The following is a 144,179-nucleotide window of genomic DNA, read 5'->3' on the forward strand; positions in this document are numbered from 1 at the left end:
GGAAAACGTTTGGGAACCTTGAAGGTCATTCGGCAAGTTTAGTGAGCGCCTCCTTCCGTGACCCGCGCATGCGCGCGACAACGGAAAATGTATGGCACGTTCACCTCGTTATCCCGCGCACGCGCATGATTTTCAAATGTGACAAAAAGTTTTGTTCTTCGTTGATGTTTTTAGGAGAGGGAATGGAAGTGACTTAAAGGAGTGCTACCGCATTTATACTCTGAATGCTTCTGAAGTACGTGACTGCGCGGCACATCACTCACCAAATTTCACGGATGTGGTTCACTTAGTGAATCCCGACCTGTTTTGGTCATTGGAATTAAAGATTTAGTCGAAAATTTGTATCGTAGTATTTGACATGTAGGGACTGCATGGCTAATCCGAGAGACGACTGCATTTCTTTCTCGGCAATAAAGAAAAAACAAGATTGTAAACCTGAGGCTGGGGCAGAAAAGAGAACACAACAGAAGGTAGAAAAAGAGGAGGCAGCGTCTTAAACTCAGCTGCAAAGTTTATTTCGTACACGCCTTATATACCACAATTCCAACGCCTTCTCTACAAAAAAAAAAAGAAAAAACTGACAAGTGGACGATAACATTTGGTCAGTTCTTTTTTTTTTTTTTTGAAGAGACGGCGTTGGAGTTGTGGTATATAAGGCGTGTACGAAATAAACTTTGCAGCTGAGTTTGAGAAGCTGCCTCGTCTTTTTCTACCTTCTGTTGTGTTCTCTTTTCTGCCCCAGCCTCAGGTTTACAATCATGTTCAACTTACACCAGCTCGCCTGCACTCTGACTATTTTTTCGTAAAGGAAAAAAGCGTTACCGAAATGGCCTCTTAAAGAATTGGTACGTTACTTGGCGCGGCCGGGGTTTAAACTGCATCTCTATAGGCGAGGTATTCAAACTTCTGGGGAATTCCGATAACTCTATAGTATATCAGCCAACGAGCTGTGTGCAAACAAGCTTGCGTTCATTCCCACCAGGTGTGGTAAGTGCGCTTGCGCGTAAACCAGACTCCAAGGGAGTGAAGCATCTGCGCATGAACCTTGTCGACACCAGCGCCGCCTCAGCGGCGTGACGTCAGTGCCGCCAGTCGGTGTACGTGACGTATTTGGTTTTCGGCGCCATATGAGTAACCCCCTAGTGATAAAAAAAAAAAAAGCATACAAAGCTCCAAAAGTGTAGAGTGGAATTCTTTAGCAGGAAAATTTAATCTCGACTGAAACAGCAGAAACGGAACGGTTGAACACAAGGTTGCCGAAGCTGCAGCTGTTGAAGTTTACACCGAAATTAACGGAGTCGAAAAATAGTGTCGCATGCGAAACGACGGCCAGCTCTAACGATGGCTGAGGGAGAAGAACACGCAGAGCAATATAAAACAGCCGTTTCGGTGTTAAGAGCAATGCGTTTCAACTGCCTGGTCGGGTTGAACGCGAAGTCGAAGCGACATTCTTGGATTGAAGATTGAGCTGCGGTACAATCCTGTGCAGTGCAAAAGAAGGTAGACTGTCTCCGTCATACAACAGCAAGGGTGGGTGAGACACACCAGTGTCTCTCGTCACACATAACCTGATTTTTTTTTTTTTTTTTTACGGACTGTACGTTTTCTCCAAGATGCGTCAACAAATTGTTGACCAACTCCACAGCCTAAATAACCCAGGCAACCGAGCTCACCCAGGCAACGCCTCATTAGTGCACGTTACGTGTGGCCATCATACCTTGGCAAACTTCACTCATAAGGGCCCTTACTCACCCTCATCTTCACAGGTGAGGTGAGGGTGAGAGACAATGTTGAATAAAACCTGAGACTGGGGCAGAAGTGAACATATAAGTCGAGGGAACAGAAAAGGAAAGGACGACGCCTCCTCTCCTTTTCTGTTCCTTCGACTTATATATGTTCACTTCTGCCTCCGTTTCAGATTTATTCAACATGTTTAACATTCACCAGCTGGCCAGCACCCTTACTATATTGTGAGGGTGAGAGAGTTTCTGAAGCATGAAATTCATGAGTGTCAGGATAAATGAGTATCGTGAGGGGTGTTGTGAAAACGGAAAAGCCCCGGACCAGACCCTCCCTGTTGTTGCGATAGGCCTTGGCGAAGGTCACGTCCTTCCTTCGCCTCCCCTTCTTGTCCACCCGGCGGGGTTTGGCCTTCGCATTTAGGATCGGCGGCCGGCCGTCTGAGCCGTTGTTGACCGAACACGTCGCCCGGCGCCGCGTGGACGCCGCCACACCTGGGAGCGGAGCTGAGCCGGACTCTTCTCTCTGGCTGCGGGGGTCAGTCGATCCATGAACCAGCTGCCCTACCGGGAGAGGATTCCGGGGGACGACGACGGCGGTGGGACTTCCGGCCGAGTACGTTCGGCTCAAGTTTTCGTCCGGCGCCACTTGCGGATTATCCCGCTAAACCTTTCCCGAGGCAGGACGCCGCATAATGAGGGGATCATCTCCATCACGATCAACGTCTCACGAGCTGACAGCGGACCCTTCGTCACCGACTCCTGGCGCGGCTTATCGAGGTCAAGAATGCCCCGGCGCCGGATTAGGAAGCCCGTCCGACGCTGCAGGGTGTGCGTGTATGTGTGTGCGCGCTCGAGAGGATGAGTGGGGGCGGGGCCTGAACATGACGTTCGTTGGCAGTTTGGCCACCATTGGCTGCCAACCGCGGGAACATCAACAGCAACAGTATAAAAAGAGCAAACGAGAGGCCGCAAGGGGTGCTCTCGGACATTGTAAATGCTTTGTACATATGTATTAAACAAAGTTTCGTTGCGAGAGACCCTCCCGTCTCGTCATGTTCCTGGACGGGAGTCTGCCCGCTGCTCCTTTCCTGGCCTGGCCCTGCGTGACGCTACCCGGAGAACTCCCGCGGTCCCAACAACTGGATGGCAGCGGCGGGATCGACTTCGCCGGACCATGACTTCTTGTGTGGGTGAGTGCCCGGCCCTCTCTTTCTCAATCTGCCAGACCCATTAGCTCTAAGTTTTGCCTGTGGGGGTTGGAGATAGTCGTTGTTAGAAGGACTGTGTGACCGTTCTGACGCGAGAATTTTGTGAGAAAGAGAGCCAACACAAGCTAGATCATGAGTCTCGAGGCATTCCGTTGGCACGAGTTAGTGCAGGTTTGTACCGAATTGGGAATCGATTTAGGGCAGACCAAACGCAAACCGCATATTATAAAACTCCTTCAGGCCGAAGACGTCAGCATTGAAGAGTTCACGGAGGCTCTGGAGGAAGTTCGCGAAAGGGAGCGGGAGGAACGCAGAAAGCGGGCCGACGAGGAGGCTCGCGAGAGGTCTAGAAAAGAACTCGAGTGGGCTCTCGAGTGTAAGAGATGGGAACTCGAGAAACGCGAGTACAAGCGCGAAATGGAGAGGCTCGACTACGAGTTCGAGCAGCTCGAGCTCGCGAAGAAAGCGCGGGAGTTGGAGGCTCTTTCTCGGGCTGCAACAGACGTTGAAGGGGTGACACGAAAGGCGTGTCAGGGAAAGGAGAAAGTGAGAGCTGGGGACACAGAGATGACCGAAAACCAGCGTCTTTCTCCCGACACGACCGTCACCGAGCTTCGCAAGACCGACCCATACCCCGAGCGACGGGACGGCGAAAGTGACGTGGAGGCAGCGACAGAATTGGTGTGTCAGGAAAAGAAGAAAACTGGAGCTGGGGACACCGAGGTGACCGGAAACCAGCGGGTTTCTTCCGACGCGACCGACGCTGTTCCACGCGAGACCGACGCCGTTCCGCGCAAGACCTGCCGAACGCCCGAGCGGCAAGAAAAGGAAGAGAAGGCTCTTCGGGCGTCCAGCTGCGACTTCCCGGAGGACGAAGGCGATGCCAAGAAAGAAGCGACGCCGGGGGAGTCCAGCCAGCTCATGGGGAGCGGCGCGAAGATGCAACAAACAGCGGTTCAGCAAACAAGCCAGGATCCTGACCGCTCTGATCGGCACCCGTGCGGCTTTGAGGACAAGCCCAAGGCGCCGTCGCAGGAGTCCACGCGGCTGACCAGGAGGGAGGTGATTGGGATTTCCTTCGACAAGGTCAACCACACCTGCATGGTACGGCTGCGGAGCCCGGACTCCAGACCATTCACGGAGTCGAGGTGCAAGGAGGACTTCGACGAGTACGCGTCCCGCAGCGAGTCGTCGAGGTTGGAGGACGGGAGACCGCAAACCGGCCATCCCAGGGGACCTGCAACCGGAGGCGGCTGCGCGAGCAAGGGATCCACCGGGGACACGATGGAGCCCGGGCGGGACCAAACAGACCCGACGCAGGTGCCTCTAAGGACGTCGTCGTGCTCGCGGCATGGGGGATCCGCCACCGAGAACTTGGAGGCCGTCATGATCCAGCGACCGAGACGCAAGAGGAAGAGGCGGCGCCGAATCAGCGTTGTACGCTCTAGCAGCAACGCTTCCTGCGAAGAGCGCCAAGGAAAGCGCGACGAGCGCCCCTTCAAGAACAAAAAGCGGTCCTCGAGGCTGGGAGGGGGAAGACTCCGAGACCCTCGTCCCAACCAGCCACGGACCGACAGCTCAAGTACGAGCAAGGAGCCTGGAGGAGGCAACAACCAGCCTGGAACGACTCAACGAGGTTCCAGACGCAGTTCATCGCCGGTGGTTCAGCCTGGCGTCACGTCGGACGCGGACACTAAGGGAGATCTCCGGGACTGCAACTTCGGGCCTGCACTCAAGTCCAAGGAGAAAAGCTTGAACAGTCCGAGTGAGGCCGAGAACAGACAGGGCGTGGGCTAGATGCAAAGAAGGACTTTCGGGGGAAAAGGGAGGGCTAACCGTGTTTTTTTGTGTAATTGAGTCGACTAGGTTATTCGGCAAGGTTATTTACTTTTCTTTTTCCGGGAGTCCGTTTTGCGTTTCGTTCGGCTTTAGCTCGTTGCGTTGGCGCTAAAGTTCCTTTAAAGCGGTTTCCTCCTCAGTAGAGTTTTCGTTCTGGAGGACGTGCTCGAATTTAATAGGGATATGCCCCATGTGAGTTACGTTCCGGTTTGTAATGTGGTTTTGTTTTCACGGGAGTCCGTTTTATTTTTGGTTGAGCGTTAGAGGGCTTTTATTGGTCTAAAAAAGTTTCTTTCGCTAAAGCAACCTGTCGGAGGAAAATAAGTTTCTTCGTGCGTGAATAGAATATAGTACGGAACTTTCGCGAGGCATTTTTTATTGTTGTTTGAGAGTGGTCTGGCGGATTGAAGGTATGGAGGGCTGGGCGCTCGGCTGCGCGGAGTCTGGTTCGGTGTTGTGGGTTGCGTTACTGTCACTTCCCAGAGTTGACTCCAGCCTGGACCTCAGTCGCCAGCCTTGCCGTGAGACCGCGTCTTTCAAGGGACCAGTGTGGACTGCTCCCCTTCAAGACACTCTTCCCAGCGGCGGAGGAGCTGTTGTGAAAACGGAAAAACCCCGGACCAGACCCTCCCTGTTGTTGCGATAGGCCTTGGCGAAGGTCACGTCCTTCCTTCGCCTCCCCTTCTTGTCCACCCGGCGGGGTTTGGCCTTCGCATTTAGGATCGGCGACCGGCCGTCTGAGCCGTTGTTGACCGAACACGTCGCCCGGCGCCGCGTGGACGCCGCCACACCTGGGAGCGGAGCTGAGCCGGACTCTTCTCTCTGGCTGCGGGGGTCAGTCGATCCATGAACCAGCTGCCCTACCGGGAGAGGATTCCGGGGGACGACGACGGCGGTGGGACTTTCGGCCGAGTACGTTCGGCTCAAGTTTTCGTCCGGCGCCACTTGCGGATTATCCCGCTAAACCTTTCCCGAGGCAGGACGCCGCATAATGAGGGGATCATCTCCATCACGGTCAACGTCTCACGAGCTGACAGCGGACCCTTCGTCACCGACTCCTGGCGCGGCTTATCGAGGTCAAGAATGCCCCGGCGCCGGATTAGGAAGCCCGTCCGACGCTGCAGGGTGTGCGTGTATGTGTGTGCGCGCTCGAGAGGATGAGTGGGGGCGGGGCCTGAACATGACGTTCGTTGGCAGTTCGGCCACCATTGGCTGCCAACCGCGGGAACATCAACAGCAACTGTATAAAAAGAGCAAACGAGAGGCCGCAAGGGGTGCTCTCGGACATTGTAAATGCTTTGTACATATGTATTAAACAAAGTTTCGTTGCGAGAGACCCTCCCGTCTCGTCATGTTCCTGGACGGGAGTCTGCCCGCTGCTCCTTTCCTGGCCTGGCCCTGCGTGACGCTACCCGGAGAACTCCCGCGGTCCCAACAGGGGTGCGAGGGCATGAGGGCCGTGAGGGCTGTGAGGACCGTGAGTGCGGGAGGGGTATGAGTGCGTGAGGATGCGTGAGGGTGGTTAGGGCGTGAGAGCCACGAGCACGTGAGGGCCGTGAGGGGTGTGAGGACCGTGAGTGGGTGGGGGATGTAAGGGCCGTAAGGGCGAGGGGCATCAGTTCGCGAGGGATTTGAGCTCAAAGGAAGCGCTTGAGTTTGCGTGTGGGGCTTGTGCGAGACGATGAGTTCTTTCTGAGGCCTGATTTCGCCTGAAGGCGTAGATAATTTGTGAGAGGTCACAACGGGTATTGTGACCTGTGTGCTAACGCTCGCGGCTTAGCGCTACATGATAGCGTTGATTGCGCTACTAGCGCAATTTAACACAATTCAGTTTCGTTACTAAATTTAGCGGGCAAAATGACCTCACTAAACATCGCGTCACGTCAAGTATGAACAAATTCAGTTTCTCCGCTAGATTTAGTGAGAAAATTGAAGTCACGTGGACCTCAACACCAGTCGATTCCCCGCTAAATTTAACGGGGAAACTAAATTGGTATTGAAGTCATGTGACGTCAGCTTTACCGCTAAATTTAGCGGGGAAACTGAATTTGCTCATAGGTGACATGACACTAAGTCATGTGATGCCATTTTCTCCGATAGATTTAGCGGGGAATTAAATTGGTGCATAGGTCTGTGACGTCTCATAATGCAACGCGCGCGGTTACGGCAACGGCAACGGCGACGCCGACGCCGCTGTACGCGGACAAGGGTATGCGGTGCTAGTGGTGCAAAACTATCGATAGTACTACCGATTGCCGTCTATCGAAAAACTATCAATAGTCGACTATCAAAAACTATCAATGGTCGACTATCGAAAAACTATTTGTAGTTCTTTCGATAGTCGGCTATCGTGAACCTATGATAGTACTGTCGCTGATTTACTATCGATAGTTTTGCGACGCTAGTAGTTTGCGTCGCTCCCCCTTCTCTCTTTCTCGCTTTATTTTTTTCAAATGGGAAGCCCAACTAGCCAAAACGCTGGCCCTGTCACATTGAGGCAACACGACGGCAACAGCAACATAACACGTTGTGTGACAGTCGGGCAACTTGTTGCTCGCTCCCCCTGTTGTCTTACAAACCTGTCACATCACCGCAACAGTAGCACAGCATGGACGGCAACTAAAATGTTGACTCGGTACGACAGCTTTCGGCTAAAAAAAACAGCAGCAACTTGTATTGGACAGCGTGTGTTGCCCTGATTGATGGCTGAGCGAATTTCGGGCCGGCAACATGACAACATAGATAGCTTCGATACAGAGCTAGTTCCCTATGAATAACGTCTTACTCAAATGAAGACATGGAAGACGTTAGATAATAATAATTAAGGCCGGCATGCAGCTAAAATATTTTTATGATTGTTACTGTCAAAATGACTACAGCTGGGATCGTGAATGTTCAGACTAATTGCGAAATTAGAACCTTCGTGAGACCAGCTCACATTACTGCTCGTGAAATAAAATGGCATGCCTACTCACCCTCTGATAAAGTATAATAAAAAGAGTCCAGAAAAGCAAAGATGAAAAAATCGAAGCATTAATACGACCATTTTGATCATGGTTGTTGATGTTTGGAACTTGGAAACAGCTGATACCAGACACCTGATTTGTTTCAAAAATGCCGAGGACGTTTTGGGGATGAAGCGATCACATAGCAGCCGGTAGGTAAAAGCGTTGAAAAGTTTTATTCCACCGATTGTTATGAAGGCCGATCGTGTCGGTGTCGTAGTTTTGAAACCCTGTCAGTTCAGCTCAACACCACGCTACAAAGGACGCTTTGGGACCGGGTACTACCGGTGCTTACTCAATTTTACTGTAAAATACGAATAGCACCAAAGAAAGAACCGGACAGAAACACTTCATACCGGGTGGCACAAATCCCAAACATATATCGGCGATCTCACGTTCCTCGGTTAGGGCTATCTGTTTTGTAAGCGAATGAAGAACATTTTGATAAAATAAAGGGTGGAAAATACTCCCCGTGTCAAATTATCTAATCAGAGTCACTGGTTGAGGCCGTGCCGTCGTAATTTACGGCCCTTCGAACGCACTAGAACTTTGCAGCGTCACATTTCCAGCGACGCCGCGCCGCACACGAACGAAGGTAAACAATCAAGATGGCGGAGTGTTCCCCGTGTTTTCTAGGGATGTCGCGAACCACCCTAGGTTCGATTTCGAAAGGTTTCAATATTTGCGAAGCGAACTGAGGTTCGATTTCGAAAAATTTCGATATTTTCGTACCGACCGAGGTTCGATTTCGAAAAATTCGGAACTTTTGTCCACAGCGGAGTTTCGAAATCGAAAAGTTCGAAGCTTTCACGGTTTCTAAAATTTCGAATCGAATATTTCGAATATTTTTTTACTTCAGGTTCGATAAATTCGAAGATTTCAAAATTCGTTGTAAAAAAGATTCGAAAACTTCGAACGCTTCGAATTTTTATAGACATGAAGTTCGAACAATTCGAAGATTTCGAATTTCTTTTTCCATAAAGTTCGAAAAGTTCGAAGGTTTCTGTAGGGATGGCCGGAAGGGTTTAACCGGAAGAGCTCGGGGAATTGGCGGCGAGGTCACCCGAAGCGTCCTTCGGAGGCGCCCGATGTCTTGTCTTTCCCTTTGGCGGCAAGCGGAGGCCAGCTCCCGAAAGTGGAAGCAGATTTCCCCGCGTGGGAAGTAAACAAACCTCTGTTCGCGGGTGGTCGCCCTTGCCGCCGAGGTAATTGGGGAGGCGACCTTGTCGGGGCCATGTCGGCGACTTCGGGGGAGAGAGGGAGGTCCGGCCTCCCTTCGGAATGTCGGTGCGCCTTTTTGGAAAAGTGGAGTCTGAACGAGCCCGTGCGCGGAGCAAGACGTTATTCTCCCGCGGTCCTGAGGGCTCCGCGTATTCTGTCTCGCGAGGCAGAGGCCTTGCCGTGCGCGGCAAGGGACTTGGCGCTGAGGCGCTATTGTTGGCGTTGGGTTGCCGCGAGCGGCATCAGCAGCGCGACATTTTTCTGTTTTGCCCTGTAAAAAGTTGTTCTTCGTTTGTAAATATATATTTATTTACTCATCAACGAGTCCTGAGCATCCCTGTGAGCACCGGGAACGAGCCACCCTCCAGCCAGCGCAGCATTCCACGATCGACGAGAAACATTACTGGCGCAGTCGACAGGATCGTGGACGTCGTCGGCCACTTCGACAACATCGTGTGCCAGGAAGACGACGAGGCCAGTGCTGGCGCGGAGTGTGGCGGTGTCCAGGACTTGCCGAGACAACGAGCAGCTGTCACAAGCAGCTTGGCGACACCGGAGGCCTTCAGCGGCGGCAGCCGGGTCTCACTAAACAGACTCTGCGTGCGGTGATCGACGCCGGGACTCGCGAGTTCGGCGGCGTCAACGACTTGCGCGGACTCTACAGCACCGCCAGGTAAGTGGTCGTTTTCCCTTCCGTCGCCGGCTGACACCCGCGCACTTAGTTGCATGGCGAGGTATAACTGGCCCATTGGGGAGAGCCTCAGTGACGGAGACGACGAATGGTCGGATGGGGAAGCGATTCCGCTAAGCGTTCAGATAGCTCTCGTGAGGAAAAGAACGAAGGAGCTAGAGCTGGAGATACGACTCGCGGAGCTCCGGGCGGAGGAGCGGAGAGCAAGGGCTCGGCTTCTGGAGGAGCACAGTGAGGAGTCGCAGATTGATGCAGCGGAGGGCGCGGAGTCCGAGGCTCACTGCGTGAGCGAGACAGGACCGGACGCGCGAAGCGACCCGGAGGCGGCCGTTGGGTCCGAGACCGATCGTGTCTTTCGGGAACCGGCGACTGCCGTGTGTTCCGAGGCCAGCCGCGCTGTCCAGGAACCAGACACTGCCGTGGGTTCTGTGTCCAATTGTGTCGTTCAGGAACCGGACACTGCGGTGGGGTCCAACGCCGATCGCGCTCTCCAGGAAGTGGGCTTTGAGGCCGATCCAGCCGTACCTGTACCGCAGACTACCTTGGGGTCCGAGGCCGGTCATGCCGTGCTGGGTCCGGAGGCTGCCGGGGGGTCTGACGCCGATCGCGCTCTCCATGAAGCAGACACTGTCGGGTTCGAGGCCGATCGCGCCATACAGAAACCGGGGGCCGCCGTGGGGTCCGAGGCCAATCGCGCTGTCCAGGAACCGGACACCGCCGTGGGTTCCGAGGCCGATCGCGCCATACAGGGTCTGGAGACTGCCGTGTGGTCGGAGGCCGATCGGGCCGCTTGCGAACGAGGGTCTTCCTGCGTCCGGGCGGCTGGAGGGGAGGAGCTCCCGGAGAACCAGGGGTCGGGCCCGACACTGGAGAGGCTGGTAGAGGCTGACGTCGCGAGGGGGGCTACTGCAGTTGTTCAGATTGGACTTCGGTGTCCCCACGACGGGCCTTGTGGTGAGGGTGTGACACCGTGGGTGCCACCAAGTGGGCGGCGCGGGGAGGTGCACGTGCAGGAGCGCGAATCGCCGTGGGGCGACAATGGTGGAGCGGGGACGGCGATGGCGCGCCATGGGCGCAGAGTTGGTCCTTCCGCTGACCAAACCGACTGCGAAGCGAGTACCGAACACGGTTCCCGGAGGAGACCGAGCCGAGCACGCATTCGGTTGCCTAATGAAGCTCGGGCGAGTGACACTGTCCTCGTGACACTCGACACAGGTGACCGAGTAAGGGGTGACTACGGTGGCATGCAGGGGAGCGCTTTGTCTCGCTTATGCACGTGGTGTCAGCGGGTGTGCATGTGGGGAGGCGATCACTGCCGCGGCCCTTGCGAGGTGCCATTGAGCTCACACATACTGTGTAGCGTTTGCCGCGCTTTTCGAGTTTTGTTGTCTTTTTTTTTTACGGCAACGGCTTGCAGCGTTCTTGGTGTCGCTGGAGTCTAGCTGAGTGTGTGATCAAGGTTCTGCCTCCACGAGCAGAAAGAAGTGTTCTCTCCGCTTTTAATTTTCATTTAGCAGGTCGTGCTAGAGGAGCGTGGCTGTGTTTTATTTTTCGCTCTCTCTTTACGGGAATGCTGTCAGCTTCGGGAGGGAATCGCTGCCGCGGTTTTGTGCAATCGAACGTTCCAGCGTTGTTCAGTGTTCACCAAGCGTTTTCAGTTTTTCGTTTACTGTTGGTTTGCTGTGATTTATTGATGTTTTTGTCTTTTGGTTGCGGAAGCTCTTGCGCCACCAACGGTGTCGTTGTTGCGAGCGATACAGGTCCTCAGAGGCCTGCTGAGAAACGGAGTATATAGTACGAGGATTGTCCTTTTTTTTTCCTCATTTTTATGTAGCATTTGGTGCTAAGGGGGCCTGGCTTGGTAATTTCTAGCCATGCGTTTTGTTGTTTTATTTTTCGCTTCAGTTTAAGCGGGTTGTTTTTGTGTTCTTGTTGGGGTTTCGGCCATCCTATTTTTGTAACTGCTGGCTAGTACAGATGTCCTAGCGCAGTTTTCGGGGGGACGTGTAGGGATGGCCGGAAGGGTTTAACCGGAAGAGCTCGGGGAATTGGCGGCGAGGTCACCCGAAGCGTCCTTCGGAGGCGCCCGATGTCTTGTCTTTCCCTTTGGCGGCAAGCGGAGGCCAGCTCCCGAAAGTGGAAGCAGATTTCCCCGCGTGGGAAGTAAACAAACCTCTGTTCGCGGGTGGTCGCCCTTGCCGCCGAGGTAATTGGGGAGGCGACCTTGTCGGGGCCATGTCGGCGACTTCGGGGGAGAGAGGGAGGTCCGGCCTCCCTTCGGAATGTCGGTGCGCCTTTTTGGAAAAGTGGAGTCTGAACGAGCCCGTGCGCGGAGCAAGACGTTATTCTCCCGCGGTCCTGAGGGCTCCGCGTATTCTGTCTCGCGAGGCAGAGGCCTTGCCGTGCGCGGCAAGGGACTTGGCGCTGAGGCGCTATTGTTGGCGTTGGGTTGCCGCGAGCGGCATCAGCAGCGCGACATTTTTCTGTTTTGCCCTGTAAAAAGTTGTTCTTCGTTTGTAAATATATATTTATTTACTCATCAACGAGTCCTGAGCATCCCTGTGAGCACCGGGAACGAGCCACCCTCCAGCCAGCGCAGCATTCCACGATCGACGAGAAACATTACTGTTTCGATTCTCTTTTAACGCTAAATTAAAAAAAAAAAAAAATTTCGAAGATTTTGAATTACTTTTTAATCCAAGTTTTCAAAGTTCGAAGTCCGATTTTCAAGTTTTTCCACAGTTTCAGTTTCAAATAACGTTCTCACTACTCACTGGTTTTCACAAAATCAAGTTTAGAAAAGTTAGGGTGTGATATCTAGATTCTGCGAAGTTGGTCAGGCAATTAAATGAGACGACGAGTGTCCCGGATGTGCTAGAATATTTGCCAGTGCAGAATTGTGACCGCCAGCCCCGTGGGGGGGGGGGGGGGGGGGGGGGGTGTCTTTAACCTGCATAAAGCAGTAGTGATTGCACGAACACACTGTTTTACGAGACTCTTCCAGTTCGAAACGGCCAGGGGCGAGCAAGAGGTTGAGGCTCAGAAAAACCGTGAGGCGACCTGGCAAATTAGCTCGCCACCCCTTGCACGCTGGTAGTAATCCGATCCAGTGAAGTTTGTAATTGTCCTGGAGGTTCATTTGCTGGGACGGAGGAATCGCCTCGCAAAAAGCACAAAAGCCGACACAACTCGAGGTCGAGGAGCGTTCTACCATACAAGTGGCGTCGGAAGAGGAAAAACAGGGGGAAAGAGGGTAGCGGGGGGGGGGGGGGGGGGGGGGGGGGGAAGGGAGGGAGGGAGGGGCTTCAGCCTCCTTCTTCCCCTTGCAGGTATTTCGGACTGTTAAATAAAACAATACGGGGAAAGAGGGCGTGGTCGAGCTTATTTTAATCTGAAATTATTTATGCATATATATAGCTAATGTCGCTCTTCACTGCATAAAAGGTTGCGTAGATGGTCATTGTTAGAAACTCGTTGTCAGAAGGCACTGCTCGTCACATGCTTAGTGGTTCGGAAGTTCAAAGCTGTCTTTTCGACCTAAACACCTGTGCCAATAGTAACAAAAAAAAAAAAAAAAAATAAATGCGGGAATAAAAAGCAGGAGGAATAAAAAAAAACTATCAAGAATTCGTCGGAAGTGTTCTATTCTTGCATATTCAGAGGTTCAGAACTTCGAAACACGTTTCTTTTACCAAAGTGTGTACAGGCTAAAAGAAACACGTCCCAGGAACGTGAAGCGAAAAAAAAAAAAGTTTTCTTTTAATGACGTGCTTAACTTGAACCCTACTAGAAATCTTCTCCCATGAGTTAATTTATTCCTTAACGTGAAAAAACAATAAATATATTATTTTGTATTCTGCAGATGGCAATGATATGTACTGTCTGTGGTGTTAATTTAAATGCGATACCTCAAACAACTTAGACGAAAATAAATATCAAGTTTAGGTCATAATTGCATGCAGATACATGTTTGGACATTTCTTCGAAACTCACGTTGAATAACAATAATCACATCTTAAAACGGCACTTACCTAGGCTATACATAGATCATTCTTAAAAAAGTATAACTTATCTACCATGAATAGCTCCTGCTGCAGCGTGCTTCAAATCTGGCACAAGCGATAATCGTCAAAAACCCGTCGTCCTTCCTCGCCCCTTCGGGGATTTATTTCTTTAAACCTAAGCATGCCAGAACATTGAAATAAACGACATTGTCTTTCGTAAGGATCGCAGCACCGCGTGTAAAAGTTCGAGAAAAAAAAATTACGAATGTACCCCACTACTTGAAATCAAATGAAACCGTCCGCCGGTCTTTCGAAGTTCGACGAACGTCGAACTTTTACCCTAAAAGTTCGAAGTTCGTCGAACTTCTGACTTTTCAGAGTTCGAAAGTTCGAAACTTTTCGAATTCTCTTGATAAATAAGTTCGAAAGTTAGAAATTCATCGAATTTTTTGTCAGTCAAGGTCGAAAGTTCGACAAGCATCGAACCTTGCAGCGCAATAAATTCGAAAGGTCGAAAAAGATCGAATTTTTTAGCGTAATAAGTTCGACGGTTCGAAAAGCGTCGAACTTCTTAGCTTAACAAGTTCGAAAATTCGACCTCCGTCGAATTTTACGATATAGACAATTCGAAAAATCGAAATCTTTCGAACCTTTCGAACCGCTTGATTCGATCATCGAAACTTCGATTCGAAAAAAGTTTGCGGCATCCCTAGTGTTTTCCTCGCCGTCAGCGCGGTTTGACAGGGTTGTCGCACAACAAATCGGACAACACGGTTGCCGGGCAGCAGCAACATGTTGCCCGACTTTTGTTGTTGCCGCGACGTGACAAGGTCGCCGGCAACACGATTTCCTTGTGTTGCCGGATAGAGTTGACCAACTGTTGCCTCAGTGTGACAGGGCCTATCCCATCCCAACCTTGGTTCAGCTTTCAGTGATGTCGAAGACGGGAGTTTGGGCGAAGAGAGGATGAAGGGGAAGGTGAGCAGCGGTGCGGCAACTGTGTTCGCTAAGCTAGTGGTGCAAAACTATCGATAGTACTATCGATAGTATCGATAGTCGCCAAAAATCAGACTGCCGATAGTAATAAAACTATCGATAATGTCGCAGAACTATTGATAGTCGACTATCGAAAAACTATAGATAGTACTATAAATAGTGGCTATAGAAAAACTATCGATAGTGCTATCGGTAGTCGACTATCGAAAAACTATAGATAGTCGACTATAGAAAAACTATGAATAGTCGACTATCGAAAATCTACCGATAGTACTATCGATAGTTGACAATCGATAGTTCTGCGACACTACCCTATTGAAAATTCCATCAAGCTACGTAATTTGGGACACTGACTGCCAGTCAGCAGCCTTGGTGGAACGTGATGGACCATCAGACGTCATCTGATGGTCCATAAGATGACATCTGACTGCCACTGCCAAGGGATTTTCATCAACAAGGGCAGCATTTATATAAGAGTAAAGCTATACGCACTCATAAATATAGCCAAATGCCTCGATAAAACAAAATGTTCGAGAAAAAAAAAAAAAAAAGCAGCACCACAGTGCATCGAACCCGCGACCACGTGCGTACAAATCGGACACCTTAACCGCTATGCTACGCCACTTTTTTTTTTTTTTTTTTTTTTTTTTTTTATTGCCAGGTTACATATGATACACATATTGATAAAAATAAGGTGCCCCGAAAACAGCAGAAATTGCTTAACATGGAGGGGTTAAAAGCCTATCAGCCAGGCTTGGCTGAAGGTCGTTGCGATGGTTAATTTAAAAGGTTTTAAGCAAGGCCAAATCGTCCAGAACTGGTAACCATTCCACATCAGTATTTATCTTTTTATAACATTCTCTTAACCATTTGATATTTTCAATGAAGTACTCTCGGGGGTTGCGTGCGTCAACATCAGCATGCCGCACCGCCATTCTGCTCTTTCATATGCCGTGGAGCCCCAGGAGCATGATTATGTCGTAGGGCACAGGTTCACGTTCTATTGGTAGGAATCAGATTCCTTGAGGTGACAGGGGGAGCTCCTTCTTTATGGTGCGCTGAAGCACGCCCCAAAAAAGAAGAGCATCCCAGCATCCCAAAAAGACATGCTCGATGCTCTCCGGTTGTTTGCACAAAATACAATTTACCGACCAGTAGAGGTTCATGCCCTTAGCCTCCAAAAAAGTCTTTACTGGCAACGTTTCGCTGTGTAATTTAAAGAAGAAAGTTTTAACCGCCGCTGGTACCATGGCGTTCTTGACTCGCTGTAACACATCATCTCCTGGCGCTCCAGGGCCTATGGCCCTATACGTTGGCATGGGCAACAACGTAGCCACTAGGTCACGCGTCAAATGTTTGCGTGATACACTAGACAAATAGTTCATAGAAAAACGAACGAACAGAAAACGGCAGGCAGATACAACTTCGCGCAAAAAACCCGACAGAGGTCCGCAACGTACCCGGCAGGACGAAACAACAAATCCCGGTAAAACGTCAAACAGTCTTGTCTGAATAATGGTTCGAAGAAAAGGATCACGCTGGTCACGGATAAACATAAAGCGTGAGACGAGTTGTCGGACAAATACGTGGCACAGTCCGACACCCCCCACTTTGGGCTTAAAAAAAAGATTGGTACGGCGACTTCGCTCCCATTGGGATGCCCAAATGAACACTGCAAATACACGGTGAATCCGCTGAATGTTGATTCTCGAACACTGCAGCACTTGGAGGACATACCACAGTTTGGACAGAAGAAACACATTGCACACAGTCGCTCTCGCGAAAATGGATAAATCCCTCCGTACCCACTTCTCGGCAGTGGCCTTAAGTTTAGCTATTTCTTCTCGCCAGTAATCTGTGGGCTCACGGTAATGTTCCAGAGGAACACCTAGGTACTTTGATGGCGTCCGTGACCAGTGAACATTCCCAAAAACAACTGGAGCAGTCGTCCACTCACCATGCCATAACCCTACGCACTTTGACCAATTCACCGCGCAGGCAGTGACCTCACAAAACCTTTTGGTCAATTCAACAGCTTCTAACACACTTTGAGGGTCCGAACAAAAAATGGCAACATCGTCTGCGTATGCCAATATTTTAATGTCACATTCCTGTAGTGTAAAACCCCTAATGTCTTGAGATTGAATGACACAGCGGCAAAAGGGCTCTAGGTAGATTGCGAAAAGCAAGGGTGATAAGGGACACCCCTGCCGTACTGAAGAGCGGACGTTAATCCCCGCACTAACTGTTTTATTAATTACTAGTTTAGTTTTGCAGTTTACATATGCCATCCTTACCCCCTCCAGCAGCACAGATCCGACTCCCACATGTTGGAAAATGGTAAACAGAACATCATGGCACACCCGATCAAATGCTTTTTCAAGATCTATCTGAAGTATAGCTGCTTTCCGATATTCCGCGTCACAGACCTCTAGAACACTTCGAGTAATGTGTATGTTTGTGCCAATGCTACGACCCTTTATCCCACAGGTTTGGTGCGGCCCTACGATTTTCCATATAACATGCTGCAATCTACTGGCTTGAACTTTCATTACCACTTTATAGTCAACGTTGGCCAGGGTAATTGGTCTGTAATTACTAGTACTACGGAGCTTATCGGCGTCATTACACTTAGGTATCAAGACCGTGTGCGTGCACAAGAAAGAAAGTGGTAATTCTTTTTTCTGATAGGACTGAGAAAAAACCCTATGTAGAACCGGTGCAATTCGCTGTTTAAACTTCTTATAGAAGGCCGTGCTCAAACCATCCGGTCCCGGTGACTTGCCTACGCTTAGGTCATCTATCGCTTTTTCGACCTCTGATAAACTAATCGGATCTTCTAAAAACGTCGTAGTATCGCTATCTAGCTTCGGCTGACTTGGCAAAAATTCCGAAACAAACCCCTTTTCTTTTGGTATTTTCTTTTCAAACAATTGTGTATAAAACTCCACAAAAGCATGCTGAATACTGTCCTGATCTCGAGTTACCGCGCCTCTGTACTCTATTTCTTCAATCCGGTTCCCGCTAGCATACTTTTTTTCCAAGGCATGTGCCCTTTTTGTGGGCGTTTCCCCGACAATCAAGTTCATCGCACGGGCACGAACGATTGCCCCTTTATATCTGTCTTCATCTATTTTTTCAAGCTTAGCCTTCATAGTGCTTATGTCGTCTTTGAAGGCTCCTGGCGTTCTCTCTTCCTCTACATAAAGCCTTTGTAAATCCTGTCGAAGACCGTTTTCTACCCTTCGCTCTTCCCGCTTAATGTTAGTTGCTCGTTCAATCGCGTCAATCTTCACTTGCTGTTTAAATAGCTCCCATTCCTCACATATGCTATTTTCCGAAACGTCTTCTAGTCTGCCTAGCTTAGTTTCGATTTTCCCTATCAATTCTTGGTCCTCGAGGAGCTTTACGTTTAACTTCCACAACTCCCACGAAAAGCTAGTTTGTTTTTTACGCTGACCCAAGGTAAAACTCACCAAACTGTGATCGCTAAACGAGACATGACTGACCGCGAAATCGTTACATTGGGGTACTAAATCTGCTGAAACATATACCCTGTCAAGCCTGGCATGACCTCTGCCTTGGTGGTGCGTGTAAAGGACCCGATGTCCCGGTGTTATGCAGGGTGCCAGGTCTTCGAGCCCCTCATCTTGAATCAACTGATTTAAAACTTCGCTAGACCTATCACTATTTTGTCTTTGATTTGTCCGGTCTTCTGGCATACAAACACAATTAAAGTCTCCCAGCAGTATCGTAAATCGGTCACTAATTACAAATCTGCCGATATATTCAAAAAAGGCGCGTCGCTCACTCTCCACATTTGGCGCATAAATGCACATAACCCTCCACTTTTGATTTAGGAAAACAAAATCGCAGAGAACAAGCCTTCCCGATTCACACGATACTACGTTCTCTTCGATGAGCCCAGCAGCTCTCCTCAAGAACAGACAACATCCTCCAGATCTACCTACAGCATGGCTGACGCAGACATTATACCTCGACGTAAACGGTTTTACCAGGAACTCGGTCTGGCTCTCACTTTCAACCTTCGTCTCCTGGACCGCCAAAACGTCTAGGTCCTTCTCTAAGAGAAGGCGACTCAGCTGGCACTGTCGGCGGCGTGCCGCAAGTCCCCTAACGTTAAGGGTCCCTATGCGCAGACCAGACGCTAGTTGTGCCGTTTTTTATAGTGTCAGACCCAGCTTCCGGCGGTTACCCTTTGCGTCATATTATACCAGGGTCACTACTCACTGCGACAGACCCCCGTCGCGGGTCAGCGACGAGGACCGCAGTTTGCTGACGTAGCGACCTTTTTTACCTATCAGCTGAAACTCCCCCTCAGACCACTGCTGTACCGGTGCGCCGTTTTTCGGAGACTCGTCGGCCAGTCGCCGTTTCACCTTTGAGGGATCCAGTTCCATGGCTGGCTCACACTCGATGGCTGCCGACTCGGTGCCGGTGCTCCCCATCGCCGTCACCGCCAATTCATCCGGTGAAGGTTTTCCAGGCGTTGTCGCCTGCCCCCCGTTTTCGTTGGCTTCAGGAGCCGTCACCGTGCGCTTTTCGTCTCGGACTGTCGCCTCCGCTCTCTTGTTGTCTTGACCCTCGACTGTCGCCTTGTCTTGCTGTGCCCTTTCAAATGGCGTCGACGATCTTGCGGCCTCCTCTGCTTCCGCTTCATCCATGATGAGGTCGCATCCCTCGTCACTCGCTCGGCTGACTACAGCACTCGCGTACGTGCGTGCACAGTCTTGGGCCACATGTCCGAAGCCACGGCAATGCCCGCACTGAGGTACACGGCAATCGCGTCGTATATGTCCTTGCCTTCGGCACCGCAGGCATAACGGCGCCCGCCCGGGTACGACAACGAGTATCGTGCCCCCCTGAAGCCTTAGCTGATGAGGTAGGTTCTCCGGCGTCTTGCCTTCCTTGAGTGTCAGTTTAGCGATCCTGGTGGTCGACTCGATGTCTTCAAAGCCTTCCACTCGCCACTTCTCTTTGGTCACCTCGTGAACTGTGCCGTACTCTTCCAGTGCCTTCCGGAGAGTGCATCCTTTCGAAGGTCCGCTTTTTCCAAGGGCTCCTTGAAGTCGACGATCCTTATAGGCCTGGCGTTCACATCGCAGTGCAGGTAGACTTGATTTTTTCCTTTGTCTCCAACCGGCAACGTCGGCAGCACGATCCGGTAGTCGGCAGGGATGCAAAAATGCCTGTCACCGCGGCCGGTGTCGGCCGTTATCACCTCGCTATCAGAGCGAGCCATCGCGCGTCCGCACTCTTCGACTGCCGGGCACTGAATCCTGCCGCTATGCTACGCCACCGTTAGAGAAACTCGACTTGATTATTCGTTTTATACGAAATGCTTTGGCTGCAAATGCAGTTAAGCCGTCAGCATGTTATGCAAAGCACTCGTACATCACTCGCCCTACTTCAGTTCTACTCACCTGCCATGTAGAGTACTTTCGCGTCGTAGAACGATCCTTTTGTTCGCGCATCACCGGCCCAGTAGACCTGGTACACCCTGTCGTCTTCAACTACACCGCTAAAGTCCCTTACATCGTCGGAACTCACAACAGGCTGGGTCTTGTCGAGTAGAAATTCTACTAAAACATAGGACATTGTAGAGCCCGGGCAGGATCGACAGGTTGGAGCAAGCGGGCAAACAAAACGAGTCGAAAGCGATCGTTCATGAAAGCTCGGCGAAGGCTCTATGGGCGAAGCGAAGTGCGAAGTGTCGTGTTCGGCGCTTCACCGGGCTTGTGATCAAGGTTGTCGGACGGTTGCGTGTCATATCTCTAACGTCAGCGGTTTTATGGGCTCACGTTCTCGTGCGTAGATTACTTTTCGTATTCATAGATTTGACGAAATAGTGGTATCCGAACGAACTTTACGTCCTTTGACCGTACGTCTGTCTGCACGCCAAAGCTTTCTGACGTACAGTCAGAGACAATCGATGTACAGTCAGAATCACCACCAAGACATCCTGATGGCATTTCGCGGCGGCCGACTGCCACCAGGAAACCATCAGAAAGCCGACAAGCGGGATCTGACTGGAGTTTGACTGTCGGTCAGAGTAACTTGTTGGCCAATCAGACATGCTTGACGTACAGTCAGGCACAGTCAGCGGTCCACTAGAAAACATTGACTGCCAAACAGGGTTACATTGATGGATTTTTCCTTCGGGTATCGATAGTTTTAGAAAAACTATCGATAGTATCGATAGTCGATTTATTGATAGTTTTGCGTCACTAGCATGCGCTCTAAAAGAAACTTTGCGGCATTCTCTTGGACGAGATTATGAAAACGGGAACTTAGGAATAAGTTTCTAATCGTGTTCCTAATACTGTTAAAGCGGCTGAAAGCATCTGAAAGGCACATCCTTGTATCCTCGTTGCGACGCCGTCATGTCGTTAGCGTGGAGCATTGAGACCTTGTTTTGTGTAAAGAGGTTCGGTGCGCTTGTACCATTTAGTCAAAAAAAAAAATGAGTAACAAAAAAAAAAAAAAAAAAAAAGAAACGTGTACAGCTCGGTGTTCATGGGGTGAGACTGCTTGCGATTTTCAGTTCCGGGTTTGCTCTCGCGGTAAAAGCAATATGGGCGGAGGTAGCGGTACTTGACATCTTAACTGAAATATGCAACTAGAATGGCACCATACAGATCAGCTGTGGATACACTCCATGTAATTTTGTTTTCTCTTGAGAGTGCAGAGACAGATGCATTATACAAGACAAAAAAAAATGTTTTTGAAAGTAAACGCTTTGAATACTGTTTTCATGTCGATGTGAGGTGAAACTGGAATTGAATTACCACTCAGCTATAAAAATATATCTGGACCTTTTGTGTCATCCAACATACAAGAAAAATAAAATCCATTTAAAAATAAATTCTACAATAATTGGGAACGTCGGTCAGCATATGTTGAGTGATATTATTTATTAATATTGCCACGAACATATGCGATAACAACCAATTTTTTTTGCAGCTACAATTGTTTCTCCTGCTCCAGTTGTTGTTGTCGTCAGCCCAGTGTTGTTGTGTCCGCAGATTAGCAATATGGGCGATTATCGTCTTTTGTGAAGAGGATTAGTATGATTACCACACTTTTGTCTCAGGCAGTACTAGGGAAAGAAAACAATATTAACCATGAGTGAAGTATACTTTAGAGTGTATCCATTTTCGAATCATGAACAGATTTCATTCACTAGCTGGCGTAGCCTATTCACTTGCAGATATAAGTATTCGGGTTTTGTTTATTTTCAAATTGTGGGTATTTGTTTCTAGATTATTTTTTACCGTGTTCTTATTTGGTGTAGGAAACAGCCGACGTTTATCCGGGCTTCTGCAAAAAACCCAGAACACAAACACAAAATTCCTCAGACAAAAAAAAAAGATACTTATAACCGATATAGATGTATATATATAAAAGAAAGCTTCCAAGTACCGATAAAAGTAAACGAGACAAAAGCCGTTGTTTCCGAAACCAAAGATGCATCATGTTTAATGTGGGCTACAAGCAAAGGCTTAATAATCGGGTGGGGGAGAACGGTCCCGCTGTTCAAGCCCGCAGTGTGGAGCGTAATTTTTATGCGGGGTAACAACACCACCTTGCACTCCTGTACTACTTTCACTGATGAGCTGACAGGCCGCTGGATGCAACATGCTTGTTGTATCAATACACAGTTGGTACGTCACCACGAAATAATACGTTGTGCACAAACGGCCACGCAAAATGTACGGTCCGCTGGCAGGTTAGGGTGTAAATCACTGCGAGTACGATGCTTCCACCGCCATATGACATCTTGCTGGCTGGTGTCTCAAACACGCAACATCTCCTCTCACTCAGCAGAAGTGAGTCGGCGGGTAAGGGCAGAAGGGCGAAAGTAGCTAGGAATTAAAGCCCACTGTAAACATAAATGTAATTCCATTCTCCTCCTCTCAGCTTCTTTCATCCTGGCTGCACTCCGCCATTTTTGAGCGAAGACGCCAGTCAATGACGACCTCACGTGCACTCACGTGGCGTTGTGACTGACCGACGCGCTTCATCTCCCTTCTACTAGCGACTTTTATTGGCTCTCTGATGCCATTTTGGAGCGGAGGGGAGAGAGGAGAAATATTTTGAGCAATAAATTGAGATACTTTTATATATTGGCGATGTCTTAAATGTTTATGATTTTATATAACGATTTTAGGGGAAGTTCCCAGGGTGGAGAGGATTTGGACACTAATAAGTTGGTTTTCTCTAGTAAGGAGCGCAACTCGCGCCGCCTTAGCGTGTGATGACCGCTCCACTAGTCTTGGAGACGCCCCGGGATCGAATTTCGAAGCGGGCAGACTTTTCAGCGACCGCCCTAAAGGGCACAAGTTGCACTCTCTTCCAGGTGAAAGTCAGCTTATTCTTGCAGGTTCTACTGAGAAGCGGGAATGCAGAGCGGAGAGCACTATCAGCCTATATAATACCTTTGTGATAGTGACACTGACACTGATGATAAGGGGTCAACCAACCAAAGACAAAGCATAAAAGCACCGTCAGCCCTGCATGATCAATTCAAGATCATAGAGGGAAGACAATTTAAGGATAGGCTAGAGGCTACTGGCAACATCCGCGATCATAGGTGTCGCTAAGGTCGGTCTTTCGCGATTCGTCAAATGCCCACTATAATGTCCTTAGTAGGATTACTTCTGCCATAGTGGCTAGAAGGGGAAGTGTGTCGGGCGGGATCGAGAGGCTGTACAGTATTGAAATGAAAACGATAGATGGTGCTACGAGCAGAAAGCGACTTCAAAAAACTCCTTGTTGATGAAGATGGAGACTGGAGTGGTGGGGCAGTGACCAGAACATGATTATACTTCACTTCGAAGCCGTAGCTGCCCACATGAAAAAATATCGTTTTAGGTGCGTTAATGCGATATTGAGGCTGTATGTAGGGACTTTGAAAAAAGCTATACCAATATAATTGCCTTCACATCTGCAGAATATCTCACTGAGTTCAAGTAGGCTATTTCCACACGTTGGGTATTGCGAGGCACTTGAGTAAAAAAGCGACTTGTCCTGTGGTGGGACGCTGAAATCCAGAGAGACATTTAACGTAGGCAGGATGCCAATTGCGAACATCGCCACGCGCTAAGGACGCTTGAAAAAATACCAGAAACCCTGCAACTGCGAGAGGAGTACTAGGCGCTCAAGGTGAAGACCCAAGATATTTTTAAGGAGTAAAAACAAGCGCATAATTGCAAGGAGATGGCTGATATTAGTAAATGCAGAAAAAAGGCTAGAGATAAGTTGTGGGGCCATATCGGTACTCTAGACGGAAGAGACAGGAAGGAGGCACACAATGTGAGCAAACTCTTGGGAGAGCACCTCTACACCCGGTTTGGCTCGGCAAAACAGGGAAATAAACCGGATAACATGTCAACCGGGAGTCCACATGTCAAATGATAGTTCACTCACTACATCAACTAATAAAAGCCAAACAGCAGTGCGACGAGTGCAGGTGGACCGCGCACCGGCGCGGTTGAAGGGCAGCACTTCAAAGGAACTGGATGGAATATCGGCCAAAGTGTTGAAAGTTAGAGGCCCCAACGCACGGCAGTGGCTGGAAGCATCGTCGAGTTTCGTTTATGCCAAAGAATGGAGTCAATAAGTAGCTGCTGCGTGACTACACTTACCTTCACAGCAGTTGCCTAGAGAGAGTTCGCGACCATCATGAACTGGCGCATCACACAATGGACTGAGGGAGCCGCCATGCTTACGGAGCTGCGGAACGACGTTCAATTTGGCCGTCGGCTGGACGACAATCTCGTTACGTTGACCTGATATATTGAGATTGCACGAGTATGCAGTTTTTTTTTTTTTTTATATTTCCAAAGCCTATCACTGGGTCCCTCATCCCAAACTGCTCTACTGGCTACGGCAGCTGAACATACCTGGAGCATAGGTGAGTTTAGTCCAACGATTATATGACGGCAATCTTGTTGCAGCTTCGTTCAATGACGTGAAATCAAGCCAGGTTGAAGTTGGAAAGAGATTGGCAGGGTTGTCCCCTGCCGCAAACGGTATACATGAGGTGTGCGTCTAGCGTGGAAAAGGCACTTCAAGACACTTGCACGAGTTGTTCCCTGGTGCACCGTCAACACGGCGGTGTAGTGTCATGGCGACTACGTGGACTTGCCTAAGCTGATGATCTCGTGCTGATGGCTGACATTGTGGAGGACATTAGGCGATTGCTGGTCGCCTGTGAAACAGAAGTAAACCAACTCCGACTACGCTTTTTCTGGTAGGGTAAGTAGCCTTGGATCGCTAACCCTGCAGAGTACAGCAATCCCTGTGCAAGTCCACTACCGATACCTCGGGATCACGCTGTCGGCAGCGGGGGAGTACTAGCTAAATATTACCAGGGCATCAGGACATCTACAGTACCAAAGTGCCGCCCCTGGTCCAAATGCCCACAGAGCACACACAAAATATTTGTGTGGGGTCCTAGAGGTCTCTATGGGGCACCCATGGGGTTGTATGGGTGTCCTAAAATCTCTGTGGGGTCAGGCCTGTGGCTTACTGTGTGGGTTACTCTGTGGCGTCCTTTGGGTAACCCACACAGCAATTAAAGGCTTCTTTGGGTAACCCACACAGTCTGTGGAGGCTCCTTTGGGTAACCCACAAAGCCTGTGGTTTTTTTTCTAGGTAACCCACTGAGTCTGTGGGGATAAAACCCTGGCATTTATGGGACATATAGGAAATTCTGTGGGTTGATGTAGGTACCCTGCAGCCTGTGGGGATAGAGCCTAGCATCCCATAGGACAAGTACGACATTGTGCTGGCTGCGGTAGGGACGCCACACGCTAGGGGAGCGCTCTGTGTTGCTACACGGGATATGTGTGAGGCCTATGGGGAGCCTGTGGATGTGCGCCTCAAAATATGTTCTACAGAAATCATGCAAAAAATAACTTTTTTGTAAGTCTTTTTTTTTTTTATTACATCGTTCATCCCAGTGCGCAGAACACTACGCCGACGATGTCGACCACGCGGGTTTCTCTCCGAAATGGGGCTTCTAATGCTCATGCATCAATACGCTATGTCGACATTGTTCCGAAGTTGTCAGTTTCGTGTTCTGTGCTGTAACCTTACCGGTCTTGTGTGTTCTGTATTCTAGCGAAAAAGCGTATTGCCGAAATGCAGAGCAGTAAATATATATGTTTATGGGCAACAGACAAATTAGATGCAGGACATGACTTATCTGGACTCTTATTAGGTTTATTGTACAGATACCCAGTGAACCGCAAACAAAACAAGAGAAAAAGTGGTGCACTGACGAGTATACATGAACAAATGCAATCATCTTGTAGCAGAATGGTGATTAAGTCTAAAAAAGAGCATGTTTTCAAATGAAAAAATATGGAGACAGACTGAAAAACACAAAGCAAGCAGTTTTTCCTGAGCAAAATACATGTACCCAGGTAGCACACTGCGTCGGTCGTTATCGGGACTACGCCGGCCGGTCTTGTAACAGGATGGCGCCGCCCGGCCATGAGCGCCCGTGAGCTACCGGCCCCGTCCGGCGTCGGCGTCTCGTCTTACTCACTGGCCAGTTTAGCAGAGGTTACAGTGACTGGCCGGAATCGTGTTTTTGCTGTCTTTGCTGGCCAGTATTTACATGGAAGTTCAGTAACTTTCTGGAATCTGCGCTTTGCTCTCCACGCTGGCGAGCCCCGCCGTTGAAGTTCCATTTACTAACCGACACCGTTTTATGTCTCTTTTTTTTTGCCGTTTTCACTATGCAGTCAAGTCATTGAGATTCCGACGAACTGTGGCATCAAAAGAATGAATAGTGAGGGAAAATGTTTGCGTTGATAAATCCTTCGTAAATGACTGCCGACGCTGGCGTATTTGATCCCAGCATGGCAAGGAAGGCTGACGTGTTTTACCGCCAAAAACGAGAGAAAAAACAATGCGGCGAGCAAAACACATTCAGGATATTGAGAATCTGAACACGTACGCCCCGAAAAATAAAGTTTACAACGCCGAACGATACTTTTTCAGGAATCTAGTTTAATTTGATGTACTATACTTAACGTCCGGCGGCATACGCAGGTGTTTGGCTCGGATAAAAAATAAAACCGGTATAGCGGAGCAGTGGCGTCGCGAGGATCAGGGGCACCCGGGGCGGTAGTGCGCCGCGACCCCTCCCCCCCCCCCCCCCATGTTGTTTCAATGGACCTTTTCCACTTCACCATGTTGTTTCAATGGACCTTTTCCACATACCGACGGCACCAGGCGGTGGCTGCACGAGCTAAAAATCGAGGAAGTGACCTACCTGCGCTACCAATCGATAATGGGCGCTACGCTACCAGTTTCTTCGCTCTCTGAGCAGCGGCGCCTGCCCACGCGAGTTTAAAGGGGCACTGACACCCCAAAGGTCGTATTTATTTTTATTGTCTAAAACGATGCAAGTTGTAGTCATAGACACGCAAAAAAAACCGCATCGCGAAAAAAAATTTTCCCGCGCGCGCGCGCGCCTTTTTATTTTTGGCGTTTGATTTTCCCGCCTTTCGCCTCCTCGCTTCTTTTGATCGGTGACGTCAAAAATCAGGAAATTTAGAAGCTTTGTAGGCGACATCTCTATAACATTTAATTACGGCAATCTTAAAACATGTTTTTTAACGCAATTGCGAACGCACTACGGCCCTTCTTTTTGAAATACCAAAAATCGGGAGTTCGTTGTGGTGCCGTCTCCTGGATTTGTATCCTCCAACGGAAAACAGGCGACACCGCTCAAAACCGGTCCGCCGCAACGCCGGCGCTAGCCGGCGTTCGCTCCTATCCTCCTCGCTTTGGGTCGCCATGGCAACAGCAGGGAGTGGTGACAGGAAAGTGGACTCTCAGGTCTCCTCAATTTTTGACGTCAAGGCACCGGCGCCGATCGCGCGGGAACTTCGAATTCGGCATTTGGAAATTGTTTTTTTACTTCACGAATACTGAATTCCCAAATCTCAAATTTTGAGGGTAATGTCCCGGCATCGTTTTCAATCGTTTCGGATAATAAAAAAAAATATGATTTTGATGTGTCAGTGCCCCTTTAAAGAGGAGCATCCGTGGCGTCCACCCAAACGTCGTGTTATCCTTTCCGTCGACGTTCTTTTTTTGTGTAACACAATTATATGTATGCTGCAGTTACGTGTTCTACTCGCTGATATACAGCCTCCTTCCAAATTTCCTCGATTTTTCGTTCCGACTTCCGCCGCTTGGCATCGGGCGCTCGCGCGGCCTCAGAACGCTTCTCGGAAAAAGTCCATTTAGCAATGTAGTGCAGTAAAATGCCGAGAGGCGGTCAGCTCTCGCGATGTGTCGAACGACGGTATGGCTTCACGGTTTCATGCCTTTGTTATACTGATGACGCCAAGGGGCGGCAAGTTTGTTACCGCCCCAAGTGTGCAAAAACATGGCGGAATTTCGGTGCTGTCATGCGAACAGAGTCAAACGCAGGGTGTAAGACAGGTGGGGAAACGAGAGCCAAATGAGCGACAGGATTGTGTCCCCCTCACATTTCTCTTTTTCTGTTGCGCCATCTATGTGGAGCACCGGGAACTCTCACTCCGGGTGGGCGACCGGTGGCGACCGGCTAAACTGACGGATAGGGCTTCTCGTGGATTTTCAATGGAGGACTGTCGTGCTCTCGGTTTATTTTGCGCACTCTCCCATAGAGCTCTATGCAAATTCAATTCAAACTTATTTCTTCTCACTGCAGCGCCATCTGTCGCAAATCGGGGGTACCCGCAAGCAGACGAGTACACAAATCCGGTCACGGCGCTGCGGTAGGTTTCTATGGGCCGTTGCCCGACCTGTCTATCTTACATCCTGGTCAAACGTGACCTGGTTATTCTTGCAAGTTCGTTGAAACGGGGATATCTACCTCCTGCCTATAGTCTCGGGTTGAATTCTTTGCGGTGGACTTTCATATATAATGTGTTTGCTCATGCTCTCTGTTGCCCACTTGTACTTTGAGCACGATAATTTCGAAGAAACTTCACAGGTCGTTCTTTCCGGTGCACGCGGATGTAGAGAATTATTTAATAAAGCACGACAACGCTGAACAAGTAATCCGGATATCGGAACGCTTTATGGGCTGGGAAGAACCATGACGCATTTGGTTTTCAATAGCATATCTAGTATTTCTCTTTTTTTTTTAAGTTGTGCCGCCAACAGCGCTTTATCAAAGATTACAGAATGTTTCCAACTGTTTGATTGGCTCACATGGGTAATATGGGCCGCGTTTGCAATACGAAAAGGTGGCAAAGGCATCAATCGTCTGTATGCGTTTCCGCCGTTCCGCCCTCTTTCCTCCCCTCTACGCGACAGCGCAGCGTATGAGTATTTGCGACCAATTGTCGCAAGTACGCCCTTAAATTGTAAACGCTACCCGCGGTTCCAGTTGCTCCTTCCCTTAAATCTGGGCGCTCCAGGGAGGAGATCCGACCGTGGCGCCCCCAGCGGATAAGTTGAGAAATAAACTCATGGGGACAACAACATTCAGCATTTTTTGGTGTTTCCGATGCAGCAGTCGGCTGATGTAGCAGGACGCTGCGTCAGGGTTCAGCTTTTGCTCGTGTTCAGATCAGTAAGAAGCAATTCAACTCGAATTCCAGCCAAATACCGAAGCGGCTCTCGTTTCCAAACTGTGCCTAGGGATTCGATCAAAGGAGATGACGTAACGAATTCAGTCCGCAGGCTTTTTGTTGAGCAAAAGAAATCAGAAAGCTTAGCTCCTTTTCTGTGCAAAAGAAAAAAAGAAAGTAGTTCGTCGTTTCCTTTTAACCAGGTGCTTCCTATAGACGTTTTCATCGCTTATCCCCCTGGCGAAAACTGCCGAGTCACTAAGCTGCGGACGCATGCGCATTGTCTAAGATGCCTCACAGCAGACGAACAGGGCATGATCAGAGGGCGTTCTGCAGCCCAGCAGACAAAGATAGCAGCGCGCAGAAGGCGATTTTACCTAAGGTAAAGGACACGCTTATCGAGAGCTAGCGCCACAGGCACGACTGCAACTCCACTCAGCAGTCTGCGCAGTCGCAGAGTGTCGAGTAGCCCTATACGGAGGTGTGCCGAATACCGAGTAAGTTTCAATAGACCCCTTTGAAAACCGTGACAAGGATGCCCTCAAGGGAAACTTAAAGGGATTGTCCGGTCAAATTTTGTATTCGAGAAAACTATTGAATATCATTGTTATTGCATCGAGACGCATCGTACATGCAATATCTGAATTTTATATACATCTCTGCACGAGTAATTGAATTTATACTGCCCCAATCGCACTCTAGCGTAAACGCTGTTTTCGTTGGCAACATTGGAGCTCTCACGTCAGACAACACAACGCGAGCATTTCTGTCTCGTCGTTTACCTGCAAGTGAACGCCTCGGCGTGCTTCGTTTTTGTTGTTGTGCTCGACTTGTTTCGTGGTTGGGTGAGTTTTTTTTTTTGCTCGGTTGGGTGCCACAATTTCCGGGCAGCACATGCGAGCCAAGACATGACGTTCCACACTTTTCCGCGAGACGTACAGTGACGAGCAAAATGGATCGTCGCCGTGCGTAGGGACTGAGTTCCCGTCAAGATCGAGATCCCGCTTATGCAGCAGTCATCTCACAGAAGAGAGCTCCGAGCTGAGCTCTAAACGGACAGAAGGCTCGTAAGCTGAGGTGTGATGCTGTGCCAACGATATTCAATTACGTCCATCCACTCCTGGCCCAAATCAGATCAATCAATTTGATTATGCAGCGAAACCGAAACCAACAGCTAGACCACCTGGAAACGATACCAGAAGTCGTATTCAGCACGCGTGCAGCCAAATTCTGTTTGACCCGCATGTGCAAATAGAGTGTGGCTACGATTCACCAATCTCGTCCAAGTCAAGTGACGACATGCATTTGAACAATTCGCCGGTTGCCTTCGACCCGCGGTTATCGCCTCTGAGGGAAAGACCTGCAGCCTCATTACCAATCCAGTGGATCCGCCGATATGTGCACCCAGTGTACCTAGTTGCCGCTTCAGAGGCGAAATCTGCATTCTTTGCTTTGCAAGCGCTCCTGATTCGATCGGTGGTCGTCGCAGTTGTGTTTGCGCGAAACGGCATACGTTTTACTCGAAGCTTATGGCTCTTTTCGAGTAATATTCTGTTAAAAGGCGTGACTTTTTTGCACACGCTTAGGAACTGCAATAAAAGAACCTTATTTCGGTAGGGTACAGTCTAAGGACAGTGTTTCGCGGACCCCTTGTAGATCGGCGGAGATGATGGAGAATCCCGTTCGTGGTGTGAGGAGAGAAAAGGTACAGGTTAAATATAATAATCAATTTAATAAATGGATATAACTAAGGGCTAGTGTGAGGTTCACTGACGTTCACACGAAAAAAAAAACTCGCCCGAAAACTGAAACATTTTGACCTGAAAAAAAAAAAAAAAAAGTTTTTATACTCGGGCTTGACTGATCAGGCAGGGCTTCGCGGACCCCTAGAACCCGAAAAGGCCTTCGCGGACCCCCATTTCTGAACCACTGGCCTAGGGGACTTATATTTTGAAACAAAATACAAGACATCCATCGACCAACGCTTGTTATCCCGACCATCCGACAAACCTTTGCGTTCTGTGACGTCACGACGCAGCTACGGATGTCAGCCATTGACACTGGCGAAATTCGGGGTGCAGTTTCGTACCTACGTTCATGAAAGGTTTAGTTAACAACCGGAGATCATACATCAAAATAAAAATGTTGTTTGTCTACATGAAGGCTTCCTCGACGTAACGAGTGCAAAAACTTAAGTACTTCCGGTTTTGACCGGACAATCCCTTTAAAGCGGAGCGGTCCCAGTACTGCATGGTAGCATGAAGTAACATGGTATTAATCGATGCTTCAGTAACATAAAAATGCCAAATGCCTGTAATGCCAAATTAAAGCGCAGCTCTTGAGGAAAAGGAGGGGAGGATATGCATATTCTCCTCTCCACTCCTTTTCTCCTGCTCCTCTTCCATTTAGCGTAAACTTTTCGCTACATTTCCTGCTAAATTCAGTGAAAAATATTCCCCGCTATATTTACCGGAAAAAATTTTTCGCTAAACTTAGTGGCGAATTACTTCCCCTAAATTTAGCGCGAAAAATTTTCACCGAATTTTAGCGGGAAAATTTTTCTGCTAAATTTAGTAGGGAATTTTTTACCCTCATATTAGAGGCGACATTTTCCGCTAAATTTAGTGGGGAATTTTCTCCGTTAAATTTAGCGGCGAAGTTCTTCGGCTAAATTTTGCGGGAAAAATGTTCTGCTAAATTTAGCGGGAAAATTTTCGCTTAAATTCAGCGGGAAAATTTTCTCGCTAATTTTAGTGGCGCAATTTTCCCCTAAATTTAGCGGAGAATTTTTTCCTCGATGTTTAGCAGGGATATTTTCTCGCTAAATTTAGCGGGGAAATTTTTCGCTAAATTTAGCGGGGAATTATTTCTCCTAACTATAGCGGCAAAATATTTCCGCTAATTTAGCGGAAAAAATTTTCTCCTTTCTCATGAAGTCACTCGTGACCCTCGTGACGTCACGTGTGACGTCATCATGGGACACGTCCCACAATGAAACGCACGATTACGCTGACGGCGACGCCGATCTTGACGGCGCTCAAGCCGGAAACAGGCGCCCAAGAGCTGCGCTCTAAAAAGATTTTCGAAAAACGTGTCCGCGGGGCGCAGTTATCGTTTAGAGCGCAGCTCGCTCCCGTTTCCGGCTTCAGAGGCGACGCCGACGCCTTCGCCGTCGGCGTAACCACGCGTCTCATTATGGGATGTTAATAACGTCACACGTGACGTCACGTGTGGCGTTACCTTCGTGATGTCCCACGATGACTAAATTTAGCGGAGAAATGTTTTCGCTAAATATAGTGGGAAAATGTTTCTGGTAAATGTAGTGGGAATTTGTTTCGCTAAATTTAGCGGGGATTTTTTTCCCGCTAACTTTAGCGGAAACATTATCCCACCGAATTTAGCGGGAAAATATTCTTGACGAATCTAGCAGGAATATTTTGCCGCCAAATTTAGCGGGTAAATTTACCATCACATTTAGCGATGGAATTTTGCCGCAAGATTTAACGGGGAAATTGTTTCGTCAAATTTAGCGGGGAATTTTTTTCGCTAGATATACCGGGGAATTTTTTTTTGTCAAATTTAGGGGTCAAATGTTTCTGCTAATCAAAGCGGGGCAATTTTACCGCTAAATTTTGCGAGGAATTTGTTTGCGCTAAATTTAGCGGGAATATTTTTCCAACAAATTTTGCGGAAAAATTTACCCGCCATATTTAACGAAAAATTTTTTTTAATTTTTTTTGTTTGTGTGCATGGCTTGCGTAGTTTGTTGAAGAGCAAAAAACGTTCGCATGACTGATACGCGAATTCCTCTGGTCGTTTAGCCACGGTAGCGGTATCTGTCTGACGACGGCAGCAAAGGAAACTACAAGCAGTAGAATGCAGAACCCATATATTTTCCTTATTTAGGCAAATTCGTGAGGTTAGCCAAACGCCCGCGGCAGCGAACGGTTTTATATGTCGATATACATAACGAGGGATGGGCAGTATTTCAATTACAAGTATTTGAAATACGTATTTTAAAATACTTTGTGTATTTTGGTTTTGTATTTAATTACAAATTAGGTAATGTATTTGACCTGTGTATTTATATACGAAAATGTGGGTATTTCAAATACAATTGTAATTAAATACAATTTTGTGGGTTAAAATACATCCCTCAAATTTATTGTCACTGTCCAGAGCAGGAAGAAAACTACGTTCTGCACTGAATGCCGTGTTTCTCAATCAAGCACAAGCGTTTAGTGACTTTGCGATTACGGTGCTAGTCCAAGGCAAGAATAGTGACGAAATCGACGTTCACAGGCAGACTGGCTAAACAAGTGCCTGTGACAACTTGTGATGCTTTCCAGCCTGATTTCCATCCATACTTTTGCCTGGAACATTCTAAATACGCAGGTCGTCCAGATTTTCGTAACTGATGCGAGTTGCGACAATAACAAAATTTCTAGCTAGTGCTGCGCGTCTTCGTTGTCTCAGTTCTTTGTTGGTCTATAACTCTATATCAAAGTGTAATCGACAAAAAAATCTGCTTGAAGCTCTTTACTTTTTTCACCTATTACGTCTAAGCTGATTACATTTTTTTTGTGATTATATTTTTATTACGTTACTAGAGCCTCGCGCACTAACTCTCGAGTGTGCGGTGCAAAATTAAAATGAGATGGCCAGAAACCCGTTGCCGGTGCCCTGAAGTCGCTGACGCAATGTTTGAGGAACGTATTTGGAAAAGTATTTGGAGGAGACCAAATACATTTGGCTGTATTTGTATCTTGTACTTAAATGCTTTTTTGCAAATGTAATTAAATTTGTAATTAAATACATTTTTGACAAAGTATTTTGTATTTGTATTTCGATCCATATTTGCATGTATTTTGCCCATCCCTGTACACATATATACGCACTGCCGGGATTTTTCAGTGCATCCGTACAGCGTGCAGACCGAGACACAGCAGTGTGTTGTCATCGCCACGGGTGCTCTGGAGGCCACAAACTGTCCCTAAAACAACAGATGAAGCGCCTAAAGCCCGATTGGCCCGCAGCGAGGCAGCGACCATGCTTTCCTTTACCATGGCACGCAGCGGCTGACCGCCTCGGTGTTGCCATGGTTACCACGCCGAGAGATACTCTTGCCGGGCTTTCTGCAAGAGTCTATTATTCTGTTATACTTTTATTTTAGGATCCCAGCAACGTTTTACGATTTCACGGGGTTGAATACCGCTACTAAATACACTTTGAGCGGTACGCGAACTCTCTATGTACAGGCGCCGATGTTTGCTGGTACGTATAACAGCCAGCAGTTCTGTTGATGCAGAAGTAGGCAGGATATCAAGCCCACAAAAACTGCAGCTGTTGGTTCTTTTTTTTTTTGTTTTTCAACTAAAACATTTAGCACACACAACCATTCTGGGTCTAAGCAGGCGGCATTGAATATAACAAAGGCAGTTTCAGGTGAATTAAAACAAACAGATAAAACGAAAACGCGGTTACACAGCTTGCGAGGAATGCACAGTTCAATAGACCTTTTGGCGAATACGTGCTGCCACCTAGACACGCGACCTCGTTCGAGACTAAGTGGCTAGCAAACAACGCGCACCAAAGGCCTCTCCCACCCGTTCTACACCCAAAACGTCAGCCACATCCCGTTCGCCAGTTGAGCCACTGTGACCTAGATACTGCTCCCCCAAACTTGCCTTTGTCCCCATCATGCGTATTCTTCTGCCCCGAAGTCAACACAAAGAAACCATCTTCCCTCTCTGCTCGGCCAGAAGGAAGAGAGAGAAGGTACTAGAATCATTTACTCTCGAACCAATGTTTCTACAAAAGGTACATTGTCAAGTCAGCTCAAGTTGAAATTGCCGCACTCTTGTATCCAGGCTCGAGAGTACAAATTTGTCGTGCCGAGGTTGACTGGATCACAAGGCGTAGGTCCGTGTCTATGGTATACGAAGGAAAAGAAGACAAGGTAGGTGCAGACTTATATTGGTCCCTCTTTTGTGACTTACATCTGCACATGATGTATGACTGATTTGTTGGCAAGTTATCGGTCAAGGGCTGTACGAACACCTTTTCTACAGTTCACAACATTTTCTGCACCAGAAATTGAGGTTTCCTTTTCATCTCGGTCTACATTAAGATGGTTTCATTTGCTGCTGTCGCTGTATTTTTTTTTTTTTCACCTCGTCTTATTTGTCTTACAATATACCGCCAGCATTCTGAGGGCTGGTAGCGTATATCGTCTTCTTAGTCTTCTGGACCCGTTACAAGGAGGCGCAGCTTCGTTGACACTGCGACGAGGCCCCGTCGTATTATTATTGCATTTTGCGGCTGCAGTGGGATATAGATAGGGTTAACATCGGGAAGTTTTACCGATCTGTTTACGCGACTGACTGGGTCGGGCGCTGTTCGTGAGAAAGGTTGGACGCCTGAGAGATGGCCATGCTCCCCGAGAGACCAGGCTGGGCGTCGACGTCTAACAGGGCCTAGGCTACGTGGCGTGCCGAAGCGGTTCCACCTACACAGCCAGGGGACGGAAATTTCCCTCCGAGGCCCGAACGCCTATTTACCATGATGGAACTTAACCCGAGACTGGGGTAGAAACAGAAACTTAAAAGTAGAAAGGACAGAGACAAGTGAAGAAGAGAACGTCTCAGACGTTCTCTTCTTCACTTGTCTCTGTCCTTTCTACTTTTAAGTTTCTGTTTCACGTTCTCTTCTTCACTTGTCTCTGTCCTTTCTACTTTTAAGTTTCTGTTTCTACCCCAGTCTCGGGTTAAGTTCTATCATGGTAAATATCCACCAGCTCGCCTGCACTTTAACCGTTTTTTCATGAACGCCTATTGTCGCTTTTCCTCTGCGGTCTTACGGAAAATGTCACGGTGGGTAGGCGCGCTCGTTGGGCGGTTGGTTGAGAGTCGTGTAGCGTCTACAGTGCTGCACGCAGCTTGCGAAATGAACTATAGGTCACTGTTGTCCCGAGGTGGGGTAGCATAGTATGTGCACCGCAAGTTTTGTGCAACACAAAAATAAATAGGTTGCCTATTTGGGTTTGGAATTCGGGAAGAAATCGGGTTAACCCGATTTTCCTGAGACATGTTCGGGGTGTAAAACTCGAGTTTTACGCAAAAACGAACAACCCTAGATATAGAGCTATATAGGCTCAGCTTGCACTGTTTAAACCTGCGTACAAGTGCAAGGTTGTTTTTTAGACACAAAACACCCGCTCGTCGGCGGGCTGTCTGCGATTATTCGCAACAACGCTCCGCTTCGCTCTAAACCCGACCACACCCGATGCTACAAGCATCCGCCAAAAAGTGCACCGTCATGGTGCTCGCCGTATTTGTGCGTTCATTTTTTCATCAACGGCTAAACCAATCACGCAGAGACAAAAGCGCAGGTAGCAGCGCATTCACTCTGCGTGAGTGTGAACGTCAGAAAGACGCCGAGCTCTGAATGACTCTAATTGGTTCTGATTGAAGTATAGTGGGCAGACCTCTCGGCAGCTTGCTTTGAGGTCTACCCACTATCCTTCAATCAGAGTCAATCAGAGCTCCTTGGCGTTCTGACGTCATTACAACCCCCTGCAAAAGAAGCAGACAAATTTGCGCTCCGCATCGCAAGCGCACAAAGACGACGTGCGCCGTGACGCGATGCACTTTCGGCACTGCTTTATTGGCTCCTTCGATTAGTATAGACCAACCCAACTCACTGACGTCACGCAACTGCGGTGGCGCTGCTGTCGGTACTGCGCATGCGCGTACGCTTCCCTCCTCCCGGCTTTGTTTTCTGTGCACGCGCAGTGCCGACACCTGGCGTGGGCAAAGCGGATTTTGTTTGTAAACAATGTGTTGGCCTTGCCTCTGCGGTCGGACTTTTATCAGATGTAAAATGGTATTCAGAACACTATACTATAGCAGTGCATAGACGTATGTGTACGTTATACCTATAGCGCTTTATGGGGAAAACAAGATGGCCGAAGCGTAAGTAAACGAGAAGTGGCCTTAATAAAGAGCCGCTTCTCCTCCGGCAATCAGTTATAGGTCTTCACGTTGTCACTGTAAATGGAGCCCTCATAAATTAAATGCTCGACAAATTGAGATGTAATTTAGCGCAGAGGTATAATAAGATATGGCATCCGCCGAACACTAATATTGAAGTGCGAGTTTAAATGCGCAGTGTGTTCTGTGTTCCGGAAAATATAAGGGGAGAAATTAAAAGCCAATTTTATTATTCTTCTCAGCTTTTTTGTTTCTTTGTTTGGTGTAATAAACGCTACATGATTCACAAATCTATTCTATATTTTAACGGTTCGCAGCTAACTTTCTTTCTTTCTTTCTTCCTTTTTCCTTATTTTGACTCGGCTAGGCCTATGATTTTTATTCTTTTAAGTAATGAATCTGTACCTTGCACGATCGTTTCTAAAGAGCTAACGGGTCGTCGGGTCCGCTCTGTAAAAGCCCTGTCACACTGAGGCAACAGTTGGACAACTCTATCCGGCAACACCAGGAAATCGTGTCGCCGGCGACCCTGTCACATCGCGGCAACAACAACAGTCGGGCAACATCTTGCTGCCACCCGGCAACCGTGTTGTCCGACAACCCCTGTCACACCGCGCTGACGGCGGGGACAACACGGGGAACACTCCGCCATCTTGATTGTTTACCTTTGTTCGTGTGCGGCGCGGCGTCGCTGGAAATGTGACTTTGCAAAGTGCTAGTGCCTTCGAAGCGCCAAAAATTACGACGGTACGGCATCAACCCGTGACTGGGATTACAAAACTTTACATGGGGAGTACTTTCCACTCTTTATTTTTTTTACATGTTCTTCATTCGCTGACAAAGCAGATGGCCCTAATCCGAGGAAAGTGAGATCGCCGATATATATTCGGGATTTACGCAACACGGTACGAAGTGTTTTTGCCCGCTTCTTTCTTTCATGTAATTCATATTTTTACTGAAAAATAGAGTAGGCGCCGGAAGGGCACCCCAAAGCGTCTTTTGCAGCGTGGTGTTGAGTTGAGCTGATTGCGTTTCAAAACTGCAACACCGACCAGATGGGCCTTCATAACAAACGGTGGAATAAAACTTTTCAACGCTTTTGCCAACCACCTGCTTTGTGATCGCTTGATTCCCAAAACGTGCTGCGTATTTTTGAAACAAATCAGGTGTCTGGTAACAGCTGTTTCCAAGCTCCAAGCATCAACAATCATGATCAGAGTGGTCGTTTTATTGCTTCAATTTGTTTAATCTTTGCTTTCCATGGATTATATTTATTATACTTTATCAGCGGGTGAGTAGGCAGTCATTTTATGTTCTGCGAGAGAAAAAAATAGTGTTTTTTGGCCTGCGTAAAGAATAGTACGCATCGCAGAAACCTGAAACTCTGTCACAATGTCATGCTAGCGGTGGTGATAGAACGCAAAAATTTGAGAACATGACGTTACCTGAGTCAAAAGATAAAAAAAAGGCCAAGAATAAAAAAAAAGGCCACGAGATCTTTATGAGCCGACGTTGACCTAAGCCTAACCCTATTGAAAATTTATATAAATTTATTTCTCATGTTTATTGGATACCTTTTTTCATATCAGAACTTATTATGTCTTATCAGTTTCATATGTCGCATATCAGTTTCAGCTAGGCTAGCTGGCGCTGGGTACCGCTCAATTCATGTGCTACAAAAATAATATTATTTGTTCACGCCACCAGGTAGATACATTACGCACACCCCTAGCATCAGCTGGATATATATATTGAGCAATACAGATACACAGTACGACAAACATGAATACAACAGCACCCCCAATAACTACTCAGCTCCGCGTTTCCACCTTTTATTCTGGTCGTTTTGAAGGTACGGATGTTCTCGGTGACCACCTAAGCAATAACTAATATTCTCAACATGTTGATTTATTTCCAGTAATGTCATACTTCTGAGAGTATTTGGAACGGCTCAGGGGATAAATCTCTTAGTAAAAAGTAAACGCTCATGCCGTAATTATTTGAAAGTCAATAAATCAAGCCGCTCCACTGCCGCTCCAAGCCACGTGTTGGCTTGCCTGAGCGGCACGTCGTATCCTGGACAAAATTGTATGAATATGCTTCTGATATGTTTATTGGACGCAATTTCATATCAGTTGGCATATCAGTTTTTATAGGTTGCATATCGCTTTTTGGGTATTTCAAATCAGTTTCACATTTCGCATATGTTTTTGGATAGTTCATGTCAGTTACATATGTCGCCCATCAGTTTTCTTGGATATTTCACATTAGTTCTTATATGGATTACTATAATTTTCTTCAGTAGGGTAGGGCCCAGTCCAAATGTAAAAATGATCATACACAGTACATCTTGACTCGCTGTATCATTGCTCACAAAGAAGCTTCTATCTTGCATAAATCAACATAACTATAGTTATTTATAAAATCCTTCACGTATTGTCGCAGTAAACGATCTAGAAAAAAACAAATTTTAGTATAGTCCTCACTTGTATATAGTCCGCATCGGGTAAATTTTCAACTTTTAAACATGTATAGTCCGTGGACTATAGTCTGGAAAATACCGTTTGATGTTTTTAAACTTTCGCCTTCTAACACCATCGCTAGGGTCACATTCCCACGAAAGTTCAACTTTCTGTGATGAGAAGTTCATTTACGTGTACCGAAAAGCACAGTTTTTCTTTCTTTGCAAGCACCCGGTATTAGAAGATACGAGTGGGTCCTTATTGTGCCTCAATTATTTTTCCGAATCACTAAAATCAGCTGGATAGCAATGAATAAAATTGACTGGAGAAACCACTGATGTTGGTTGTCTATGAATTGCGATAGCATTCGTCATAAGCCTCGTGACGCAGCTCACTGTGACTACGTCAGCGCGACTGCAGCGCGCCACTTCGAAATTGAGTAATCCCTTCGTCTCTGTCCATATGATTTAATCTTCTGTCTCTATATAATCGCTTAATGTTCAAACTGTTTCCCCGCCATCATTCCAGCTTCGCGTGTGTGTGGCTTCTCTGTCTCTCTTTAATCGTTTAATAATCAAGTTCTTTCACCACCATCATTGACCATGTACCGACTTTTACGCCGTCCTAGAGGACGGCGTAAAAGTCGACGTCTAAAACGACCTCTAGGCCGACCTTAAGGACGACGTCGAAAACGACGTCTAGAACGACCTCTAGTACGACCTCTAGGGCGGTCTCAAGGACGACCTCAAGAAGGACGTCTAAGGGACATCAAAGACGACGTCCTAGAGGATCACGTTCAGGACGACCTCGAGGAAGACATCCGCATACGCGTGGGGCCTGCGTATGCGTATGCGTACGTCCTGCGTATGCGTGGGTGCCGCGCGTACGAACGCCGCATTCGAAGCCAGATAGCCTATCGCGAAAACCGGGTGATGTATGTAAAGAATGCTATCGCATTGGAATATCATTCTATGTAAGACGTTATTACATACTTTCGTTCGCAGAAGGTGGCATGGCACTTCGAGACACATTTCGACGCAACGAGCGAGATACCGAAAGTGGCAGCACGAGCATTGAAGCTCAAAACCTGGTGGCAAACGGCGAAACGTTGAATGACGTCAAAACGAGCCCCGGCTCGACCAATCAGGGCAGGAGCCTCAAAAGGGAATTGGGACTCCTTAGAACAACTACGATTCTGATTGGATGTTCTATTGGTAAGTGAGTCAGAAAGATCTGCTTTAAAGTTATTCCGGAAAGTACCATGGGCATCCCAACATGCCAGGGCTGGTCACAAAATTTTGAATCTTAAGTTGTACCTTTTTATTCAATGCTGGAACTGAAAAATGTTCTAATTCAAATGAAATTTTGCAATCTCTTCTTTTTTGGGAGCACATAACTTTTCAATATAGTGTCCACCTGCAGCGATGCAATTCCGCTATCGATGCGTTAGTGTCTGCGTAACTTCGTAGAAGAACGAAGGCGGCTGTTGACGACACTAACGGCGCACTGCATCCGTAAGCTTGTCGTCGGACGAAAACCGTGTTTCTTCAGATGTTTCTTTGTCTTGAAAAACAGCAAGAACTCTGATGGCGCGAGGTCCGGGGGGGGGGGGGGGGGAGGAAAAACATCTTGGAACTGCAGCTTCTCCAGCACGGGATTGGTTTCGTCAACAGCCGCACTCATTCTTCTACGATGGCATGCAAAGACTATAGTGCACCGGTAAAGGAAGTGCCGGTACACTAGTCTCTGAAAATTTATTGAAAAGTTATGCGCTCCTGAGGAAACAGGAAATTCCAAACTTTCATGTGGATGTAACATCGTTTAATTCCATCACAAAACAACAAAAAAAAAGTTACAGTCTAGGAGGCAAAACTTATTGACCACACCTCGTACTTGACTGGTACAAATATAATCATGCAACACATGTATCGATTAGGTTGCTGTATCCCCCCCTATTTTGTTTCACAAAGGTCAGATCAAGCTTGCCAAATGCGAGAATCAACACTCTTAAAAATAACTGACGCCTCTTGGCGGAAAACGGGGTTCGAGAATTCCACAGATTAAACAACGCACGAATTAGGAAGGAGAGGGAAGACGCGTCTTTGTTTTGATATAGAGCTTCCTTGGTCGAGGGAGTGCCCGCGCTGGCTTGTGCACGTGTTCACGTATTTTCGTACTAGAATCTCGTGAACCGGCGATTTCTAGAAATGGTACATTCAACTCTAGTACTGGTGCTTCCAAATGCTGGTTTTTGCCAAGCACGGTTGAAGAATGGAATGGGCTGCCAAGTAATATGCTTCCAAGGCTTTCAAGTGAATTGTTGTTGTTCCTGTTCTGTTTGTCGTTGTCGTTGCCGTTGCTTTTGTCGTTGTCGTTGTTAAACAAAAGTGGCTAATGATTTCTTTACTTTGTTATGATTTGCTTTCCTTATAGTTGGTTTAAAGAACAGAACAGTAAAATACTTCCGAAAAGAATCCCTGGAGAAGGGGAACAAGGGGGACAAAGGACACACACAAATCTCCAAGCACAGCAAACACGCTTCGCCTAGCTGTGTTTGGAGATTTGTAATTGTCCTTTGTCCCCCTTGTTCCCCTTTTCCAGAGATTATTTTCGTCATTCTTGTCCAGCTCGCTTGCATCCTTTCATTTATTTGCATTATAATGAATTCAATATTGCTTGTATATTTGTGTGAGTATATCTGCATGTTTGTATATTTGTACCTTTAACACTTTCCTGAAATAATAATCCCCTGTGTGCTGTGGCTTAAATTAACCAGATTGACAACCCTCGTAAAGATTCCAGGAATATACTTTTCAAGTTTTCTGCAAGCAGAAGCGTCAAAACTATTCGTGAGATGGGGTGTGAAAGTGGTGGGGCTTGGGGGCGACAGCGATTTTTCGCCCATCCTTGGTAATATTATTTTATTTATTATTTACCAAGACCATTATTTCTTACGAGGAATATAATAGGAGTCGCATACAAGAGCACTTCAAAAAAAGAGCTTTACTGAGAGTGTAATCACACTTTACCATGGTTTCAAATACAAACATTCGTCAACAGCACGTTCGGAATATTACATTTCAAAAGGACGTTGTATGTACAAAAGGAAAAACAAAAACATCACTTCGAGCAAAGCAGCAACAGTGATAGTGCAAATATTTATCAAGTTACACAAATGATAAGAGTTGGTTTAGAAATAAAAAAAAAACATTATCATAATTAACAATGTGCACAGGTAGTGAGTTACAATCGGATGCACTTCGTGAAAAGAAATAATATTGGTAGTTGTCGACTCGAGAGTGCCGTTCAATTATCGTTTTTGAACTCGTAAATTTAGTGTTAGTTCTGGTTAAAAACGCTAGGTACTTGTCATTAAGTATTCTTGCTGACATTGAACTTTTTGAAATAAGTAAATATCGACTACCCTCCCCCCCCCCCCCTTTCCCCCCCATCCCCGCCCCTGTTCCGACGCCACTGCCTGCAAGCTTCATTGCATTTTAATGAGCTACGTCTGATCAGCACGAAAAGGGCGATGTCATAAAGCAGTGGTCATGGGACTTTACATAGCTGTCAAATAGGGAAATGAGGCGCGTTCGGGAGCATTGAAAAATATGATGTGTGTGAGTTTTGCGGGAGAGCTGGCGGTGATCGGCTGGGAATGTCAGAATGTGGTGACGAGAGAGCTTCAACCGGGCGTGCTGCACGACGGTGATTTGAGCAACACCCACCAGAGGAGGAGAGAGGGTAACAAGCGAACGGCACTTTAGAACGTGAGGAGATCAATTGACCGAGTTATTTTACCCGAATGTCAGAGTCGTCACGTCAACGACCGAGAAAAGGACGTCCGAACATCAGCAAAACGATACCAGCAGCGCGCCAAAAAATAACGTATAATAAATGACAAGCATACATTGCTTTAAAGAAAAGAAACAATTAACATCAATCAAATTATACAAGTTTTATTCATCCGGGCCTTTCTTCTTTTTGCACATTTCAGGTACCACCATATTCGTGGTGCCCAGCATCGTCTTCCGAAACGCGGGTTCTGTCGGAACCGCCCTCGTGATATGGCTAGTGACAGGGGTCACTAATGTCCTCGGTGAGTGCGTGCCTAGCCAGACCTATACGCGTTACTGAGTTACTGAGTAACACTAAGTACCCTTCGTTACTCGTTACTCACTCGAACACTCAAAGACTCTAAGCTCGTTGCTCGTCACAGCGGTTCAAAAAGAACGCCTTGCCTCAGCTTGAAAGCAACATGTTTTCTCGGCCGCTTTTGTAAAGTAATAGCCGTCTTCACCGTGCCATAGTGCGTTCTGAAACAGAGTTTATAATACACAGTGTGCCCACTCTAGAATAAGCCTGAGGTAATTGAAACACGTGGTGGTGGGGCTATTTTTTAAATATATTTTATATCAAACAATTGTGAGTATGCAAAAGTATTTGAAGGATAATAATTATAAACCTTTCTTAAATAAGAAAAGGAAAGCATGCTTTTTAGATGAGATATTTTATTACGTTAAATCGCCCTCCCATGTATGACGTTTGAAGTAATCACTATTTTTGTTTACGTATTGTTGTTTTCGTTTACAAAATGGCAGCCCCCATGAAATTTTGGCTTTTCTGTTCGCTCGTACTGCGCCTTCACCGTAATTCGCAAGCGCAAACATTTACTTTAATCACATAGTAAACGATTTATTGTCACTCTGCGTGATCTTTTTTATAACTAGAAGGAACAAAGATGCAGCGTAGGAAGTGCCACGTTAGTGGATACGGGGATCGACGACCTAAAGTTTTATCGCAAAAGGCATATCGAAAACACGAACAATTTGACGCAAGGAAAAAAAAAAAACCAACGTTCAAGGATTCCAGCTCGGTAGCGTCGTATAAAATGGCACGAGTCGTATGAAGAAAACGTAGACATAGTGTTCAGGTAGCTACACAAATTACGAACTATTCCCAATGGCATCATGCACTCTAGAGACACAATTGTAGTGGAGTGTGCACCTTTCCTGACGCAGAAAGCAAAACACAAGGGGTTTAAGGCAGCATCATGGAAAACTGTAGGCGTTAATAAAACTACGTAGACTATGCAAAAATAGCTCTAAGCTCTTGTGGCCATTTGCAAAAGATAAGAATAAAGCTAGATCAATTATAATCATTTACACATATAAGCACAGAGGATGGAGTGGCGATATTACATGTAGCACATGTTTAATATCAACAAAGGCAAGGTACGGGTAAGGGGTTGTACAACTTTAGCGACAGAATATCGTTGAACCAGTCGTTAATTTTGCAAGAGAGGTTGGGTTCTTGCAATTCCTTCACATGATGGTATTGAAGCTTGGGGGCCGACCTGCCGATCAAGCGACTAAAACCGAACTGATTGCACATGTAAGGTGCCTTCCCCGTCCATTTTCATGTTCGACCAAAACCGGCTAACACCCCACTGGACTTTGCTACCACATACCTGTATGTTTTGCACATGATGTCATATGGCACCGTACCAGCCACCATTGCTCCTCACCATGCTCCTGTGCCCGTATCTTCGGCGGCATACATTTCGCATCATTGAATTTGTCGTCTCAGCAAGGCATGCCGAGGTACGAAATACATGCTGCAGCAGGTTCGGACACTGGAGCACGGTACGGAGCGATTCCGGTCGATACGACGTCAATGCAAGCGATGTATACCTGCAAGCTTTTGCCGACTCCAAACCTCCATAGCACCATGAAACTTGGTTCCATCGATCGAACTGATATGGAACTTGAAGAGAACTGCGAAACTGTATGCTCCTGAGAGTGGTTGAAGAAGGACTAAGATTCACGACGATGCGTAGTGGAGACCAATTCTTTAAACCCCACCTGGGCCGCTTCTCTACACTAAATGGTTCGCAGGCCATCAAAACCTCAAGACCTCGGCAAAACCTCTACCAACGTGACGACGACTTGGAGGAAAAATTACAATCCACGTTTGAATTTGAAACCAATTTGAGCTTCGCGATCACGCACACCCTTCTATACTTGGCGTCAACTATTTTGGGCCACATTGTCAAGGCCAGCGTAGCTTTCTCATTGTCCCAAATCTTTCAACTAGTCTCAGCGAATGCGAATGAGATGCGAGGGGAATCCTCGACCACATGCTCTCGCAGCAGCGTCTGCCTGGGGAGCACTGTGGAAGATATACTAATCTTGACAAGGTTGCACACTATAGTTGACGCCAAGTATAGGTGTAGAACAGAAGTGGGCGAACCGCGGCTCGCGCGCCTCTAGCGGCTCTTCGGGGGCCCAAGTGCGGCTTGCGGCTCCCTGGCACACAGAACGAAATATCGGGCACAAAAATACAAGAACAAAACATGTTCATCGTCTCTTTGTGCGCAATTTTTTATTATGTTCAACGTTTACCGACTGACACACTTTACCACCTTACTCCTTAGTAAACCCAACCCTCCTTCCTCCTCTCAGGATCAAAAGGTTGCTTGTGTTTTGCCAGCTTTGTGCCAAAATACAAATGGGCAAGGTACTTGTGTTATGAGCGTGCACGAACATTACAGAAGCATGCTCAGCAATTGCCTTATGAGTGGAATTCGCTGTTGCCACCAACTAAAAAGGAAAGTTTAAAAAAAAATTGAAAGTACCATGTTTCTCCTTCGGCTCTTCATTTAAAACAGTTCCTTTTTATGGCTCTATGAATATGTTTTTATGGCCACCCCTGGTGTTGAATATAATTCCAAATTGATTAGTCTCTTTCCAGAAAGAAAATTGCAATTGAATATAATTAATCAGTATTCATTTTAATTCCCCCAACTATGTGCCTTGGGTTTTTTGAAACATGAGAACTGACATGATGATAACAACAGCAATTAATAATCAGACTAAGGGCGACCTGAACTTGAATGACTGGACTGGCAATGACCAACGAGATGACAACCAAATCGCCGAATACAGAGAGGACGAGAACATATTTGATGACGTCCTCCCTCGAAGAAACAGAGCATGTAACCGCACAGCAACTGAACCATGTCGGTCAGCCCGTCAGTTCCGTTGCCTCAATACCGCGCATATGACATTTTACTGCAGCTTCCGCCGCCCGTCGTTTTGCATACGTGTTCATTGTACGAATTACTGCTGACAAACCACTATCATGTACTTCCCGAGGTGTAACAGTGACTGCGGCAATTAACAGAGCCAGGGAGTGCGTCAGACGCAGAAGAAGGGCTTGACATGCTTTCCTGACCAACCGGAAGCCGAAAAGAATTCCCTAGCGGTGGTAGTGGGAATCAGTTTTAATTATTGGTACATGGTTTTAATCAGCGCATAAAAGTTAAGTGTAGTAATCCTTCCTGGATGAAAATGGTGTGCACGTGATGTTTCGATTATGATAATGCAGAAAATTGTGAAGCCCGTGCCTGGTTTCGAGTTCCTGCGAAGCACTGACGCAGCACTCATGTGGAACGCGTCTCAATCCGAATACACTCCGGAATGCTAACGAAGCCGCCGCACATAATCTATGCATCATTTCTAAATATTGAAAGGGATCTATATAGACTACAGGCACAACCATAAGGGCCAGATTAAGCCGACGTCCCACAAGACATTGTGTAAACATCAGTCACCGCGATATCCGTAGTTCGAATGCCGCGTGCCAAGTTTCTCCTTGAACAAGTCGTTGACATGCGATATTCGAAGCACGGATTTCGTGTTGACCTACGTTCGAATCTGCTTGCGAACTGACTTGATGCATTTGCAGTCTGACTGTGGCTTTAGAGCCCAGCGAAGACACGTACCCGCATCTCATATGTAAAAAAGATATAACTCAAAAAACAAAAACAAAAATATTTAAATGCTTCCACATTAATATTTGCAGCTGGACTGTGCCACATGGAGTTGGCAACGTTGCTACCGGCGTCTGGTGGTGGCTATGCCTACGTGGTTGCCGGCAGCAAGTCCTTCGGGAGGTTTGGCGACGTCATCCCATTCATGTACGCCTGGAACTTCCTCATACTTGGCGATCCCCTGATCATGGCGCTCCAGGCACAAATGTTTGCAAGCTACATCCTGAGCATACCATACCCTGGCTGCCTCCCACCTTACGCGGCAAAACTGCTCCTGGCTCTAGCGTTTACATGTGAGTTCAAGTTCAAAAGACTCCTTCCATAAGCTTCGCGCGCTCGATCACTGAGACTGCAGTCACCGATAGCTTAAGAGAAATACGGCATGAATTTCTTCGAACGCTCCGATCCGCCTTGACATCTGGTTGTCAGCGACACCGAACGTCAGAGTTTGCGTTAAATTGCATAGGGAAGCGCTGCCCGCTCTCCCCTGCCCTGTTGGTCGCGTCTCCACCACCCCGCGGCAGCTTTCTTTTTTTTTTTTTTTCTTTTTCTTTTTGCGATTACAGTCCGGAGTAAAGGTTTTCCACCCGCGGCAGCGTTTCTTGATCACAATCCGGAGTAAAGGTTTTGCACCCGCGGCAGTGTTTCTCGATCACAACCCGGAGTAAAGGGTTTGCACCCGCAACAGTGTTTCTCGATCACAACCTGGAGTAAAGGTTTTGCACCCGCGACAGTGTTTCTCAATCACAACTCGGAGTAAAGGTTTTGCACCCGCGGCAGTGTTCCTCGATCACAACCCGGAGTAAAGGTTTTGCACCCGCGGCAGTGTTTCTCAATCACAACCTGGAGTAAAGGTTTTGCACCCGCGGCAGTGTTTCTCGATCACAACCCAGAGTAAAGGTTTTGCACCCGCGGCAGTGTATCTCAATCACAATCCGGAGTAAAAGTTTTGCACCCGCGACAGTGTTTCTCGATCACAACCTGGAGTAAAGGTTTTGCACCCGCGGCAGTGTTTCTCAATCACAACCTTGAGTAAATGTTTTGCACCAGCGGCAGTGTTTCTCGATCACAACCCGGAGTAAAGGCTTTGCACCCGCAAAAGTGTTTCTCGATCACAACCTGGAGTAAAGGTTTTGCACCCGCGACAGTGTTTCTCGATCACAACCCGGAGTAAAGGTTTTGCACCCGCGGCAGTGTATCTCAATCACAATCCGGAGTAAAAGTTTTGCACCCGCGACAGTGTTTCTCGATCACAACCTGGAGTAAAGGTTTTGCACCCGCGGCAGTGTTTCTCAATCACAACTTGGAGTAAAGGTTTTGCACCCGCGACAGTGTTTCTCAATCACAACCCGGAGTAAAGGTTTTGCACCCGCGGCAGTGTTTCTCGATGACAACCCGGAGTAAAGGTTTTGCACGCGCGGCAGTGTTTCTCGATCACAACCCGGAGTAAAGGTTTTGCACCCCCGGCAGTGTATCTCAATCACAATCCGGAGTGAACGTTTCGGACTTTGACATTCAAAAACTTACCCGCGTCCAGTGCAGCTCTGTGCTTGATCTGACGTCAGTTGACCACAGGTTTAGCGGGAGCTCGGGTTTGAAATCGTAACGCCGGCTCCACGGCCCCCCCCCCCCCCCCCCCCCCTTTAGAGTTGTAGGCGGCAACGACGGCCACAGACCGCAATGTGTTCCGTTTATCAGTGCTGCATGGGATATGCCTCACAAAGCACTTATCTCTTCGGGGGTATAGGAATCACAACAGGACGACATTCACCGGTGTCGGTAATTCATGAAATCTATACATGGGAGGTGTTTTTTTTTCGGTACTCTTGTTACTACTCGCTACTCGGGTTGCTTTTCTCCTGTCGGCGGATCAAGTAGACGTGCTAAGATTGAAGTGATCGCGGCTGTTTTCGGCAGCGCATGTGTGTTTCCGTTTTCCTGGTAAAAAAGGCTAACCGCTTCATCGACCGTTTTGTATAGCGATGTCCTCAGGTAATCTGGCATTGACTAGAAGCTAAGGTGGGCTGCTACATACGATGTCTCTGCTGAATGCTTCTGCTATAGAGACCGCACCGTAGCGTCAATGTCCGGTGGCACACTTTGAAATGATCGCACCCTTTTTTTTATTTGAAATGCATGTTTTAGTGTGTATGTGTTTTTGATCGGCTAATTACGCAGCCTCATTTGCTTCAGAGCGATATCAAGGTACCGTGACTACGTTACGCCATGGGCTTTTTAAGCTATCGGTGACCGTAAATGTCCCTTCAAAACCTGCACTTTGTACAAAGGAGCAGTTGAGTAAAAAAAAAAAAAGAACTGAACTTGATATCCAGTATAAAACATTAAAACAATCGTTCAATGCAAGGTACTTTATGCCACTGTCTTCAGGTTTGGCCACGGCAGTCAACTGCTTCTCCATAAAGATATCTTCGAGAGTCCAGGGATTTCTATCAATAATCACTTCCACCATTCTCATCTCATTTATTATCACTGGATTCATCACTGTATCTGAAGGTGAGCGCTATTGATAACACGATAGTAGGTACTTCATCAGACGTATTCTTACAATACTTTTTTTTGTATTTCAGTAAATCATCTTTACGACGATCCCTTGTTTAACGCCGAGACGACCGCCGGAAAACTTGCTGTTGCATACTTTGCAACCCACATACCTACAGGAGGATGGTAGCTTAGTTTTTGTTTTCTTATTGTTCGCAAGCCTCAATTGGCGAAACTTTAGGGCTAATAGACCTACCTACTTAACGAAAAGAAAATTCCCGAGTGCAGCCACTTATCGGCACCGGCATCAGAATGGCCGCCCTCGCCTAGCTTTGGCTTCCGCGACGTGCCGTGTTCGATCTTGCGGCAGCTCCGGCCCCGAATTACACCTCTTCCGACAGTATTTGCTGCAACGATACTCTCTAGATACCTACCCCAGTATTCCGCAATAGTAAGTGCTTCGTTGGCGCTAGCCATGGGCGGTGATGCGGCGAACGTTGCAATATTTAGCTTGGGCGAACCCCCATCAGTTAACTGAGGTAGACCAGCTCATTTGAACTCGGTGATCGTTAGCGGCTCAATGATACTTAGCGCCGCCGTGTAACTCCGGCCGATCGCGATTGAGTCAACTATTGTTGGCTTAGTGACAGTTCGGTGCGCTAGTGTAACTAGGGTATTAGAACTAATTTCAATGCATTTGCAAATAGTAGGTAAGTCATCGTCTGCTGAAACAAAATTGTAGACATTTTCCGTGCAAGACACAAGACAATAACTAGGTCACAAAAGCTCTTCAGATATAGACCTGCACAAGATTTGTTTTGCTGGTTTCTTTGGGTGGTAGCTTGCTTTATAGCACGTGCCTCTAAACCCCGCGTGCGGGACAGAGCTTGTCCGCGGAATCCTTCCGACCGGCCCGCGGACTTGATTTGAAAACACGAACACGCATAGAGTACCACGTAACCACAGACAAAAAAAAACAAAAAACCTTTTTTTTTTTTTTTTACAGGAAGTTTGTGAGCAATTTCGCTGGTGAAATAGCCAATCCGTCCCGCAACATTCCGTTGGCGATGTTTGGAGGACTGCTGATTGCAACTCTTTTCGTCTTCCTCTACAACCTTTTTCTATTCACGGTCCTCGACTCGGCGGCTATGGCGAGTACGGAGGTCGTCGCAGTCACCTTCGTCGCCGCAACGTGGGGTAGCAAGGCGGCAACCCTGATGCCTCTCCTCATAGCCGTTGGGCTCTTCGGCACGTCATGCGCCGTCTTCTTCGCCAATAGTAGAGTTATCCTTGCGGCAGCGAGACAGCGCCATTTCCCGGCCATCTTCTCTACGGTCAACGTAGACAGCGGGGTGCCCCTAACGTCGCTGTTACTTCGTGGGCTCCTGTCAATGTTGTACACATTTCTGGGATCCGTCACGTTTATTGTGGAGGCTCTTCCTCTCATTTACGCGTTGAACAACGGCCTGATCTTAGTGTCGTTCTTTGTGCTACGGGTCTCCATGAAGGACGCCCCAAGGCCTTACCGGGCACCTACCGTGCTGGCAGCCATCCGCGTTTTGGCTTTCTTGATCCCACTTGGCGCGCGCCTTGTGCAGCCCGTGGACTTCCTTCCGTTTGCTTTCCTGGCCGGTGGCTCAATCGCTGGCTGTGCTTATTACGTGGTGTTTGTTCGGCTTAGGTTAGCGCTTCCCGGAGCTCCCACATTTACCTGCTTCCTTCAAAAGCTGCTGAAGAGTTGCGCTTGTGTTGATGAACTCGAGGTTATGCTGCGTGAAAAGATGTAGACGCGCTCCAGTCCGTTAAAACCGGGTCATCTGTATGCAGACTATCTTTTGTGTGATGTATATATACATCATATACAGATTCAAACGCGAGACTCTGCGAGATCCCTGCTTTGAATGCCGCATGGCAGGGCAATGAGTTCAAAAAGAAACTTGGCACGCGGCATTCGAACCACGGATATTCCGGTGACTCGTGTTTGCAGACTGTCGTTCTGTATGAAGTGTGAGCAGTGTGACCTCAGTTTAAAACTTCCATATCGTAGGACCGGGTGTCAGGAGTACACGTATGGTAGGACGTGCTTGTCCTTCTATGCATGCACCTTTTCTGGTGGTGGTTCTGTAATAGTATTTTACTGGGTAATATATGCACGCCTATAGAAATATGGTGAACTGGAGTGGTTTGTAAGCCTTATACAAGATTAATGTCACCGAGCGACGTGAGGAAACCGAAGAAGAATACAGGAGACAGGAGAGGCACTCAACTCACAACTCAATATTCCATCAAGAAGAGAGGAAGAAAGAAGTGGAATCTTTGAAGGCAGATCATTATGGCAGCCATAGTTTCTTCAGTGTTGGTGTTCAGAACCTTTCTTATTCACTTCCCCGTGATATCTTACTTGACTCTGCAAAATTATGTATTGAGGACAAGGATAAACTATCCTTCCAAAACTCGAGTGGTGTTTCCACTGAGTGCTTTCCTGAACTACTTTAATTTTATCTCATTTATACGTTCATAGGATAGCATGACGAAGTTTTTCTCCAAAGCTCTGGATAATGAACAGGGTCGTCAATGGCGCCTGTCCTCGGCGATATTTTTCTTGCCAGTTTATTTTGCCCTTCAACATGCCCTTAGAACTCCTGTGAAAAAAGTGTTCCGATATCTTGATAACTTTCTACTTCTGCTTGACAATCGCCTGGGAAAGGACCTAGTCACCAATGTTATGGACATTTTTGTAAGTGTAGATTTGGTCTTACATACACCTATTAAGAGGCTGAGGAAGGATTCTTGCAATTTTTCCACCTATTAATTTACGGTAATCCTTCTCCCTACGTTCAAAAAGGGGTATATTACATTACTCTTCAACGCACTCAAAAATTGTTAAAATGGATAAAGGTCTTTCATGTTTAGGATGTTTACATAACATTTATGACAGCTTAAAGCTCAGGTTGAGACACTCTGGTCATCCGGGTTCCCGATGCAGGTGCTAAATGAGGTCGTGCGATCCTTGGTTAAGAAAGGAAAAGGCAAAAGAAAGTACTAAGCGCAACGTTGAGAAGAAACGTGTTGTAGTGGTTGCATACTTGCACAAGGTATCGCACAGCTTAAATAAAGTAGCCTAAGGATATCAAGTTCCAGTTGTTTTTTCCTTCCAGCATCTCAGAAAATGGCCCGTATTTGTTCCCAGGTATACTTAAATTCGGAAAACAAAATATATCGAGTGAAATGTAAAAAGAAACATGTTACACTGTTTGTGCCCAGTACTTCGAGCATTCCCTTAACGTATGGTTGAAAGACAGGGAGATGTAATTGTGATAGGCTACATGAACATAACCTGTCTATGAGTTCAACGGTAAGGAGGTCACTTGCCTCTACACTGTCAAGCCTCTACATGTAATTCAAACCTGGCCAGCACCGCTATCATCGGGCGATATAAGAAAAAAAAAACTCTTCAGAGAAATTTACGAGTCGTATATTATTCAAGGTCGGGGTTAGCACTGCCTGGGCCATCCTTTTGTGACACTATCTGAAAAGGAAGTTTTGTTCTTAAATGCTTCGAGGCGCTGAAGCATAGCCTCCGCTGAAGCCATCGCCCCACGCCTTAGAGTTCTCGTTCCATGAGCACGTGCCTGTTGGTTGAGTCATCCTCTTTCTTCTTCTCTTCTAAATGACATTGAGCTGTGAGAAACAAAATGGGTTGTGTGTATGCTTATACAGCCTAGAACTTGGTCTGCCTCAGCAGGCGACGAGTCTCCCAGCTGTAGATGAGAAATTTAACCAGTGCACTACAACCTCTAGCCTGGGGTCTTTAACGTGCATCACGCAGTAGTGACACATGACCGCACGCCTGTACGATGCTCATCCAGATCGAAACGGGAAGGGGTGGGGATTGAACCTAGGAGCCTGGGTTCTGCAGAACTAGCCTTCGCTCTACGTGCTCGTAGCTGGAATTCGCTAGCCCACTCGGCCACCGATCCCCCCTTGAGTTGTGATTTCAGGGTCTATCCTGTCTCCTGTATTCTTCTCCAGTTTCCCCACGTCGCTTGCTGATTTTAACCATGTATATATGCTCACCTAGCATACGAGGCGGGTAGGCTACAAAGTGAATATTCTTACCTTTGAAGACGCTCACACTGAGCAAGTTATAGTGGTGTATTGTCCCTTCTTAAAATTTAGCTTCAAAACCGTTCCTCCTGCTTGCCGAATCGCGAAAATGGTTGTCTGAAATGTAATTGTGCATGCGTGCGTGCGTGCGTGCTTGTGTGTATATTTGCGTGCGTACGTGCATGCGTCCGTGCGTGCGTGCGTGAGTGTGCGCGTGCTATTGATCTTCCTTCTTAACTCGCTCAACTGACCGCCTTACTAGAGAAAAATAAAGTGATATTTTTATCAAAAGTATTTTCGTCAACAAGGTTCATCATACTCTAGTGTTCAAAATTTGTTAATCGCACGAAGTGCGCATACTTGAATCAATGCCTGCCTTTACAAAGATGCATCGACCGGGTGCCAATCACACTCGCCCAATCTCCCTGCTTATTTCACCTGTACCCAATCACAGATCACAGTATCGGTGCCCGCGCAGCATTCGCGTTCGGTGCGCGTGCTCTTGAATAAAAGCACGAGCCGGTTGTTTCGATCTGGCTACCAACGGAGGCCAACGTTTGATCCATCCGAAATCTCCGCTTGATGCTTCAAATACGAATTCGCCTACTAGGATTCTATGTTTATTTCATTTTATATCATTTATTATACACTTAAAGCGCCCATCGGGCTTTACCGTGAGAGTTTCTTTTGCCTTGATTGTTCCCAGACATTGAGTCAGTATAAAAGGAACACTGGCGGCAGATAGCACATTTTGCATTGCTAAGGTCTTTACTGTTTTGCTTAAAAGTAAAGTTTTGTGAAAAGTTTACGGACCCTGTTTTGCTTCAAATTTGGTCTAACACACCAATAGGCACATCGTAACAGTCACCCCAATTACGAGTCACATTAATTTTTTTCTCGAAGCTATTGAAATTTTAATTTTGGTCTGAGAAACTGGGAGGCGGTACTGGCAACATTGTAGATGTGACGTCAGATGTTGTAATATGGTGAAATTGGAGGCCATATAGCAATTTTCATGACGTGTTGCACGTTAACTTGTGAAGCACGTTTTACTTCAGAAACAGAACCGAAACTAACTTCTATTTTGGATTTAATTTCTCAATATAGGTGTTCATTTCGGTTTCTCGCCTCTATACCTAAGGATGTGGCTCACAGCGTAATTATTAGGCCAAAGAAATTGGTCGCTCAAGCCTTATTTTGTGCCACGCATGTCCAGTCCATGAAGCTCAAGCCTTATTTTGTGCCACGCATGTCCAGTCCGCGGCGTTTTGACGAGAAGGCAGGTTTTTGTCTGGTTCCTTGCAAAACAACGCAGGAATACACGTCTGGCATGGGGACTTCTGCCCACAGCCCCAGACCGGAAGTGCGACCGACGCGCCACCACCGCGCCGTGACGTCACAGAGATGAGTTCGTGTATATAAGGCGTGTACGAAATAAACTTTGCAGCTGAGTTTGAGACGCTGCCTCCTCTTTTTCTACCTTCTGTTGTGTTCTCTTTTCTGCCCCAGCCTCAGGTTTACAATCTTGTTCAACTTACACCAGTTCGCCTGCACTCTGACTATTTTTTCGTGAAGAAAAAAAGCGTTACCGAAATGGCCTCTTAAAGAATTGGTACGTTACTTGGCGCGGCCGGGGTTTAAACTGCATCTCTATAGGCGAGGTATTCAAACTTCTGGGGAATTCCGATAACTCTATAGTATATCAGCCAACGAGCTGTGTGCAAACAAGCTTGCGTTCAATGCCACCAGGTGTGGTAAGTGCGCTTGCGCGGAAACCAGACTCCAAGGGAGTGAAGCATCTGCGAATGAACCTTGTCGACACCAGCGCCGCCTCAGCGGCGTGACGTCAGTGCCGCCTGTCGGTGTACGTGACGTATTTGGTTTTTGGGCACCATATGAGTAACCCCCTAGTGATAAAAAAAAGCATACAAAGCTCCAAAAGTGTAGAGTGGAATTCTTTAGCACGAAAATTTAATCTCGAGTGAAACAGCAGAAACGGAACGGTTGAACGCAAGGTTGCCGAAGCTGCAGCTGTTGAAGTTTACACCCAAGTTAACGGACTTGAAAAATAGTGTCGCATGCGAAACGACGGCCAGCTCTAACGATGGCTGAGGGAGACGAACACGCAGAGCAATATAAAACAGCCGTTTCGGTGTTAAGAGCAGTGCGTTGCAACTGCCTGGTCGGGTTGAACGCGAAGTCGAAGCGACATTCTTGCATTGAAGATTGAGCTGCGGTACAATCCTGTGCAGTGCAAAAGAAGGTAGACTGTCTCCGTCATACAACAGCAAGGGTGGGTGAGACACACCAGTGTCTCTCGTCACACATAACCTGATTTTTTTTTTGATTTTTTACGGACTGTACGTTTTCTCCAAGATGCGTCAACGAATTGTTGACCAACTCCACAGCCTAAATAACCCAGGCAACCGAGCTCACCCAGGCAACGCCTCATTAGTGCACGTTACGTGTGGCCATCATACCTTGGAAAACTTCACTCATAAGGGCCCTTACTCACCCTCATCTTCACAGGTGAGGTGAGGGTGAGAGACAATGTTGAATAAAACCTGAGACTGGGGCAGAAGTGAACATATAAGTCGAGGGAACAGAAAAGGAAAGGACGACGCCTCCTCTCCTTTTCTGTTCCTTCGACTTATATATGTTCACTTCTGCCTCCGTTTCAGATTTATTCAACATGTTTAACATTCACCAGCTGGCCAGCACCCTTACTATATTGTCAGGGTGAGAGAGTTTCTGAAGCATGAAATTCATGAGTGTGAGGATAAATGAGTATCGTGAGGGATGCGAGGGCATGAGGGCCGTGAGGGCTGTGAGGACCGTGAGTGCGGGAGGGGTATGAGTGCGTGAGGATGCGTGAGGGTGGTTAGGGCGTGAGAGCCACGAGCACGTGAGGGCCGTGAGGGGTGTGAGGACCGTGAGTGGGTGGGGGATGTAAGGGCCGTAAGGGCGAGGGGCATCAGTTCGCGAGGGATTTGAGCTCAAAGGAAGCGCTTGAGTTTGCGTGTGGGGCTTGTGCGAGACGATGAGTTCTTTGTGAGGCCTGATTTCGCCTGAAGGCGTAGAGAATTTGTGAGAGGTCACAACGGGTATTGTGACCTGTGTGCTAACGCTCGCGGCTTAGCGCTACATGATAGCGTTGATTGCGCTACTAGCGCAATTTAACACAATTCAGTTTCGTTACTAAATTTAGCGGGCAAAATGACGTCACTAAACATCGCGTCACGTCAAGTATGAACAAATTCAGTTTCTCCGCTAGATTTAGTGAGAAAATTGAAGTCACGTGGACCTCAACACCAGTCGATTCCCCGCTAAATTTAACGGGGAAACTAAATTGGTATCGAAGTCATGTGACGTCAGCTTTACCGCTAAATTTAGCGGGGAAACTGAATTTGCTCATAGGTGACATGACACTAAGTCATGTGATGTCATTTTCTCCGCTAGATTTAGCGGGGAATTAAATTGGTGCATAGGTCTGTGACGTCTCATAATGCAACGCGCGCGGTTACGGCAACGGCAACGGCGACGCCGACGCCGCTGTACGCGGACAAGGGTATGCGGTGCTAGTGGTGCAAAACTATCGATAGTACTACCGATTGCCGTCTATCGAAAAACTATCAATAGTCGACTATCAAAAACTATCAATGGTCGACTATCGAAAAACTATTTGTAGTTCTTTCGATAGTCGGCTATCGTGAACCTATGATAGTACTGTCGCTGATTTACTATCGATAGTTTTGCGACGCTAGTAGTTTGCGTCGCTCCCCCTTCTCTCTTTCTCGCTTTATTTTTTTCAAATGGGAAGCCCAACTAGCCAAAACGCTGGCCCTGTCACATTGAGGCAACACGACGGCAACAGCAACACAACACGTTGTGTGACAGTCGGGCAACTTGTTGCTCGCTCCCCGTGTTGTTCTACAAACCTGTCACATCACGGCAACAGTAGCACAGCATGGACGGCAACTAAAATGTTGACTCGGTACGACAGCTTTCGGCAAAAAAAACAGCAGCAACTTGTATTGGACAGCGTGTGTTGCCCTGATTGATGGCTGAGCGAATTTCGGGCCGGCAACATGACAGCATAGATAGCTTCAATACAGAGCTAGTTCCCTATGAATAACGTCTTACGCAAATGAAGACATGGAAAACGTTAGATAATAATAACTAAGGCCGGCATGCAGCTAAAATATTTTTATGACTGTTACTGTCAAAATGGCTACAGCTGGGATCGTGAATGTTCAGACTAATTGCGAAATTAGAACCTTCGTGAGACCAGCTCATATTACTGCTCGTGAAATAAAATGGCATGCCTACTCACCCTCTGATAAAGTATAATAAAAAGAGTCCAGAAAAGCAAAAATTAAAAAATTGAAGCATTAAAACCGCCACTTTTATCATGGTTGTTGATGTTTGGAACTTGGAAACAGCCGCTACCAGACACCTGATTTGTTTCAAAAATATCCAGGACGTTTTGGGGATGAAGCGATCACATGGCAGGTGGTAGGTAAAAGTGTTGAAAAGTTTTATTCCACCGATTGTTATGAAGGCCGATCGTGTCGGTGTCGTAGTTTTGAAACCCTGTCAGTTCAGCTCAACACCACGCTACAAAAGACGCTTTGGGACCGGGTACTACCGGTGCTTACTCACTTTTACAATAAAATACGAATCGCACCAAAGAAAGAACCGGACAGAAACACTTCATACCGGGTGTCGCAAATCCCAAACATATATCGGCGATCTCACGTTCCTCGGTTAGGGCTATCTGTTTTGTAAGCGAATGAAGAACGTTTTGATAAAATAAAGGGTGGAAAATACTCCCCGTGTCAAATTGTCTAAGCAGAGTCACTGGTTGAGGCCATGCCGTCGTAATTTACGGCCCTTCGAACGCACTAGAACTTTGCAGCGTCACATTTCCAGCGACGCCGCGCCGCACACGAATAAAGGTAAACAATCAAGATGGCCGAGTGTTCCTCGTGTTTTCCTCGCCGTCAGTGCGGTTTGACAGGGTTGTCGCACAACAAATCGGGCAACACGGTTGCCGGGCAGCAGCAACATGTTGCCCGACTGTTGTTGTTGCCGCGATGTGACAAGGTCGCCGGCAACACGATTCCCTTGTGTTGCCGGATAGAGTTGACAAACGGTTGCCTCAGTGTGACAGGGCCTATCGCATCCCAACTTCGGTTCAGCTTTCAATGATGCCGAAGGCGGGAGTTGGGCGAAGAGTGGATGAAGGGAGGTGAGCGGCGGTACGGCAACTGTGTTCGCTGAGCTAGTAGTGCAAAACTATCGATAGTACTATCGATAGTATCGATGGTCGCCAAAAATCAGACTACCGATAGTAATAAAACTATCGATAATGTCGCAGAACTATTGATAGTCGACTATCGAAAATCTGTCGATAGTACTATCAATAGTGACTATAGAAAAACTATCGATAATGCTATCGATAGTCGACTATCAAAAAAAATATCGAAAAACTATTGAAAAACCATTGACAGTCGACTATCGAAAAACTATCGATAGTCGACTCTCGAAAAACTATCGATAGGACTATCGATAGTTGACAATCGATAGTTCTGCGACACTATCGATAGTATCGATAGTCGATTTATCGATAGTTTTGCATCACTAGCATGCGCTCTAAAAAAAAATTTGCGGCATTCTCTCGGACACTCCCTCCGCTACGTCATATCGCAAAAAATGTTTGTGTTCGACTACTTTAGCGACCATGTATCTTTAAAGCGAGCCCCGCTTGGGGCTTAAATATTTCAAAAATAAATAATGTGCAACGGGTGCTTCTATGGCAGTTTTACCTTTACTCCCTAGCTCTAATAGACCCTTTCCGAAACCCCATCAAGCAACATTGGCGGTCGCCATTTCTTGGGCAAGTGTGATTGGATCCGAGTCCTCGCGGAACGCTGACGCAACGCGCGAGTCCAATACATGCTCAGAGCACGTGATGAAACAATGGCGGACTCGGACAATTGGGGCAACGGCTACTAGATGGCGTGTACTTTTGAAAAGAGGCTATTACAGCAAGTCACCTCACAGAGGTAAAAAAAACAAACAATTTTTGCAGAAATCTTTTTGCGTTATAGAGAGCAATTCTAAATTTAAAGTCACTCTTTTTTCCCCCTTTAAGTATAAGGGAATTATGCGTCCGGATCACAAACATTCTCTTTTTTATGCAAAGGATTGTTGTCTCCCACGAAGCTTCTGTGAGCGGAAAATCCGCTTCCGTCAGATTTCTGAAATAAATGAGACTCAAACGGAAGCTTTGCCAGCTAAGTTAGCGAGAAAACGTTTCTGCCAAATTTGGCGGGATAACCACTCCGACAATAATGTCACGTCTGTAGCTGACGCTACATATTTCTTTTAAACCCCCCCCCCCCCCCCAAACCCCTTTTTCAAAAGAAAAAAAAAAGATGTTTCACTGAAGCAATTAATAATCATCGTTTATGAAACCGTGGGAACGAGGCTGCCAATGTGATTTCATAACACACATAAATACAGTCAAGAAATATATAAACTCCCATCGCGCCCTCCCCCTCCAAGTCTTATACATAAATCTGACCCTGTACACATCCACGAATTGTGCAACGATAACCAAAATATAAAAGGAATCAAAATATTTTATTTTATTTTAATAAGTGATGGAGACGCACTTGTCAAGAAGTTGCCACAAAGATGTGCGATTAATGACTGTTAAAGAGAGTCAGGTCCGCTTAGACGCTCCCACATCCAGTGCATCCAAAAGATCTGACCTAGAAGTCTCACACCTCGGCGCGGTGAAATTCAACTCCCGCTTCGCGAACCATTGCGTAGAACGACGACGTCGCATCAGTCAGCAGTTCTGTCAGTCTGCCGACTAACGACACTTGCTTGGTCCATCACAACGACGCGGTTCGACGACAGAACCGTATGAAGACGATGAGCTATGGTCAGGACCAGTGCACCCATGCACTCATCGTATAACTCAGTGTCTGCTGAACCAACAAGTCGGTGTTCATATCCACCGATGCCGCGGCTTCGTCAAGCACGAGTATCTTCGTACTCCTCAAAACAGCCCTCGCGAGACACACCAGTTGTCTCTGTCCCACGCTGAGGTTGAGTCCGTTTTCTTCAACTTCAAAGTCCAGACCACGATTTTGTATAAGGAATACGCCAAGATGAGATTCCTTCAATGCCCACCGGAGCTCGCTAGTGTCGTGATTGCCGGTCGGGTTGAGGTTGAACTACAGAGTGCCGTGAAACAAGACCGGATCTTGTGGTATTATGGTCAACCGAGAACGGAGGTCCCGTAACCCTATGGCTGCAATGTGCACATCATCTACTACAACACTTCCGGCCGCTGCTTCGATAATGCGGAAAGGGCTTAGTGCTATGGTCGATTGTACGGCACCAGTTCGTCCCACGATCCCCAACTTCTCACCAGGGCGTATGTCGAGGTTGACTTTTTGGAGTACGAACTCCAAGCCATCTCGGTACCGCGTGGAGAAAGACTTGAAAGGCACCGAACCTGAGCGGGGCCAGTGCGGGTCCAGTCCTAACTTGGACTTCCGCGGCCCTTCGGGTGTCAGATTCCTGTACTCATCTAAACGTTCGGCTGATATCAAAGTTGCTTCTAGTCCGCTCGAATGAAAAATAAAGTGGATAAACACGGATACAGCATTCATCGTGTAAGACACTAGAAGACCTGCTGTTCCCACATTTATTGTGTCGCGGCGGGCAACGAGGAGCAACGACATCAAAAACGGAAGCGTTTCATTGGCTACCCCCATCCAGACTTCAATCCAGCATTCACAAAGATGGCCGTACACAGTACAGGTGTGCAAGTTGCCAATATGTTTGTCGTTCTCTCGCACGAAAATACCCTGAACGCTGAAGCTTCGGAGGCTGCTCAAGCCTGCAAGTGTTTCGGAAAAGTGGTTGTTAACTAGAGAACGTGCGACGGTCTCCAGCCTTTTCACGTGACGATACTGGACCACATACCCTTGACGTAAAACTAGCAGGCACACTGCAACAGGAACAACAACTAGGATGTAGGGCGCAAAGTATGTGCATATGAGGACAACAGACGAGGCAAACAGTGAAAAACAATGAAGAGTAATGTGAGCTGACGATGGAAGTTGGACATCAAGCTCATCAACGTCCTTGCCGAAGCGGTTCAATAGGCGACCAGAGGGGGTGACATCAAAAAATGAAAGAGGCGCCCTTATCACACCCTTGAGCATCAACAGGTTAATTCTTGTGGAGGAAGAAAGCGCTACCTTCCACGGCTAGGCGACAGCGATAAAATTAAAGAAGGCCTGGAAAATTACGAGGAGGACGGATACCTCAGTCTTGTAGGCGTGAAGATATAGGTCCTGAGTTCCGGTAGACGATATTGAATTATTGGTCCATTTGCTTAGCCATAAACCAACGAACACACCGATTGCAGTGCAGGCAGCGTAACACAAAATCACCAACAGCAGAAAGGACCCAGCGTGTCGTATGTAAGTTCTCAATACTCGGAGGATGACTGAACCTTCCTCTGCTGCCTCCTCCTCCACAAGAGTGGTCTTTAATTCCCCCATCAATGTCTGCTTCAACGTCTACATTTGTAGCCATGTTCTCAATAACTGCAAATTTTGGAGCTTTCTGTCTAACGCTTTTTAGCAGTCCCGAAATAACACTTTCTTCATGTCTGAGGTCTTCAAAGGTAGCAGTCTCAAGAACCGACCCTTCCTGCATGACAACAATGTAGTCTACTTCACTGAACACCGAATGGTTATGAGTGACCAAAATTCGTGTGGTTTCTCTGAGCATTCCTCGAGGCCCGATAACGTCCTTGAAAGGGGAGGCTCCGATATGAGCGTCTACTGCGCAGAGCGGATCGTCAAATAGATGAAGTTCTTTCTTCTGGTAAGCTGCTCTTGCAAGACCGATCCTCTGTTTTTGACCGCCGATAAGGCTGATTCCTTTTTCGCCGATCTCCGCCATGTCTCCACCAGGAAGGATCGTCAAGTCTCTCTCGAGGCAACACGCCTTCAGAACCATCTCGTGCAGTTGGGCGTCGTACTTAGCCGTAAAGAGCACGTTTTCTCGTATGGTCTTGTTCCGGATCCACGCACATTGAGGGGTGTACGCTACATTTTCTATGCAATCCACGGATCCCGAGCTAATCCTAAGGTTTCCCAGCAATGCAGACAGCAAAGACGACTTGCCGGAGGCTATGGGTCCAACGACTGCGACCAATTGACCGGTCTTGACTGTGAGGTTAATGCTGCTCAACGCCGGGGTTCTGTCTATCGACCAGAAAAACGTTGCATTTTTCACAGAGACCGCGTTGTCTTTATCAAGCCGTCGACCAACTGAACAGTCCTCTACTTCAGAAGACAGTAAAAATCTCCGAATTCTCAACATTGAAACGCTCGTTTGAACCGCGTTCGATATAAAATCTGGAATTAGAAACTTGGGGACCTGCATATAATTAAACAGAGTAAATGACACAAACGCAGTCCTTGGATCAAGGATGTGATCATCGCTGATCCACAGGTACGTAATAAAGCTCGCTAGAGAAACCATGAATGACGAACAAGTAAAGAGAAAAAAAGCAAGCGCAGCAAGATACGAATATTTCTTGAGCAGACCCATCCTCCTTAGTAGCAAGGATGTGCACTTGCTAGTAGAGACACCTTCTTAGGCAAAAAGCTTGAGAACTTTCACGCTGCTCAACATCTCTGCCACATTTTTTAGACGTTTGTCTTTCAATCGCATCTGACGTATGTGGTATTTTTTCCCGACGCAGAACGCTAGTACCGTCAGAGTGATTATAATGAGCGTGACAGCAACCCCGGCGAGACAGGCCCCTCCAAGGAAGTGCCACAGAAGAATCACTGCAATCACAATCAGCGGCACCCCACTGGCCATGTGACCAAAACTGAAACAAAGATTGGTGATTCGATCAGCGTCGACCGAAATCAAGTTGATTAGCTTCCCTCATGTGTGGTCCCTCTGTGACTCGCTGCAAAGCCGAAGTACCTTCCTATAAATGGCTGCCACCAAGACAGTTTTTGCATTTAGCCCCGCAAAGATGAGTGTCCTCTTCGCGCGGACAGCAAGCAGGCCCGACCCAAAGTTGAGGCTTATCATACCGACGACGTACAATACCCCTTTCCACGTGGAGTCGTTCCCGATCATGTAAGCCATCAGAAGATAGAACAGAAAAGCGGGGATTATCTTCGTTATGGCTCGTAATGTAGCTAAGATGCACGAAATTACAACAGTCTTCCAGTACGTTTTCCACAGTAACCAGGACATTGAAGGTAACGGCGTAGAGACGCTACATGATCCGTCTCCTGGTACGTACCCAGCCTAATCCAGTTCCTTCATCCAAAGCGAGTTCCACCCACTGTGGTTTCGCCCGATCATCATGTCTGCTGGCATGTTGTAAATACCTTCAAGCTGGGCACAGTGCTGGGACCTCTGAAGTATGAGATTTGACAACCATCCAAACAGAAGGAAGGACACCGGTGGGGCGGTAAGGTAGGGTCTTTTTACGTCATGAATGGCGTCAGCCAAGCAGGGTAGCAACAACTTCAGGAGTACAACAGGATAAGTTGTAGAAATCACAAAGAACCTCCAAACATTGGGAAAATAACTTTTTGAGACAAAGACATCCCGCATGCGGCGCGAAAACTCGGGAAACATGCAGACAGCGGTCACCGACCAAAAAGGAAACAGCAACATTGAAGATCCAATTCCCCTCTTTCGATACTTCTCCTGAGTGTTCATGGCAATGGCGAAACTGATGCATTGCACGAGATCCACTATCACCGGTGACGAGGACGATGTCTCAACGGTCAGGTTTTGCAAAAGCGCCAAGGCGTACACACTAAAAATTTCAACACCCATGTTCGTGTTAAAAGGGTGTTTTTCCGAGCTCACACCCTTCCTACACCATTTTTACGTGATTTTTGAATATTCAAGAGTGTACGGAAAGGCCTACACCCTTCGTACATCCTTTTTACACCCTACGGCTACCGAAATCGTGTTAAGAGGGTGTTGCGGTGGTACACCCATGATTTCCGAATCGTCGAACTCGGAAACCGCCGAATTGCAGACATACGCGCCGACAGCGGAAGTCAAGAAGCAGCCTGCTCAATTTAGAGGATTTCGTGAAGTTCAAGTAAGCACAATGGGCAGCTGACATCCAAGCCAAGCCAACGCTCAAGTTGTTTTCAAGCCAGATGAATGCCGGCGTTGTGTACAAGCTCCTTGGTTGTTTATGTGCAAGCGACCACGAAAATAGCATCGGTTACTCACGCACTTCTGCTCAGAATGGTGAGACCACATCGGTTCTTTTATGATACATTCCGTCTTATCCTGAGATGTACTAAAGCGAAGGCTAGACGTGCGAGACGGTTCGGGCTCACAGCTTTACTGTGAGCCTGTACCGTAAAGGTCGGTTCCGACACTTGCGTTTGAGTGTGTTTGTCGGCGTTGCGTTTAGAACCGAAAACGAGTCACCGGCACATCTGTGCTTCGTATGAAGCGTGGATTCCAATTCAAAGAATCATCTTGGCACGCGATATAAGCAGCAGGGATGTCCTGGTTTCTCGCAGCCGCAACGCGGTCAAACGCAACTGTTTGAACCAGGCTTTACGTGGTTGTCCTGTGCTTGTCCCTCGCGCTTTATTCTTTCGATTTTAAGCATTCATTTTCAACTCGCTCGCTTTTAACAGTACTAGTAGATACTCAGGCTGCACGAGGGTTCGTGCGGTGCGACCATCTAGCGATGCTATGAGCTTGTGCTCGAACCTTGGCTTTAATGGGCAATCAGCGGGGATATATGACACACGATGATGCCAAGTCTGTTCACGGCGGACTCTCGTGCTGTTCTGATTGGAGGAGAAGGGGCATGTAAAAAATTGGCAAATGGAACATGGTTAGCGACAGCGCAAATATATGTTGGAAAAAGTTCAGAACATTGAAGTGCAGCAGCCTGAAACTTTGGAGTTAAGCAATTAGAGAATCATTTGAAGACATCTTTAGAGGTTCAGCCTTCTCTCCCCCCACACCAATATCGAAGGCTGCTAGGATATTGGTTCAGGCTAAGCCCTCTGTCTTTCAGTCAGCGAACTCGAGCCGTTCCACCTGACCTTGTTATTTCATAACAGATATCTTAGAGAATGTAATGCAGATTTTCTTTACACGGCCAAAACATAAAGTGTTATCAAATAATACCTGCCATATTCATATTCTACATTTACAGACCGGGGCTGCCCCGCCTGTGGAGGGTGAAGATGCGAGCAGCCTCGAAGCCCACCAACAGTGGCTGTGTGCTGAGAGCCAAAGCTGGTGCCTGACGAAGGCCAGATTGATCTTCGAAAGGATGCGACTGCCTGCAAATGGCTACATGTGTTGACATTGATGAGCATATAGACTGCACAGAATGCTTATCCCTACCTGATGGATGCTAGGAGGGTATGCGTTCCATATTTTTTTACTTATCTCTACGACAATTGCTAAGTTGCGCTTCCCCGTTCCGTGATTGCGGCTGCCGGACGACCATCTTGGGACACGGAAAATTAACCTTTTGGCGCGTTGCAGAGGCTGGCCGGCAGCGTGCTGAAGACATGTTTTTTGCTCCTTTGTCGTCATTGGGAGCGTTAAAGTGGCCCTGCAATACCTTTTTGACTGGTTTTTAATTTGGACCGAACCTGAGCGCATTGAACGTAGTAATTTAAAGAAACTTTTCTTTTCTCAAATTTCGCTTTATTTTAAAAGTTATAGGCAAATTAGACTTACAGAAACAAGCAAAAAATAACATTCTTCATGACGTCGTAGGTCCTGGTTTGAGTGGCCGTGAAGTAGTGAGCTCATCGAGCGCTCACGGCTGCCGCACTCAGTGTCAACGGCTCGAGAGGGTGCCACTAAAGCACGTGTTGACTAGGCTGTATGAAGCGGGCGGCCAGGGCAGCTCGCATTGCATTTGCCGTGCGATTAAAGACTAATTCGGCATAACACTTCATTGGCCACAAACGACGCAAACACGGGGTAAAGATCAGTTCAGAACGGGAGCCACTTCGCGCTGCCATACCGCCAAAGGGTCAAATCGCCAGCCAAGCCCGCGCCGAAAGCCTTGGGAACGCGCGGAACCGGTCGGATCCTCGAGCCGGTATACGACCGCAGTGCCACCGCGTACATCCGGGACCTTTCTAAGCCCATTGTTCGTCGGAGCCTCATCCCACTACGCCTTTCTAGTATGCGCCGTTTTTTTCACCGCTTGGTGGCGGGTTTGTCGACGGGTCTTTTCTTGTTTCCGTACTTTATAAACTGCATTTGTTTCTTTTCTGATCTAAAATACTGAACAAAAACTACTTTCATACATAATTGAAACGGTTCGCGACACTCATATTTTGTATCGACTAAAAAAAATGCTTTTAGCGGCTCTGACCAGTAGTAAGCCCAGGACCAAAGACGTCACATATTCCGCGCGTTCGGCAACGCGGGTCGCCCTCGTAGGTGGAGGAGGATTCCGCGTCGTCCGGTTAAAATATGACTCACTGATATTTAGTTATTCTCTCCGTGCCCGCTGGCTTACCTGAACCCAAAGAGACGTGGAAACCGCAAAAGAGGTAGACGCTTAAGTATGATTGCAGCTCCCCTTTAAGTCCACACTCCTTTACTCCTACTCTGACGCTCCGAGTTTCATACTCCAGGCACAACAACTAAACGGCGCATGGCGTACACACCAAATCTATTGACGAGCCGCACAAGCTCCTTCCCACCGCACGGCTATGACGAACCTGGCATCCCGTGGATACGGGTGGGAGAAGCCAAAATTATTTCGGTGGTAAATTAATTAAAGCCAGTGTAGAGCGGCAGGGTACAAAGTAAAAGAGACGGCGACGTTATGAAGTTTCTACGAACGTTTAAGTATTTCTGAGAGGTTTGGAGACTCGCTTCGAGCCCGTGCGGGGAAAGGCACCTTGGCTGATCTATTTATTGACATGGCAAGCTGTTTATATTTGACCGTGCAAGCTGTTTTCAGGCGAGATGCACGAACAAACCTTTCCCGCAATGCTAACTGATGCTTCGGCTTTCCAATCTAAGTATCTTTATTCGCTGCAGCTGGACTAAGCAGTTTAAAAAGGGCAGCCGTCCCACTGTCCTCTCGGCAACTTTTCTGCCGCCGAGCTATCAGCACGCTCGTTCGATAGATCACTTTGTTCTCAGGCAAGGCACATGAACAAACCTTTTCCGGAATGCTGATTGCTGTCTTGGCTTTCAAATCAAATTGATTTTACCTGCTGGATTAACCACTAATGACTGAAAAGGAGCAGCTGTCCGGCTACGCCTTTTGTTTCAACAATCTCAACAATGGCACAGCCATCTTGTTTGTGGACGTGACATCACGGAGCGCAAAGAAGTCACTTGTGCTCCAAGAAATGCTCGGAGCACGAAGAGCACGCTCGAGTGTCAGTCTCCGGCGGCGCTCCCCTCTGTTTAGTGAAAGGAGCGCCAAACGCTCGCAATGTGTAAACAATAAGAATTTCCTTTGAAAACGCATAAAATATTTTGCAACAGCGCGGCACCGCAGGAAAAAGGCACAACTTGTCGAACGTCGAGTCTTGCCGGTCTTGCGGCGTGATCAAAGCTTCCTTGGCCTGCCAAACTGCTGCGTTTCTGTGCCTTTTCACGCTTGGATACTTATCAAAAATCAATGCCATGGCAGAGCTTTGAAGGTATGTCGCACATAGGCGTCTTCTCTATCACCCAGCTGTTCCAGCGAGTTGCTATCAATAGGAAACGAAATCGGTGGTTGCTATTATGGATTAACCATGGCTATGTTCCAAATCTACTCAAATGGATCACATGACAGCACAAATAGAGCAATGCTGTGGAAGAAGGTAGGTTTTCGAAGGCAAAAGTATGAAGCCCGTCCATATAGTTGTGTGCAATCTGTCGCCGTCGCCATAGCCTCCTACCCCTCCTTTTTCGCCACTGGATCATGCCCGCTTCTGGACTGCAAGTGCCGCAAGTTACAAATACAGTCGTAAGAGTAAAGTAAAATGCTGCTCCAGAGGCACATGCATCTTCATGCTCTTTGCACTCACGAAACAAATCCACACGGCGTTAATTCTTGATCGGTATTCAAGCGTGCGAAGACAAAGATGCAGCACTTTGGCATGCCAAGGAAGCTTTGATCATGCCGCCAGAACGGTAAGATTTGCGTTAGACGAGTTGCCCCTTTTTCTTGCGGTGCTGAGCTTTCGTAAAAATTTCCACGTGTTCTCAAACGCAATTCTCACCGTTCGGGGTTTTAACAAACTTCTTCGGTAAATGACAACGAACGAGCAGAAAACATGTCTTCAGCTTACTGCCGCCCAGCCTCCACGACGCTCCAAAAGGTTGACTGATAATCTTTGTCCCAAGGTGGCCATCCGGTGGCGGCACCTGAGCTGCAACGACCAAGCGGAGACACGCGATCCAGCAAATTGTCGTGGAGATCAATGGTATTGCTTGCACGGCGTACTATTAGTCTTCAGAGCAAACACAAGTGTCGCTACGGTCGCCACGTCTTGATTGGGTGAGGTGTACCGTGACGTCTGGTGACGGACTCCGCTTCGCGTTCTGGCATCTAGCTGGCATCTAGCTGGCTTCCCCGCGCCCGTTTCCTCACGATCGGAGGTTTGTGATCATGCTGACCTACTGTTCAGCGCTGCAATGCAATTTCAAAAAAGAAGCTGGTATCATATTCTACCACCCGAAAACTTCGAGATTAAAAAGAGCATGGACAGTCAGACTAAGGATGGGAAAGGCACCGTCAACATCGGCCGTTGTGAGCTGTAAGCATGTTGAGAAGCGCGGCTTCGTTTACCCAGTGTACAAGGCGCTGGGTGAGACTTATGCCGACAGAATTTTCATAGCTTTTCCAACCGTGTTTGTCACGTTTACCCTTATAATTGGGTTATAAGTATGGAAAGCTATCGGTGGAGGCAACTCCGTCGATGAACCCCCCCGCCCCCTCCACACGATATAAGGCGGTTGTGCAAGGGGTTGTGGAAGCGGCGGTGTAAGTGTTTCAGACACTGAAATTCTGTTCTTTGCAGATTCATGAGTTAAGCACGCGACACATGCGCGAAAAATCCATCCGATCCGACAGTTCGACTGCCTGATCCGAAAAATTTGGTCGCTTCAGGCGTCAGATTGGCGATCCGACATGCGTCAAACGCGCCAGATAGTTTCACACGGCGGACGGAGTGTCGGATGCGTCCAGCCAATGACAGCACAGCTAGCGCGAACGTCATGATGACATACTTGGTCTGTCGGGACGAATAAGAAAACGGGACGGGCGACGGGAAGCCGGACGCGTAGATCCCGCTGATCCATTCGAGAAAGATGGCCCCGGCAAAGAATGCACGCGCTAACAAGACCGAGCTCCTAGCTTCGCTCGTGCGAGCTAAACCATCAATCTGGGACCAGAGATCTATGAACGCGGACCTCCGCTGGAGTGCTTGGAAGTTGGATCTCCTGGGCGGAGCCGAACGGATTGTTGTGTCGCTTGCAAGGTCGGAAGCGTGTGCGTGTGTCTCAATTCGGAGCGGCGTTCGGACTGTCGGATCGGACGATTCTGCCGTCCATTTGTCTCGCGCTTTAGGAGAACATCAGACCCCGCTTTGCGGGCATACAAATGGCATCTAAGTCAAAGGCCTTTGGGCGGTCTCACTTGTAATTTTTTCCCCATGGCCCAGAATATATTTAACATGTTGCTCGAGCAGAGTGCAGCTTTTTCGCTGAGACGTTTTTGTTTAGAAACAAAGTTGAAAAAAACCTCTTAATTTATTCAAATCATCAGCAGCGTTGATTGTGCGAGATGTAAATATACTGCAATGCTCCTGCAAGTGTGGTGGCATTTCTTTCTTTTCATATACCATCTGTGATTCATGCACTGTCTGCCCTGGAAACCATGCTCGGAATGTTGGTTGAAGTTTCGCCTGCAGCTACAGACCATACCTCAATAAGGCCGCATATAATAATTCGCATTTCCTACGTAAAATGCGCACAAAAAAACCAAAAAAAAAAAACAACGAAAGTAATATGCCGACAGCTAACGCCGTCTCGGCCTTTGTAGGGCGAGTGAGGGGGTAAATTTTGTCCTCAGCAGGACGTCACCCCGGCTCGCTGTAAAAGGTCGCCTCCCAAACTTCTCGGTGCTAATACTCTCACCATACAATGCACCTGTTATTTGTTTGGTCCCTGGTCATGAAATCATTCTCAGTTTGCCATTCCATCTCACCGAGAGCCCGATTTTGGTCATTGAGGTCTCAACCGGCTTGCACTGAAGAAGTATTAGCGAGTTCATTTCACGGCACCCGCAGCGTGGAGCGGGTTCGTTTCAGCTGGCACTCCACAAGTGGTTGCACTCTCCGAGTTCGTTTCATTGCTGATACCCCACGCGTGCATGCACTCGCTGCACCGAGAAAATCGAGATTGCGCCAAAATGCAATCCCGTCGTGCCTCGCTCCGGCTAGGCCGGCAAGGTGCTGGAGCAGATGACGAAAGTTTGTCTGCTACGATGTGTCGCAGAACTGAAAGGAAAAAAAAAGTAGATTTCCTGATAGAAATTGCGTCCCGCGGGCAACGGAATCAAACGCGAGCTTGAACTGTGAGCGTCTCCTATTTCATGAAGGAAGCAGTTGACAAACCGTGCTTTATTTGGAGGTTTTAAGTCGCTCTGTTGCCGTAAAAACGCTGAAATATACCAGTGTGTAAAGAAATGCTCAGAACAAATGCATCAGCGGCCCCCGAGATATTTATCACCAACTTGTGCGGGTGAAAAATTGAACATTTGTCGACAAAACTGCCCCAGCAGAAACTTTGACTGCCCAATAAGCATCAGAGAAAGCTAAATTTAGTGATCTTACCCGAGGCTTGGGCAACATCATCATGTTTAACATTTACCTACTTCAGCTAACTTGCCCCGTCATATTTTGTTCGAGAAAGCTCTCGTTCTCGACGCCCTCACCAAAGCTAATATCTGATCCACCTGTAATGACGATCGAAATCGAAAAGTTTTGCTGGGTATTCCAGCAGACTAGTTTTAAGGCGTACCCTTTCAGTGGTCCACGCATAATGCCATGCTGAAATGGATCAAGCTTCTGCTCGGACAGCATCATCCATTTTCTTCAGTGTAAACGGTTATGAGAATTGAAAGATCGCAACCAGCTGCTTTGTAGACAGCTGGTTGCGGAAATTTACGCCGTCTGTAACTATCCCTATGACAGCCGAGTTGCTCGAAGTCATCGCAACTATAAACTACAGGCTGCAGCGACCAACGTTTGTAGATAAACGTTGGTAGCGACTGTACTCTCGCATTCCCACCCATCACTCCGAACAGCAAGGCGCCAGTTTCGGTTTGAGGTCGGTATTCTTTCTACAACATAGATGGCGGCAGCATCAGTCTTCCGCACTTGGTGCATTTGGCGAATTCGTTTGAGTCCATTTCTCAGTGCAACACTCTGCGAGTGCGATGCATTCTGGGAGAGAACTCGAACGGTGCCAGTGCGTGTGAAGCGAACTCGCTATAATATACCGCTACCAGACGCATCGTCTGCTAACATGAGGGAATAATAATGAGTTTGTTTGCTACTAGGTAGGTATCATTCTCTGACAGAAACAAAAAGACGAACAGACTGGCAAGTCTGTTCGTCGTTTGACGAACAGACTTGTTCGTCGATTATCCCTTTTTGGCTCTGCGAACAGAGCCAAAAAGGGACAATCGTCTGCTATGAATTGTGTGCTGCGCAGATTGAGATCAAAAACTAATTGAAATATGGAACATCGGCTATTTTACGGATGCAATTGTCCTGTGCTTCGTTTGGCTATGCTGATTTGTTTTCTGGCTGTGTGTAACTTGACACCCACTGGTGCTAAAACAAGAGCTTGGGACAAGCACCCATGATTAGAGATTAAAACAGCGCAAGGACACGGACAAGAACAAGAAGGTAGACAAACAAGGCGCCTTGTTTGTCTACCTTCTTGTTCTTGTCCGTGTCCTTGCGCTGTTTTAATCTTTAATCATGAAATAACAACTAGCCCAAACTTCTACTTTAATCAACTTCATTTCTAATACATCACAGCGCCTTGTTTGTCTACCTTCTTGTTCTTGTCCGTGTCCTTGCGCTGTTTTAATCTTTAATCATGAAATACCAACTAGCCCAAACTTCTACTTTAAACAAGCACCCACCTTACCACGATATCAATCTCACTATCCGAAAGAGTATTGGATTTAATTACTGAGTGCCTTTTCCATTGACAAAAAAGCCCCAACATTTTCTAAGAACTCCAGTAGGGTTTTGTTGTTGCATCTTTATACTCGCAACTCATTCACTTTGCCAATTTCGTTTTTCTAGCCTGGCTCAGCTGGCAAGCTGAGCCCCATTTGAAATTGGGTGGTAGGGCGGCGTCTTTGTATGTGTAATGTTATTTTTTGTCAAGAAACGTTCCAGATCCTGAGATAAAAACTGTGGCCCGTTATCACTCACAATTTCTTCGGGGAAACCGAAGGCAGCGAAGGCACTGCGAAGTTTGGTGATTGTTTGAGTTGCAGTGGTAGTGCTCATCAACCAAACTTCAACCCATTTGGAATACGCGTCCACTAAGACAAGAAAGTTATGTGGACCCTTTGCCGCGAAATCAATATGGACCCTCTGCCAACACCTCGAAGGGTATGGCCAACGGTGCAGTGGTGTAGGCTGCGCCGCCGGCTGTACGACCTGACACACCTTGCATCGTTTCACGTACTCTTCGACAGCTTTGTCTAATCCAGGCCACCAAATAAAGCTTCTAGCTAACATTTTCATTCGGCTGGTGCCGGGGTGGTCCTCATGAAGCAACGTCAGAACTGGTGATCTCAAGCTCTCGGGTACGACAACCCGCGATCCCCAAGTGAGACAGCTCTGCTCAATGGAAAGTTCGAGACGTCGGACATGGTACGGTTGTAGTTCGTCTGCGACGTCTCCTGGCCAGCCAGATCTGGTGTACTCTAGAACTTTGCAAAGTGTGGCATCTCGTGCTGTGGCTTCTGCCACATCTCGGGCTGTGAGGGGAGTGCACTCAAAAACCGAGAGACATTCAGCTGCCTCTTCTCTGGACGTCGAACAGACAGGTAGCCTAGACAACGAACCGATGTCCGATATCGGGACATGTGCAACGCCTTCGAGGACTGATCCGGTGACGTCTCCGCCTGATGCGACGCCGCCTGCAGGATCGTCACCGTCAACTGAAAGTCAAGACCAGCCGGACGTTGAGTTACGACGAAGTGCGCGTGTGCGTAATCCACCCGACTGGTTCAAACATTCAGATTTTAGAAAGTGATCAGCAGGTCGCGCATTAAGGGGGGAAGATTGTTGTAGCGCGAGAACCAAGCGCTGAGCTAGTAGCGCGAGGGGCTTTGACATCAAGCTCGTGACATGGGCCGCGTTCCTCTCGCGCATGAGACATTACCTTTTTTTTTTGGCACCACTACCAGCGGAGTTGCCCAGTCACTTTGACTCACTGGCTGGATTATGCCTTGCGTTTCGAGCTCAGACAACTGCTTTTCAACCGCGTCACGTAACGCGAAAGGTACTGGCCTGGCTTTACAAAACACAGGTGAGCAGCCAGCTTGCAAGACTATTTTTTCTTCGAAGTCTTTGATAGCTCCAAGCGTAGAAGAAAAAACGCGCGGAAACTTGCTGCGTAGTTTAGCTACCCTGTCTTCTGCGCTTAAGCTGAAAATAGAATTCCAGTTCAGCTACAACTTGTCTAACCAGCTCCGTCCTAGAAGCACAGGAAGCTTCCGTTCACACTCCCGAACCACGATAAGGGGCAACTTAGCAGATTGCCCTTCATAGCATGCAGTAACGTCACACTGTCCTAAGACCTGCATTCTCTGTCCCGTGTAAGTTTTTTTGCTGCAGCTATTTCGTTTGCGCTGAAGAAAAATTCAAAGCGTTCCAGGTAAGATTCAAAGTCCTGGATCTTTGGGTCGTACTCGTCGAGTCTGCCTAGTCGCGACATGACTTCAATAGGCACAAGAAACGTCCAAGCAGGTACTTATCTTGTCGCTGCTTTTCCCGACGTGCGTTCAAATTCCACTGCCGACGCCTGGATCGCTAGGTTGGACATTTGAGAAAAGGTACATGGAAGTGACGTAATGCAAAGGAGGAGCGTATCCTAGCAACACTCACGTGGCGGCTCTGCCCACTTTGACGCCGCTACGTCATCGCAAACTTGACACCCGTCACCCGTTTCAGCGACGTCCGGAGCCAACCACCGACGAGCGGAAGTAGCTACGCATTCCCTGAGGCGTCCCTACGCGCGGGATACGGGGTAGGATTTACTACGACGCTGGGAGCAGTTCCTGCGTTTAGCGAAGAAACGGCAACCAATCCTGTGCGTCGCTGGCCGTCGCATCTGTTCTAGTACGGGTAAAAGTATTGAAAAACAATCAAAACCTTTTGGGCGTTGTTAAAACAAACCGCTTTTTTGTACCCTTTTGCAATACATTTAAGAATTAATTGGAGAGAAAGTTGTTCCAATATTATGCGGGATGTGCGCTACGCGCCTTCTTCAAATTAAAATGTCGAACCACGAGGAGCCGGGTGTGCCGGGGGCAGCGGAGGGGTCGGCGGAACCAACGGGGAGCGCGCGAGTGAAGGCTGCTTTAGTCAGAAACAATTTTTTTATCTTTCGAGAACTTGCTATTGCTGTGCTCAAATAAGAATGTTTGGCGCAACATCTGTGATAATTCTTTCAAAGTGGTCCAGTGTTTATATGGTGGTATGCTAGTCAGAGAATATATATATATTTTTTTCCTTTCAAAATTTAACTATTGTGCTCAAATAAGACCAGAGTGTTCAACAAGATATCTGTGATATATACTTAAGATTGCCCAATTGCTTACATGGTTCCAGTCGATGCTCAGTTTTACTTCCAAGAATGAAATATTACATTCCATGTTATCACACTTTTATTCATGAAGTCACAGGTTTTTCTTTAAGAAATAAAGCAATTTTCAAAACAAACTACATGTGCACTGTCTTGAGATAACACAATCACCTAACTTTGATGAAGTACCATAAAAGAGATAATAAAATGGAGCAGAAGGCAAGACGCTTTGAAGCATTTGTAAAATGAAACAATGTCCATGACAACAATATCCCTGGTTCAATCAGCAACTAAGAAAGCAATCTCTGCAAAAGCAAGCATTTCTTTCTAGAGGTAGTCTAAATTACTTCTGAGTTCTTTGCAGGGGCAATCCAGATGACCTGTTGGTCTGGCAACTAAACCTCCGAACCTTTTCTGTCACTGTCGACTGCGTCTCGTGCCTTCTGCTCATAAAAATAAAAAAAAAGGCTGTATCGATTTCACCGCGATGCACTCGACACGTATCCGGAGGCAGCACGCTGGCTGTGCGACGAACTTCACAAGGTGTAGGAGCTGAAGAGAGTATGTAGCTTGTGGACGGCCATGACTGTGGAGCAGGAAGCGAAGTGTGCACTTTACGGCTTCCACGGGGAGGGCTTCACTGAGGGCAAGGATGTGACGGGGTCCTTGGTGGTCAGGACCTCAGTCGTGGTGGCGAGAGGTTCCCTGTCGCTGGCGGCGTCCGTGCCGGGCACCACCGCAGCGAGGGCGCTGAGGGGCTTCCCGACGGTGTCCCTGGTGGTCGGGACTACCGTCGTGGCGGCGGACCCCTTGCGTGTGGCGCTCCGCACGGGCACGTCTGCGGCGGGTTCCGAACCGGGCGACAAGGCGCTGCCTCAGAGCCTTCCCCCTGTCTGAGAGGCCGACCGGAAGGCCGACCGGAGGGCCGGCAGGAGCCAGCCTCTCAAGAGCCGACGCTGACCTCTCCGAGCTCGGCTCAGAACCGTCCGAGCTCGGCTCAGACTCCAACTCTGACTCTTCAGGGTCGGAGTCTGACTCCGGTTCTGGCTCGCTCGATGCAAGGGAGATGTTGTGGAGCACTGCACATGCCGAAATAATGGCGGTGGCTGTTGAAGGGTGGTAATACAGAGCCCGGTGCCTTTGCAGACACCGGAATCTGTTTTTCAACAGCCCGATGCAGCGCTCCACAACAGACCTGATCGAGGAATGCGCCTTATTAAACCGGCCGCAAGCGGTGGAGGTCGCGTGGTTCCCGGGGACAGGGGTGATGAGCCAAGGCTCCAAGGGGTAGCCGCTGTCACCTGCACATGTAGAGGACGGAACATATTACATTCTTTACTTTTTAAAATAAAAGGCAAGAAAACAGCTGTGTGCAACTATGTCAATTATAATGTAACTTAAGTGTGACTTAAAAGTGTGTTAATATTTCTGCACTACAGTATCAGTTTATATTATGATTAATTAGCACCACCTTGCCTGCAAACTCCCTGTTATTTCATGTAACTATGTGTTTTCCTGGTGGGTTGTATGGGATGTGTGCACGATTCCTTAGGGGTGCTGTGTTGTACGCAAGTGCATTATTAGGCCCTTGCATCCGACAGATAAAAGCTCTGTTGCTTTTGGGAGTGTGGTCGTGACCTTAGGCACGGGCAGAGCAGGACACGCTGGCCTTGTCTTTGGCAAGCAAGGGGATAAGGCGCCAGTTCGGCGAACCTCTTTCCTAATCCTCGGTGGAGTTGGAGATGGGGAAAAGAGAGGGGGTAGTTAGATTGGAAAGGAGTCAGGTCCTGTTGGGACACGGAGGGTCTAATAGGAGGAGCTATATAGGCAGACCGAAGAAGAAGGGTCAGGGAAAAGAATCCAGTGTGTGGGACAGAGACGACCCGAGGACAGATTTGGCGAGCCCCAAGTGGCCAAGGAGGAATTGATCCCATTCCGTACAAACTGACGACCGTCAAAGCGACCAGGCGAGCCCCCAGGAATCAGTGAAAGAGCTCCAACTTCATGCAAAAACCAACCAGCAAGAGGGTACAGGCAGACAGTAACAGTGAGTGGGCCGAACCGGACAGCGACTCGCACTGCGGTCGCATGCCTTGCATAGTCTATCACTGTCATGAGATTGGTGTAGTGTGGCTTTCGTAGCCTGCAGAGTTATGAGTTATGTGGACATAAACAGAGATTAATGGCCAAACTTTGAGTGTTGTCTCACTTCAAGGAGTTCCAGCAACTGTGTCTGTGTGCCTCACAACAAGCACAGAACGTGTGGTACTGTGGCTTTCAAGCAGTTGGAGCCACCGTGTGCGTAAGGAATGAATTTAGTATGCTCACCAAGCAGGAACCGGCCGTCGCGTGGCACCTGCCCTTGCTCGAGTTGGTTTCGGAGCCAGGAAAATTGCCACACGAAGGAGTCGTGCACCGACCCGGGATACCGTGGGTCGATGCACATTATCCGGCAGTCGGCGTCACACACCTGAAAGTGAGAGAGATATTGACATGTAATTACCTGAATCCACAAGTAGTAGATTGTACTTATGGTTCACAAAGCAGTCGCAATTTCAGAACCTTTTAAGTTATTTTGTCTGACACATGCATGTCAACACACCTTCCTGGATGCAAGGTACAACTAACTACCTTGAAACAAAAATAATGTTTTTTTTTTTACGGAAGTTTGCACGTTTTAGCAGACAAGTATTATTTTTGGGAGAAGAGTCTCACGGCTCACATGCTACGTAGAGCACACGCTCGCGCAGTCGTGAGACCCCACTGCCCACAGTCATAAAACGGCATACTTAAACCGTATCGGCAATACGTTTTTTTTTTTCTACAGATTTGGGGCGCGTTTTGAGAATGTAACATGAGTGTACTTACCACCATCACGTTGAGGGCGTAGAAGTACTTGCGGCACCAGTACGCCGCCTTCGTGACGGCGGGGTCGTTCTTGGACGGGCCGACGATGGAGACTATGGTCCCGTCCACGCAACCGATGACGCCGGGTATCCTGCCGAGCAGCCTGAAGCCCTTCTCCGCGTCGAACCTCTCGCTCGGCGTCTCGGGGAAGTGGATCCAGCCAAGCTGGACCCCGAGACGACGCACGATAGCGACGGACACGGCGCGGACCGCAACGCTGACTGTCTTTTGGTCCCGCGCTACGTGTTCGTCGCTCGCCACCATGCCTTGGAAGCTCCCCGTGCCGTAGAAGCGCAGTGCACACAACACTTGGAGCTCCACAGTCATGACCGTCCACGAGGTACGCACTCTCCTCACCTCCGATTCCTCGCGAGGTTCGTCGCACAACCACCGCACCTTGGGCAGGCGGTATTGCTTCCGAAAGATCTCCTCCGGGAGCTCGAATGCATCGCGGTGTTCCCGATACAGCCTTTCGGGCGAAAAAAAAAGCTCTATTAAAGAAAAAGTCGAATTGACGAGACGACGACGCCTCGCCGCCGAAAACATGCTGCCAATGACACCTAGTTCCGAGCAAGTACCTTTTGAAACGTACTCGGTACAAAACGAAACGTCATTTTGTTGTCACGTCCGGTAGCCGACTCCGCCCAGTTTTGCCGACTCCGCCCACATTTTTCTAGGGAAATTACGTCACTTTTGTTTCCAACCAATCAGACGTGATGACGTCACTTCCGTGTACTAAAAAAGGTATATGTACAATGTCGAACCTAGCTATCCAGGTCCCCGGCCGCCTTCTCTGAATGTTGACGGCTTCCCATTACTTGCTGTCGCTTTCCTTACGCGACGCTTGGCAGACCAGTGCAGGCGAAACCGACCCTCGTCGCCAATGTAATAACCACGACGAAGCACGACGATCCAAACCAGAAGAACCTTTATGGCGCACAACTCGTTCTGAGAGCTTACAAAAAAGGTAATGTCTCATGCGCGAGAGGAACGCGGCCCATGTCACGAGCTTGATGTCAAAGCCCCTCGCGCTACTAGCTCAGCGCTTGGTTCTCGCGCTACAACAATCTTCCCCCCTTAATGCGCGACCTGCTGATCACTTCCTAAAATCTGAATGTTTGAACCAGTCGGGTGGATTACGCACACGCGCACTTCGTCGTAACTCAACGTCCGGCTGGTCTTGACTTTCAGTTGACGGTGACGATCCTGCAGGCGGCGTCGCATCAGGCGGAGACGTCACCGGATCAGTCCTCGAAGGCGTTGCACATGTCCCGATATCGGACATCGGTTCGTTGTCTAGGTCATGTGTTCTCGTCATCACAGGTGGCTGCTCATGCTGTTGAGTCGGGTCCGATTGATCGTGTCGCGGAAGCAAGGATGAAGCTTCATCGGGTCGTGTCGAAGAATGGCATAAGTGGTCAGCGTGCACAAATCGCGTTTGACCGGCCACACGCACGATATATGTCACCGGACTCACAATTTGTGTCACTTCACCGTCCTCCCAGGGAACGTTCTCACCTCGCACACATTTTATCCAGACTCTTTCCCCCAAATCAAATGCGCGGTCTGTGCCCCTGTGCTTGTCGCATTACTTCAGTCAAAAGACACCATCAGTGTTCAATACGCCCCGTCCGAGCACAAGCTTTTCAGCCTGGATAAGGTGAGCGTGAGTGAGCACGTACTAAGCAGTACCGAAGGTAATGAGCGTGCACTGCTGCATTTTCAAAGTTTCATAAATGCTCTTTTTTAGAAAAAAATAAAAGCCAGGCATTGTTGTGGTATATTCATAACATTGTGGCTTTCTTGAAGAATGTGGGCATTCTGAAGGTGTTGCCGAAGGCTTGCCACGGTGACAGCGCGGTCGAAGGCGACAAGTGCGAGCTAGTACACGCTCTATCGCAAGCTCTTTTTCTGCGAAAGCGCTTCTCAAAGTCCCTCTTGCATGCCTGTAGCCTTTGCTGCCCTACAGTGGTAATGGTAGGCAACTCCGGCTGACACAAGAAATCATCCAATCGCTGCCACACTCCGTTCCCTTTAAAGGGCTGGTGAACCGAAATTTGGATTTCAGAAAACGATGCAGAAGCCGTAGGCGGGACGCTACAATCCCTAAAACACTACTCGCAGTCACAAGGCGATATCTCGAATGGACGGCCGTATTTTTGGAGAAAGAGGTTGAAATTGAACGAGGCCGATGAGGCGCATGACGTCAAGATATTTCGTTTTCTCCTCTCTGCTTCGCCCCCTCAAGGCGGCGAGGCGGAGAAGACGCGAGGTCGTTCCCTTTCCTTCTCGGAGAAACAAGACAAACAAATCTGTCAAATGCGCCTCCTATTTTTAAAAGTAAGGTCATCCATTCGAAATATCGCTGTATGAGTGATGTTTTGGTGTTTTTAGCATCTTGTTACACGCTTTTGCCGCCGTGTTTTATGGAATCCAGATTTCGGTTCAACATCCCTTTAAGTGCAAGTGAAACTGAAATGCCAAGAATGAGCACGTTGTCCTGAACGACAGTTGCACTGCACAAGCGCGCATGCTTAGCAACATTCAAAGCATGGAGCTTGCTCTTAAAGCCTCTGCATCAGGCTTCCTGTTGCAGCTCGTGGTACCGAAGCAAGCTTTTGGGCAGACACTTTTTTATAAGCAGAAACTTCACCTAGCACCGCAGAGCTCCGACCGGTACTCGGAGTACTTAGTTGCGGTACTTCAGATAAAACAGAAGGGCAACAGGTAAAGTAGAAACTTCACCTGCATCGCAGTGCTCCGACCAGTACTCGGAGTACTTAGTTGCGGTATTTTAGATAAAACAGAAGGGCATTGAGCAGTGCAAACTACGATTATTGTCAGGTAAGAAGTATTCAGTTGCAGTAATTGTTTTGCTTTACATACAAAAAGGCTGGAGTATGCTTAAATGCTGGGCTAGCAACCGATTGCTACCAGGGGCCCTATGCTACACGACGGGACCAAGCGGAATCAAGGGACTGGGAGCCATCCAGCGACCTGGATGCAAAGATGGGTTCAGCTTTTACGGGATTGGTGCCACCTGGATCTTGTCCCAAAGGGCCAGCAGCAGCTGGATAGCCTCGCATTGCGATGCGGGGATGGGGATGCCGAGCGAGCTCGGGGAATGCCGCCCACTCAGTGTGAGGGCCAGGTGCTCCCACTGACTGGCTAGGTGCATGTTGATGAGTTCCTGGAAGGTGTTGTTTACACTTAGCAGCCGGAGCTTGGCGTTCGACGCGTACGGCGGCACCCCCAGTGCCAGCTAGTACCCCTTGCGAATAATCACGTCCATCTTGCCCTTACCTCTCGACAGCAGGTCAGGTTGAGATACGGATTTGCGCAGGCGATGTGGCTCACGACGAGTGGTTGGGTCAGCCGGATCAGGTCCGACTCCTAGAGCCCGTGTCTGTGACTCGTTATCCTTCTCACCATGCGCATGACTTGCGTGGTTGTATTGACGAGTCGGTCGACCATGTACTTGGCTCCGCCGTCCCGCTGGAGGTGAAGGCGCCAGTATCCGAACCCGCTTCACCACCGGCACGGGGGTACCATCCTTTAACGTGAGGCGGATGTCCGCCTTCTTCTTCTTCGGGAATTGGCTTGCCCGCGCGGAGGAGCAACATCTGAGACTTATCGGGGGCGCGCTGGAGGTTGCCGGCCTCGAGGTAGTTCTGCACCGTCTCAATGACTTCTTCGAGGAAGTCTTGCCTCCCGCTGTCTGATCCCGACGTAGCCCAAATCGTCAGGTCGTCCACATAGAGTGGCATAAAGTGTATGCTTCATCCGGGGAATCCGTTCCAGTAGAAGAGGCGGCTTGCACATCGCCAGGTAACAAGGTGGGTGACAGGACCGAGCCTTGCCGGTTGCCCTTGGTCGGTATCGGGATGGTGCTTGTGCGGATGGACTCGATTCCGATGGTGGCCATCCAGTTGCTCAGGAAGTCCCGCACATAATCATACATCCGGGGCCCGCACCCGGTTGAGGCCAAGTTCTCGAACACCAGCGTGTGACTGACGTTGTCAAAGGCGCCCTTTATATCCAGGGCCAGGACCGCCCGCGTTGTCGTACAGGAGATTCTGTCAAGGATATCCTCCTTGATCTGAAGCAGGACATCCTGCGTGGAGGTGTGACCAGAATCCGAAAGTGGTGTTCATGGTGGCATTGAGTTCAATACAGGATGGTCCCCTCAAATATCGCTGTAAACAGCTCATCAGGGCATGGGCATTTAAAAAACTGAAATGGAGTGTCCAGGTCTGTGACGCTCGGCGGTATACCTGATAACCTCTATTTCTTTTGGATCCTTTTCAAAAGAGTATATTTTCCACTTCGGGGCACTTTTCTTGTTTTTGGCACTTACTACTGCAGGAACTGTTTCACCCTCACTTTCTTCTTTGCTTTCATAGCACTCATTTGATGTTAATGTGGAAGGGAATTGGCCGGATTCCACTCTTCGTTCCTACGTAAAATGTGCTGGCGTCCAATACCTGCCACAAAAAGGGTACTTAAGATTCCAAAAATGACTAAGAGTGTGTAAACATATGACGCCAGCATTTCTTTTTTTTTTTATTTCCAATGAGCAACATTATATTATGCCAAAACTCTCCCTAAATGCACACTGCATTTCACAGCGCGCTAAACTCTGTGGGAAAAATCGGCGCCTGCACGCAAAGGGGCGTCGTTTCCTCAGCAGTGTATTTTACCTTGTGAAATTTTAAGGCGCTCCTTTTTTTGCAGCTAGAACATCCTTAAAAATACTAAAAATGCGTTCGCCAGGGACGACCGAGTATTCCGCTGGCAAACGCTGTCGTTTGCGTACGATACGCCTTGAAATTTTCACCCCATGGTCGATCAGGCGCCGATTTTTCCGGTTGCTTTCCCATACCTTGAGCCACCCAGAAACGCCGCGAGCCCCCGTAAATAAAAAAAAAAAAAGAAGAATGGAACGGCATTGAGTGTTTTATTTACTTACCGACTTTGTGCGTGGACCGCGCCACGTTGCGCTGCCTGATGCACCCGCGTTTTGGAACTAATTCAGTTGACAGTTCCCTCCGAAGATGAAGCCACTGAAGCCACGGCGGTAATCGTACTGGTAGGCTGTTCCCTTTCGAACGGGCGAAAGAAGACTAAGAAGAATTCGGCAGCGAACGGGCGGAAACTCGATTACGTAGAGCTTCAGTAGTCGACGCTTTGTTTTCTCGATTGCGTTCGCGGCGTTCACCTTGGACTCGCGCACTCGGCCGTAGCCAAACCAGCCGAACGGCCGAACCAGCTGGACGGCTGCCGGCGTGCGTACCGACAGCGTCGCCATAGCAACCACGCCGCGAGTGTGATTGCCAGATAGAATTCACACGATTTTTTTTTTCTCGTCACTCATGTTCAGTTACTAGAAGTTAGGCGCGTATCATTATAATACATTATTCTATAAGAAGTTATTAAGGGATATGTGTACCTACCTAAGACAAATGCAGAAAAAATATTATTGAAAAATAAAATTGGTGTAATCTTTTCATATCTTGATTAAGACTAGCGTGGTCACTGGGCTAACCGATGCGCGAAATAGGAGGGCATATATACCGCTCGGGGCACTTGTTGGTTTGTATAAGTAGGATGTATGTACTATGTGATGTGTGTTGTGCAATTGATCAGTGCTTGTATGCCCGTGTGTATGTACAGTGTTGTGTGTATGTCGATGTCGTGAGTGAATGTAACCGCGCGGTGGGCAGCCAAAAATCTGCTGTTTTCTTTTTTCAAATGTTTATCGCTTTTTTTTTTCGCCGCTAGATGGGGGTCGTCGCCGCCCAATTTGAAAAGTGTGGCGGTTGGTGATCTATAACTATTAGAGGGCTGGATGCCATTAGTCCATCCGTCGTGTTGATCGCTCCGAGTTGTTCGGTTCCGCTGGTAGCTGTGTCGCCATGTTATGCTGCCTGATTACAACAAAAGGAGGTTAGGCGGCTTCCCCAGCGCGTGTTCTAGGTGCTGAATGCCGCTGTTCACGCACAAACGTTCATGAGAGGATAACGCACGTAACAGAGGTGAGCACAGGCAATAGTTAATCGAGAGCCACACGGAGCGCGAGTGCGATACCTCCTAGCCGCTGTCGACAGAGGGTGTCGGAGCGATTCGTTGTCAACTTGTCCACGGCAAGTGGGCGTTTTGTTCAATAAAGCCAGCCTGTCAGTGTTTTGTAAAGCTAGCCCTTCTTTATAAGCGTTTCTGATGCGATGAAAATGCGACCGGCATTGAGCAGGCCGAGCGAGACTTCGGCGACAGTCTCGGCTGTTCAGTCTCCCGCGGTTTCGGCCTTACTCGTATTATTTGCGGTGTTGGCGCTTGGACATAGAGATGTTTGGAAAGTTTTTTGCGCCTACAGATGACACCAAACGAGCGTGCGAGCCGTATGCTCTTGCTCCGGTGAGAAGCCGCGTACGGCTCGCCAGGCTCGTATCGCTTGTCGCATACTGGCCGCCATATTGTTTTTAGGGTGTTAGCAGTTAACACGATTTTCGCCACCTCCGGCGACTAACACCCTTACACGAATAAAGGCGTTAGCCAGACGACGAGCCATTTACACGAATAAGAGTGTAAAAATTTTAAGTGTGTATGAGAAACTAAACTGACTTTGCAGGCACAGATCCCTGTGCTGCTAGTTTGCAGTTAATGGACTGGTTTGAGGTGCTCGTAGTATAAGGACTTGTACTTGCTCTACGCTTCGCGCGTGTGATTTTGCCTGGGAATCTGTCTGTTTCCAAACATAGGAAAAATGTCTTTTGACATTTCCTGCATTCTCGATTCTTTGCAGGGCATTTAGGTTGATCCGCCTCGTAATGAGTTGAACCACATCTGTAGCAACTACCGGATGATTTTCGGCTAGATGAGGAAGCCGGAGGTTGAGGTTGATTTTGTGCTTTAATTTTCGCCACTTGGGCACTGGAAACCGGTTCTTCAGTGATGAGCCTGGCTTCCTTCATCGCCTGCTCAGCTTGAGATGCGATAGCTAGAGCTGCTTCCAGCGAAAGCTCAGCCTTTAGGAGTAGCCGGTTTCGAACTTCGGTATTGGTCGTTTTCTCGACGAGTTGATCGCAGATCATTTTATCCGTCATGACCCCGAATTGGCAATTTGTTGCAAGGCCTCGCAGAACCGTCACGTACTCCTGTACTGTATCATCGGCCATTTGCGCTCGTGAACGGAATACAAATCTTTCAGCCGTTTTGTTGATGGCGGGCGTAAAGAATTTTCGCAATTTCCTCACCGCCGTATCGTAGGCTGTAGTAACTGATGGTCTGGCTCCGCTCGAAACCGAGGCAGCCCCTGAGGTACATGTAACTGTTTCAGGGATGGCTGTGGGAATGACGTGGAGCTCCGGAAGTTTGCGGTAGGTCCGTTGACCCTCAACCCCGAGTGAACTAAGTAGAACGGCAGTTCTTCTGCCGTCGTCCACCGCCGACCCGCTGGAAGCGATCATGTACTCTCGAAAATTGCGTACCACTCGTCCCATGGAATTGTAGGCTTGCCCGGCGACGGTAAGAAAGGCGGTGGTGGCTCGACTTTCATGCTGAAGTTGAGGCTTGTCGACTGCGGAAATTGTCGTATTTTAATACAGGAACTTAAAGACAGCTGGACGAAAGACCAGCTGTTTCATCTTCGTCTTCCATTCACTCCTCGTCTTCTTTCTTCACCCCCCCGTGAGCACTTCTTTCCGACAGATAACAAACACAACAATCAGTATGGTGATTCAACGGCCATTGGAGCGACCACTTTCATGTCGGCTAAGACTTTCAAAGGCGCTAAGACCATCATAGGCGCTAAGCCGTTCATACCGGTCTTATACAATTATAGAAGCTAAAACTTTCGTAGGGGCTAGGACTTGTATATCGCCGGTGACTTTCACCCGGGCTAAAAGTCACTTAGGGCCTTAGATTTTGACTTCGGCTGAGAGTTTTATAAGAGTTGATTTTGGTTGGTGCCAACACTTTCATATGGGCAAAGATTTTCACAGGGCCTTAAAGTTTTATACCACCAAATATTTTCATAGGGGCAGAGACTTTGATATGAGCTAAAACGTTAATACTACTTTAGACTTTCATAGGGGCTGACACTTACAAGGGCTAAGACTCACGTAGATGCTAAGATATTTTGCGGGGTTAAGACTTTCTAGGGGATAAAAAATTTGCTATAGCAAAGGGTTTCAGAGAGTGACATGTGTGAAAGCTAAGACAATCTTCTCGGCTTATTATCATCCTAACTTGATGCAGATGATCAGGCCAGTATATATCATCGGAAGATACCGCTCGGAACATGTTTTGTTCTTATAGGAACCACCCGAAGGCAGCAAAGAAAGGCCACAGACAAAATTAGGACTAAAGTGGTGAACGACACGTACGAAGCGGTCCCGAGATACGGAATTAGTGGCAGGTCCATCAGACCCTGAAGAAACATCTCAAAAAGTCTTAAGATTGATGAAAGAAGTTGGCCTCTTCAGCAGCACCACATTACTGCTTGGATGTATTATAGGAACGGTATCTTCAACTACTTCGTGCATGTGGTATTCGCTCTTGTTATAGTATAAATTTTTCGGTGTAATGTTGTAAACATTTTCAGCAAAAAAAAAAAAAAAATTGCAGTGACCTTTGAAGTCTTATAACGCATGAAATGCAGCATTTAAGGAGCAATCGTTTAAATCTGTTTAGACAGCTTATGCAGTCGATTCGGGAAGTGAAGAATCTATAAGTTATCACAATTTAGTGGGAAAACTGACTGGGTGAATACGTCACGTTGACATCTAGTTTCTTGCCAAATTTAGCGGAGAAACTGAATTCGTTGAAAAGTCCACGACGTCAAGTCACGTGACATCAATATTCCTCCTAAATGTAGCGGGGAGACTGATCTGGTGCACATGTCACATGACAACAATTTTCCCTCTAAATCTATCGAGGAAGATGAATTTATGTTTAGGTCACGTGACGTAAGGATTCCTTGATAAATTTAGCGGCAAATGCACGGACGGACAAAAGTTTGGGATTTGGGGCAAAGAGAGGGGGGGGGGGGGGGCGGTTCGTTAAAAAGCATTTCAGGCTTTTAAAAAAATTGCATAAACGTAATAAGATCAGCAAACAGAATTGTATTAGGAGAACTAATGGACAGCCTTTCTTGTGAAAGGTGAAATATCACTTGATAGGGTTGATGGAAAAGGGCTTGCTCGGGATAGCCGCAACGTAGGAGGGACGGGGAGAGGGAAGAGGGACGGCGAAGGGAGCATAGACTTCCCCTTCCCTTTCCCATCTTTCCTACGGTACGACAATAACGAGCAAGCAATTTTCTGCGGAAAGTTACCCATACAAAGCCATCGCTTTAAAGGGATATTTCGTATGATCCACGTTATCCGTAAATGAAAATTCCACATTTGCATTTTGAGCCTTGAGGGCTGTATTTTTCGTATTAAATGGCCCGCTCTGGCAAGCGACCGGAAGGCAGCCAGTAGAGAGCTCACTCACGCCTGAAGGTGTCTATAAAAGTTTAATTTGAGGATCCCGCGCCGGCGAGTGTGTCTTTTGTCGAAAACTGAAAACAGCAAAGTCGAGATGGTGCTATTTCCGAAGCGAGCCGATCAATGATTCAGCGATTCCAAATTGATGCATGAGCATATGTTTCAACTTTCAGCAACATAAATTGAAGGTTTCGTTCTAGCTGCATTTCGTACTAATCTTGAAAATAAAAAAGAATCTAGTCGTGTTGTGACGGTCAATTTAGGTCCACGGCTCTGATGGAACTCACGGCTTCGATGGTTCACGGCTCCGATGAAACCGATGGAACTAATTTTTTTAGAATTTCGAGCGACACCCGGCGGCGGAACCGAGCCTTTAACTAAGTGTTGCAAATGATAAAATCGAGTCAGTGTCACCACTTCAAGATATCAATATTAAGATAAATTCAGTTACAAAACGGTACAAGCTGAAGCAGCAAATTATCACTAGAAAGCTTGCACGCACCTTGCGAGTGAATCCCGTGTTCATCGACGGTGTAGCGTTGAAGGGGCGATGCAACGATTTTTCTACTTGCGCAAATACCGCTTAGAACGGATCCCTGACGTTAATGACCTGCTAAACACCCGTTCATTTTTCACCACACGCAAACAAAACCGCAGAAAAAAAAAAAAAAAAAAACGAGCAGCGTTTATTTCCTCTATTAGTAGCCAGAACAAGCGGCCACGTGATCTGGAGCCGATTATATGCCACCAATGTTGATCAAAGCCACGCGCGGGGGTTGGCAAGGCACAGAACACGCGCTGGGTTCCATACATTGTTATGGCTCGGGTATTCTCGTCATCGCAGCGTTTGGACACGGGCCACTATCCGAATGCTTCCCGAGCTATCGATTATCACGAGCCAAAATCGAGTGCCCATGCAATGCTTGGTCCAATCTATGATCCGCATTCAAATATCGTCACCGGGCGGTACTTTGGGAGTTTAAAACAGAGAAGAAAGTGCGAACGAAGTTCGGAGAATGCATACACCCAACATTGGCGAAGCCTCTGATCCGATACTCCCACTCTTCCTAACGCACCAGCAAAAGGGAGAACGCCAGTAGCCCTTTTCCTCTTCTCTCTCGCCCCTTTCCAGTAAAACGGTCTATAATTCTAGGCGAGACAGGCATCGTAACTACCTGTCAAGGTTCCTGGACGGGCATTACAAAGTCTCTAGCGATGTCCACCAGGCTTTCTTTGATAATCGTCTAATTTGTTTTAAAATTTGTTTGTTTGCCTTTTTTCATAAGAGATTCGTTTGTCCGATGTGATAATGGTCCCTTGAGCACGTATACAGACCAAGAAATAAGCGCCAAAATTTTGTTGGCTGGAAGAAAAAAATTATCTTAAGCTATAACATTGGGAAAAAGGGCATCTTTGGGCGGGAGCCGTTGTCACGTGCAAGATCGACGTGCTACGTTTACTGTCTACAGCGCAGAGGGGTTATTAAAAATGTATGGTTGTCGGTGGAACTTTGAATAAACATTTCTTTGCCGCATACACTGGTACCTTTAAAAAAGCATTATAATGCATCTTACAATAAAACAAATACTTCATGCTATTGCTAGATCAAGCAGAAAATATCTGCTTGATGACGTGCCATTCGCAGTCATCCTGTATTGTTTTTATTTTTTTTTTTTTTCACTGGAGTGTATAAATTAAGCTGCAATAGAAGTTTCCGTCGTTAAAACTGGCGGTGCAACTGGATCTTAAATACGCTTTATTGGTGTCGTTAGGTTATGACAGGAGTCGACTTAAGTATAATAATTGTAGCTACGCAGAAGGTGTCTAAAGAAATAAAATAGCGGCATTTTAAGACTGCTTAAACGTGTTTAATGGTGATTTATGCCTCAAATAGTGAATCTCGTCCGTGCAGTACAAATATTCACCTGAGATACACCTTTTCTGCTCTTTTTAATGTGTGCTCCAGAAACTGCTTTACTGACAGTAAGGAGAATTACAAGCTTAATAAAAGTAGGACTCTTTGGTTAAAAGTTAGAACAAAAATTTACTAGATTTGTACGTGTACGAAAAAAGAAAAATTACACATCAGGAAGAGATACATCATTAATATGCTTTCAATATCCGATGTCTATACTCATTAGGCTTTTATCGCACCTAGTAATTTGCGGCAGAGTTAACGCGCCTACTTAATCTGGCATTTAAGAGTTTACTTTAGTGAAAGTATACCCAAATTATACGAAAAGTAACATAAAAATGTACTCTAACTATAGTTGAGGACACGGCTGTCCTTTCACGGATTTGAAGCGAACCACTGTGAAGGGCTGGCGACACGCATCTAAATTCGCTCCAAAATGCATGTTATGAACAATATTGCATCTTTAACTGCTTGAGACGCGTGTCATCAGCAGTGCAGCACATCACATGGTATTCGACCGGTATCTCATTTCTTCAGCGAAAGGTGCCTATAGTTTCTCGTATCATGGCCGAAAGCGCATATACCATATCAGGATTACGCCGGTCAACCAGCCTGGATTCAGGTTCTCTCCGCTGGAGTGTGTCCCGCCTCTTTCATCTTCATTTAATATTTTCTCACAAAAAAGCATCTAAAATAACCTTTGCTATAACGTGCTCAGAGAATTTTGTCTAGTCTCGACCGTTCTTGTAAATTACGAGGAATTTCATTCTTCCCAGTCGCTTATAAAATGTCTACATTACCATTGACCATAAAAGACTGGAACGCACTACCAGACCACATTGTTTCCATAAATAGCAGTAACAATTTGCAGCTGCCACTACCCTCTTCCTCTCTAACACCCTAAATAGATATCAGTTCTAGCGTTTGTTAAAGTTGTGTTAATTGCTATTTTGTATATAAGTATGCTCACTCCTTGTAACCTTTTGCTACTTCAAGAATAGGAAATGATGATGATGATGATGGTGGTGGTGGTGATTGTTGTGGTGGTGGTAGTTGGGGTGGTGGTGGTGTGGTGATAGATTAAGTAGAACGGTAAAACAATTAGAACGTCCAATACCTTAGCGTTTCTTTTCGTCTCTAAACCAGCAGTCGAAAATGGCGCTCTGCATGATTTCCTGGAGTAGGCCTGACATATTCGTTGTTTTTGCTGTTCTTGTTTTGTTTGAACACAGGTACTGGGATATTTGTGTCGCTGGGAACAGTGCTGAAAAATGCAGGTTCCGAAGAAATTGCTTTGTTGGTGTGGACGGCCGCTGGATTAAACAGCCTTATTGGTAAGCAATCCCACTCGGTCAAATCGAAGCGTAAATTTCTGGGACACTACTTTTTATGACTCGAAGATTTCAGAAGAAAGAAAAAAAGAGAGAAAGAAAAAGAAAGACGTGTACAAACCTTTAAGGGTTATCAAGTTCGAAAACTCTGGATAACCTTCTGACAGCTTTTAAACGCAGTAGCGTTTCTTTGGGGGGGGAGGGGGGGGGGGGGGCGGGGCGAGGGGAGAGAGGGGGTGTTTGTCGTCACATATGCGCACGCCAATGCGCGGGACAGTGCTATACATGTGCCGTCCCCTTATCGCTTGCATGTGCTGGCCTCGGGATGAGGCAGTCACTAGATCTGCTACAGTCTCCACAACGCCTCACAAAAGCAATAAGCGGGCGGAAGTAGGCTTACTGTTTTTGCCTTTTGAGCTTGTTCAAAGACTCGGAGATCGTTAGGTTGACTCCGATGGTTCGTTGTGTTGGCCGTGGTCCACCATAAGGTAAAACGAAGCATGTAGTCGTCCTCTATTTTATCAAAAAAACAGTTTCCTGTCACTTCTCGCTATATTTACAGGGGCAAAACAAGCGTCCAATATTCTAAAAGAAAAGGTAACATTTGATTTTTTTTTTTTTTGTCAATACAAGATCACTGTCAAGATTCTTGACGTATAAACGAAGATAACTTGATGCTCTCTTTACACGCAGGAGCTTTCTGTTTCGTGGAACTGGGGGCACTACTACCGGCATCTGGTGGGGACTACGCGTACTTTTCGGCAGCCGGGCGAGCGTTGGGGACGTACGGCGACTTTCCGGCGTTTCTTTACGCCTGGAGTTGCATGGCCTTGTTAGATCCCACGTCAATCTCTGTCGAAGGCCTGATGTTCTCCGCATATGATCTAAGCCTATTGTATCCGGAATGCACGCCACCTAACGGAGCAACTATCTTGATCGCCTTGCTGTACATCAGTAAGCATATTTGTTCGTTTGTTTGTTTTGTTTGTTTTATTCAGACGCAAGGTCTCCAGGGGGAAAGGCAAGAGGTGGATTATCTCCGCCTGACTAGCTCGCTGGCCACTACCGTAGCAAGTACTGCCTCGCCCTCCATGCTCATTGTTATTGGGAGTTAGCTGGCGGCCTCCAGGAATCGAGAATGAACAACGCAACGCCGTCATGAATGGATGAATGTATAAAACGAAACCCCTTTGAATCGGGCGGCGGTGTGCGCCACCTATCTACGGTTAATGGCAGCTTGAAAAACGCAGGGCCCGTCGAGTGGGAAGCATCTCATTATCGCTATGTGGCCAACGAGATCGCAGAGGTACCAATGAAATGCATATTAATCGATCAATAAGCAAAACGGCGAACATAAGAAGTCACGCCAGCTGCTTTTCTTAGGATGTCAGCGACTATCATCATTCTGCGAATTGTTTCACGCTTAGCTTTATGTGCTTGTGTCTTACATGGTCTCCTTTTCAGTCGCAGCAAACGCAGCAAATTCCTTTTCCGTTTGCATTTCGGCAAAAGTTCAAGAAATTTTTTCTGGACAAAAATGTGCTTTGTTATTGGTTATAATCATGACCAGCATATTATACTCATTTAAAGGTAAGGATTATCAGCCTATCTTGATATCAAAGATTTGTTTTATAGTAGTATTCAACATTATGCACAACTAGCAAGTAGCTCAATGGTAAATTATCGAGAGAATGTGTTCTCGGAATAACACAATGGCAGATACAACATTCACAAACGAAGAATGCACTTCCTCATGCGTAGTATGCGCTAAGGCATAGAGGCTGAAGCATAACTCAGCTAATGGGCATTTTCTCTTGCATAAGTACTACGGCAAATTCCCTCGTGTCTGTAAGTCTCGCAGTCTTTTACACGTTACTCGAAGAGAATAATGAATTATAATTTCAATGAGTCTCGGTTAAAAAATGAAAGCCGTTTACAACTCCCTGTAACGCCGAATTAGAGCGCAGCTCTTGAGGAGGAGGAGGGAAGGGTACTGAGGTTCACGTGTTATCGGGGGGAGGGGTGGTCACGTGATTTTGCAGGGGTCACATGACCCCCTTGCCAAGGTCACGTGGGGGTCACGTGACCTCGGGGGTTCACCTGACCTGAAGAGAAATTTTTCCGCTAGATTTAGCGGGGAAATTTTTTCGCTAGATTTAGCGGGGAAATGTTTCCGCTAGATTTAGCGGGGAAAATTTTCCACTGGATGTAGCGGGGAAATTTTTCCGCTAGATTTAGCAGGGAAATTATTCCGCTAGATTTAGCGGAAAAATTTCCCCGCTAAATCTAGCGGAAAAATTTCTCCGCTAAGTTTAGCGGAAAAATTTCCCCGCTAAATTTAGCGGAAAAATTTCCCCGCTAAGTCTAGCGGAAAAATTTGCCTGCTAAATCTAGCGGAAAAATTTCCCCGCTAAATCTAGCGGAAAAATTTCCCCGCTAAATCTAGCAAAAAAATTTCCCCGCTAAATCTAGCGGAATATTTTCCCCGCTAAATATAGCGGAATTTAGCGGAATATTTTCCCCGCTAAATCTAGCGGAAATTTTCCGCTATGATTAGCGGGGAAATTTACCCATAATGCACCGCGCGGTTACGCCGACGCCGCTCAAGCCGGAAACGGGCGCCTAAGAGCTGCGTTCTAAAAGTATACGATTAGATTACTTGACTAAGAAGAAAACTAATTTGTCATTTTATAAAAAACACCGTTACTTTTACTATTAAAATTTTCGAAACGAAACGTTTTTATATCGGTTTCAAAACTCGCCTTTCGTACAGTCCATTATTGGATTACAACCACCGAATTACAGGCTACTTAATTCACCGATGTTTTGTAAAACATCCCCTAGTCAGAAACGTGGCTCGAGGATTTTCTTGGTAGAATAAAAACACCATGTGAAAAGGTAGGGGAAAATAGTTACAAGTAATTTTAGTACTTCCAAAAGTAATCAGGTTACTGCAGTGTTTACTTTTTAATGAATGTATTCAAACGATTACAAAATTACTCGAAAAAGTAATCGATTACAAGAGGTTTAATTACTTGTAATGAGTGCCGTAGAAGTCTGATCTCGCGTCACTCCAACAATCTCTTGAGTTAAACTATAGAATTTCAAATATTTCTCACAGATTCCTGCGATGTATCTCTGCATTAATTCATTGCTATTTTAATTGATTATTTACTGTCACGCTGTTTACGACCAAGCAAGCGTTCACCCCAGGGAATGTGTGGGCGCTCCGCGTGGGCCCAGCAGATTCGCGTGAGGTGAAGCTTCCACGCATGCGCCGTGTCGGCTTGGAAAGCGGCAGGTCAAATGCAACTAACGCAGTTCTCTTTCCCATCGCCGGCTTGGAAAATAGCCTGGCTAGCTAGCTTGCTCGGTATAAAACCTGAAAACAAAGAACTCGAATCGTGATGTGTCTGCGAGTCATTTTTGGAGTCCACAAAGCGTCTAGCCCACTAGACTCGCATAGAGATTATGCCCTCAAAAGAAACTTAAAGCGGTGCTGTCCAAGTACTGTATGGTAGCATAAAGTAACATGGTATTAATGGGTGTTTCAGTAACATTAAAATGAAAGACGTTTACAACTCCCTGTAATGCCGAAATAAAGCGCAGCTCTTGAGGAAAAGGAAAGGAGGATATGCATATTCTCCTCTCCACTCCGCCTCTCCTGCTCCTCTCCCATTTAGCGTAAAATTTTCGCTATATTTCCCGCTAAATTCAGGGGAAAATATTCCCCGCTATATTTAGCGGAGAAATTTTTCCGCTAAACTTAGTGGGAAATTATTTCCGCTGAATTTAGCGCGGAAATTGTTCACCGAAATTTAGCGGGAAAATTTTTTCGCCAAATTTAGTGGGGAATTTTCTACCCTAATATTAGCGGGGAAATTTTTCCGCTAAATTTAGTGGGAAATTTTCTCCGATAAATTTAGCAGCGAAATTCTTCGGCTAAATTTTACGGGAAAACATTTCTTCTAAATTTAGCGACAAAATTTTCTATCTAAATTTAGCTTGGAAACTTTTTAACTTAAATTAAGCGGGAAACTTTTTAACTTAAATTAAGCGGGAAACGTTTTGCGATAATTTTAGTGGCGCAATTTTCCCCTAAATTTAGCGCACCATTTTTTCCTCGATGTTTAGCAGGGATATTTTCCCGCTAACTTTAGCGGGCAAATGTTTTGCTAAATTTAGTGGGGAATCATTTCCCCTAACTTTAACTGCAAAATATTTCCGCGGAAAAAATGTCCTCTTTCTCTCTCGTGACGTCACGTGTGACATCACGTGTGACGTCATCATGGGACACGTCCCATAATGAAACGCACGATTACGCCAACGTCGACGTCGCTCAAGCCGGAAACGGGCGCCTAAGAGCTGCGCTCTAAAAAAGACTTTCGAAAAACGTGTCTGCGGGGCGTAGTTATCTTTTAAAGCGCAGCTCTTACCACTCATTCACACTGGAAGTGGATCCGCGTTCGCAGAGCGGTTGCGAACGCGGTTGTATAAAGATCCAGTACAACTGCAATCGCACTCGATGACATCAAGTGTGCGTGCAATTGTACGCTGGACCTTTATGCACCAACTCATGTTTACAAACAAACCGGAGCGCCCGGAGCGCCCCTAGCGGACGCCACCGCCGCCGCGCATGCGCGATGGGGGTGTGGGCAAGCAGCTCGCCGTCGCCCATAAACAAATCATTGAAATGCGATGTTTTCGGCGTCGGTGTGAGTCCCCGCGCTCTTTTTCGCGTTGGAATTGTTGATTCTGCGTCCTCCTAACGATGTCTGACTACTTGAGCGGCGTCAGCGAAATTAACGAGGCTCGCTACACCGCAAAACGTCGCGTGAATAATCTGACATGCGGCGATTCATTCCGCGTGGACTCCGCAGAATGTACGCTAAAGCCCGATTCACATGATGAGATTTCGCTTGCAATTTTCAGTAGCGACGTCGCTCGGCCTGCAAAAGCGTGAACCGTAGCTGAGAGGGTCGACGTCGATACTGAAAATCGCAAGCAGAATCTAACCAAGTGAATCAGGCATAACAAGTCGGTGATGGCCACTGGTAACAATGATCAACATCTCCTTGTATCTACTGTTTACGTCGAGCCTGCTTACCAACCTTCAAACTTAAGTCTTTTGAGGCCTGCACTTTCTTCTTATCGCAAGTACCGGGCCCACGGTCTACGGGCCGGTGTCCTTTAAAAGAGCAGACGACAAACAGAAACGTTTGAAAGAGCAGACGACAGTTCGAACGATCGGGCGACCGATTGAACTTGAAGACGCACTGAACGTAGTCTGCAGGTGGTCCGTACAACTTGACGGTTTTCCGGCGGTCATTTTGGAACAAAACAAATAAATCTGATGGCCAGAAGTATCCGTGAATTCAACCCAAAATGCTTCCCGCCCAAGAAATCGTGGTCCGACGGCGTCCGGTTTTCCCTTTTCACGGCATATATCCACGTTCTCAGACGAACCAAGCGCATGAAAACTGACCTTCAAACCTTTCTCGGCCCTTTGGTACAGCCCCAATCGCAGCATTTTGACAGTAAGGCAGGTTTTTGTCTGGTTCCTTTCAAAACAGCGCAGGAATACACGTCTCAGATGGGCACTTCCGCCCACAGCCCCGGACCGGAAGTGCGTCCGACGCGCCACCACCGCGCCGTGACGTAACAGAGATGAGTCCGTGTATACAACCGCGTTCGCAACCGCTTTGCAAACGCAGATCCACCTCTAGTGTGAATGAACGGTTAGGCTTCCTCTTCCGGCTTCAGCGGCGACGCCGACTCCTTCGCCGTTGGCGTAACCACACGTTTCATTATGGGATGTTAATAACGTCACGCGTGACGTCACGTGTGACGTTGCCTTCATGATGTCCCACGATGCCTAAATTTAGTGGGGAAATTTTTTCGCTAAATATAGTGGGAAAATATTTCCGCTAAATGTAGTGGGAATGTTTTTCGCTAAATTTAGCGGGGATTTTTTTCTGCTAACTTTAGCGGAAAAATTATCCCGCCAAATTTAGCGGGGAAATGTTTCTGACGAAACTAGCAGGGAAATTTTTCCGCCAAATTTAGCGGGTAAATTTACCCGTCACATTTAGCGATGAAATTTTTCCGCAAGATTTAGCGGAGAAATTTTTTCGTCAAACTTAGCGGGGAATTTTTTTCGCTTGATTTACCGGGCAAATTTTTTCGTCAATTTTAGCGGGGAATTTTCCGCTAAATTTAGGAAGGAATTTTTTGCGCTAAATTTAGCGGGGATATTTTTCCGGCAAATCTTGCGGGAAAATTTACCCGCCAAATTCGACGAAAAAAATTGTTCTTCCTCTTTTCTTTTTGTTTGGCTTGCGTAGCTTGTTGAAGAGCAGAAAACGTTCGCATGACTGATACGCGAATTCCACTGCTCGTTTAGCCACGGTAACGGTATCTGTCTAAGGACGGCAGTAAAGGAAACTCGAAGCAGTAGAATGCAGAACAGTTGCATTTGTATTGTACTTGCTTTGTTGCTTGTTTTTTGGTTTTAAATCCACTGTTCTCTGCATTAGCTAATATTGTATAACTTTTTATCTTTTTTTTTCTTCTTTTTAATATGTATACCCTGTGTGTGAACTTGCATTGCCGCTGCTGCTGAAACTTTTGTGGTGCTGGGGACTCGTCAAGCTGTCCATACAGCTTTTTTTCCCAGCCCCCGCCATTGTAAAAAATGGTAAATAAACATTGAATTGAATATATTTTCCTCATTAGGCAAATACATGCAAATTCGTGAGGTTAGCCAAACTCCCGCGGCAGCGAAGGGTTCGATATGTCTCTATACATATATATAGGCACTGCCGGGATTTTTCAGTGCATCCGTACAGCACGCAGACCGGGACACAGCAGTGTGTTGGCATCGCCACGGATGCTCCGCAGGGCACAAACTGTCCCTAAAACAACACATGAAGCGCCTAAAGCCCCATTCGCCCGATGCTTTCCTTCACCATGGCACGCAGCAGCTGACCGCCTCGGTGTTGCCATGCTTACTACGCCGAGACACACTCTTGCCGGGTTTTCTGCAAGAGTCTATTATTCTGTTATACTCTTGTTTAGGATCCCAGCAACGTTTTACGATTTCACGGGGTACAATGCCACCACTAAAATACACTTTGAGCGGTACGCGAACTCTCTATGTAGAGGCGCCGATTTTTTCCGGTACGTATAACAGCCAGCACTTCTCTTGATGCAGGTGTAGCCTTGATATCAAGCCCACAAAAACTGCAGCTGTTTGTTCTTTTTTTTTTCAACTAAAATATTTAGCACACACAACCATTCTGGGTCTAAGCCAACGACATTGGGTATAACAGAGGCAGTTTCAGATGAATTAAAACAAACAGATACAACAAAAACGCGGTTACACAGCTTGCAAGGAATATACAGTTGAATTGACCTTTTGGCGAATACGTGCTGCCACCTAGCAAACAACTCGCGTCAAAGACCTCTCCCATCCGTTCCACACCCAAAACATCAGCCACATCCTGTTCGGCAGTTGAGCCAAATTGACCTTGATACTGCTCCCCCAAACTTGCCTTTGTCCCCATCATGCGTAATCTTCTGCCCCGAAGTCAAAACAAAGAAACCATCTTCCCTCTCTGCTCGGCCAGAAGGAAGAGAGAGAGGGTACTAGAATCATTTACTCTCGAACCGATGTTTCTACAACAGGTCCATTGTCAAGTCAGCTCAAGTTGAAATTGCCGCACTCTTGCATCCAGGCTCGAGAGAACAAATTTGTCTTGCCGAGGTTGAATAGATAGCAAAGATTAAGTCCGTGTCTATGGTACACAAAGGAAAAGAAGGCGAGGTAGGTGCAGACTTATATTGTCCCTCTCATGTGACGCAGACGATGTATGACTGATTTGTTGGCAAGTTATAGGTCAAGGGCTGTTCGGACAAGTTTTCTACAGTTCACAACATTTTCTGCACCGGAAATGGAGGTTTCCTTTTCATTTCGGCCTACATTAAGATGGTTTCATTTGTTGCTGTCGCTGTATTTTGTTTTATCTCGTCTTATTTGTTTTACAATATACTGCCAGCATTCTGAGGGCTGGTAGCTTATATAAAATATTGCAGGCATGCAGCTAAAATATAAAATATCTTAGCTGCATCCCAGCCTGAATTGTTAACGTTTTCCAAGCCTTTATTTGAGTAACACGTTATTGATAGGAGAATAGATCTGCCATCGAAGCTATCTGTGTTGCCGTGTTGCCGTCCCGAAATTCGCTCAGCCAGCGATCAGGGCAACACACGTTGCCCAACACAAGTTTCTGCTGTTTCTGTTGCCAAAAGTTGTCATATACCGATGCAAGAATTTGGTTGTCGTCCATGTTGTGCTGCTGTTGCCGCGATGTGACAGGTTTGTCGGACAACACAGGGAGCGAGCAACAAGTTGTTGGCCCGCGTAAAGAATAATACGCATCGCAGAAACCTGAAACTCTGTCACAATGCAATGCTAGCCGTGGTAGTAGAACGCAAATACTTGAGAACATGACGTTACCTGAGTCAAAAAGATTTAAAAAAAACATGATATCTTTATGAGCCGACGTTGACCTAAGCCTAACCCTACTAAAACATTTATATGAATTCATTTTCGATATGTTTATTGGACACCTTTTTTCATATCATAACTTATTATGTCATATCAGTTTCATATGTCGCATATCAGTTTCAGCTAGGCTAGCTGGCGCTAGGTACCACCCAATTCCTGTGCTGCATAAATAATTTTATTTGCTAACGCCACCAGGTAGATACTTTACGCACACCACTTGCATCAGCTTTAAAAATACATTTAGCAATACAGATACACAGTACGACAAACATGAATACAATAGCACACCCGATAACTACTGAGCTCCGCGTTTCCGTCTCTTATCCTGGTCGTTTTGAAGGTACAGATTTTCTCGGTGACCAGCAAAGCAATAAGTAGTATTCTCAACATGTTGATTTATTTTCAATAATGTCATACTTCTAAGAGTATTTTGAACGACTCGGGGATAAATCTCTTACTAAAAAGTAAACGCTCATGCCGTAACTATTTGAAGGCCAATAAATTAAGCCGCTTCACTGCGGTTCCAAGCCACGTGTTTGCTTGCCTGAGCGGCAAGTCGTATACTGACTAAAATTGTATGAATTTACTTCTGATATGTTTATTGGACGCATTTTCATATCCGTCGGCATATCCGTTCTTATAGGTTGCATATCGGTTTTGGGTATTTCAAATCAGTTTCATATATCGCATATCGGTTTTTGGATAGTTCATGTCAGTTACATATGTCGCATATCAGTTTTTGGATATTTCACAATAGTTTTTATATGGATTACTATAATTTTCTTCCGTAGGGTAGGGCCCACTCCAAACGTAAAAATGATTATACACAGTACATCTTGACAAATGTCAGCTGTATTTTTGCTCAAAAAAAGCTTTATCTTGCATAAATCAAGATTATTATCGTTAATTATAATATCCTTGACTTATTGTCGCAGTAAACGATCTAAAAAAAAACACATTTTAGTATAGTCCGCACTTGTATATGGTCCGCATCGGGTAAATTTGCAACTTTTAAACATGTATAGTGCGGGAACGATAGTCCGGAAAATATGGGTATATGTTTTTAAACTTTCGCGTTCTATCACCATCGCTAGCGTCACATTCTCACGAAAGTTTAACTTTCTGGGATGAGTAGTTCCTTTACGTGCACCGAAAAGCACAGTTCTCCTTTCTTTGTAAGCGCCCGGTATTAGAAGATACAAGTGGGTCCTTATTCTGCCTGAATTCTTTTCCGAATCACCAATATCAGCTGGATAGCAAGGAATAAACTTGACTGCAGAAACCACCATTCCTGGTTGTCTATGAATTGCGATAGCATTCGTCATAAGCCTCGCGACGCAGCTCACTGTGAATACGTCAGCGCGACTGCAGCGCGCCACTTGGAAATTGAGTCATTGCTTCGCCTCTGCGGTATCATTTAATCGTCTGTCTCTATATAATCGTTTAATATTCAAGCTCTTTCACCACCATCATTGATCATGTACCGACGCCGTCCTCTAGGACGACGTCGAAAACGACGTCTCAGAGGACGGCGTAAAGTACGACGTCTAAAACGACCTCTAGGACGACCTTAAGGACGACGTCGAAAACGACGTCTGGGACGACCTCCAGTACGGCCTCTAGGGTGGTCTCAAGGACAACCTCAAGAACGACGTCTAAGACAACGTCGAAGACGACGTCCTAGAGTATGACTTTTAGGACGTCCTCGAGGAAGACATCTGCATACGCGCGGTGCCTGCGTAGGCGTATGCGTACGTCCTACACATGAGTGGGCGCCGCGCGTACGAACGGCGCATTCGAGGCCAGTTAGCGCATCGCGAAAACCGGGTGAAGTATCTAAAGAATGCTATCGCATTGAAATAGCATCCCATGTAAGGCGTTATCGTTTACTTTTGTTCGCAGAAGGTGACATGGCACTTCGAGACACATTTCGGCGCAACAAGCGAGATACTAAAAGTGGCAGCACGAGCACTGAAGCTCAAAACCTGGTGGCAGACGGCGAAACGTTCAATGACGTCAAAACGAACCCCGGCTCGACCAATCAGGGCACGAGCCTCAAAAGGGAAGTGGGACTCCTTAGAACAACTGCGATTGTGATTGGGTGTTCTATTGGTAAGTGCGTCAGAAAGATCTGCGTTAAAGTTATTTCAGAAAGTAGGATAGGGATCCCAACATACCAGGGCTGGTCATAAAATTTTGCATCTTAAGTTGTAACATTTTATTCAGTGTTAGAACTGAAAAAATGCTGAGATTCAAATGAAATTTTGCTATCTCTTCTTTTCCGGGAGCACATAACTCTTCAATATAGCGTCCACCAGCAGCGATGCAATTCCGCTATCGGAGCACTAGTCTCTGTGTACCTTCGTAGAAGAACGAAGGCGGCTGTTGACAACACTAACGGCGCACTGCATCCGTAACCTTGTCGTGGGACGAAAACAGTGTTTCTTCAGATGTTTCTTCGTCTCGAAATACAGCAAGAACTCTGATGGCGCGAGGTCCGGGGGGGAGGCAAAATATCTTGGAACAGCAGCTTGTCCAGCACGGGGTTGGTTTCGTCAACAGCCACACTCATTCTTCTACGATGGCATGCAGAGACTATAGTGTACCGGTAAAAGGAAGCGCCGGTACACTAGTCTCTGAAACTTTATTGAAAAGTTATGCACTCCTGGGTAAACAGGAAATTCCATACTTTCTTTTGAATGTAACATCGTTTAATTCCATCACAAAAAAACAAAAACAAAAAACGTTACAACCTAGGAAGCAAAACTTATTGACCACACCTCGTACTTGCTTGGTACAAATATAACCATGCAACACATGTATCGATTAAATAGCTGTGTCCCCCTATTTTGTTTCACAAAGGTCAGATCAAGCTGGTAAAATGCGAGAATCAACACTCTTAAAAATAACTGACGCCTCTTGGCAGAAAACGGGGTTCGTGAACTGCACAAATTAAAACAATGCACGCATTAGGAAGGAGAGGGAAGATGCGTCCTTGTTTTGGTATAGCGCTTCCTTGGTCGAGGGAGTGCCCGCGCTGGCTTGAGCACGTGTTCACGTATTTTCGTACTAGAATCTCTTGAACCGGCGATTTCCAGAAATGCTACATTCAACTCTAGTACTGGTGCTTTCAAATGCTGTTTTTTTCAAGCACAGTTGAACAACGGAATGGGCTGCCAAGTAATATTCTTTCAATGCTTTCAAATGAATTGTTGTTGTTCCTGGTCTATTTGTCGTTGTCGTTGCCGTTGCTGTTGTCGTTGTCGTTGTTAAACAAAAGTGGCTAATGATTCCTTTCATTTGTTATGATTTGCTTTCTTTATAGTTGGTTTAAAGAACAGAACAGTAAAATACTTCCGAAAATAATCCCTGGAGAAGGGGAACAGGGGGACAAAGGACACACACAAATCTCCAAGCACAACAAACACGCTTCGCCTAGCTGTGTTTGGAGATTTGTGCTTGTCCTTTGTCCCCCTTGTTCCCCTTCTCCAGAGATTATTTTCGTCATTCTTGTCGAGCTCGCTTGCATCCTTTCATTTATTTGCATTATAATGAATTCAACATTGCTTGTATATTTGTGTGAGAATATCTGCATGTTTGTATATTTGTACCTTTAACACTTCCTGAAATAATAATCCACTGTGTGCTGTGGCTTAAATTAACCAGATTGACAAACCTCGTAAAGATTCCAGGAATATACTTTTCAAGTTTTCTGCAAGCAGAAGCGTCAAAACTATTCGTGAGATGGGGTGTGAAAGTGGTGGGGCTTGGGGGCGACAGCGATTTTTCGCCCACCCTTGGTAATATTATTTTATTTATTATTTACCAAGACCATTATTTCTTACGAGGAATATAATAGGAGTCGCATACAAGAGCACTTCAAAAAAAGAGCTTTACTGAGAGTGTGGTCACACTTTACCATGGTTTCAAATACAAACATTCGTCAACAGCACGTTCGGATTATTACATTTCAAAAGGACGTTGTATGTACAAAAGGAAAAACAAAAATATCACTTCGAGCAAAGCAGCAACAGTGATAGTGCAAATATTTATCAAGTTACACAAATGATAAGGGTTGGTTTAGAAATAAGAAAAAAACATTATCATAATTAACAATGTGCACAGGTAGTGAGTTACAATCGGATGCACTTCGTGAAAAGAAATAATATTGGTAATTGTCGACTCGAGAGTGCCGTTCAATTATCGTTTTTGAACTCGTAAATTTAGTGTTAGTTCTGGTTAAGAACGCTATGTACTTGTCATTAAGTATTCTTGCTGACATTGAACTTTTTGAAATAAGTAAATATCGACTGCCCTCCACCCCCCTTTCCCCCCCCCATCCCCGCCCCTGTTCCGACGCCACTGCCTGCAAGCTTCATTGCATTTTAATGAGCTACGTCTGATCAGCACGAAAAGGGCGATGTCATAAAGCAGTGGTCATGGGACTTTACATAGCTGTCAAATAGGAAAATGAGGCGCGTTCGCGAGCATTGAAAAATATGAGGTGTGTGAGTTTTGCGGGAGAGCTGGCGGTGATCGGCTGGGAATGTCAGAATGTGGTGACGAGAGAGCTTCAACCGGGCGTGCTGCACGACGGTGATCTGAGCAACACCCACCAGAGGAGGAGAGAGGGTAACAAGTGAACGGCACTTTAGAACGTGAGATCAATTGACCGAGTTATTTTACCCGAATATCAGAGTCGTCACGTCAACGACCGAGAAAAGGACGTCCGAACATCAGCAAAACGATACCAGCAGCGCGCCATAAAATAACGTATAATAAATGACAAGCATACATTGCTTTAAAGAAAAGAAACAATTAATATCAATCAAATTATACAAGTTTTATTCATCCGGGCCTTTCTTCTTTTTGCACATTTCAGGTACCACCATATTCGTGGTGCCCAGCATCGTCTTCCGAAACGCGGGTTCTGTCGGAACAGCCCTCGTGATATGGCTAGTGACAGGGGTCACTAATGTCCTCGGTGAGTGCGTGCCTAGCCAGACCTATACGCGTTACTGAGTTACTGAGTAACACTAAGTACCCTTCGTTACTCGTTACTCACTCGAACACTCAAAGACTCTAAGCTCGTTGCTCGTCACAGCGGTTCAAAAAGAACGCCTTGCCTCAGCTTGAAAGCAACATGTTTTCTCGGCCGCTTTTGTAAAGTAATACCCGTCTTCACCGTGCCATAGTGCGTTCTGAAAATGAGTTTATAATACACAGTTTGCCCACTCTAGAATAAGCCTGAGGTAATCAAAACACGAGGTGGTGGGGCTGTTTTCTAAATATATTTTATTTAAATCAATTGAGAGTGTGCAAAATTATTTGAAGGATACAAATTCTAAACCCTTTTCGAATACGAAAAGGAAAGCATGGTTTTCTAGATGAGATATTTTATCACGTTAAATCGCCCTCTTATGTAGGACGTTGGAAGCAATCACTCTTTTTGTTTATGTATTGTTGTTTTCGTTTACAAAATGGCAGCTCCGATGGAATTTTGGCTTTTCTGTTCCCTCTTACTGCGCCTTCGCCGTAATTTGCAAGCACAAAGATTTACTTTAACCACATAGTAAAGGTTTATTGTCACTCTGCGTGATCTTTCTTATAACTAAAAGGAACAAAGATGCTGCGTAGGAAGTGCCACGTTAGTGGACACGGAGATCAACGACCTAAAGTTTTATCGCGAAAGGCATATCGGAGACACGAACAATTTGACATAGGAAAAAAAAACCAACGCTCAAGCATTCTAGTTCGGTAGCGTCGTTTATAATGGCAAGAGTCGTACGAAGAATACGTAGCCATACTTTTCATGTAACTATACAAATTACGAACTATTCCCAATGGCATCAGGCACTCTCAAAACACAATCGTAGTGGAGACGCAGATGGCAAGATACAAGGGGCTTAAGGCAGCATCATGGAAAACTGTAGACGTTAATACAACTACGTAGACTATGCAAAAATAGCTCTAAGCTCATGTGGCCATTTGCAAAGGATAAAAATAAAGCTAGTTCAATTATAATTATTTACACATATAAGAACAGAGGATGGTGTGGTGATATTACATGTAGCACATGTTGAAAATCAAGAAAGACAAGGTACCGGTAAGGGGCTGTACAACTTTGGCGACAAAATATCATTGAACCTGTCGTTAATTATCCAAGAGAGGTTGGGTTCTTGCAATTCCTTCGCATGATTGTATTGAAGCTTGTGGGCCGACCTGCCTGTCAAGTGACTACAACCGAACTGATTGCATACGTGCCCTCCCCGTCCATTAGCATGCTCGACCAAAACCGACTAACAACCACGCTGGACTTGGCTACCACATACCTGTATGTTTTGCACATGATGTCATATGGCACCGTACCAGCCACCATTGCTCCTTACCATGCTCCTGTGCCCGTATCTTCGGCAGCATGCATTTTGCATCATTGAATTTGTCTTCTCAGCAAGGCGTGCCGAGGTGCGAAATATATGCTGCAGCAGGTACGGCCACTGGAGTTTGGTACGGAGCAATTCCGGTCGATACGACGTCAGAGCAAGCCATGTATATCTGCAAACATTTGCCGACTCCAAACCTCCCTAGCACCATCAAACTTGGTTCCATCGATCGAACTGATAGGGGACTTGAAGAGAACTGCGAAACTGTATGCTCCTGACAGTGGTTGAAGGTGGACTGAGATTCACGACGATGCGCTGTGGAGACCAATAGCTTAAACCTTACCTGGGCCGCTTCTCCGCGATAAATGCTTCACAGGCCATCAAAACCTCAAGACATCGGCAAAAGGTAGTGACCTCTACCAACGTGACCACGACTTGGAGGAAATCTAAAATCCACGTTCAAATTTGAAAGTAATTTTAGCTTCGCGATCACGCACACCCTTCTGTACTTAGCGTCAACTATTTTGGGCCACATTGTCAAGGCTAGCGTAGCTTTCTCATTGTCCCAATTCTTTCAACTAGTTGCTTCAGCGAATGGCACATATAAGGAAATATCGCGCACAAAAAGACAAGATCAAAACACGTTCATCGCCTCTTTGTGTGCAATCTTTTATTATACTCAACGTTTACCAACTGGCCCACTTTACCACCTTACTCCTTGGTAAACCTAACCCTCCTTCTCCTTCTCAAGATCAAAAGGATGCTTGTGTTTTGCCAACTTTGTGCCAAAATACAAATGGACAAGGTACTTCTGTTACAAGCGGGGACGCACATTAAAGAAACATGCTCAGCAATTGCCTTATGAGTGGAAGTCGCTGTTGCCACCAACTAAAAAGGAAATGTTTAAAAAAACTTTTAAAGTACCAAGTTTTTTTTTCCGGCTCTTCATTTAAAACAGTTCCTATTTATGGCTCTTTGAATGTGTCTTCCTGGCCACCCCTGGTGTAGAGTATAATTCCAAATTGATTAGTTTCTTTCCAAAAAGAAAATTGCAATGGAATATAATTAATCAGTATTCATTTTAATTCCCCCAACCATGTTCCTTGGTGTTTTTTTTTAATCGTGAGAACTGATGTGATGATAAAAACAGCAATTAATAATCAGACTAAGGGCGACCAGCGCTTCAATGACTGGACTGGCAATGACCAACCAGATGACAACCAAATCGCCGAATACATAGAAGACGAGAACGTATTTGATGACGTCCTCCTTCGAAGCAACAGAGCCTGTAACCGCACAGCAACTGAACCATGTCGGTCAGCCTGTCAGTTCCGTTGCCTCAATACAGCACATATGACATTTCACCGCAAACTCCACCGCCTGTCTTTTTGCATACGTGTTCATTGCAGGAATTACTGCTGACAAACCACTATCATGTACTTTCCGAGGGGTAACAGTGACTGCGGCAATTAACAGATACAGGGCGTGCGTCAGACGCAGAGAAAGGGCTTTTTAAGCTTTCTTGGTCAACCGGAAGCCGAAAAGAGTTCCCTAGCGGTGGTAGCGAGAATCATTTTAATCATTGGTACATGGTTTTAATAAGCGCATAAAAGTTAAGTGTAGTAATCCTTCCTGGATGAAAATGATGTGCACGTGATGTTTCGATTTTGATAATGCAGAAAAGTGTGAAACCCGTGACTGGTTTCGAGTTCCTGCGAAGCACTGACGCAGCACTCATGTGGAACGCGTTTCAATCCGAATACACTCCGAAATGCTAACGAAGCCGCCGAACATAATCTATGCATCATTTTTTAATTCCGAGAGGGGTCTATATATATAACAGGCATAACCATGGGAGCCAGCATTAAGCCGACGTCCCACAAGACATTGTGTAAACATCAGTCACCGCGATATCCGTAGTTCGAATGCCGCGTGCCAAGTTTCTCTTTGAACAACTCGTTGACATGCGATATTCGAAGCACGGATTTCGTGTTGACCTACGTTCGAATCTGCTTGCGAACTGACTTGATGCATTAGCAGTCTGGCTGTGGCTTTAGAGCCCAGCGAAGACACGTACCCGCATCTCATATGTAAAAAAGATGTAACTCAAAAAACAAAAACAAAAATATTTAAATGTTTCCACATTAATATTTGCAGCTGGACTGTGCCACATGGAGTTGGCAACGTTGCTACCGGCGTCTGGTGGTGGCTATGCCTACGTGGTTGCCGGCAGCAAGTCCTTCGGGAGGTTTGGCGACGTCATCCCATTCATGTACGCCTGGAACTTCCTCATACTTGGCGATCCCCTGATCATGGCGCTCCAGGCACAAATTTTTGCAAGCTACATCCTGTGCATACCATACCCTGGCTGCCTCCCACCTTACGCGGCAAAACTGCTCCTGGCTCTGGCGTTTACATGTAAGTTCAACTTTAAAAGACTCCTTCCATAAGCTTCGCGCACTCGATCAGTGAGACTGCAGTCACCGATAGCTTAAGAGAAATACGGCATGGCTTTCTTGGAACGCTCCGATCCGCCTTGACATCTGGTTGTCAGCGACACCGAACGTCAGAGTTTGCGTTAAATCGCGTAGGGAAGCGCTGCCCGCTCTCCCCTGCCCTGTTGGTCGCGTCTGCACCACCCTGCGGCAGCTTTTTTTTTTTTTTTTCTTTTTTGCGATCAGAGTTTGGAGTAAAGGTTTTCCATCCGCGGCAGCGTTTCTTGATCACAACCCGGAGTAAAGGTTTTGCACCCGCGGCAGTGTTTCTCGATCACAACCCGGAGTAAAGGTTTTGCATGCGCGGCAGTGTTTCTCGATCACAACCCGGAGTAAAGATTTTGCACCCGCGGCAGTGTTTCTCGATCACAACCCTGAGTAAAGGTTTTGCACCCGCGGCAGTGTTTCTCGATCACAACCCGGAGTAAAGGTTTTGCATGCGCGGCAGTGTTTCTCGATCACAACCCGGAGTAAAGGTTTTGCACCCGCGGCAGTGTTTCTCGATCACAACCCGGAGTAAAGGTTTTGTATGCGCGGCAGTGTTTCTCGATCACAACCCGGAGTAAAGGTTTTGCACCCGCGGCAGTGTTTCTCGATCACAACCCGGAGTAAAGGTTTTGCATGCGCCGCAGTGTTTCTCGATCACAACCCGGAGTAAAGGTTTTGCATGCGCGGCAGTGTTTCTCGATCACAACCCGGAGTAAAGGTTTTGCATGCGCGGCAGTGTTTCTCGATCACAACCCGGAGTAAAGGTTTTGCACCCGCGGCAGTGTTTCTCGATCACAACCCGGAGTAAAGGTTTTGCACCCGCGGCAGTGTTTCTCGATCACAACCCGGAGTAAAGGTTTTGCATGCGCGGCAGTGTTTCTCGATCACACCCCGGAGTAAAGGTTTCGCACCCGCGGCAGTGTATCTCAATCGCAACCCGGAGTAAAGGTTTTGCACCCACGGCAGTGTTTCTCGATCACAATCCGGAGTGAACGTTACGCGCCTTGACATTCGAAAACTTACCCGCGTCCAGTGCAGCTCTGTGCTTGATCTGACGTCAGTTGACCACAGGTTTAGCGGGAGCTCGGATTTAAAATCGTAACACCGCCTCCCCCCCCTTTACAGTTGTAGGCGGCAACGACGGCCACAGACCGCCATGTGTTTCGTTTATCAGTGCTGCATGGCATATGCCTCACAAAGCACTTGTCTCTTCGGGGGTCTAGGAATCACAACGGGACCACATTCACCGGTGTCGGTAATTCATGAAATCTATACATGGGAGGTTTTTTTTTTCGGTACTCTTGTTACTACTCGCTACTCGGGTTGCTTTTCTCGTGTCGGCGGATCAAGTAGACGTGTTAAGATTGATGTGATCGCGGCTGTTTTCGGCAGCGCATATGTGTTTCCGTTTTCCTGGTAAAAAAGGCTAACCGCGTCATCGACCGTTTTGTATAGCGATGTCCTCAGGTAAGCTGGCATTGACTAGAAGCTAAGGTCGGCTGCTACATACGATGTCTCTGCTGAATGCTTCTGCTATAGAGACCGCACCGTAGCGTCAATGTCTGGTTGTACACTTTGAAATGATATCACACCCTTTTTTTATTGGAAATGCGTGTTTTAGTGTGTATGTGTTTTTGATCGGCTAATGACGCAGCCTCATTTGCTTCAGAGCGATATCAAGGTACCGTGACCATGTTACGCCATGGGCTTTTTAAGCTATCGGCGACCGTAAATGTCCGTTCAAAACCTGCACTTTGTACAAAAAAGCAGTTGAGTAAAAAAAAAAAAAAGAACTGAACTTGATATCCAGTATAAAACATTAAAACAATCGTTCAATGCAAGGTACTTTATGCCACTGTCTTCAGGTTTGGCCACGGCAGTCAACTGCTTCTCCATAAAGATATCTTCGAGAGTCCAGGGATTTCTATCAATAATCACTTCCACCATTCTCATCTCATTTATTATCACTGGATTCATCACTGTATCTGAAGGTGAGAGCTATTGATAACACGATAGTAGGTACTTCATCAGACGCATTCTTACAATACTTTTTTTTTGTATTTCAGTAAATCATCTTTACGACGATCCCTTGTTTAACGCCGAGACGACCGCCGGAAAACTTGCTGTTGCATACTTTGCAACCCACATACCTACAGGAGGATGGTAGCATAGTTTTTGTTTTCTTATTGTTCGCAAGCCTCAATTGGCAAAACTTTAGGGGTAATAGACCTACCTACTTAACGAAAAGAAAATTCCCGAGTGCAGCCACTTATCGGCACCGGCATCAGAATGGCCGCCCTCGCCTAGCTTTGGCTTCCGCGACGTGCCGTGTTCGATCTTGCGGCAGCTCTGGCCCCGAATTACACCTCTTCCGACAGTATTTGCTGCGACGATACTCTCTAGATACCTACCCCAGTATTCCGCAATAGTAAGTGCTTCGTTGGCGCTAGCCATGGGCGGTGATGCGGCGAACGTTGCCATATTTAGCTTGGCCGAACCCCCATCAGTTAACTGAGGTAGACCAGCTCAGTTGAACTCGGTGATCGTTAGCGGCTCAATGATACTTAGCGCCGCCGTGTAACTCCGGCCGATCGCGATTGAGTCAACTATTGTTGGCTTAATGACAGTTCGGTGCGCTAGTGTAACTAGGGTATTAGAACTAATTTCAATGCATTTGCAAATAGTAGGTAAGTCATCGTCCGCTGAAACAAAATTGTAGACATTTTCCGTGCAAGACACAAGACAATAACTAGGTCACGAAAGCTCTTCAGATATAGACCTGCACAAGATTTGTTTCGCTGGTTTCTTTGGGTGGTAGCTTTCTTTATAGCACGTGCCTCTAAACCCCGCGTGTGGGACAGAGCTTGCCCGCGGAATCCTTCCGACCGGCCCGCGGACTTGATTTGAAAACACGAACACGCATAGAGTACCACGTAACCACACACAAAAAAAAATACTTTTTTTTTTTTTTTTTTTTACAGGAAGTTTGTGAGCAATTTCGCTGGTGAAATAGCCAATCCGTCCCGCAACATTCCGCTGGCGATGTTTGGGGGACTGCTGATTGCAACTCTTTTCGTCTTCCTCTACAACCTTTTTCTATTCACGGTCCTCGACTCGGCGGCTATGGCGAGTACGGAGGTCGTCGCAGTCACCTTCGTCGCCGCAACGTGGGGTAGCAAGGCGGCAACCCTGATGCCTCTCCTCATAGCCGTTGGGCTCTTCGGCACGTCATGCGCCGTCTTCTTCGCCAATAGTAGAGTTATCCTTGCGGCAGCGAGACAGCGCCATTTCCCGGCCATCTTCTCTACGGTCAACGTAGACAGCGGGGTGCCCCTAACGTCGCTGTTACTTCGTGCGCTCCTGTCAATGTTGTACACATTTCTGGGATCCGTCACGTTTATCGTGGAGGCTCTTCCTCTCATTTACTCGTTGAACAACGGCCTGATCTTAGTGTCGTTCTTTGTGCTACGGGTCTCCATGAAGGACGCCCCAAGGCCTTACCGGGCACCTACCGTGCTGGCAGCCATCCGCGTTTTGGCTTTCTTGATCCCACTTGGCGCGCGCCTTGTGCAGCCTGTGGACTTCCTTCCGTTTGCTTTCCTGGCCGGTGGCTCAATTGCTGGCTGTGCTTATTACGTGGTGTTTGTTCGGCTTAGATTAGCGCTTCCCGGAGCTCCCACATTTACCTGCTTCCTTCAAAAGCTGCTGAAGAGTTGCGCTTGTGTTGATGAACTCGAGGTTATGCTGCGTGAAAAGATGTAGACGCGCGCCAGTCCGTTAAAACCGGGTCTCTTTTGTGTGATGTATATATACATCATACAAAAGAGAGTCTGCATACAGATTAAAACGCGAGACTCTGCGAGATCCCTGCTTTGAATGCCGCATGGCAGGGCAATGAGTTCAAGGAGAAACTTGGCACGCGGCATTCGAACCACGGATATTCCGGTGACTCGTGTTTGCAGACTGTCGTTCTGTATGAAGTGTGAGCAGTGTGACCCCAGTTTAAAACTGCCATTACGTAGGACCGGGTGTCAGGAGTACACGTATGGCAGTACGTGCTTGTCCTTCTATGCATGCTCCTTTTCTGGTGGTGGTTCTGTAGTAGTATTTTACTGGGTAATATATGCACGCCTATAGAAATGTGGTGAACTGGAGTGGTTTGTAAGCCTTATACAAGATTAATGTCAGCGAGCGACGTGAGGAAACCGAAGAAGAATACAGGAGACAGGAGAGGCGCTCAACTCACAACTCAATATTCCATCAAGAAGAGAGGAAGAAAGAAGTGGAACCTTTGAAGGCAGATCATTATGGCAGCCATAGTTTCGGTAGTGTTGGTGTTCAGAACCTTTCTTATTCACTTCCCCGTGACATCTTACCTGACTCTGCCAAATTATGTATTGAGGACAAGGATAAACTATCCTTCCAAAACTCGAGTGGTGTTTCCGCTGAGTGCTTTCCTGAACTACTTCAATTTTATCTCAATAATACGTTCTAGGATAACATAACGAAGTTTTTCTCCAAAGCTCTGGAGTATGCGTAGGGTCGTCAATGGCGCCTGTCCTCAGCGATATTTTTCTTGCCAGGGTTTATTGTGCCCTTGAACACGCCCTTAGACCTCCTGTGAAAAAAAGTGTTCCGATATCTTGATAAATTTCTACTTCTGCTTGACTATCGCCTGCGAAAAGACCTAGTCACCAATGTTATGGACATTTTTTGTAAGTGTAGATTTGGTCTTAGATTCACCTATTAAGACGCCAAGGAAGGAGTCTTACAATTTTCCCGCATATCGCTCTCACTCCGCACTAACCATTTATGGTAATCCTTCTCCCCAAGCTCAAAAAGGGGTATATTGCATTACTCGCCAGCGCACTCAAAAATTGTTAAAATGGATATAGTTATTTCGTGTCTAGGATGTTCACATAACATTTATGACAGCTTCAAAGCTCAGATTGAGATACTCCGGTCATCCGGGTTCCCGCGGCAGGCGCTAAATGAGGTTGTGCGATCCTTGGTTAACAAAATAAAAAGAGAAGAAGGTGGTAAGCGCAACGTTGAGAAGAAGCGGATGGTAGTGGTTGCATGCTTGCACAAGGTATCGCACAGCTTAAATCAAGTAGCCCAAAGATATCAAGTTCAAGTTGTTTTTTCCAGCACCTCAGGAAATGGCCCGTATTTGTTCCCAGGTATACTTAAATTCGGAAAAAAAATATATCGAGTGAAATGTAAAAAGAAACATGTTACACTGTGCCCAGTACCTCGAGCACTCCCTTACGTATGGTAAAAAGACAGGGATATGTATTTGTGATAGGCTACATGAACATAACCTGTCTATGAGTTCAACGGTAAGGAGGTCGCTTGCCTCTACACTGTCAAGCCTGTACATGTAATTCAAACCTGGCCAGCACCGCTATTCTCGGGCGATATAAGAAGAGAAAAAAACTCTTCAGAGAAATTTACGAGGCGTATATTATTCAAGGTCGGGGTCAGCACTGCCTGAGGCATCCTTTTGTGACACTATCCGAAAAGGAAGTTTCGATTTTAAATGCTTCGAGGCGCTGAAGCATAGCCTCCGCTGAAGCCATCGCCCCGCGCCTTAGAGTTCTCATGCCATGAGCACGTGCCTGTTGGTCACGAGGCATCCTCTTTCTTCTTCTCTTCTAAATGAAATTGAGCTGTGAAAAAAAATTGGGTTGTGTGTATGCTTATACAGCCTAGAACTTGGTCTGCCTCAGCAGGCGACAAATCTCCCAGCTGTAGATGAGAAATTTAACCAGTGCACTACAACCTCTAGCCTGGGGTCTTTAACGTGCATCACACAGCAGTGACACATGACCGCACGCCTGTACAATGCTCATCCAGATCGAAACAGGAAGGGGTGGGGATTGAACCTAGGATCCTGGGTTCTGCAGAACTAGCCTTCGCTCTACGTGTTCGTAGCTGGAATTCACTAGCCCACTCGGCCACCGATCCCCCCTTGAGTTGTGAGTTCAGGGTCTATCCTGTCTCCTGTATTCTTCCCCAGTTTCCCCACGTCGCTCGCTGATTTTAACCATGTATATATGCTCACCTAACATACGAGGCGGGTAGGCTACAAAGTGAATATTCTTACCTTTGAAGACGCTCACACTGAACAAGTTATAGTGCTGTATTGTCCCTTCCTAAAGTTTAGCTTCAAAACCGTTCCTCCTGCTGCGCAAATGGTTGTCTGAAATGTAATTGTGCATGCGAGCGTGCGTGCTTGTGTGTATGTGTGCGTGCGTACGTGCATGTGTCCGTGCGTGCGTGCGTGCGTGCGTGCGTGCGTGCTATTGATCTTCGTTCTTAACTTACTCAACTGACCGCCTTACTAGAGAAAAATAAAGTGATATTTTTATCAAAAGCATTTTCGTCAACAAGGTTCATCATACTCTAGTGTTTCAAATTTGTCCATCGCACGAAGCGCGCATACTTGAATCAATGCCTGCCTTTACAAGGATGCATCGACCGGGTGCCAATCACACTCGCCCAATCTCCCTGCTTATTTCACCTGTACCCTATCACAGATCACTGTATCGGTGCCCGCGCAGCATTCACGTTCGGTGTGCGTGCTCTTGAATAAAAGCACGAGCCGGTTGTTTCGATCTGGCTACCAACGGATGCCAACGTTTGATCAATCCAAAATCTCCGCTTGATGCTTCATAGTCGAATTCGCCTACTAGGATTCTATGTTAATTTCATTTTATGTCATTTATTATACCCTTAAAGCGCCCATCGGGCTTTACCTTGAGAGTTTCTTTTGCCTTGATTGTTCCCAGAGATTGAGTCAGTATAAAAGGAACACTGGCCGCAGGTAGCAGGTTTTGCATTGCTAAGGTCCCTACTGTTTTGCTTAAAAGTAAAGTTCTGTGAAAATTTTACAGACCCTGATTTGCTTCAAATTTGGGCTAACACACCAATAGGCACATCGTAACACTCACCCCAATTACGAGTCACATTAATTTTTTTCTCGAAGCTATTGAAATTTTTTTTTTGGTCTGAGAAACTGGGAGGCGCTACTGGCAACATTGTAGAGGTGACGTCAGATGTTGTAATATGGTGAAATTGGGGGCCATATAGCTCGTTCCTGACGTGTTGCACGTTAAATTGTGAAGCACCGTTTTAATTCAGGGATAAAACTGAAACTAACTTCTATTTTGGATTTGATTTCTCGATATAGGTGTTCATTTCGGTTTCTCGCCTCTATACCTAAAGATGTGGCAATATGGTTATATCTAGAGTCACTGTATGGGTTCCCAGAGTAACGAAACTCCGAAGGTTCGTTTTAGAACCGCGAAGCGGAAGTGAAACCGAAATCATGTCGCCGCCATCTTGGTTTCCAGCGTATTGAAAGAGCTTTATTTAAACTAGTCCAGGGGGTACACAAAAGCTTCTGAGGTGCTGTGAGTAGCTTCCGTAGATAATTAGCATTGCATTACATAATTTGCTCTCTGACCATTTTTTTACTCGGTTGCGATGACAAGTCCAGCGCCAAGAATCGCAGAGACTGCTCTCTGTTCGAGGAGTTTCCTGCTATCGCCATGTGCCTTTCGAATTGAGACTCTTCGAAGTGATCCTAGAAGTCATTGTAAGAACAAGACGCAGCATGTTGAGGCAATCTGAATGGAAAACCATTGCGATCTAAATGCTATTCAGAACCATTTCACGAAACTTCAAAAGTAGCAAGAATATACTGCATGAAAGCAATTTTTCACAGAGTCACAAGGACCCGCTTTCGTTCGGTAAGTCACCCCTAGGGGCAACCGCATGCGCGCGACCTTCGATGAATTAGCTCAGTTTGCTACAAATCTAAAATCGGGTGACGTGATATGCGACAACGAGAGATCTGACCCAACAGCGGCTTAAGCTTAGCCCGTCGCTTACCAAATCGCAAAAGCGTCGCTTGTGCGAAACCGAACAGAGTTGACGCCCGTTCGACTGCGAGGCAACGAGCGATACGCGGAACGAACTAGGTGTAAAGGCTAGCCCACATGGTGCGCTTTTCTCCGCGTCTGCGTCGCGTCTGCGCCTGCGCTTTGACGTCACTTCCGGCGCCGGGACGAAACACAGCGCTTTTAGGCGCACCCCGGCGTATCTGGAGGAGCCAGATATTTTGCGTCCACGCGTCGCGTCTCGCGCTGCGTCCAGAAGGCAACAACCAATGAACCGCCGTGTTCACTAGTTGCAAGGAGCGTTTGAATTTTCTCCACTGTAGGACTGTAGTTTTCGCCGCCACAGACCTCGCGACAAAGGCGATAATAATAATTATAATAATAATACTTTTTATTTGCACATATTGCGATACCCACTCGGCAGCGTGCGAGGCTAGGCAAAAAGGTCGAGACCCTTACGCAGGTGGGCCTGCTAGCCCGCCGCCAAGTAGGGAAAGGGATACGGGAAAGGAAAATAAATAAAAACACTCAAAACAGAAAGATACACACAAAAACGGGTAGCAGCCCTGTGCCATTCTAAGGCAAAGCGCACGCGCGCACGCACACACACACACCCGCGCGCGCGGAGTTTACAAAATTTGCACGCTCGCGGCCTTAAATAAAAACGGCTTTTAGGCCCCGCCAACGCTAGCAGCAGGGCGAACATGGGTAGTTAGGTCCTTCCCCCCGCGGATATCAGTTTATCATACCTTTTACACAAGTCCAGGGAATCCTCTCTGCTCCGCGGGAGAGGCTGACGCTGCTTCAGCGGAACAGAGAGGACCTAGCGAAGTACAAAAGCGTCCTGCACTCTCGCAGGCCAAATGTAAAGAATACAAGGACACCGAGAGACAAAGGTACAAAATTAATACTACCGGCAACAACCGCAACAACGTAACCACTGTAGCGGCCAACGGCCAGCTGTAAATGTTTTGGCGCCCTTCCCCCCCCCTGTTTTGGCGCGGGCGATGGTGATGCCAATGGCGTATCGAAACGTAGATGAGGCGTACGCACTAAAAAGGATGAAAATTAGTGAAAATTGAGCTTCATTGCGATTGCTGTAATAAAAATGAGTGCTTACTATTACTAAAATTAAATACTACGGCATGTAGCCATCATTTACCGCGCGATTTCTATTTAATGTTTGCTTTGGTTTCTTAAGCGCGTCTGGCTACGTTGGGCAGACGCGAAACGCTGCGCGGTAGCGCTGCGTGTGGTTTGCCTGGGCGCACGCGTCCCGCTTAGCGCGCGCGCCAAGCCGAGACGCGCGTCTAGGCGCACTGAAAAACGCGCCATGTGGGCTAGCCTTAATGGGCACTCGCCTCACAAAGCTTGCTTGTTCCAGTGGGCTCGAAATCTTTCCGTTTTACTATGGCCAGCAGAGCCTTCTTCCTCCGTGTTGCAGTTACGTTCTTTCCAAACGGGATCCGGAAGAGTCTCTTTCTATCCTCCGACTTGCTGCTGCACCCAAAAGCGCAACACGCAGGCATTGTGCCACTAAGCACAGCATCTTCTCGCTTTTGACGTCGGTAACCGCGTGGAAACGACGTCGCGTAAACGCGCGTTCGATGAGCAGCACAGCTTGCGAGTGTGCAGTTGTTTGCTGGACCCTAGATGGTGGCGATTAGAGCCGCTTGAAGCGCTGATGGAGGTGAGTCTAGCGGTCCTTGTGTCACGTGATCGCTACCGTCCAATGATGCTCGCCAAGCCAACACATGATCGGCTAGAGTGAGTATGTTGTCGGCAACACGCAAAAAGAAAAGGAATGCGTTACTCTGGGAACCCATACAGTGACTCTAGTGGTTATATCAAAGTCCTGACTTTTGGAAATCAGAAAGACTTCTGTAGTGACCAAGCAGAGACAGCTGCTCCAACAACAAGAAGATTTATTGAAGCGATAGCGCGGCTTAAATACTTCAGCGCCGATGCTTATCGACGCTTACAAGAGAGAAGGAAAGAGAAGGAAAGGCGCACGCACGCCTGCCCGTCCTGCACGTCACCGCACGACGTCACTTGGCACGATATCACACCGCCGGCTTGTCACTGCTCCTGCGCGTCACCACACTACGTCACTTGGCACGTTATCACGTCCCTCCCCCCTAGTCATCTATGCCGTATCGGTGCACCGGGCGACGCTGGCGAGAAGAACACCTCAACACGGGAGTCTCGACCGCAGGTGACCTCGCCCCCAGACTTGACGGGCCCGGAAGCGAAACCCCGGCCTCCAGAGGGCCAGGCTCCGAACCGGGCGTTCCCGGAAGGGCAAACGAAGCTGTTGTCCCGCCGGTTGGAGTTGTTGGTTCTCAGGCCCTTCGCATGTGGCTCCGGTGGCGTCGATGGATACTCTCGTCGGATGTCTGGACCTCGTACATAACGTGACCCCGACGCCGTAGCACACGAGCAGCCAACCACTTCGGACCTTGGCGAAAATTCCTTGCGTAGACAGAGTCACCGCACTGAAAGCTTTGTTCTGGAGGCTGCCGTTTGCACTCCACGTCCATCGCATCGGGGTGAAGTTTTGACAGGCCCGAGCGCAGGTTCCTGCCCAGCATAAGCTCAGCTGGGGTCTTGCCGGACTCTGAGTGTGGCGTGGAATGTTGCTTGAACAAGAAGCGAGACACCTTGCACGCTAGAGAGCCTTGCCTCTGCTTTCTCAGTGCACATTTTAGCTTCCGAACCATGCGTTCTGCTCTCCCATTACTCGCAGGGTGGTAGGGAGCAGTATACATGTACTCAATGCCGTTCAACTTCAAAAAGGACTGCATGTTTCGGCTGGTAAACGCCGTGCCATTATCTGAAACAATCAAATCTGACAGTCCGTATGTTGCAAACATCTTACGCAGCTGCTCGATCACTGCAGATGAGTGCATTGACGTCATTATTTCCACCTCCGCCCAGTTCGAGAAAGCATCAACTGCCACTAGGAAAACCGCACCATCGACAGGACCCGCAAAATCGATATGCACTCGGCTCCATGCTCGCTCCGGTTTCGTCCAGAAATGCATAGGCGCTTTCGGCTCACTTTGCCGGTTTCCCTGGCACGCCTTGCAGTGCCGCACAAATTCTTCGATCTGCGCATCCATCTTCGGCCACCAAACGTAGGACCTCGCGATAGCTTTTGTTGCCGTCACTCCCGGGTGATTAGTATGTATCAAGATGAGGACACGTTTTTGCAGCACCTCAGGGATTACTACGCGGTTTCCCCAAACCACACAGTCACGATGCACGGACAGTTCGTTCTGCCTTATCTCGTACGCACCGTAGTCTTTCGGTGCCCCTTCTTTTGGCCAGCCGCCGATGATCCATTTCTTTACTTCCGATAGCCGACTGTCTTGCGACGTGCAGCCAGCAACTTCTGCGGCGGTGACTGGCGGGTACTCAGCGGCTTCGAAAAGCAATACGTCGCCCAGCGTCTCTGCTTCCAACCGAAATGCTGGAACCGGGAGCCTGCTCAAGCAATCAGCGTTCGCATGACCCCGAGTTTTGCGGTAGTCAAGCTGGTATTTGTAGGCCGACAGCATTAGGCTCCATCGTAGCATGCGTGGTGACAGAACATCTGGTATTTGTTTCTCTCGCCGAAATATTCCTAGCGGCGGTTTGTGGTCCGTGAGAATAACAAATTTTCGCCCGGCTAGGTATTGATGAAAGTGACGCACTCCAAACACCACGGCTAATGCTTCTCGGTCTATTCGGGCATAATTCCGCTCAGCCTTTGTTAACGTCCTTGACGCATAGGCAATGGGTTGCTCCTTTGCCGTCTCGTCACAGTGAGCGAGTACAGCACCCACACCCACCGGAGACGCATCACAGGAGAGTATCAACGGAGCACTTTCGTTAAGATGCACAAGCAAGGACTGCGATGTTAACAATTTTTTTAGGCCTTCAAACGCCCGTTGGTGCTCTGCGTCCCATTTCCAGGTAGCATTGTCATCAAGTAAACGGTGCAGCTTCTCGGCTATTTCGGATCTGCCCCGCAAAAAAATGTTGTAAAAATTCACCATACCCAAGAAGGCCTGAAGTTCCTTCTTGTTAGTTGAGGCCGGGGCTTTATGGATGGCCTCGACTTTCACCTCGGAAGGGTAGATGCCACACTTATCGATCCGATGACCCAGGAACTCGAGGCTTTCCTGAAACAACTCGCATTTGTTTGCTTGCACTCTGAGTCCAGCCTTATCTAGGCGTTCGAATACATCCGTGAGCATGCGTTCATGCTCCTTGGCCGTTTCGCTAACCACCAGGATATCGTCCAGGTACACAGCTATTTTAGTTAGCCCAGCAAGGATAGTGTCCATTGCCCTTTGAAACAGTCCTGGTGCCACAGATACGCCGTACGGTAGGCGGCGAACTTTGTAGAGCCCTTGTACGGTGTTTATCGTGAGCAGTTCGGCAGTTCTATCGTCGACCACAAGCTGCTGGTACGCCTGTGCCAGATCAAGCTTCGAGAAGAACCGCCCCTTTCCTAGCTTAGCGAAAAGCTCTTCGCTGGTGGGTAGAGGATACACATTGCTCTTTACTGCCTGGTTAAGTGTGCTCCTATAGTCTCCGCAGATTCTAAGCGAGCCATCCTTTTTCCGCACCACAACAATGGGTGTTGCCCATTCGGAGTATTGGGTTTGCTCCAATATTTCTAACTGCACAAGCCTATTGAGCTCGGTCATAACATCCTCTTTCAGCGCAAAAGCAATGTTCCGGCATTTCAGGAACTTTGGCAGGGCGCCGTCCTTCAGCTCGATGTGAATGGGCGGTTAAAACGCGCCAGGCAGAGACCCGCTGAACACCTGCGGAAATCGGGCAGCGAAAATTTCTCGGCTCCTGCAGACGGAATGAATGCCCATTACTTCTATCTTCAAAGGTCCGAACCAATCGCGGCCAAGCAAAGTGTTCCCGTCGTTCTTGACCACCAGCAGCGGCAACTCGGAAATTTGACCTTTGAACTTCACTGGCACCACGGCTTTTCCCAAAATCTTGATACCCTCTTTCGTCCAGGTGACCAACTGCGTGTCTGGCTCTTCCAGTTTTCCCCGCTTTGACACCACTAGTTTTTTAAACTCCCACTGGCTGATAATAGATCGCGCAGCCCCAGAATCCACTTCCATTTTCACATTCTCGCCGCCAATCTCGACCTCAACTACGTCCTTCGGTACAGCGCTTGCTACTTGGCCGATGCTGAATAGGCTGTCGTACTCGGTTCCTGTGTCACCCGTAGTCTGAGCAGGCTGATCCTGTGCTTGCGTCTTATTTACTTTGCACGCTCTTTCTATGTGTCCTTTTCCTGAACACTTGAAGCACTTTACGTTTTTGAACCTGCACAGCACAGCTGCGTGGTTGCCTAAACATCGAAAGCAACGCCGCTCACCTTGCTCCCAGGTCCCCGCGACCCGTTGGCTTCCGTGGTTTTCCGCGTTCGGCACTTTAGCTCGCGAGCCTACTTCCGCGGTCATTTCTAGCTGAGCTTCCGCTTCTCGTCGTCTTTCGCTTATAGCTTGGTGTTGCTTAGCTGTAGTCTCTGCCGTGACTGCGAGATCGTACGCTGCTTCGAAAGTCCGTTTATTTTCTGCCAGGAGCCGTTGTTGTGCGACTCCGTCGGCTATTCCCAAAACCAGCCGGTCGCGCAGCATTTCAGTAAGCGGAAACTTGTACCCGCCGAACCCACAGTTTCAGCTAACCTTCGCAAAGCAGTGACGTAGTCGGCCACAGACTCGCCAAATTCCTGGTCCCGTTTCGAAAACACGTACCTCGAATACAGCTCGGACGGCTTTGGCTGAATGTGGTTCTGTACGGTGTCGATGAGGACCTGGTATTCCACGTTCGGCGGTCGTAGGGGCTTGACGAGCGTCGATATCAGGGAGTACGCTTCCTGCCCGCAGCAACTCAGCAGCACCGCCCTCTTGTCCACGGCCTCCAACACCTTGTTGACGGCACAGTACAGTTCGATGCGCTGGACGTATTCTTCCCATGTCGAATTTCCATGAACGTCAAACTCCGAAATGCGGCCACCCAACGCCATCACGCCTGTTTCCAGCGGCCCGCACGGGCCAGACCGTGCCTCGTCGCCAATGTAGTGACCAAGCAGAGACAGCTGCTCCAACAACAAGAAGATTTATTGAAGCGATAGCGCGGCTTAAATAGTTCAGCGCCGATGCTTATCGAGGCTTACAAGAGAGAAGGAAAGAGAAGGAAAGGCGCACGCTCGCCTGCCCGTCCTTCACGTCACCGCACGACGTCACATGGCACGATATCACACCGCCGGCTTGTCGCTGGTCCTGCGCGTCACCGCACGACGTCACTTGGCACGATATCACAACTTCCTTCCCCGAACTCGCCACCAATCCTTCCGGACCAAATACTCCGAAACATGAACAAACGGATTCTGTTGTTGTTGTTTTAATTACAAAACTACCCAGAAACTTCCTTCTCTTTAACTTTCACGCGCCGCTGTTTTGCCAGTCTCAGTCTTTCCAGTTCGAAGGAGCGCCCACCATCTTGTACGTCTGCTCACTGCAGTAGCTTTCGTTGGCGTTGGAAAACCGGTGAAACAGTAGCATGTTTTAGTATTGCATATACGGTCGAACGCAAGCGCTGCGTGTTTGTGTTAGCATTGCGTGTTCCACATTTCGCGTGCAGGGAGCCCATAATTGCGGTCTTGGATTGGCGCATGGCAACGACGCGCAGGTGCAGTCTAACGCAAAAGCACAGCCCTTCCGTTTGCTTCTGTACGCAATATTAAAACTCTCTAGTAAGGTGGAGTCACCTGCCGGCTACAGCACTCCATCGGGTCAGTGAAAGGTGATGTTTGCATTCAGAAATGACTGTTCGCGAGCAATGATCGCGACCAGTTCCGTCGTGCCCGTTTCGCAGATAACTGGGGGACCCTTACTAGAGTGCATGCTTCCCGTTTCCACCGCGGGAGGGCGAGCAAGGAGGAGGAGGCGCGAATAGTTGAAGGTGTCCATCAGCTACATTTCATTCTGGGGGTCACACATCGGAGATCGAGGTTAGTATAAATTAAAAAAAAAAATGAAAAAACTTCGATTGTGAAGCGCTACGTTCTAAACGCATACGTTCTTCGCGATCCTGCCGATAATAGCACAAAAATGTCATCCTCTACAATCAGGCAGGCGCCTTTTTTTCGCCCCGGCTTGTTCTACAGCCAGCCCGTTCTTCTCGCCATCGTGCAGTTGACTGGGACGAAAAAGTCACAGCTGTGGATTCAGGCGCTAACAAATGCACACACACACATACCGGTGCTGCGTAAATGTAATGAAGGCAGGTGCTGCCGCCGCCGCCGTGGCCGCAATGACATTTTCAGGCAGAGGAAAGCAGATAAAGAAGGAAAATGAAAACTATTCCGCTAACCAAAGCGGCTCGGTTAAATTGTTGGACACCCTCGCAGTGGAATCAAATACGACTCCTTCGCGCACGGTGGCTTGTTTGGTATCGAACGCATAACGGGAGATCTGTCTCCAGCACAGAACAGAAAGAAACAGAGTAAGTTGACGCTCTCTTTTATACTCCTACTGTATACCCGATGGCCAATTGATTAGTTCAGTGGTTCTCAACAACGACGTTTCGCGGGCCCCTTGTGGATCGGCGGAGATGATGGAGGACCCCGTTCGGGTGAGGGGAGGGGGAAGGTATAGGTTAAATATAATAATAATTGAATAAATGGATTTAAGTAAGGGCTAGTGTAAAGTAGACCTTTCTTATTGGCATGCACATGAGGAAACTCGCCCAAAAACTGAAACATTTCTTCTCGACCTGGAAAAGAATCTTTTATTGCCGGGCTTGACTGATGAACGCGGACCCCTAGAGTGCCTTCGCGGACCCCGAAGGGTCCGCGGACCCCCCTTTGAGAACCACTGGATTAGTTGATGAGATTAGTTAACGTTCCGTTCGACCCTTCAGCCCTGCCGCAGGTGGCGCTGCGATCAGACGGAGGGAGCCAATCAAACAATCGCTAAAGCTTCGTCGTCACGACGCTCGGCACCATAGAGTTATTATAATGTACGCTAGAGGTTCAAGTGGCGCTAGTGTGCTGACGCAAATCGAAGCAGACAGCAACCAGTCGAAAATTGACTCCCGGTAATGCATTTCTATGGGAAAAAGTGAGTGCATTTTCTCCCTGCGCTCGATCATAAGAGCAAATATCACGAAGAATTCTTACGTACTAAGTAGCTTGGAACATTTCTCAGTCAGGCCGACGAAATAATTGGTCAGTTACGGTGTTTTTCTTTCAAAATGGTCGGATTAAAAACGGTGCTAAAACGGCTTCGTACGTGTATTTATGTGCACTGTCGGACACTGTTAGCGCGAACACGACGTCGGCGCTTTTCAGCATGAGGGATATACGTGCCAGACAAACGAAGAACATCTGGAAATAAAGGGAGACGGACGGCAAGAACTACTCATTAACACTGGATCAGTAACTACCCGTGCATCTACGATCAAAATAAATTGAAGGTCACGTAATATATCCTGCTTTTAAATAAGCAAGTACATCTTTATTCTTTCTGCTCTGTGCGAAGATGTTTCTTCGTAGGTTCATGATATCACCCGCACGCTCGAAATCTTTAAGAACCACTGCCCGATAAAAGCTGCCCGGCAGAGAAAACAATACCAAGAGACACCTTTCATAGCCCACTTTATTATCAACGTTTTTAATGTTTTTATCCGCTCATGCACGATGGAGTCATTTTCATATAGTGACAGGACTGGCATTATCAATATATATAAGCGTCACCGGAATGCTGGCGAGCCTTGAACACACTGCATACTCCTTTCGATTGTAATTTTAATATGAATCGTCGCTTGTTCTTACACACCTGCTGCGAAACACACGTTTGGGACTGAAATGTAGTGGAGTTAAACATCGCTGACTGATGAAGAAAAATGCGTTAACTAAAGCAATTACACATTTACAATGTTAATTAAGACACATATTATTCGATACGACTGAAATAGCCAAGGTGTTCCGTGTTATTTTCCGGCGAAGAGAGAAAATGCACGCGCGTTTTCCCTTAGGAATGCACAGGAGCACCGCAAAAGTAGACTGGTTGCTGTCTGCTTCAATTTGCGTCACGGAAGTCGCATAGACACTAGCGCCAGTTGAACCTACAGCGTAAATTATGATAACTCTATGCCCGCCATATTTCTGCGTTTGTTATCCCAGACCGAACCAGTCAAGCATAGTAAATACACCACGATCCCGCGTTTTTTTTTTTTTGCCTGATTGTTTTAGCCGGTGATAGCAAACGCACAGAGATAATCAGCGACATGACGATGCACTTTTTTGGCTCTGCTCGTCAGCAAACATGTTCGTGGCACACGCATGCATGAAACAAAAACGAAAGACGTTTACAATCCCCTGTAACGCCGAATTAGAGCGCAGCTCTTGGGGAGGAGGAGGGAAGGGTACTGAAGGGAGAAGGTGGAAAGTCCCCCACTACCAGGGTGTAAGATAGACAGGTGGCGAAACGAGAGCCAAATGAGCGACCGGATTGTGTCCCCCTCGGGTTTCTCTTTTTCTGTGGCGCCATCTATGTGGAGCGCCGCGAACTCTCACTCCGGTTGGTCGACCGGTGGCGACCGGCTAAACTGACGGAGATGGTTTCTCGTGCATTTTCAATGAAGAACTGTCGTGTTCTCGGTTTATTTTGCGCACTCTCCCATAAAATTCCATGCAAATCCGATTTCGATTTTTTTTCTTCTCGCCGCAGCGCCATCTGTTGCAAATCGGGGGTACCCGCAAGCAGACGAGTACACAATCCGGTCACGGCGCTGCGGTAGGCTTCTATGGGTCGTTTCCCCACCTGTCTATCTTACACCCTGCCCACTACTAACAGGGGTGTGGATCGACGTGTGCTTAACGCAAGTCGCAGAAAGTGCACATCTTTGGTGAGATCCTCGCGTGTAGATTTGGCGGGAATTTAGCGGGGCAATTTTTGCCCCTAACTTTAGCGGGGAATTTTTTCCACTAGATTTAGCGGGGAAATGTTTTCCGCTAGATTTAGCGGGGGAATGTTTTCCGCTAGATTTAGCGGGGAAATTTTTCCGCTAGATTTAGCGGGAAATTTAGCGTCATCGTCATCGTCATCGTCACTGATGACGCCACATGTGACATCACCAGTGGTGTTACTGATGACGTCATCGGTTACCATGACGGTGACGATGAGGATGACGTCATCGTCATCGTCATCGCGCGGTTACGCCGATGGCGACGCCGCTCAAGTCGGAAAACGGGCGCCTAAGAGCTGCGCCCTAAAATGCTTATGCCTGACGTGTCTCTGCGGATGATTCTGTCATATCGTCGGCAGCGTGCGTCGTGCCTTTTGTATGGTACGTGTGAGCGGTGTGCGGCCGCGGCTTTAAGGCTGTTTGAAGGCGGAAACCATTATGGCCTCGATTCTTTCTCAGGAAGTAACACGGCCGATTCGAAACCCTTTTTTTCTTTTTCATATATCTATCGACGCATCAAAACTAGCAGCATGCGGAGCGAATCTCGAACCCTCGCGGCAAACTGCGGAACGTCAAATGACGTCAGATTGAACCCCGGCTCGACCAATCGGGGCACGTGCCTCCAAAGGGAAGTCGGACTTCTGAGAACGACTGCCATTCTGATCGGATGCTCCGTCGGTGAGTATGTCAGACAGAGAGGCACATTATTATCACCGACAACTTAAAATATTAAGGTGCGCGATCTTATCAATCTCAGTCATTCGTAACCCTTTTTTTTTTGCGTTGTGCGGTTTTTTGCTTCGGCGGATCTGTTGGCGCTCACAGGCGGTACAGGTTCAGGTTCTGCCGCACCCAAACTCCTATATTATGTTACCGCCAAGGTTGTAGGCTGATCTGTTTGCAAAGTCGCTCCGGTTGCTTCCTTTACGGCGCGTAGACGGAGACACGCCGGCTTTTGAAACAGACACCACGAAATTCGTTATACCCGTGCCACACGGGCAACTCGAATGGCAACTCGAATGCCAATTTACAACGAATGACGTTTGTGTGATCGGCGACTCAGCTCGCAATCTGTCGCGCGTGGAATGCGCCACGCTCGGAGTGTCGCGCGCTGATTGGCCGATCTCGGGTGCCTTCATGTGCGCTTCGCCTAGGGTGGAGACATCTCGCCATTTTGTTCCCCACTTTTATTTTTATTTTTTGTTCAGAAGCGCGTGAAAGGGCGTGTTCCTGCACGCGTACGTGGCGCTGACTGTGCTACGGCGACATTTTGTTTTCGGCGATTTCTCTGTATTTTTCCCGTGAGCGCGTGCTGTCGGCATCAGCTACTACAAAGGGTGGCATCACTCTAAACAGAAGGACATTGGGGCACCCTAAGCCGATCGTTCAAATGTCATTCGTTGTAAATGGCATTCGAGTTGCCCGTGTGGCACGAGTATCACAAGGTGGTGCCTCTCGATCGCTCTGGCACATGGGCGTTCTGGGGTCGGTTGTACAAAAATGTATTCGAAATTTTCCCTTCAAAACTACGGCCAACTCTGTGCTGTCAATTTGTTTTTTTCTGACCACCCCATAGCAATTTACGCTTTTTATTAATAATAAAATTGTGAAGAACGGGTATCTGCACGCCTTATTTATCAACCGTGTTAGCTTCAATTTGGCCATATTTCTCGCTTTATCACTTCAAAGCCAGAAAATTATTGCATTATGTTTTTGCAAATTCTGTCAGTACATATCATAAAGGTTAATTTCGAACAGTTAAAATAATATTAACGATGCTCCTTTTTTAAATGATTTTCAAAGTAATGCATTTTTAGTCAAATGCACCTGTTTGAGAAACTCTTGTAAAATTCTCCCACTAACCAGGACAACAATATGTTATGCAAAGATAAACTAAATACAGAATAAAAACAAAAAAAAACATATTTGAAGTCCTTATCTTTTATAGGTACGAAGAAAAACAACCTTTAATCCAGAGTGTTATTGCGCAATGTGGCGCATTTGCAATTTTGTTTCTCAAAATAACAATCCTAATACTCAGTGATTAATACTTTTTATCAATTCTTGCTCTGCCTAATTTGTCTGTAAATATTTCTGGATCCGCAGCCAGCCAGAACTGTTTTTTGGGGGGAAGTCGCCCGAATCGCCAACATCGCGCGATATGCAAAACGCGCACGTAACTGAGAAGATGCTTAAAAAATGTTTTTAGAAAATTGCTTTTTTTTTTTTTTTTCGAGGGAGGGGGGGGGGGGGGGGAGGATACAACGTGTGTGATTGGATCCGATTCCTCGCCGAATGCTGACGCAGCATTCGTGACCAATACGATATGAGCCGAGCTCACGTCGAACACTGACGCAGGAGTCGTGACCAATAAATGCTCAGGATGCGTGCTCAGACGAAGGCGGACTCGGAAAATTAAAGCAGCAGCTAGTATATTGCGCGCTTTTCGAAGAGGTATGTTGCAATGTTAGGCATAATTATTTACACCTACCAGTTCCGGTATTAATGAGCTAGTAATTTTAATCGTCTGCGCGCCTTTTGTTTTTGTTTTCAAATGTCTTAGGCTCTACTATATACGTCATGCCTGGCATCGTCTTCAGAAACGCAGGTTCGTGTGTAGTTGCAATGGACTTGTGATATGGCTACTGGCAGGAGCCTTGTATATTCTCAGTAAGTATAACCTTTTTATTTTCTTTGTTTTTTCTTTTTTTCGCTAGCGTTTCAGTTAAATCAATTTAATTACATGTGACTAGACATAATGTCAACTAATATTCGTTGTAAAATAGAATGTCTCCAGTTTGTAATTTGTATCTGTGTGCAATTCCGGCAGTATTCTTCAAATAAATTAAGACAAATTTAAAAAATTCAAGATTTATATAATTAATCTTTATGAAGTAAGTTCCAAACTACACATTTTTCATTACATAGTCACTTGCTTTAAGTGTTCACGCTTAGTTTCTTCGCTAAATTTAACGGGCAAGCATCTATTACCTAAATTTAGTGCACAAATGTCCCCCTAAATTTGGTGGGGAAATGCTTTTAGCTAAACTTAAATGAGAAATTATGCCGCCAAATTTCTTCCCCTGAGTTTAGCACTCGTAAACCTCTCATATGTGCTAGCTTCCTCTATCTTTGAAAATGGTGGCGGATATGGTGGGCTTTGTGATTATTTTTACTGGGAATTTAGGCCAGTGATGTGTGTGTGTGCGTGCGAGGGCAGATTGGGGGGGGGGGGATTTTCACAAACAATTCATTCATGTTCTGAGTGATTCATGTTTCGAACTCAATGTTAGGGCCCTCATGTACAAGTGCAAATGCGTTATGAGTCGGAAAACCTCACGCATACCGAGGCCGCTTTACTTGCAAGATACGGCAATGAACCTGTGACTTTTTTCAATAACACCGTAACCCTTACTTATAGATAACAAATTAATATCCTAAAATAAGTAAGGTCTTTTTTTTCGAATTCAATGCTTACACGTGGACTCTGTTTCACGGAGTTGGCAACGTTGCTGCCGGCGTCTGGTGGTGGTTATGCCTACGTGGTGTCCGGCAGCAAATCTTGGGGGATATTTGCCGACGCCATTCCGTTCATGTACGCCTGGAACTTCCTCATTCTCGTCGACCCTCTGATTACAGCGCTACAGGCACAGATTTTCGCGAGCTACGTTCTGAGCGTACCTTATCCCGGCTGCACCCCACCTTACGCGGCAAAGGTTCTCTTGGCAGTAACTTTTTCGTGTGAGTTCTCAGCTTGCCTTCTTTCATGCGTTTCGATTGCTCTTGTACGAAACTAGGCACTTTAGAGTCCCTGGAACGCGTCTTAGAGTGGTGTGCGCACCGCGTTCTCAAAATTTGCCCCTGGATTTGCGCCTTGTGACGTCGGATGGATGGATGGATGGATGGATGGATGAATGTTACTGGCTATTATACCCTTTGTAGCGGGCGGTAGCTTGCGCCACCTAGCCGTCATGAAAGTGTGTCATGTTGTTGCCTGCTGTAATCCTGGCGGAGGCAGGGCAGCTGAGGCGGATCCTGCACACGCCTGTTCTGCTGCAAGTTGTGCTCCAGTTTGGCAGTTCACGGAAGCTTCAGCACTGTGAACCGTAAACAAAAAAACAAAAGCAAAAAAACTCGCGTTCGCTGGGGTTTTTTATTTTTATTTTTTTTTTAATTTTTAGATTTATCCTTTAGGATTGCGACATCCGAAAGCGTAAGACGGCCGAGCTCTTGTGACGTAATTCGTTGCCACTTCGGGACCCGTTTCGATGCATGGCAGTACAGGACGCTAAACGGACCTGTCGAAGACGCCTTTCAGGCACCGTATACTTGTACGGATGGGACACACATTTTAGGCATCGGATTTCCCCAATGAACATTGCAAAAACAATTGGAATTGACAACACGGTATTTTCTGACTAAAACGCGAAATATCCACTACGTAGCTCGGTTCTCAGAGATGTATTTCCACGATATCGTTAAGAAGATCGTGTCGCAGAAAATCCGGCGTCGTTTTCGTGACGAGAAAATTATAGCGTTGGCGGCGTGCAACGAAAATCATGTTTAGTCGCTAGGCTCATGACGTGACAGCCACGTGACCTCGCGCGGGAATTTCGAACATCCCACAACGCTCGCGGGAAACGTGACGTCACGCGTGGAATAAAAGTGATTAAAACATGACATGTAATGTAATGTTTTTTTATGTTTATATATTTATATGTTTCGGTATCTCGTTCCACTCTTTGTTTGACCTCTGAGCAAGTACAGTCTTTTTTTTTTAATAGAAAGTGCACCAAAACTATATCAAACACAGAAGGTGTAGGAGTTTGGCGATATTAGTTTTGTTTTTCTCTTTGGTAGGTAATCCGTATCTTTTAAAACAAAAATAAACAATGTAATAACCTCTTCCCCACAAAACTCCATAAAAAAATTGCAATTGTGCTTTCTTTTCTGTTTTTTTTTTTCTTTTTTATTGTGAGTTCTCAAACGTGCAACTTGTATCGTACAGCCTACGTTATTATAGAAGGATAAATGTAAAAAATGAACGTTGTAAAGCGATAGTGAAACGGCGCCGTATGTTAAACCTTATAATACAAGTAGAGTACTAAAAATTTTCAGAAATTGCTTATTAGGATAACCAGAATAAATACAGAGGAGACCTCAGTCAAGAGATGACTGAAGAGGAAAGCGGATCAACAAATAGAGAAGTGAGACAGGTGAAACAAAAATAAAATCAGGCATTTCTATTGATTTATTTCTTCTCCTCTGAGACATCTAGAGCATAACACTCAGCAGCTATAGAACATTGTTTTATTGAAAGCACTAACGAAAAATAACACGTGGAGCGGGGTTCATTAATATATCTGGCATCATGACGGGCATTACCTAAAGACTACAAAGATAATTAAAAAAAGTATATATATCTATAATATTTTAATAGTTATTATTTTTTAATTAAATAATTGTGCGTAGTACGCCTGTAAAGTGTGACCATCGGATCTTCCCCCTTCTTTATTGCTCAACAAACGTACGCACATTTAAAAGTACTAAACTCATAATATGAAACAATGCCAGAAACGTTGTCAAACCTTTCCTTGCATATGCTTACGTTCAGCAAACCTACTTATTCGCAAAAAAAATTACGATATTTTTAGAGCAAGCAGCGACAGCTACGCAAGACCTGATGATACTTCTACGTGTTATGTTTTCCAATTAACCTCTCCCACTCCCACAAAGTGGTAAGACCTCTTTAGTTTAATTTGATTGGTTAACATTTAACCTGAGACAAATTATAACGTTTTGCGATAACATCCTTCACTTTCATCAAACAGCACAGTCATTGAACAAAAGTGCAGAAAAATAATTTGCAATTGATTTTATTGAATCGGCTTTCCTAGTTCCAAAGTGACATGTCTATTCTCTGGAAAGGTTCAAAACAAGCATTAAAAATTTTCTTTGGATTTTAAAGTGAAATGACACTACGGGCGTTCTCTTCAGGTTTGGCCGCGACAGTGAACTGCTTTTCTATAAAGGTATCTTCAAGGTTTCATGGAAGTTTGTCAATGATCACGGCTGCTATTCTGATATCGTTTATTAACACTAGCTGTAGAGCTGCTTCTAAAGGTAAGCTATTCTCAAGGTCATATCTCAGATTCTTTATTACTCTTTCTATTTCCGCTTGTTTTCATTTCAGTTAATCATTTGCACGACGCTCCCATATTTAGCTCCGAGACGACGGCCGGAAAGCTTGCTGTGGTCTACTTTGCAGCCCTACTGACAACGGGAGGATGGTATTCGCACACCTTTATTTGATAATATAAAAAGGGTGCAGGCGAGCTGGTGAATTACGAAAAATAAAAAAGCGCAAAAGACAAGGAAAAGAGGGAGACAACACAGGACAAGCGCTTACTCGCCACTGACGTTTGAATTCGGAAGATGAGGAAGATGAAGAACCCTAACGTTAAATGTTAGAAATATTTATGAGAAAGGAGTGAAAGGATCTGAAAAGACTGGGAATTGAAAAAGAAAAAGGAAAAAAAGAAAATTAGTAAAACAATAGGAAATGGTGGGCATGATTAAAGTAACAGTGAAAGAAATGACAGTCTTTTCAGATCCTTTCACTCCTTTCTCATAAATATTTCTAACATTTAACGTTAGGGTTCTTCATCTTCCTTATCTTCCGAATTAAAACGTCAGTTGCGAGTAAGCGCTTGTCCTGTGTTCTCTCCCTCTTGTCCTTGTCTTTTGCGCTTTTTTATTTTTCGTAATGTTTAACCAACTAGGCCAACAAATCATTTTGCTAGAGCTGGTGAATGTTGAATGGGTGAGATTGTAGAGTTATCTTTCTGAATCTGCATGAAGGCCGTCCATTGTACTGCTTTGTGTAATGGAGTGTTTGGCGTTTGGACTGTTTAGAGGCTGTCCGTTTGTGTCGGTGGTGGTTGATTGGAAGGTTTGGCGTTTGAACTGGTTCGAGGTTGCCTTTTTGTGTTGGTGGTGGCTGATTGTGGGCGATATAAGGAAGTGGACTAAATAAACCTGGTAGCTGGGTTTGAGACGTCGTCCTGTCCTTTTCGACTTACATGTTCATTTCTGCCCCAGTCTCAGGTTTATTCAACATGAATAACCTTTATTTGGTTTATCTGAATAATGTTGCCACAAGTGAAGGCAAACATAATTATTCTTCAGTCTGCAGTTTCTACTATGTTCGAAAGGATGGGATGTCTACAAGCGATTACACTACTCGAACACTAACTCAGCTATTTGTATGTTGTATACCATTGTTCTGTGGCATATTACCTCAAACCTAATGCGCAAATTACGCCAAATATTCAGGTATAACCCGCTGAATGCAGAAAAAAATGGTCTTCGAAAAAAGAGTCCCGGAATAAACGACCCCCGAAACAATGATTCGGGGAAAAAATAGCCCGGAAAAAGTGGTCCCAAGTGCGAGGTGGGTACAAATGGCCCCGCTGAAAAAGGATGACATGAAATATATTCTTAATGTGCTTCACTTTCTCATAGAATAAATAATTTGTCCCTATAGCTTGGGACAAAATTCCCCAATAAAAAAAAAAAAGAAATTTTCTTTTGGATTTTGGTCTTTAAATTGAAAATACAGGGGAGAGATTGAAACCTAAACCACATTCAGGTGATTCTGTTTCTAAATTTCATAATTTAAGCATAATTTGATAAGAAACTTTATTACGCACATCGGCTCGTTTACAGTCATAAATAAGCAATCATCTTCTTGGATTAATAAAATTCTGCTCAGCGATTTCACCAATTTCGTTCACAACGTCGGCCATAGAGGAAAAGATTTAAAAAAAAACTTCCGTCGTCGGCGGCTGAAGTGTTTACTACAAACTACACGAGGGTACTCGCGGTAGGAATATCGGGCGTATAGTTTTAACGGAGACCAATACCGTAAACTTATTTTCTCAAGTTACGATTTTCATCCGATTTTAAATTTCTTTTTCAAACACATGTATTGATGCTGGAAGAAGTGTTAAACATCAACCGAAAAACGCACAAAAATCGAAATGTGGAAAAGATAAATTTAGGCCATTTTATAGATAAAAATATTTATTTCTTTATTTTATGACAATTCAGCACCTTCTAAAAGCAATGGCTTGGAACGCCACTGCTGTCAGCTGTCGACCACAACTTTTCTACTTTTTTTTCCCCGTTTTAGTTGGGGTCATTTCTTCAAGGACCATTTTTTTCCTGCACTTTTTTTTCCCGGGACCATATTTTCCGGAGCCCAGTGTTCCTGGACCCTTTACTCCGTTTTTAATAATCGGGTGTATATGATCTTAAAATTTGTTTGTCACCTCATGCATTAAAGATGGCTGCATCTCTGCTCAAAGTTAAGCGTTCGCCTGTTTTATATTTAAAACAAAGGAAAAAAAAAGCAAAGAATACGTCTGACCAATCTAGGGATCTATGTCTTGGTCATACCGCGTGCCGGCGTAACACAAAATTCGGGATACGTACTACTGTGCAACCGACGGCCAAATATATAACGTTCTTCTTAAAAAAAAAAAAAAATTAAAAAGAATGCGAGCCATTTATACACGATTATATCTTGTTTGAGCTGTAAGTTTAGGGACGAGTTGTTTCGTGATTGCACTTTATGTTCTTAAAACTAGGGTGGAAGGCGGCAACATCTCCAGGGAAAGTACGGAAACTTTTTCCGTTCTGCACTGTCGTGCTGTTTTTCTATTTTTGGCATGGAGACGCTTCAGCTCGTATGAATACATAATCTAAACGACAGCATCCCACTAAAACAAGCAACGCAAACAAGGCAGCGGAAAATGGATAAAAAATTGCCAAGAAAACCAACAATATTGTTCTTGGTGGCTCCCTTTAACGGTGATGTTCTTCATAGCATAGAAAGATATGCTAGGTCCCACCAATTCAAAACCGAATGATTGCGACTCACGCTATCTTTTTCAACAACAAAATAATTTTGCTAAAACTGAAGAACCTAGTTTTGAGCAAATAATGCCTTGTAATCATGCATGCAAAATATAATTGTCTTTTTTGTTTCTCCTTCGTAGGAAGTTTGTCGTCAATTTTGCCGAAGAGTTAGTCAACCCGTTCAGAAACATACCAAGAGCGCTGTGTGGAGGACTACTGAGCGTAACGCTTGTGGTGTTCCTCCTCAATCTGTTCTTCTTCATTGTCCTTGACGCAACGACTGTGGAAACCACAGAGGTCATGGCAGTCCCCTTCGTCGCCGCAACGTGGGGTAGCGAGGCGGCTAACTTGATGCCTGTCCTCGTATCGGTCGCTGTCTTCGGCACAGTGTGTGCAGGTTTCTTCACAAACAGCAGAGTCATCTAAGCGGCTGCAAGACGGCGCCATTTTCCAGCCATCTTCTTTCTGTTCAACGTAGACACAGGAGTGCCCCTGGCGGCCATGCTGCAGTGCTTCTGGCGCTCCTGGTGGTTTCGTACGCGTTTCTGGGATCCATCGCATTCATGGTTGAGGCCATTCCTCTCAGTTACGCTTTGAACGACGTCTTGGTCTTCGGGCCGCTCTTTGTCCTACGCGTATTCATGAAGGACGCACCGAGACCTTACCGAGTACCTACCGTGCTGGCTGTCATCCACGTTGCAACTTTCTCGTTGTTGCTTGCAGTGCGCTTTGTGCAGCCGGTGGGCTGCACAAAGCGCACAAAGCGCACAAAGCGCACAATGCGCATCTTATGTTTTCTTTGTGGGTGGACTAATCGCCGAATTCAGAAACCTCACTCAAACTACACTCAAACTGAAGGGCCTCTCTACTTCCTCGAGGAATGCGCGAGGGCCGGCGCTGGCCAATCGCGACGGCGGATCCGTCCTGGCGATTGGCCTAGGCCCGGCCCTCGCGCCTTCCTCGAGGAAGTGGAGGGGCCCTTCAGTTTGAGTGTAGTTTGAGGGAGGTTTCAGAATTCGGCGGTAAGTGTGGGCGGATTTACTACCTGACATTTGTTCGCTTTCGGTTGACACTTCTCGGTGCTGTCGCTTGTGCCTGCTTCCTTCAAAAACTGCTGAAGAGCTGTTCTTGTATCGACGAGCTCAAGATAATGCTACATGAAAAGTTGTAGCCACACGACCGGCCTACCAAATGCTTCGTACAACGACCCCTCTAATTACATTGGCCGTAATTTTGATCAAACAACATTGACCTTACTTGGTTAAGTCGCGGCCACACTGCTCGTACGTCGAACAAAATACCGGTGGAGTTCCTCCGCAGAGATAGATGAGATTTTTATCTGCGGACACGCCTCAGGCAACTTCAAAGCAGGTTAAGTTCCTACATACAAAGAAACACAACCAAAAAAGTGTCCGTAGTCGGTTTTTTGCATAATGTATAGGGTGTACCAAAAACAATTTACAGGTTTTTTTTTACCACAAAAATACACTGATGCTAGGAATTTGATCTGATGCTAGTGGTGCTAGGGATTAATCGGATGCTAGGAAAAATCGTCAGTCTACATCATGGGGATTTGTTCGTTCATATAACATCACACCTACATCTTTTCTTTTTTACGTTCTCAATCGTTTCCCATATGAGGTTAAGAGGCACGACAAGTGCGCATCTTGACCGTATAGATATATACATATATATATATTGTTGCGGGAGTCTCAGCTCATGGGCTAAACGGGCAACCCAGAATTCAGTCCCCCGTTCTCCACCCGACCCCTTCTTCGTCTCTTCCTTTTCTTCCTTTTCCTTGTCCGTTACACTGTCCCGTCCCTGTTTGGAAGTCCGTCCCGGATGATGCTAAGATAGTCACCACGTGTTACATAAAGTTGCAGATGGCTTGAATGGGCTGTCAAAGTGTGGCGTCGCCCACGCTGAGGCAGGGTGTCAATGTTTTCGAGGCGGTACGTTACGGGTCCAAGTTGCCTGCTGATCTTGAAAGGTCCGTAGTACCTGGGAAAAAGCTTTTCCAAGTGCTGTGGACGTCTTAGGTGCCTTCGAAGAGGCACCACATCACCTGGTGAAAACGACGGCAATCAGGTGTCTCTGTTGTGACGTTCGGCTAACTTTGATTGCCTATTTAGAATTGCCAGCCGAGGTACTTTTTTGGTTTCACTTAGTCGTTGAGCGAAGTTCTCTTCATACTCTCGCGCCCGACGGGTCCACGCAGCGCCCATCGATGATTCCTGCAGAAGCGTCGGGAGTCTTTCGTAAACAAGCTCAAATGGAGATTTGGCGGTCACTTCCTGTTGTGAAGTGTTCAAAGTGAACGCCGCTGTACCAATCAACGTGTCCCAGTTCTTGTGAGAATTATTGATGAACGCAGCTAATATATCTCCAATGCTGCGGTTGGTACGCTTTACTAGCCCATTCGTTACAGGATGGTAGAGGGAAGCGGACGCATGTTCAATTCTGTAATCTCGCAAAGCACAACCGAAGGTACGGGACATAAAGGACGTTCCCCTGTGAGATATTATCCGGCGGGGTGTACCATGCCTCAATACAAGGTATTTGTTGACGAAGGTAACGGGATACACAGCTGAAGTACCGGGGACCGCCTCCACTTCGACCCACTTCGTCAGGTAGTCCGTTGCGACAATGACGTACTTGTTTGCATCATCAGATTTTGGAAACGGCCCCAGGCGATCAATTCCAGCTACCTCAAACGGGCTGCCTGGAGGTGGTGCATGCTCTAGCTCGGTCCGCCGGGCGCGGTGGTGTTTTCCGCAATTGGCATGTTGCGCAAGACTCGACGTACTGTCAGACATCCGTCCTGAGGTACGGCCACCAAAATCTCTTGGCGACTTTGTCGAGCGTCCGGTGTTGCCCGAGATGACCCGCAGTTAAAGCATCACGGAACATCTTAAGAACGTTCCTACACATTTTGGGGGGAACTACGGGGAGCCACGCTCCTGGGGGATAGGCTCGATGACACAGCAGACCGTCCCGAAGCTGTTAGTACGCTCGTAGACGTCGTAGGCGACGTTCTGAAAGTCGCGGTCTCCCGTACACTTCGTCAGAAAGCAATTGAATTATGTTGAATCTGTCACCTTCCTCTGCTTGCGTCGACTGCAAATCTAAGAGTGCGAGTACAGAAGCAACTCTGGCGTCTTCGATGGGGTGCCGTGAGAGGAAGTCGGCGTTTTGGTGCTGTTTCCCACTTCGATGAACGATCGAGGAGTTCAACTCTTGCAGTTTCATTGCCCACCGATTCAATTTCAGAGTTAGATCCTTTTTTGACTGAAGCCAACGGAAAGCAGAGTTACTTGTCACGACTGTAAAATGCTTTCCGTAGATGAATGAACGGAACTTTTCCACTGCCCAAACAACAGCCAGGCACTCGAGTTCTGAAGAATGACATCAACCTTGTGGTTCGCTGAGTTTGCGGCTTGCGTATATGACGGGATGTTCTACTCCTGCACTGTCCCTCTGAAAAAGAACAGCGACAAGCCCTTCGCCACTGGCATGAATGTGAATGAACATCGGTACTTCTGAAAAATGAGCCAGGGTTGGTGGTTCAAGAAGTGCTCTTTTCATATCAGCAAAACAAGCTTGTTCTTTTGCGCACCAGCGCCACTTGGTGTCTTTTTTAAGAAGCTCAGTCAGTGGAGCAGCTCTGAGAAAGAAGTTTCTTACAAATCGACGAAAAGAGGACGCAAAGCCTAAAAAGCTTTTCAACTGCTTCGTGGTAGTGGGCTCAGGAATATTGGCTAGCGCTGCCAGCCTGTTTGGATCCGGGCGAATAGCCTCTTTGTTGACAACATGCCCTAAGTAAATGACTGTGTCGCATCCGAAGAAGCATTTCGATGGTTTCAGACGGAGATGCGCATTCGTGAGGGCATTCAGCACTAAACACAGACGGTGCTGGTGTTCTTCAAAGGTGTCAGCGTATACAATGACATCATCAAGATAAACTAACGCCATCGTCCACTGAGGTGTTCAAGCACCCTATCCAGGAGGCGCTGGAAGTTCGCAGGTGAATTGCAGAGTCTGAATAGAAGACGGTTAAACTGGAACAATCCGTCAGGAGTCACGAAGGCAGTTTTTTTCGGAATCTTTCGGCTCCAGCTCCACTTGCCAATATCCGGACATGAGATCCAGAGTAGTAAAGTAGTTGGCACCATGAAAGCGATCAAGGGCATCGTCAAGTCGTGGCGAAGGATACACGTCTGGTTTTGTTATGCTGTTAAGTTTCCGGTACTCCACGCAGAATCTTGTAGAGCCGTCTTTTTTCCTAACCAAGACAACTGGTGACGATCAAGGACTGTTTGAGCTAGTTATAATGTCCCTTTGAGGCATGTCGTCTACCTGGTGGTTTATCTCCTCCCGTTCTCTCATCGAAACACGTCTTGGATTGTGATGTACTGGAGCGTGATCACCAGTATTGATGGTGCGGCGCACAAGTGGTATGCACCCTAGCTCTTCTGGTGTAATAGCAATGCACTGCCGAAATTCCAACAGCAGTTCTTGTATCTGTGCCTTTTGTTGTTCTGTTAAGTTGTGGCCAAAATTAAATTCCGACCACGGAAGGTTACTAGCTTTTTTTAAGGCCATCTTGCGGGACAGACATCGTTGGTGCCGCACTAAATGTCGCGGCAGTGGCATGTGAGAGGTCAAATGCCACAGGTCCGAAGTCTTCACCGGATTTCAGGAGCAGGTCACAATTCGTCAGGTTTAAAACTGGAAGCGTCAAACTCTCCTTCTCGCAGGAAACAAGGCAGCGAGGTATAGCAATTCCATCCCAGGACGAGATTGTAGCAGTGATTCAACTAGGATATTTCTTGACGTCATTGAACCCGGAATTATTGCTGTAGCCCAAACTCCAGATAACTTAGGTACAACAATGTCCGATGCTGCAACCATACGGAAGACCTACTGTGGTTTCCGATTGACCATCGGTGCCATTAGTGTAGACACAAATGTTGTAGCAGTTGCGACGGTAGAACATACTTGGGCTGCAGCGGTCTTTGTCAGGTTTTTCAAGCTGGACCACGCTAGAACAAATCCGTTGAATAAGCTCTTGAAATTCCAGGAAGTTACTTCTTTGCTTCCCCCGCTACCTCCTTGGGGAAACTCTGTCGCAGAACAACTGAACTGATCGCCAATACTGAATGTTGGTAGGGCTGACAATCAATGTTCACCTCCTCGAAACCATAGGGAGAGCTGGACGTTTGAACACCAGTCACGGCCGAGTATCATTGACCATTGTAACTTGCGCACAGTTACAAAGGGGAGGTTGACTGTTGTTCCTAAGGTTTCTACAGTCACCGAGATCTGTCCTTCTTGTTCGATCGTAGAACCGTCGGCTGATATAAGACAGACGGTACCAGGAAGTGTTTTGGGCGTGGTACACTTCGCTGATTGCAGTAATGCATAATCAATTAGACTTACTGCAGCTCCGGTGTCCACCACGGCATTCACATGTTGTCCCAACTCATGAAGATGAACTCATGAAGATGAACATGGCGTTGGTGAGGTGCGCAGTGGCGTTGTCACCAGAGGAACATAATGCACTACATGAGACTCAACCTTGCCAGGCTCACTGTCACTTGAAACGTTTGGCGTTGGTATAGGTTGCGTTTTGCATGGGGCCAAGTGATTTGGGCAGGATCGAGCTAAGTGCCCAATGTCACCACACGTGAAGCAACGGCCTTTACTTGAACTTACCGGAGAAGATCGGTGAGCCAGCCCCGGAAGCTGGATTCCAGATGTCGGCACCATGTCCATTGCATTGTTGGCTGCTTGAACTTCGAGCGCGCGAGCCAGTGCTGCGCGAGTCTGTGTTGGGTGGGCGAGTCACACAAGAAGCTGAATGTCGGTGTCTTCGATTGCGTCGATGAAAGCAGTGGTTACTATCTGCCCCAAGTCGACTTCCGTACATCCGACGAGCGCTCATCTCTCCATCCGCTGGATTACGTCAGCTAGCTCCTGGGGTGTGTCCGTGCCTTGGCGGTGGTGCTTCAGAGCAGTCAGGTGAAATTGCTGGAGATGTTCATCACCAAAGCGGGACTTTAGGGCTTCTATGAGTAGCTGATATGAGGAAAGTCTTGTGGCAGACATGCTCTCCAAGCATTCAGCAGCGTTCCCCTCAACTGGGTCACCATTGCACGAACTCTGGACGTTGAGTCGAACCCGTAGAAGTCTGCAACCGTTTTGAATTGGATGATGACGGCTTGCCAAGACCACTGCCCATCGGATGTCGGCAGCTTGAGCGGCAGTCCGTGGTGCACAGGCATTAGAATTCGAGATTCCACGGACGGAAGGCCATCATTGAGGCGTTGCCCTACATCGGCAACCTGACGTTTGACCGCAGTTTCTAGCAGAGACAGACGGGTTGCGAGGCGATCGTCGGGGGTTCCAAGCAGGTTCACAATGTCCGTAGCACTCCTTTCGGCGAGCAGATTAGCTAACCGCTCCGTGATTTGCATCGCCGCGGAAGTTGAGATCACGTTACTTGCCTCCGATTGGGTTGCCATTTCGTAATCCCACCGCTGCCACCAAATGTTGAGGAAGTCTCAGCTCATGGGCTAAACGGGCAACCCAGAATTCAGTCCCCCGTTCTCCACCCGAACTCTTCTTAGTCTTTTCCTTTTCTTCCTCTTCCTTGACCGTTACAATATATATATTGTAACGATAATTCTCCTCAGTCACTCAATCGAGCCGTCCCGTTCTCAGTTCCCGTCGTCTTTCTCCTTTTTCACGCTCTTATCGTAGCACTCTGCCCCCTCCAACTGAAAAAAGAAACAAAAGTGGTAATCTCTTAACAATACAGTTGATGTGATCTTGATCGTAGTCCGTCTGCAAAAGGTGTCCTCATTTTTTAAGGAACTTGGACTTGGCGCGCTCGTGGGATGTATAGCTTGAGATGCGATACGTGCTCAGGAAAGCAGCGGTGTGTGCCGGGAGGTCGTCCATCAGTGAGGTCCTCGAGGTAGTAGGTGACAGGCCCTCTCCGTTCCAAGATTCGATAAGGCCCTCGGTATCGGGGAAGAATCCCGACAGACCGCAACGTCCGTCTCGCCAGAACTCTATCTCCAATTTGAAACTCGTGCAGATTATGGATACCGGCCTCTGACATATTACCAGTCTCCTCCTGGCTTCGCCAAATGGCGTGCCGTGTCTGTCTACGAATTTCATCAAGAGAAGCACGTTGAGTGTCCCTGCAACGTTGTGCCCCGTCCACCCCAAGCCTTGTCTCAATAGGCAGAGTCACGTCACGACCGAATAAGAGTCGGAACGGTACTTCTTTTGTGGTTTCTTGCTGTGATGTGTTTAGTGCGAACATAGCGTGTGGGACAAAGTTATCCTAATTAGTATGCGTGGAGTTTACACAGGCAGACAAGATATCCGTAAGTGTACGGTTGTTGCTGTCAGCTAAACCGTTCGTTTGAGGATTATACACGGATGTCGGAAAACGTCGTATGCCATGTCTTGCCAGACAGTTTCTAAAATAGTGAGACATGAGTGGTGTACCTCGGTCCGAAATTAATGCGCGTGGCGGGCCATGTCTCAGAACAATGTTGACATCAATGAACTCTTTTAAAAAAGTCTTCGGTAGCACCTGGAACCGCTAGGGCCTCTACCCATTTGGTTAAGTAGTGAACCGCGACTATTACATAACGATTTCCCCTCCGGGATTTCGGAAAAGGTCCGAGAAAGTCAATTCCAATTAGCTCAAACGGATGTTCTGGAGGTGCGACTGGGCAACGGGGTACGTCCCACTTAGCAGTAGATGTCTTCCGGAACTGGCAGTGTTCGCATGTCTGAACGTGTCGAACGACGTCTTGGCGTAGGCCGCGCCACCATGAACGTGCGGCGACCTTAGTGTAGGTCTTTTCTCGCCCAAGGTGGCCTGCACTTGGAGCGTCATGGCATGCTTGAAGTATTGCCACCCGCAAGCTCACGGGTGCAACTGGGAGCCAGACGGTGCCTGCTGATTGTCGTTCCTTTACGTGGCACAGGATATTATCGACAATACTGTATTCTCGCAACAGGCCCGGTAATTGTCGTCGTGTGTCATTGAGTCTCTCGGTGGAACTTTGTTGAAGGATCGAGCGTATATTAGCTAGCTCAGCGTCGTTTACCT

The 144,179-nt window shown here is 47.0% G+C and overlaps 3 protein-coding genes and 1 pseudogene across 3 annotated transcripts; 2 read left to right on the top strand and 2 right to left on the bottom strand.

Annotated features, from left to right (window-relative positions):
• Positions 1-18,776: 18,776 nt before the first annotated feature.
• Positions 18,777-45,255, bottom strand: LOC120841683. Its single transcript, XM_040212632.1, has 3 exons — positions 45,239-45,255; positions 45,007-45,124; positions 18,777-19,742 (listed from the first exon to the last, which is right to left on the bottom strand). Exons 1-3 carry the CDS (start codon positions 45,253-45,255, stop codon positions 18,954-18,956), a joined length of 924 nt encoding a protein of 307 aa, XP_040068566.1. The 3' UTR covers positions 18,777-18,953.
• A 5,913-nt stretch (positions 45,256-51,168) lies between these two features.
• Positions 51,169-51,888, top strand: LOC8027507 (large neutral amino acids transporter small subunit 1-like). The gene has a single exon (XM_029966221.2). It carries the CDS (start codon positions 51,169-51,171, stop codon positions 51,886-51,888), a length of 720 nt encoding a protein of 239 aa, XP_029822081.2.
• A 10,576-nt stretch (positions 51,889-62,464) lies between these two features.
• Positions 62,465-63,262, bottom strand: LOC115330535 (annotated as a pseudogene).
• A 1,210-nt stretch (positions 63,263-64,472) lies between these two features.
• On the top strand, positions 64,473-112,982 carry LOC115322954 (Y+L amino acid transporter 2-like). Its single transcript, XM_040212631.1, has 7 exons — positions 64,473-64,566; positions 91,687-91,788; positions 92,479-92,739; positions 105,237-105,338; positions 108,895-109,155; positions 111,287-111,383; positions 112,202-112,982. Exons 1-7 carry the CDS (start codon positions 64,473-64,475, stop codon positions 112,980-112,982), a joined length of 1,698 nt encoding a protein of 565 aa, XP_040068565.1.
• The last annotated feature ends 31,197 nt before the right edge of the window (positions 112,983-144,179 follow it).

Source organism: Ixodes scapularis, unplaced genomic scaffold (assembly GCF_016920785.2).
Source record: "Ixodes scapularis isolate PalLabHiFi unplaced genomic scaffold, ASM1692078v2 PGA_scaffold4__175_contigs__length_147842914, whole genome shotgun sequence".
NCBI classification, from domain to species: Eukaryota; Metazoa; Arthropoda; class Arachnida; order Ixodida; family Ixodidae; genus Ixodes; species Ixodes scapularis.

Coding starts and splice junctions, on each gene's coding strand:
- LOC115322954 (XM_040212631.1), top strand. CDS start 64,473: ATGCACGAAATTACAACAGTCTTCCAGTACGTTTTCCACAGTAACCAG. Junction 64,567..91,686: donor GCTACATGATCCGTCTCCTG/GTACGTACCCAG, acceptor GTTTGAACACAG/GTACTGGGATATTTGTGTCG. Junction 105,339..108,894: donor AGGGGTCACTAATGTCCTCG/GTGAGTGCGTGC, acceptor TAATATTTGCAG/CTGGACTGTGCCACATGGAG.
- LOC120841683 (XM_040212632.1), bottom strand. Junction 19,743..45,006: donor AGTTGTACAACCCCTTACCC/GTACCTTGCCTT, acceptor ACTCTCCGGAAG/GCACTGGAAGAGTACGGCAC.
- LOC8027507 (XM_029966221.2), top strand. CDS start 51,169: ATGTTTGGAGGACTGCTGATTGCAACTCTTTTCGTCTTCCTCTACAAC.